The sequence below is a fragment of the Helianthus annuus genome, chromosome 6 (genome assembly GCF_002127325.2).
Source record: "Helianthus annuus cultivar XRQ/B chromosome 6, HanXRQr2.0-SUNRISE, whole genome shotgun sequence".
NCBI lineage: Eukaryota > Viridiplantae > Streptophyta > Magnoliopsida > Asterales > Asteraceae > Helianthus > Helianthus annuus.
In genome coordinates this window covers 4,919,142-5,063,320 of record NC_035438.2, presented here as the reverse complement: position 1 = coordinate 5,063,320, position 144,179 = coordinate 4,919,142, and the positions used below count along the sequence as shown (strand labels likewise).

The window sequence follows — 144,179 nt, the reverse complement described above, 5'->3', positions numbered from 1 at the left end:
CAAAAAGTAGGTATACCTCTGATATCTGACGGGTAATGGGTCAGGTATGAAACAAGATTTTACAACCCCGATATGTTTATGATACTAGCCATGCTCGACCAATACCACGCCTATTGTCATCCATGTGACCCAACTCCTAAACTGTCAACTCACCATCATATCAACATCTCATCGCGAACTTTAGGCATGTGAATTTCTGACACGACATGAACCTAACATAAAATTCCCTGGTTTAGGTTTAGTCTAAATGGGTTCGGGTCTGTTTCAGTTTGAACCTGCGAACCTGTTTAGCTAAACGGGTCAGGTTCGTGTCAACCTGATCGGGTTGGCGGGTTGACCCCCCATTTAACCCATTTATATTTTATTTAATTTTTGTACAATATGGTTTATGTCATAAATTAAATTAGGTAGGAGTTTTTATGCCATAATTATAACTTAAAAAGAGAATTCACGTTAAATCTTATAACTAAAATGTAATTATGTTATATACATTTGAGGTTTTTAGTAAATTTTTAATTTAATACATGTAAGCTTCAATGTTATATAACTGCTTTTAGGCTGGAGGGTGTGGTTGGAGTCCCTTAGGTGCTTTATCAGGCCACGTCAGCGCCACTTAGGATTCACCTCAGCCATGGAGCCCCCTTTAATTTGAATGGTGTGGATGGAGCCCCTATTAAACAAAATTAAAAAAAAATCATTGGTCTAAAACTAGTGGGCCCCACCCGAACCTTTCAACTTTGGTGTTACCATGGTGGTGAAGTAAGTATGGCGCCCCCTCTTAGGCTGGAGGGTGTGGTTGGAGCCCCCTAGGGGCTTTATCAGGCCACATCAGCGTCACCTAGGATCCACCTCAGCCATGGAGCCCCCTTTAATTTGAATGGTGTGGATGGAGCCCCTATTAAACAAAATTAAAAAAAATCATTGGTTTAAAACTAGTGGGCCCCACCTGAACCTTTCAACTTTGGCGTTACCATGGTGACGAAGTAAGTATGGCGCCCCCCTCTTAAAATGGAGGATGTGGTCGTATAGCGCCCCGGGGCGCTATAGTTGCTGAGTTGGCGGGGGTGGCGCCCCCCACCCTCCAGCCTTAAAATGGAGGGTGTGGTCGTATAGCGCCTCGGGGCACTATAGTTGCTGAGTTGGCGGAGGTGGAGCCCCCACACCCTTCAGCCTTAGAATAACCAGCTTGTTGTTTACCAAACATTAGTTGTCCACACTCCCCTTCCAAAAATAATTGGATTTTGACACGGAGACTCGTACTTTGGTTGGACCTAGACTTGATAAGGCTGAGTGATGCTCTTCTTTCACATTAGCTTGATAACGGATTAATACCGTTTCGGGGGCGTTAAAGACGCTCCTGCGAGTGCAATAGCAAATGTGAAAGGGCTCCAATTACGGACCTCATTTTAGGGCTTTGTTAACCCAATCAAATTCCTCTAAATGGAGGGGCTGTAAAGGGCTTGGCTCCGCACAGTATAACCTAATGTTCTTTGATGAATATATTTTTTAAGATGAAACTTAAATTCCTTATTAAATATTTTATTTTATAATGTGGAAAATGAAATATTGAAGGGATAGTTTGACTTTGGGTTCACATGAAATTGGACCACGTCTTTCTTCTTTCTTTTTCACGGCCCATCCCCACTTACTTTTTGATTTCATGGCCTTTATCCTCATCTTCTATTACTCCCATTTATATCCCATTTAAGTTAATGCCAGAAAAATAAATCCAACATGATAAAAAAAACAAATTTATATATATATATATATATATATATATATATATATATATATATACTACAACTAGGTTAGAACCCCGTGTATTACACGGGCTGAATAAATATAATTTTATATACTAAATAAAAAATTGTATCTTTAAAAACCGTCTATTGCACTATCTGAGCCCTCACTTTTACCCTTTTGGACTGAGGCCAAAAGGGTTAGAAAAAAAAAGACGTTAACCTAATAATAAATTAAAAAAAACAAAGTAAAATGTTATAAAATTATATAGTATATTAAAGTTCATTTTTTCAAAAAACGTATATTAACGACTGTGTGTGTTAACCAATTACATCATATGTATTTAAACTGTGTAATACATGTATATGTTCAATTATTAAATATAAAAACAAAATGGTAACCTGAGAAAAAGGAGTAATAGTGCCATTACCTTGTCAAAGTGTGGTTGATCTCATTTGCTAGTAATGGCTTGTATATTGCACTAACCTGTTTAATGAGTAAATATGAAACGTATAATTTAGAATTTAGAATTAAAGAATATATCAATTTTTAAAATAGGAAGAATGCATACATGTATGTATGTATGTCGATAAAGAAGTAGCAACATTCGAGTTGCCACCCAAACTTCCATATGGGTCTGCACACAAATTTACATAACATTACCTACAATAGAAACCATTTAAATAATTTGCAATGCCTGTTTGCATATGTTACTACTGGTGTGTAGAATTTTTAAATGAAGCTATTCCTTGCAATCATTCATATTCCACTATTTTTTCAAATAAACACAAAAAGTTTAATAATATGACCTCCAATCAACAAAGGATAGAGATAAACAAATACGTGTAACAATACCTTAAACACTTAAATGAAGAATTACCAAATAAGATGTTACATCATGTAAATAGTGCTTTAATACGTATAAGAATACCTTAAACACTTAAATGAAGAATTACCAAATAAGATGCTACATCATGTAAACAGTACCTTAAAGAATAAGTTTCAACAAAAATTGATAGTGTACAATTTATTATCTATACTTGGAAGATTTATTAACCAAGATGAACAAACTAAACCTAGAAATTGAAATTGAGCCAAAATTGATGAAGGATGATCCCTTATATGCTATTAAAAATTGATTGCAACTAAATGTCTTTGTCACAACCCCCGACCCCTATTCCGGGAGCGGGCGGCCGTGAGCCAGTTTCAGTGGTATCGGTGTTTATTAATTTGGCAGCGGAAATTTCGTCAGGACCGTAGTTAGGAAATATTTTTATCAGAGTTAAACACCAAAAATATTTGAATTTAAAGAAATGGGATAAACCCAAGTTTCTTTGATAATACATTTATAAGTGGGACAATACCCGATTTTCATTTTGGTACATCTATAGGGAATAACCCCAATTATTGAAAATAATTCTCCTTTTTAATTAGGTAACTTTTATTGCCACTTTTCTAAGCCTTCAGTGCTCTCCAGCTGGCTTTTATGGGCTTCACACTAAGTTACCTGAAACACGTGTTTAAAACATTTTATCAGCAGGAAATACTGGTGAGTGAATCCCAGTTTACTCAAAATAGGTTTTATCATTTCACAGTATTGAGAGCGATTACGATGTTTATATCTACACAATTACTCATTCAGTAGTGTCAAGTCTGACTGAGGGTCATATTACACATTGGCTAACTCTTCGTCCAATGGTAACGTTACTCACATTTTGTATACAAAACCCCAACATACCGGCAGTAATTGTAGAATTACAAAGACTCAATCACTGCTAAATTGCGTTGTAAAACATTTAAGGTTTTGTAAAAACTGTTTACAAAAAGGAGATTACTCACAAAAAGGTTTACACAAAAAGAGGATTACTCACATTGCTATTATAGGGCTTTCCTTTGTGACTTCCTGGTTATAATCTAATTAAATAAACAATGCACACGTGTTAGTATAATAACCCATTTTAACATTAGTAATACCCTCCCCGAGACGGCATTCCAACGACTACGTCGGGCAGAACCACGACAGCCGTTACGGAACCCTAGATCAATCGGGCAGCGTATCTAATACGTATCCAGGGGTTATGATACTTACAACGAGGCAGAGCTTCGCTAATTAGGGGTATAGTGCCCGGGTATAGGGCCTACACCACAGAAATTGAGAGAGATATAAGAATTCTGAACGATTTGAATGAACTGCCGATGGTTGCTATTTATAGGGCCTGATCTTCAGTTTCTCGCGGCCCGCGTAGGACGAAGAGAAAGTTTACGCGCCCCGCGAGCGATGGTAGGGCGGTTTGAGTGTGCTGAGTCATCGACACGTGGCGGGCTGTGGCTTTGCCGTTATCACTAGCTGTCGCGGCCCGCGTCAACTAATGGTGTGGCCTTACGCGGCCCGCGAGCGGCTTGCAGATTTGTTTTTATTTTATTTTTACAAAGATAAGGGTATTCGGGACCGGTTTTCGTATACGGGGTGTAATTTAAGACATATAGGGGTATTCTAAATATATTAGGGATGTCAGAAATATTTTTGGAGAGTTGATATATCTTGGTATAATTTCTGGATTATTTAATAAAATATATAGTGCATTCACTTTAAGTATAGTAACCCGATTTTATTTTATCCCTACGTCACGAGACAGAACCCCAACGAATTTAGGCAGAGCCTTGACATACGTTACGGGGCCCTACGTCAGTCGGACAGGGCATTAGTGATCAGAGGTTACAACACTTAAAACGGGGCAGGGTTTTATTTATTAGTACGAGGTAAAAATAGGATTCTAGAGAGAAAGAAAAAGTCGAGAGGGACTGTGCACACAATATGTTGATGATCAATCTATATTTATACTACTCAAGACTTGGAGTGCACGTTTCCAACGTCCACGTATTTATCTATGTCGTCATTTTACATTTAATGATTTAAGCATAGTAATCATTCTAGAATGATGTCAACTATCTACTAATTTCCATTAGTTATTTCTTTTCCAAAAGAAAACAATAAATATATATTATGATATACCACAAACTGGTATATTGAGATATAATTAGTATTATTTTGTTTCAAATTCTAAGATACAATTTCAAAAAGAATGAGTTAATTATTATTATATTATTATAATTAATTCAGTTGCTTCATTTATTTGGCGCACATAACTTCTAAACTATGACGTTTTAATATGTCATTAAAACGAGAATATTCGTATTTACATTTTGAACCAAGTTTCATTATAAACGGAGTAGGTACAAATATAATGTATTTTTATAATTTAATTATTAAATGGTTCCTATACCCGTCTAGGTAATTTATATTTCTTACCCATGACCTATTCGTGTAATAACTTTATGTTAGATTTTAAAATTTCGGGAATGTTACATTCTCCCCACCTTGTTTTAAATCTCGTCCTCGAGATTTGGGCTACGATATCTTCTTGGGGTTACGTCACGTCTTTTAGTTGGTTATCAAGGTGTATGTGATAGAATCAAAAGATAAAGATATCATAAAATAAGTGGAATTCAATGGTTCCAAAACTTAGTTTCAGGAATTGAGGTTAACTGAATGAGATGAAATAATACCATTAGCAAGGTGACTAAGTTTCATGAATCAAAAGAGATATTTGATAGACAATGACTCTTTAGAGGCAATAGTATTCAATACCAAAAGAGGACTTACTTTGATTGTCAATGGAGGAAATTTCTTAGTCAATAATCTTATAGAAGTATGAACAATGATTTGTCAATGATCAACCCAGAAATCAATAATGTTTATTTGAATGGCAAGGATACACTGGACAAAACAATAGAATTTAGTGTATCGTGGTCTTAATACGTAATTGTATCAAGAATACTTGAATGATGAGTCAAACGAATGACGTATGAATAGGGTTTATTATTAGCACAGGCTACAAATTTATACAGACACCGCAAGGTGTTGTAGTAACTGAAAAATTCAATAATTACGGTGACCAAATGAATTCACCGTTTTCGAAACGAACTGAAAGAAAGTGAATCTGGATATTTCAAAAGATAGGATGTTTTAATTGAAGAAAGAATTGAATATTGTGGAATTAATTCAAAGATGAAAGTAATGTTGGAGGTACATTGAAATAAGAAATTAGGTACCTTTATCTTAACACAAAATTGTATTAAGACTGGTTTAGGATAATAAATCAATAAATAGATAAATTCGTACATCGGTGTGAAAATGGAATGAGTCCAAGTTTTAAAGAAATCGCCACCGCAAGGTGTCGTGTTTTAACAAATGATATATTGAAAATTGAAGATTTTAAACAAGTTCAAATAACGTAATTACCTTGAATATGATGATCTTGATTCATCATACGGGATTTTGAAATTGAATATATATATGAGCAAGTTCAAACAATTGAGCTTGGTTTGGACATATTCCAACAATGGATATATGTATTGTCAAGAAATGGTTTCAATGAAAATCTGGTAACTCTGAAAAGAAGAGGAGTTTTCCAAGAAATCGGTGGACTCGATTATCAAAAGTCAATATTAGGCAGTCATATAGATTACCAGAGTGAGTATAACGAAATATGCATTAAAACTTGCGAATAACTGAGCATTTGAAATGATTTCACATGTATGACAGGCAATGTATAACATGGGAATTTGTCAAAAGATGAGACGAATAAGAGTTGACTCTATAAAAGAAAAACAAAGACCTTTTATTGATGAAGTTTTATTCGGAATCAAAAGTCAACTAATAATTAAGTGCAGACAAAATATAAGGGTGCTTTATTTTAAAATTTGTTGTTGACTCGGGTGTTATAAATTTTTATGCGTTCTTCTTAGCTTCATCGGGGTTTCGATCCTCGTTATTGGGTGCCTTAGATAGTTTTGGACAATAGTGACGGAAATGGCCTGGATCTCCACATTTGTAACATACGTTATTTTCCCTTTTTCTTCTACATTCCTCTGGTACATGTCCAGCTTTCTTGCAGTAGTTACAACGAAGAGTCTTCTTAAAATAACGTTCTTTTGCGTGCTTTTTGCTATTGCTAGTAGGTTGTGCAATTTCTGGTTTCATTCTTTTGTCCTTGGAAGATTTGTTCGAGTAGAATTCCCTATAGGAGTAGCCATAGGTTGTGGTTCTCTTTCGTTTGGAAGATGGAGCTTTGATACGAATATCATGACTTCCGTTGATACTAGGGCTAGGTATGAAGTGATGGGTATGCTTACAATGTATAGTAGAACTCTCGTTTATAGGCATAGCTGTCACACCCTGTCTTTTGCGGAAGCGTATGATGTGTGACTAGCTTGTTATCATTGCATTCGATCATAATAAACAACTACATGATTTAAAACGATGTTCATCCATTCGGAAAATTTTGAGGATCACAAACACTTGTCATTTAAGTTTTAAAACACAACCTTCATCTAGGTTACAATTCAACAAAAGTGGATGACATCTAAACTTGTAGTCTACTTCTAGTTACAACACTTGCGCCCAAGATCCATCCTTTCACCTGAAATACATGTAATTTTGGAAAACATCAACATAAAGTTGAGCGAGTTCATGCGTTTTGCATACCGAGTATGAAAACATGGTATGTATCTTGTATAAATAAAGTATTCTTGCAAAAATCAAGTTTTCTTGTGTACATCACGTACTAATTGAATGTTTGTACAAAGACATTTCGGCATGTGAGGACATATGGAGCATTAGTGTTGGCTCCTTTAAGGCATGTGAGGACTTATGGAGCATTAGTGTTGGCTCCTTTAACTATGTCGATTACCCTCGACTGTGTCGATTAACCTCGACTGTGTCAATTTCCCTTGACTGTGTCGATTACCCTCGACTGTGTCGATTTACCTTGACTGTGTCGATTTACCTCGACTGTGTCGATTTACCTCGACTGGGACACCGAAGCACTCAAGAGGTCACATAAGGACCATGAGTGGGGCTCGGCCGTACCCGTTAGATCTAACCCTCGTCCCTAATTACTGAATGTTTTTAATGGCTTGGTACTAGTTTTCACCAAGACTTTATGGCATTTTTAGTATTAAGTCTATGCTCACATGATCTAGTAATTTCTAGGCATTTCTTAAAGCACATCATACTTGGTTCTCGTTCTCACCAAGTGTGCTTCTCGTATTTTTGTATTCTCGATTCGTATTGCACTCGGTACTCGTTCTCACCAAGAGTGCTTCTTGTATTTTTACTACTTGTAAAAATATTATAATATTTGTAACATGTATTTCACCCCTGAGAGTTATAAAACCAAAAACAGTTAAAGAAAAGGGGGAGCATGAACTCACAACTTTGCGTTCCTGCGTCGTAAACTTCACCGGAGTTGCTTATCTAGCGTCGTGACCTAAACGCGTTTTATTAACGTTAGTCACTAGACTTGTATCGCACAAGTGCAAGTCACTATCTTTTGTATTTGTGTTCTTGTGTTAAAAATATTTATATTTTTAACTATTTGTCTTATATCATTTTCTCAAAAATAAATATACGTATCTTGTATTTTGCACCCGAATTATGTATTTTGTCCAAGTAATATATTTTCATAAATATATCCTATTGTATGTGTCTAAGCATGTTGTATGTGTATTTTCATGTTTATACTCCTCATGAGTATTTAGTGTATCTTTACGTCTCAATACGCTAGCACGTATAACACATACTATATACACTTAGCACAAAAGTTGGTGATAAAATAATATATATTTTTCTCTCAAAAATATACATATTTATATCCACTTTTATTTTTGAAGAAATCCTCATTTCTTATCACCAAAAATTAGGGAAACCTTGGTAATACCTTTAAATACATTTTTAGGGAATAAGTTCTTCAAAAACTTATATTTTTCTAAGTGTCAAAATTTATAAAAATTTTGACAGAGTTTCCCCTAAAAATGGAGGTTTCCCATGTTTTCAAAACATGTGTTTATTTTCTTTTAAATCGTCAACAATCATCAACAACAATTATCAACAATAATCATCAACAACAATTATCAACAATAATCATCAACAACAATTATCAACAATAATCATCAACAACAATCACTAATTTTCCCCATTTCATGAACTTGCATATTTACAAAAATGTGTAGTAATTTACTAGCACATTTAGTAAGTCTTGTTATCTTTAAAAATAAGTTTAATTTCTTAAAAAAAAAAACTTTATTTTTAAAGAATATGAAGTTCCACAACTTCTAGTCGGTTTTTACGAAAATTATTTCTTTGTTAAAACTTTTGTTACACTAGTGTTCGCACACTTGTTTGATCACAAAAAATCACTTTTGTTTGTGTAAGATCCGGATTAGAACATGTGATTTCTTTTGACGCTTGGTCTTTTGAAAATACCACTTGTGGACACATAGATCGGCTAGTTTTAGACACTATTTCATAAGTAAAAATACTTTTACACAAGTTCATGTTTCTTGTGTGGTAGAGTTTCACCTTTTAACCCTTGCACCATTTCAAACAAGCTTATGTCAAGATCCATGATCTTAACCAAACAGGGTTAAATGATGATCCGAGCTACCACAACGTAGATCGGGCCTAAATAATCACAAATTTCAATTACTACAACATTTACACAACTAGTGAGCTTTTAACCATCATTTTTCATGTTTTTAGTAGACTTTAATGCACCATTTTGTAAGATTTCGAGTTTTAATCATTACACATCATATTAACCACTTCAAAATAGCTCAAGAATGTGTTTTAAGCAACATACCACTAGCTCGAGGCTAGGGAAGTATCTAGACGCGAATGTGGTGGATAAAAGCTAGAGAAAGAGGTCCTTCGAGCTCCGAGTGCACCAAGCCTTCTTATGCGTGACACTTGACACTTGTATGATGTTGGAATGTGAAGAACAAAATCGAAAAATATGATGGATGATCAAGGGGTGTTCGGCCGAAAGTTTTTGAGGGAGAGGAGAGAGTAGTTTTGTGGTGTTGGGTGGTGAATTGTCTAGTGTGCCATCTCAAGGTATTTATAGACATTCCATATGGCATATTCCTAGCATATTCCTGGCATATTCCTGGAATATTCCTAGCATATTCCTGGTATATTCCTGGAATATTCCTAGCATATTCCTGGCATATTTCTGGCATATTCCTGGAATATTCCTAGCATATTCCTAGCATATTCTTTGGAATATTCTTAGCATATTCCTAGCATATTCTTGGAATATTCCTAGCATATTCCTAGCATATTCCTGGAATATTCTTAGCATATTCCTAGCATATTCCTGGAATATTCCTAGGTTTTCTGCGTTGTCTGCGTTTTGCAGTGTAAGCACTGTGTCGCGTAGGAACACACGGTACGTGCTTAAACTTGAAAAATAACGTTTTTAAGCGTTTTAATTTATTTTTCAACACGAACCTGATTAAAATAAAATTTTAATCATAACAGAATATTTGTGGGATTAAATATTATCCGGGCGGCCATCAACGTTCGTTTCGCAGTTTTGTCGCAATTAGTTCTGCTCTTAAAGTGTGTTTCGGGTGCTTTTTAGTGCTTATTTTTGCTTTCATATAGCATATATATTAAACCCTTGTATGTACTCTTGGGTTTTAATGTATTCTTGTTATTGGACCTACACCTAGGCTCCAATTTTATTGTCTGACTGCTTTCTGCAGTTCCGTTGACACAGTGTGTCTTACCGGTGAGTTTACTAATATTTTTGACGCAACGCTCTCGTTTTTGCATAAAGCAATATTTTGTAGTATAAAACGTACATGAATTCACTTGTATGGAATTCAGAAACTTATTTCTCTTGTAAACTAGATCATGTATGTTCATTAAGGCACAGATCACTGTTCATTTAGTGTACGGAATGTACGGAAAAGTGACGGTTGTCACAGTCTCCCCCCGTTAAAAGAATTTCGTCCCGAAATTCAAGCGATGCCATCGGTCGCAGGGGAGTTGTGAAACCAATATGGTCACTTATATTTGAAACACATCTTTGTGTTCTCATGTCATGTATTTTATCATGCTCAAGTAAATCAATCATGTCTTTTCTGCATTTTGTGGACTCTTGGTCCGAAACCTCAACAGGTTGTATAGTATATCATTGACGTGAATCTTATTTGTGGGAACTATGACTGTTCCTTGCGTCAGACTCCTCTAAAGACTAGACACATGAATGTGTCGCGATCACTACTGATCTTTTTCTGGAAGCTTCATCTTGTGAACAATGGTTCTGATCCCTACACTGGGGATTCAATCTTTTCGTTTTCCAATTCACACTACGCCCTTTCTAGGCGCGGCTCTCAATTTAGTCGTGCTTCTTGTCTCAAATTCTTACGATTTCTGCCTCTCATCGGCGTAATCTTTCTGTGTTCTGCGGGCTGTCTTGATATAATCGCATATATGAACGACCTTGCCTCTAGATTTTTCCTGGACCATCTCGGCCAGTTGATCCATTATTCCCGGTCTCCGTTCAACACAACGGGAATTGACTCATTACGTTCCATCTAAAGCTTTACACAAAGCGGTTTAGACGGCGGCGTGATAAATACTGTTGTAGGAAGACTCTACTAAGGGTAAGTGAGTGTTCCAACTTTTTATCAAAGTTTATCACACAAGCACGCATCTTGTTCATACAGTCTGCATCGTTCAACAGCTCAGTTCATATTCGAGTTCTTACGATCATCGGTGTGCTGCAATCCCTTGCGATCAGTAAAGATCGTGCAACGTTTTCTTTCAGGTAATAACGCCCAGTTTGCTGCGCGCAATGACTGTACCTATCTCAAGGGTTCTTCTCATGATTCCTTAATCAATGTGCCACGTATGTAATGTCGTGGTCTTGTTGCATCGGCGTACAATCGAGACTTTGTCGAGAGGCGTCACATAATTGCAACTCTAGCTCCTTAGCTCTTGGTTGCAGGGTTGGCATAAATCTCGTTCTTATCCATCATGGATCTGAAAGTTCTCACTTCGCGAATTCGAAATCCGCTTTTCGTCATCATAGCGCTTAACTGTTCTTTCTCTAAGAGTTGCAAGGTAAATTGCAGTTGTTGCTCACGACCTTCCTTGGCTTACACGTTCGATTTCATGAGGTCCATGAATATTGTCGATGCATGTGTTAGGCCAAATGGTACGACAAGGAACTCGTAACTTCCAAAGCGAGTCCTAAAGGTCGTTTCAGGGACACTTCCTTCTGGTATACACAGTCATGGACATCCTGTCCTCAAGTTGATCCTTGGGTGGCAACTAGGATCTTATGATTTTGTCTGTTTATGTTGCCAGTCGTTGGCAAAGGATTCTGATTCTCAATTCTCAGGAATTTACGCAAAATGGAACTGCCAACTTTCTCCTCATATCCCTAACTAAAGGCGTCATGTCCTTAACTTCCTCTGTCTGGTAGCTCTTGCAGTTACGTCCGGAGCTCATGCTTTACGGACGAAGTTAGTCGGTAAGACATTATTCGACACTGGTGCTGCTCTTGGCACGTGGTTTATCCTAAACTTCTCTTGACGCTGCGAAGGGGCATTTCTGGCAAGTCTTTTGAAAAGGCTACTAGAACTTCTTCCATCACGGGGATGTTCCCAGGTTCTGCAGTCTACTCAGAGGCATTTCTATGCCTCTTCGACCAATGAAGGATGTCGTAGATCTGCCGCCTTATGGGGTCTAGCATCCTTGCGCCTATTACAGTAAAGTTGGGTTTCATCATTCGCACGAGGGATGCGTCTGATTTTCTCGTATTGACGACTTCAGCTGCATACTTGGATTTCCGATCCATGCTGATTATTATGACCTCACGAGTCAATGGTAACAGAAGGTTACGGCCCTCTGAGTGCCTAATCACGATCCTTAATCGCTTCGACTGTTTAAGCTATCCTTCTATATGCCCATTTCTAAAGAATACGGGACGTCTATCTTACTTGAGACTAGGCCAAGAAGTTTCTTAAGTTCTAAGCATGCAAGGTTAAGGTTGATGCCAGTATTAGAAATAGATGCATAAGGGTGGTTAATAGGGAACGTACCCGTAACCGCATCTGGATCCTAGCGTGGTTCACGAGTTTCGATCGTGAAAACCCTTCCTTGCTTGTTTCTTCTTTGGGCAATCTTTCCTAAAGTGCCCTGCTTCACCACATTTGTAGCAACCGGGTATTCTCTTATTTCTTCCATCTGGGTCCTTCGCCCAACAGGCGTCCCTGTTGTGCCCTTCTTTTCCACACTTTCCACACCTAGGCTTCAGACATCGGCCTTTATGGTGAAAAGTGCATTCTCTGCACCTCGGCTTAGTCCCCGAGTAAACATTACCACCTGCCCTATTAATGGCTCCATCAGTGCTCCTGCCATGTGGCGAATTCACTTTCTTTCTTTTGTTTGCTTTAGAGCTTCCATAGTTGAGTTGGGTGCTCATCTTTAGGTTTGAGGACTTCCTCTTCTTGTTGCTTGACGACTCCACATGAGTCTCTTTCTTGTTATCCTCAGATTCCGAAAATTTTCCCGCACGTAGAGCCTCTTCAGTAAGGGTGACACTCATATCGATAGCCTCTGCGATGGTTGAGGGTTTTGAGGTAGTAACCATGCCCCTAATCTGGGGTGCAAGTCCCCAAATGAATCGTTCTATCCCCTTGAATTCCGGTTTGACTAGGTAGGGGACGACCCTAGACAAGTCGTGAAATCGCTGGACGTATTCAGGAATCTTCGGTCCGTCCATTTTCAAATTCCAGAACTCCACCTCAAGCTTCTGGATTTCAGTCCTAGAACAGTATTTCTTTTCCATCATTTCCTTGAGCTCGTCCCAGCTCAGTGCATAAGCAGCATCTGCACCAAGGGTCTGAACCTGAAGGTTCCACCATGAGAGTGCGCCATCCAGAAATAACCCTGAGATATAGGTAACGCTTTGTTGGGGTGAACAGTTACTCATTCTTAGAACTGAGTCCGTCTTTTCTGTCCAACGAACAAATGCAACGGCACCTCCTGTGCCATCAAAATTCAAAGGCTTGCAGTCCAGGAACTGTTTATAGGTGCAGCCAGTTGGAGGGTTATTCTCAGTCGTGCCATTGATGTGCTTAGAGCGGAGGGCTTCATGTCGTGCAATTGCCTGCGAGATGCATTCTTGCAGCTCGGCTTCTGTTCTTGGTAGCGTACTGGTGTTTGTGTCTCGCCTGGGCGGCATTCCCTTCTGCCAAAACGGTATGAAGTAGGTTAGGCAACATTCCAGGTGTCTATGAGGTACATAGCACCATAAGCCATTATGTAATCACCCAATTTCACATGTATACATAAATACTCAATGTATGAGCGGGAAACAGTTACTGAGCCTTCACTTAGGCTTGCCAACTTGGCTTAAAACGAACTTGAGGTTACATTGCATCGGTCATTTAGGTTTCAGTTATTTCCCGCTACATTGGTTTTCTTAGGTTTTTGGCTTTACTGGGGCGTACATTTTCCCTTAGAGGGGGTTGCTTGTGTATGGGTGATAGAGAGTGCAAAGTCGCGGAATCTCTTGAATGTTTCTCATCTTCACTTGCTTAAATGTCGTTTTCCTCAAACGTCTCGTACGCAGGAAGAAGTGTCAGTCACGAAGTAGGCTGAGACAGGCTTCCTACTTTCTTACGTGCTAAAGCACTGATCTATGTGATGTTCTACCAGATGAAGGTGAGGACACCTATACATTGAATTTGGTGTGGTTTTCATTAGCTCGACCCGTAGAGTCCACCAGGATTTCTGTGCACTACAAGTCGTTATTACGTGGGCCCCCGTAATAATAAATTGTCTTGCACAGTTACCCCAATTTTCTCTCGTCCAAGCAGATGATTGATCTAGGAGGGGACACTACTGTCCTTACACTCCTTGCCATGGAAAGGACCATTGCGGAGGTCCATGCGCTAACATTCGTTACTGTTATGCGCGTATAGGCACGATGATTAGATGGAATAGGAATGGAGAGAATTCCTAGTAGTTGGAGGGGCACCTTCGTGATGAATACTTCATCTTCCTTTTCTAGTCAAGTATGTTGTCAATTTTGCTTCACATAATCCGGAGGGATCTCGTCCCGTTGATTAAGAGTTCGTTCAAGGTCGCCGCCTCTGCCTCGTCATCACCACCGTAGTTTGGCATCTTCACGTTCGAGAGGGAAGAGCAGCCATCTCCTACGGAAGTAAGCTCAGAGTCTTGTCTGGTAATCACTCCCAGCCACGAGCTTTGCAAAGGACGCGAGGTCGATAGCTTCATCGTGCGAGTCACGTACCGTAATAGGAGTCGGAGTCGAAAGAATTTTATTCACGTCAATAATCATTCCGTACACTTATTCGTATGCATGAATACCAATAACAAATATGCTACTTAGCATAATCAAGTAACTTAATGCATTATACCACGTATAACTCTCGTTTTGGGGGGGGGTCATTTTGTCAAGTCTAACTTTTGTAGACTATGCCTTGGTTGGCACCTTACTCTATGGGTATTCCTCACTAATGTCCTTGCCTTGTCTTTTCTTTGAAAAGTGTCTGACTCGTGGATCTTGGCGCTTTCGTGAATGCAATGAAAACCATTTTGTAAAATGTTTTTGTGAAAGCACTTTAGTGATTGTAGTCTAGACTCGAGAAGGAATCCTAGTTCACTACAATCGAAGCTCTGATACCAAACTGTCACACCCTGTCTTTTGCGGAAGCGTATGATGTGTGACTAGCTTGTTATCATTGCATTCGATCATAATAAACAACTACATGATTTAAAACGATGTTCATCCATTCGGAAAATTTTGAGGATCACAAACACTTGTCATTTAAGTTTTAAAACACAACCTTCATCTAGGTTACAATTCAACAAAAGTGGATGACATCTAAACTTGTAGTCTACTTCTAGTTACAACACTTGCGCCCAAGATCCATCCTGTCACCTGAAATACATGTAATTTTGGAAAACATCAACATAAAGTTGAGCGAGTTCATGCGTTTTGCATACCGAGTATGAAAACATGGTATGTATCTTGTATAAATAAAGTATTCTTGCAAAAATCAAGTTTTCTTGTGTACATCACGTACTAATTGAATGTTTGTACAAAGACATTTCGGCATGTGAGGACATATGGAGCATTAGTGTTGGCTCCTTTAAGGCATGTGAGGACTTATGGAGCATTAGTGTTGGCTCCTTTAACTATGTCGATTACCCTCGACTGTGTCGATTAACCTCGACTGTGTCAATTTCCCTTGACTGTGTCGATTACCCTCGACTGTGTCGATTTACCTCGACTGTGTCGATTTACCTCGACTGTGTCGATTTACCTCGACTGGGACACCGAAGCACTCAAGAGGTCACATAAGGACCATGAGTGGGGCTCGGCCGTACCCGTTAGATCTAACCCTCGTCCCTAATTACTGAATGTTTTTAATGGCTTGGTACTAGTTTTCACCAAGACTTTATGGCATTTTTAGTATTAAGTCTATGCTCACATGATCTAGTAATTTCTAGGCATTTCTTAAAGCACATCATACTTGGTTCTCGTTCTCACCAAGTGTGCTTCTCGTATTTTTGTATTCTCGATTCGTATTGCACTCGGTACTCGTTCTCACCAAGAGTGCTTCTTGTATTTTTACTACTTGTAAAAATATTATAATATTTGTAACATGTATTTCACCCCCGAGAGTTATAAAACCAAAAACAGTTAAAGAAAAGGGGGAGCATGAACTCACAACTTTGCGTTCCTGCGTCGTAAACTTCACCGGAGTTGCTTATCTAGCGTCGTGACCTAAACGCGTTTTATTAACGTTAGTCACTAGACTTGTATCGCACAAGTGCAAGTCACTATCTTTTGTATTTGTGTTCTTGTGTTAAAAATATTTATATTTTTAACTATTTGTCTTATATCATTTTCTCAAAAATAAATATACGTATCTTGTATTTTGCACCCGAATTATGTATTTTGTCCAAGTAATATATTTTCATAAATATATCCTATTGTATGTGTCTAAGCATGTTGTATGTGTATTTTCATGTTTATACTCCTCATGAGTATTTAGTGTATCTTTACGTCTCAATACGCTAGCACGTATAACACATACTATATACACTTAGCACAAAAGTTGGTGATAAAATAATATATATTTTTCTCTCAAAAATATACATATTTATATCCACTTTTATTTTTGAAGAAATCCTCATTTCTTATCACCAAAAATTAGGGAAACCTTGGTAATACCTTTAAATACATTTTTAGGGAATAAGTTCTTCAAAAACTTATATTTTTCTAAGTGTCAAAATTTATAAAAATTTTGACAGAGTTTCCCCTAAAAATGGAGGTTTCCCATGTTTTCAAAACATGTGTTTATTTTCTTTTAAATCGTCAACAATCATCAACAACAATTATCAACAATAATCATCAACAACAATTATCAACAATAATCATCAACAACAATTATCAACAATAATCATCAACAACAATCACTAATTTTTCCCATTTCATGAACTTGCATATTTACAAAAATGTGTAGTAATTTACTAGCACATTTAGTAAGTCTTGTTATCTTTAAAAATAAGTTTAATTTCTTAAAAAAAAAAACTTTATTTTTAAAGAATATGAAGTTCCACAACTTCTAGTCGGTTTTTACGAAAATTATTTCTTTGTTAAAACTTTTGTTACACTAGTGTTCGCACACTTGTTTGATCACAAAAAATCACTTTTGTTTGTGTAAGATCCGGATTAGAACATGTGATTTCTTTTGACGCTTGGTCTTTTGAAAATACCACTTGTGGACACATAGATCGGCTAGTTTTAGACACTATTTCATAAGTAAAAATACTTTTACACAAGTTCATGTTTCTTGTGTGGTAGAGTTTCACCTTTTAACCCTTGCACCATTTCAAACAAGCTTATGTCAAGATCCATGATCTTAACCAAACAGGGTTAAATGATGATCCGAGCTACCACAACGTAGATCGGGCCTAAATAATCACAAATTTCAATTACTACAACATTTACACAACTAGTGAGCTTTTAACCATCATTTTTCATGTTTTTAGTAGACTTTAATGCACCATTTTGTAAGATTTCGAGTTTTAATCATTACACATCATATTAACCACTTCAAAATAGCTCAAGAATGTGTTTTAAGCAACATACCACTAGCTCGAGGCTAGGGAAGTATCTAGACGCGAATGTGGTGGATAAAAGCTAGAGAAAGAGGTCCTTCGAGCTCCGAGTGCACCAAGCCTTCTTATGCGTGACACTTGACACTTGTATGATGTTGGAATGTGAAGAACAAAATCGAAAAATATGATGGATGATCAAGGGGTGTTCGGCCGAAAGTTTTTGAGGGAGAGGAGAGAGTAGTTTTGTGGTGTTGGGTGGTGAATTGTCTAGTGTGCCATCTCAAGGTATTTATAGACATTCCATATGGCATATTCCTAGCATATTCCTGGCATATTCCTGGAATATTCCTAGCATATTCCTGGTATATTCCTGGAATATTCCTAGCATATTCCTGGCATATTTCTGGCATATTCCTGGAATATTCCTAGCATATTCCTAGCATATTCTTTGGAATATTCTTAGCATATTCCTAGCATATTCTTGGAATATTCCTAGCATATTCCTAGCATATTCCTGGAATATTCTTAGCATATTCCTAGCATATTCCTGGAATATTCCTAGGTTTTCTGCGTTGTCTGCGTTTTGCAGTGTAAGCACTGTGTCGCGTAGGAACACACGGTACGTGCTTAAACTTGAAAAATAACGTTTTTAAGCGTTTTAATTTATTTTTCAACACGAACCTGATTAAAATAAAATTTTAATCATAACAGAATATTTGTGGGATTAAATATTATCCGGGCGGCCATCAACGTTCGTTTCGCAGTTTTGTCGCAATTAGTTCTGCTCTTAAAGTGTGTTTCGGGTGCTTTTTAGTGCTTATTTTTGCTTTCATATAGCATATATATTAAACCCTTGTATGTACTCTTGGGTTTTAATGTATTCTTGTTATTGGACCTACACCTAGGCTCCAATTTTATTGTCTGACTGCTTTCTGCAGTTCCGTTGACACAGTGTGTCTTACCGGTGAGTTTACTAATATTTTTGACGCAACGCTCTCGTTTTTGCATAAAGCAATATTTTGTAGTATAAAACGTACATGAATTCACTTGTATGGAATTCAGAAACTTATTTCTCTTGTAAACTAGATCATGTATGTTCATTAAGGCACAGATCACTGTTCATTTAGTGTACGGAATGTACGGAAAAGTGACGGTTGTCACAATAGCAATTTTAATAGCTTCAATGATCGAAGGTATGGCATTCGATATTCCTTGAGCTATTATATTTTCTATAGTATTTTTATCCAAAGAATTTTCATTACTATTCTCAATTTCTTGATCACATGCTGTTTTCTTTGACATCTGAATTACAAACATGTTCAGATATAATTATCACAGAACTAAACAATTATATAGGCATATTTTGTTTAGCATTATTATGGCCATAGCTATCAGTATTATGTGATGATAATTATATATTAAAATAACATATATACATGTTATATCTTAACATTTTCTTTTACTATAAGTCTTATCAAATATAAGGAAAATGGAATCTTATATGTTTTCTTCCTTTTATATTGCCTTAATTTAATTATATTTCCAGGGCTTATGGCTGGATAGGTATTCAAAATAAAGGTAAAAGTTTTATATGAAATTCTGAGATTTTCTGTCATTGACCCATTTATTGTTTTTCAAGAGGTGGTGCTAATATCTTTAAGGTATCTTTTTAATTAAAACTGGGTAACCAAATAGATCTTAAGTAAAAATCTTGCCATATTGCAGAAGGCATTTGATTTTTATGTTATATATATATTATCAAGAAAATTTGTGTCTTGTATATACATACGTATAAGTATACAGTTGTAAGATTTCCTTTATAAGATAACTTTAGAAAAACTCAGTTACATAATTAATTGTATTAGCTATCCTGTTTATTTTCATAACTTTGTTTATTCCTTGATATTAACCGAAGAATTTTCTATCAAATTTAGTGAAGATAATTTTTTTTAGAATAAAAAGGAATTCATCAGAAGGAATAAATTAAATAGAGATATAATTTTCTGGATTCTTTTTAGAGCAATTTTAATCTGGACAGGTTAACTTAAAAAAAACATATTTATAAGTTAATTCAAATACTACTTTTTTTTTTTTTTAATATTCGTAATAACCAATACAAAGTCTGGTGTTTCTAAATTCGATTCTTAACATATGAAGAAATATTAAGAATGAAGCATTATTATAATATATATACATATGACTTTAATAGAAATTATCAAATGGGAAAAAGTGTTCCCTTTGTATATATATTTTAAACCATATTGTTGTACTGTACTAAATATTTTTGTACATATTTTACTTCATGGATAAAATATTATTTATAATATAGATAAAAATCATAGATATACATACATTTGACTTACAAGTAAGTTTTAAGTTATTTCCTGTTGACACATAGGTATTATGTATTAAAATTACAATATCAAGTTGTTGTACGTATTCTGGTTTCATAAATATTGTTTTACAAATTATTTTGCATTTTCTGTGGTATACGTATATGTGTTTAAATTCTAAAATCGTCGAACTGTGTTCATTATTAAATTTAAGGATTTCGTTTTATAAAATCTTTTCTAATATAACTTTATTCAAGAGCCACATGTTTTATTTTTCCAAAAATATTATTACCATTATTAGTTTAATTTAAAACAGAATTTAATAATAAAAATAATGATGATAATAACAACATATCTTAAATATTTTTCTTTAGAGAGCACGTGTATATAAGATCTTTAATAAATGTTGACTTTATACATAATTTATGAATTTTACGAAATTTATCAAATTTTGATAAATAATATTTAATATTTAATAATACAATAAAGGATTATTAAAGGGATTTACAAAGTATTTTAAATTATTGTTTTTAAATAATGCTGAAACATTATCTTTTAACATAATCAATATAATTGTATGTTTTATCAAAACTTTGAAAAATACATATCGAGAAAAAATTATATCATGAATTATAAAATATGCTACTTTCATGAATGATATTTTAGAGATATTATACCTAAGGGTATTATTATATATTTAAGATATTAATAATGCCAATATCATAATATTATTATAATTTATTTTTAATTGTATTCACATAAATGTGTGGATACAGAAATAAATATTATATGATGAATATATTTTTCTAACATATTGTAAGATACCATAGAGGTTTACATATTCGGAGAATTTATAAGATCATTTAGGTATAATATATATTATCTAAATATTTATATCATGGTATTTACAAAGTATCATATCTGAATTGCATTTATCTTCTATTAATATTATAATATTAATATTGATATTCTGTTATTATTATAAAATTTATGTGGCATTATATTCCTATATATACATATGGATATGAGAGATATAAGGTATTACAAAATTTACTAAGACATATTACTATAGTCATATAACACAATTGTAAGATGCATATATGGGTAACACATATTGGGAATTCAAAATTCGTTATATGGCATCATAATAAACACATTAAGATTTTTATGTTCACAAGGTAACACATAAGATATTAATTTCCTAACACGAATGGTTAAGGGTTTAGGTATTGGAAGAACACCTAAAGGGCTTAAACCAGTGGCATAGCTCTGATACCACCTTCTGTCACAACCCCCGACCCCTATTCCGGGAGCGGGCGGCCGTGAGCCAGTTTCAGTGGTATCGGTGTTTATTAATTTGGCAGCGGAAATTTCGTCAGGACCGTAGTTAGGAAATATTTTTATCAGAGTTAAACACCAAAAATATTTGAATTTAAAGAAATGGGATAAACCCAAGTTTCTTTGATAATACATTTATAAGTGGGACAATACCCGATTTTCATTTTGGTACATCTATAGGGAATAACCCCAATTATTGGAAAATAATTCTCCTTTTTAATTAGGTAACTTTTATTGCCACTTTTCTAAGCCTTCAGTGCTCTCCAGCTGGCTTTTATGGGCTTCACACTAAGTTACCTGAAACACGTGTTTAAAACATTTTATCAGCAGGAAATACTGGTGAGTGAATCCCAGTTTACTCAAAATAGGTTTTATCATTTCACAGTATTGAGAGCGATTACGATGTTTATATCTACACAATTACTCATTCAGTAGTGTCAAGTCTGACTGAGGGTCATATTACACATTGGCTAACTCTTCGTCCAATGGTAACGTTACTCACATTTTGTATACAAAACCCCAACATACCGGCAGTAATTGTAGAATTACAAAGACTCAATCACTGCTAAATTGCGTTGTAAAACATTTAAGGTTTTGTAAAAACTGTTTACAAAAAGGAGATTACTCACAAAAAGGTTTACACAAAAAGAGGATTACTCACATTGCTATTATAGGGCTTTCCTTTGTGACTTCCTGGTTATAATCTAATTAAATAAACAATGCACACGTGTTAGTATAATAACCCATTTTAACATTAGTAATACCCTCCCCGAGACGGCATTCCAACGACTACGTCGGGCAGAACCACGACAGCCGTTACGGAACCCTAGATCAATCGGGCAGCGTATCTAATACGTATCCAGGGGTTATGATACTTACAACGAGGCAGAGCTTCGCTAATTAGGGGTATAGTGCCCGGGTATAGGGCCTACACCACAGAAATTGAGAGAGATATAAGAATTCTGAACGATTTGAATGAACTGCCGATGGTTGCTATTTATAGGGCCTGATCTTCAGTTTCTCGCGGCCCGCGTAGGACGAAGAGAAAGTTTACGCGCCCCGCGAGCGATGGTAGGGCGGTTTGAGTGTGCTGAGTCATCGACACGTGGCGGGCTGTGGCTTTGCCGTTATCACTAGCTGTCGCGGCCCGCGTCAACTAATGGTGTGGCCTTACGCGGCCCGCGAGCGGCTTGCAGATTTGTTTTTATTTTATTTTTACAAAGATAAGGGTATTCGGGACCGGTTTTCGTATACGGGGTGTAATTTAAGACATATAGGGGTATTCTAAATATATTAGGGATGTCAGAAATATTTTTGGAGAGTTGATATATCTTGGTATAATTTCTGGATTATTTAATAAAATATATAGTGCATTCACTTTAAGTATAGTAACCCGATTTTATTTTATCCCTACGTCACGAGACAGAACCCCAACGAATTTAGGCAGAGCCTTGACATACGTTACGGGGCCCTACGTCAGTCGGACAGGGCATTAGTGATCAGAGGTTACAACACTTAAAACGGGGCAGGGTTTTATTTATTAGTACGAGGTAAAAATAGGATTCTAGAGAGAAAGAAAAAGTCGAGAGGGACTGTGCACACAATATGTTGATGATCAATCTATATTTATACTACTCAAGACTTGGAGTGCACGTTTCCAACGTCCACGTATTTATCTATGTCGTCATTTTACATTTAATGATTTAAGCATAGTAATCATTCTAGAATGATGTCAACTATCTACTAATTTCCATTAGTTATTTCTTTTCCAAAAGAAAACAATAAATATATATTATGATATACCACAAACTGGTATATTGAGATATAATTAGTATTATTTTGTTTCAAATTCTAAGATACAATTTCAAAAAGAATGAGTTAATTATTATTATATTATTATAATTAATTCAGTTGCTTCATTTATTTGGCGCACATAACTTATAAACTATGACGTTTTAATATGTCATTAAAACGAGAATATTCGTATTTACATTTTGAACCAAGTTTCATTATAAACGGAGTAGGTACAAATATAATGTATTTTTATAATTTAATTATTAAATGGTTCCTATACCCGTCTAGGTAATTTATATTTCTTACCCATGACCTATTCGTGTAATAACTTTATGTTAGATTTTAAAATTTCGGGAATGTTACAGTCTTTTTTTTTAATCGAGTCCCCCTAACCCTTTCCAATTCATCTTCAAAATATAGAGTATACTTTCCCCTGGTTTCAAGATTTTTTCAAATCAACTTTTATCACTTTTATAGCATTATATATCCAATCTGATTTGTAAATTAAAAAAAAAAACATGAATGAAGCATACCCTTAGATGATATAAAATAACAAATCTTTATTATCATAACATGCCACATTCAAGAATAATCACAACCGACAAGTATGAGTTATAGAATCGAAAACCCCATCAACAAAAAGATCAAATTAAGTACTATAAACAGATTAATAAATTAGTTTGTTTATTAACTTGGAAAGAGAGATAATCCATGATGGAGTAAGTGAGCGTGACATGGTAATAACCGACGACTATTCTAACGATTCCGTGCTCCGAGCAGATGAAAGGGGTTGGAGGCGACGGCTGATGAGGGAAACAGTGGGTTACGATTCCAAGCTCCAAGCAGATGACGGTGATCTAGAGGATGAGGGAGACTGCGGTGGGATTAGGGGTTATGAATTAATTTGAAATTTAATTTATCCATCAAATCTTCTACATTTCCTATATTTTTTCTATAATTTCAAATCAAAGCTAAATAAAAAAATTCATAGATTACGATTGAAACATTTAAAATGGATTTGAAAATTAAAAAATTTATCCATTAAATCCTCTATTTATCCATTAAATCCCCGATATTTGATATTTGATATTTAATATTTAATATTTAATTAATGTGAGAAAATCAAATTATTGATGCTCTCTATGAATGACAAGTGTCCAAATAATGGTTTCTTTTATTATATAGATAGATTTTCACGGCAGAAAATAGTGCTTGACCCTTCCCTATTGATTCAAATAAAATAAGATTTTACCCCTTCTTTAAAATTCCAAATATACCCCATGTTAATGATTACGATTTTGCACCTAGTTTAAAATTACAATATTATCATCGTTTTAGATTTTGACAAATTACGATTTTACCTCCACTTAAAAATTACACTTTTACTCTCAGTTCAAAATTATAGTCTTGTCACCGTTTTAGTTTTTTTTTCTACAAAACTATGGGAGTGTTTCGTTTTTAATTGGTTAACTTGATGTAATTTTTATTCGTGTCAGGCAGCTGCCTAACACTCGCTCTTTGTTCTGACAAATTCAATTTTGCCCGCAGCTCAAGATTACAATCTTGCTATCATTTTAGCTTTTTTTTCCCTAGCAAAACTATGATAGTGTTTTTTTAATTGGTTAAGAAATATTCGGCCTAACGCACCGCAACGCGGACGGACATAAAACTAGTATAAATACAAAAAGTTAAGGAGGTCGGTATGGTTTTGGAAGCGGGTGTAATATCCCACTACCCTGGCGGTAACACTGCCCCTTTCTGTCGGTGCCGCTAAAAACTCTTCTGGTTGATGGTTGTTCACCGACTCTCATGGTGTCCAAAGTTTCAATTTTCGAACGTTAAAATAGCCCTCATACCCACCCAGTAAAAAACCTATATAGACACCTTTTAAACTTTATTTATTCTTTTATCCTTTGTTGTGATCGCCAACGAAATCCTTTAAATCCTTTACCGTGGACTACGATCGAAGAAAGTGGCATTTGTGCGTGCATCGACGACACGGAGAAATCAATTTTGATAACATGTTTTTTAACCAAATATTTCTAAAAGAAATATAAGGTTATGTGATTCATTGTGTCTTTGTACACTTATTATTTTTAGAAGCTTTTGTAGAATAACTTAACCCAAAAATATAAAATGAAAATAAAATATTAAAATTTATTTAAAACATGTGCGCATAAAACCGCATGTGTACAACTTTATATACACAAACATTTAAATTATCTAATATCTCATTGAAAACAAGCTTTAATATTCTAGAAAAGTTTGAGAAGTACTACGGGCGTAAAAGGGTCTTTAAAAATTAGTGGTATGATTTTCAAACTTGTTAATTTATTTTGTCTCCACATTTATGTGAAAGTTGAAGTATGATTCGTTACAAGTTCATGTGTTGCTTTAAGGTTTGGTTTACCTTTTGAATTTAGCTCCAATACCATGTGTTATGTCTAGATCGTTACATTGTATTTAGAAAAAAAATATTTATCATTTTTCTAGTTATTCTAGTCACTATGCATGTCATTATGCTATGCGCAATTTGTATAACCAAATTTAAGTAGAGAAAAACGAGAATCATATAAGCACTTGCAGGTAGTGTTGATCATATATAATGGGAGAGAGAAACAACAACAGTTATTTAGTTACGTAATCGTTTTACTTTTCACAGTTAAAACGACATTCTTTTAGAGTTCTTTTAACTAAAAAGGAATTCTATATCAAACAACTATCTTTATCATGGAATGAAAACCTTGTAGGAATGATACAATGTTAAGACAACCAAAGTATAAGTATATATGCAACCAAAATTTCAACAACAAGACCAAAAAACTACCAAGTAGATCTAGGGGTGTGTATGGGTCGTTTTGGTTCGGTTTTTACCATTAACTATAATCATAACTGCTAACTTCGGTTATGGATTTTCTTAACCATAACCATAACCAAACTTCGATTATAGTTAATTTCGGTTATTAACCAAAAAATTTAATGAAAAACAACTTCTGGTATAAAGTTTAATAAATTATACGCTAATGGGCCTACAAAATAAGAATGAAACTCACTATGTTGGACTTAGCTTGGGCCTTTTTTATAAGACAATCAAGACTACACTTTTGGTTAACTTACCCGGCATCCCTTTTACTAAAGTAATAATGTACCCAGTGTTATATAGAAGATTCGTACGATCATAACACCTCAGTTTTTCATCAAAATAAGGGCATCAACATCAATATCATTTTGTTATTAGCATACTTTTGTTCTAGTAAAAAACCTCTACACAGTTATTGTAAAACATAAATTCATTATATCGAATTATAGACTTAACATTACAAATGCGATTCGGTTTCGGTTATGTCGGTTAACCAAAGCTTCTCAACCATAAATGATTGGTCGGTTAATCAAAGTTTCATAACCATAAACATCGGTTATATCGGTTATCACTTCATAGCGGTTAGGTTATGCCGGTTATGGTTCAGTTATCAATTATGACGGTTAATGTGCTCACCCCAAGATGTAACGTATCTGAATAATCAAAAGTCGAAATCTATAAACGCGTGTAGGTACGCTAGGATGCAACTTTAAAACAAGCATCAAGCCTTTACACTAGTAAATTGATTCAAAACAAATTTTTCGACTCTTTACATTTAATATTGCCAGCTTTAGAAAAAAGAAGATCGATGAAAAAAGGTGTGGAAGCATATTTCTCCTGGAGATGACCCATACCACCATATGATAAAAGCATTATGGAGACCACAACTACACGTGGCACTATTCTGGATGAATTTTTAAATGTCAGTTAACTCTAAGGCTGGAGGGAGGGGCTTTATCACGTCACGTCAGATTCATTTAGGCGCCACGTTATATGGGAGGCTTTAAAACCCCTCCCTTTACTTTACATGCAATAGTTTAAAACCCCTATTAAACAAAATTAAAAAAAAAAGATTTTATTGGTTGAAAAGTGGCTGGCCCCACGTGCACACACCTTTAACGCTCGTTAGCACATGGCAGAGGACCCATAGCGCGCCCCTATTAACTTGGAGGGGGTGGTGTATAGCGCCCCGGGACGCTATAGATGTTGAGGTGGCGAGGTGGCGCTAAGCCACACCCTGCGACCCTTGGTTTAAAAAAGCGCGAAGCGCTCCGAAGCGTTTTGATTCCAAAAGCTTTAAGCGAAGCTTCAAGCGCGAAGCGAGAGCTTCACGTATACGAAGCGCTCCATATTATATATAATTATATATAATGTTAATTTTATATATATGTATAAAAGATAGCTATCCATATTAAATATATGTATTTTATAATGTTAATTTTGTACTTTTATGTATAAATTAAAAAGTTTAAGGACCAAATGTAAACTACTGAAGATAGAGGGGGTTAAATGTTTAAATAGACAAACTATCTTTACACTTTTTAAGTAAAAAGTTAGAAGTTTCAGGGACTGAATGTAAACTAATGAAAGATAGAGGGGTTAAATGTTTAAAAACCTTAACTTATAAAAACCCTAAAAGCCTAAAAGATACGCAGCCGCATCTCTCTTCTTCTTCTTCTTCTTCCCCCTTCTTCCTTGTTTCCGGCTGAAAGCAACTCCGTCGCCGGATTTCACATAGGAAGTCGCTATATCGTCGATATAAGGTCGATATGTACCTTGTAAAGACTGTTGGGCTTAAAAAATGGCCCAGATGGTGATCTGATTGGCTGGAGCTTCGCATCACAACTTCATCGCTTCGCCGCTTAAAGCTCGCTTCACTTCGTTTCACGTAATGTAACGCTTCAGAGCCAAAAAAGCGTTTTTTCCAGCGCTTCATCGCTTCAAGCTCGCTTCAAGCTCGCTTCAAGCGCGCTTTTTTAAACACAACTGCGACCTAAGAAGAAAGTCTTTTACCATCTTCCTACTAACAACAAGCAATAGGTTCACTTTTTTGCACAACTAAATATGAGGCTCAAATGTGAACCCATAGATTTCTCCATTTGACCTTGAGATGATTTTTAACAAAGATTTGTACCCGTGACTTTAAAAAGGTTTATCTCTTTATTGAATTAGAGGTTTCATACAAATGGTAAAAATGTAGTTACTTGGAAACTATCCACTTCATTCGTTTTAAAGGTAAATTATATAAAAAGTTATGTTTAAAACTAATAAGCTGTTAAAGTTACCACTTACCAACATATCAGTTGTCATGGTAAACAGTTGAAAAAAAGAAGTTGATTACTTCAAATAAAACTTATAAAGGAAGTAATAAGATCAAATTACTTAAAGATAGATATCATGTAATGTAATGTCCTTTTAAAAATCCATTTAGAACGGGTTAATAGACATGTTTGATTGGGGCTGTTTGGTAGCTTCTGAATGGTCATTAAGAGGCTACCTGTTAATGGAACTATTAAGAATTTTACCAATGAGAAGGTAGAAGAATGTGACATGTGATGATTTACCATTCAGAGGTTACCTCTTAACCATTCAGACTTGAGGTTACCTCTTATTCATTCAGAGGTTTTAAACCATTAAGAGGTAGCATCTGAATGGTCATTAAGAGGCTACCAAACAATATTGAACTGGAATATGAATTCCGAGAATAGCATGTTTGATTGAGAAATTGAATATCTCACTCCCTTGTCATTTCCGAACCCCCCCCCCCCCCCTTGTTGTTGTTAAGACCACCACCCCACCATCTTCGCCAGCTTGCCGCCATCACCACCCCCGCCGACACTCTATCCCTACATATCATGTTGATGCTACCACCACGACAATGGCGGTACCTGTGATGACGAATGTAGTTTTTAATAGTAACACTTGCTCCTACTCTATAACTCTATTAATCATAAATTAATCACTTGAATTTCAATTCATTTGAAAAATTCTAGTTACACCTAACAAAAATTTTACCAAACAAATACACCCCATGTCTTAGGTTCTCATTGGCGATTTGGCATACACCATGTTCCAAGGGCAAGAAAGTCATTTCAAAGTAGCCATAAAAAAATCTCAAGTTTTACACCTTATACTTGTATAAATACACCAATAAGAAACCTAATGATCACAGAGATTTTAAACTTAAAAAATCTTTCTTCCATTCCAATTCACATCAATTCTACAATCATTCAAGTCGAGTGCTCTGTTTTCCCCTGTTTCTAACCATTCAACACTAACACCTACAACAAATCAACCATCATGCACCCAAACCATCCACACAATGACACTGGATCATCTCTATCCAACCTAATTATAACCACCCAGAATGGCTGCAACACCTTAGATTCAATCTTCACACAAAGTTCATCACCGATATCCGAATCCATTCGTCAACAAGTCGGCTCTTCGGTTTACCTAAAACAGAGAGATTTACTCCAGAAATTCTCAGAGCAAAACATGGGGAAGTTTGGAAATTCAATTTCCCCGAATTCGACCGCAATCGGGTTCTCTTCGGTTTCGGATTATTATTCAAGTCCTTGCAAGAAGCTGTACAGGGGAGTGAGGCAGAGACATTGGGGGAAATGGGTGGCAGAGATCCGATTACCTCAAAATAGAGTGAGGGTTTGGTTGGGGACTTATGAGACGGCTGAAGCGGCTGCTTACGCGTATGATCGGGCTGCGTATAAGCTGCGAGGGGAGTACGCGAAGCTGAATTTCGCTAATTTACAGGACCCGTGTCGGTTAGGTTTGATTGGAGATGCAGAGAGGTTGAATGCTCTGAAGACTGCTGTGGATGCTAAGATACAAGCAATTTGCCAGAAGGTTAGGAGAGAGAAGGTTAATAGAAAGAAGAATAAAAAGAAGAGAGAGAGTGAAAGTGAAAGTGTTGGTTTGAAAAGTGAATCTTGTTGTTCTGTTGCTTGTGTTGGAAGTGAGTTGGTTTCGTCGGAAAACGGGGTTTGGAACGAGGAGAGTTCGCGGTGTTTAGCGTCGGGTGAGTTGAAGGGGGTCGTGATGAGTGAGTCGAAGTTTGAAGGGTGCTCGCTTGCGCGTTTGCCTTCGTATGATGCCGAGTTAATTTGGGAAGTTTTAGCTAATTAAGGTTTTTAGTATGTGTAGCAAATTAGGGCCTAATCAACCAAGTTGTGATTTAGAACATGCACTAATTGTGGATAACTTTTAAGTTAAAGTCTCTTGAGTTTATGTTTAGATCTCACAATTATATAAGCCAAGTGAAATACATATATGATATATTGTCACTTGTGATTTCAATGTGTTTATGTTATTCATATGAAAGTTACATTAGTTTACCTTCCAACAGTCTTCAACCGGTAGGCGGCATTGGTGGATCCAAAAACTTTTTTCAGTGGGTTCGTTTTAGTGGGTTTTCATTAATTTTTTCCCCAAATTATACAAGGTTCTCAGTAACTTTTTTCATTTTTTCCAATCCGAGTGCGTTCATGTGAACCCACAAAAGAGGGCTGGATCCACCAGTGGTAGGCGGACCATAAGTGTGTTACCAATTCGCCCTAGCCCGAACCCTTTTAGTGGCGGGTCGGGCTGGGTCCCTTATGTCTATCATACTATAATATGTAAGTATAAGTGTATGACATACATTAGAAGATTGGTGTGGTGTAGGGAAATCCTAAGCCACATGTCTTGATTATTAATTTATCCTTTATACAATTGAATATGAAAAAATAACATATGATACGTCTTTGTGGTCCACTGGTCCTAATGTCTTATAGCAGCCGTTTGGATTTGTAAGTTGCTATCATATGTAAAGCCAGATTCCGGTTGTTTTTGTTGGAAAATATGATTATCCCAAGAAATGAATCAAAAGTAAATTCTTTTTGGTTTTGTTTTGATTGATTGAAGAAAGTAGCTTATAAATGTCCCATTAATGTGTCCTCCGCTATCCACTAGCGAGATTGTACAAAAATAACAAACGCAAAGAGTTTGATAGAGCACTATATTGCCGATAAAGTGCAAGTCACTCTCAAGATGTTTTGTGAAGCAGTAACTTAACCGCAAGCACTCGCTGAGAAGCAAAAAACGATGTTTTTACAATCATCGGTAGTCAAGGACTCCAGGAGAAGCAGTGGCGGAGCTTGGCCAAAAGTTCCCGTGGGGGGGGGGGGGAGGGGTCATGGGACCCAATTTATATATTGTATAAATATTTAGGCAAGATGGGGGCGATCCTTTAGAATTTTAAAATTTTCAGACGAAAAATCGAAAATTTTACACTTTTAACCGAAACATTCAGAGGGCGGATCACGGATGCACCCCCAGTTTCCACTAAGCTCCTCCCCTGAGGAGAAGCAAGCACAGTGGGGAGAGAAGGCCAAAAACTGAGCATGGGACAGCAATGTGGTATATGGGCCTTATGCGGACCGAACAATGTCTATATGGGCCTGATTCGGTCCAGGCAAGTAATTTTTGACTTATGATCTGCAAGTTGAGTGTTGGTAATTGGTACAACCCATAAATGTAGTTATGATTCATGGTTGGTTGTTTTCTATATATATGCATATTGAACGACTACATTTGATAATCAACCCTCTCATGATTTGATTGATTTGAAGATTATAGATTATACACTCATATATAGGATAAATAAGGGAAAATCACGAAAATGGATTTTTAACCGGTCAACGTACGAAAATGAACATGCTTCGTCAGACTCAAACACGGAAATAGATGCAAGTTTTGCGTCTGTGATCCAAAGTTTGTGTCAGAGAATGTGTCAAGGGTTTCCGCGCCTACCTTTTTACTTTTCCACCAATATTTTTAAACGAGCATAAATTTTATGATAATTTTTTTATAAAAAAATACACCAAATTAAATATAATAAAATTTCCTTTAATTTGGTGTAAACTTTCTTAAAAAAATGAACGTATGAAAAAATTATGCTCATTTAAAAATTGTGGTGGAAAAGTAAAAAAAACTTATTATTCGCTAGGATATATAAGTCTACAGCAGGTACAATCTCTAAGAAACTATGCGTATAAAATACGGAAAGAATAACGTATTCTGTATCATGTTTATTTTTATAATTTAACCTGTTTATTTTTATGGAAGGAATAACCTTCAGAGGCGAAACATGTTTATTTTTATAATTTAACCTGTCAGATGCTTAATTTCGTGATTTTCCCGATAAAGAAACTATGCGTATAAAATACGGAAAGAATAACGTATTCTGTATCATGACCCTTTAACGTATTTAAGCCATATCTTCTCATCGACGCAAAACGATGACGTCGAAAAAGGAATTCAACATAGAATTTAGTAATTTTTCGAATTATGAGAAAATCTAGTAGAAGAAAAAGACAAAATGATCCAAGGATCAAGAATTAGAAAATCGACAAAATAAAAAAGGTTTGGAAGCTCATTATGCGGTTAGTGAATAAAATAAAAGAAAAATAATAATAAAATAAAGAAAAGTAAAAGGAAAAAGGTTGAAGTGGAGGGAGGGACCGAGGGAGGGGGGACTTGCCACAAAAATCCAAGCCTGCTTTTAACTTCTCGTTTTAGCCAATCAAATGACTTTCTGCCTATGCTATTTTTATGTATAAACAGTTTCACCCCTTCATCCATCATTTTTGTCTTCTTTCCCCCTTTGTTCTTTTTGTAGGCCATAAATTGTTCATCTCACCCTTGTATTTATCTAAAATTATTCATTAAGCACAAGTTTATAAGAGATGATAATCACAAATGAATAAAGAGGATGCACTCATGTCCATGGTTGTAAAAGTCGTTAGGCGCTCCCTAGTCAGTCGAGTGGGGAGTTGAGAGTACTCGGCCTGGGCGAAGAATACACGGGGAGTACTCAGATATGATAAATTACAAAGAAATTCGTTTTCAGAAATTAAAAAATACGTCAAATAACATAATTTTACTAATAATTATACAAAATACGTGAAAATAATATTTATTCTTTAATACGATAGACATAGATATTATGTTTTATTTTTTTTAAGTCAAATTCGGCCTGAGTTGACCTACTAGATCCGATTCTGGCCGAGGTTGACTAAGTATGATCGATGCCGAGTAATTAGGCGGAGTTGAAGAAAGTTGTCTCGGCAGCCTACTTTGGAGCGATTACTCAGAGAGTACTCAGACTTGGAAACCTTGTTCCAAAACCATGCTCATGTTAGTGTTATTCTTAAGTTTTAAGCTTATATCTACTTGACTGTACGCTCTGGTTTGCTCTCTAAACTTATTTATATTATCGGTTTTGAGTACGTTAAGTGAGAAGTGGAAACAGGAAACTTCTATTTTAAAAATAAAGTCCGAAATAAGAAACCACTTGGAACTAGTTTTTAGAAATGAGACATTAAAAATTTATAGTAAACCTTAATTGAATATCTTTTAATTAACAGTAATAACTATTTTGAGACTTTTGGAATGAAATTGCTTAAAAAAAAATAAAAAAAATTAAAAATAAAAATAAAAACAAAAGTCCCGACTTCCTTATTCTAAATAAAAATAGTGATAACTATTTTGAGACTTTTTAAATACTAATAAAAACAAAAGTCCTCACTTCCTTATTCTAAATAAAAATAATGATAACTATTTTGAGAATTTTTAAATACTAATAAAAACAAAAGTATATAGGTTGCGATTCCCGCTATAGCTGGGTGGTAGAGACTCTTGCCTTTTGAAGAAAATACAAAGGTTCAAATCCTGTGACATGAGGTGTAATTTAGTATTTATTGATGTACTTTCAGTTGATATTTACTAAACAAACCTTGTAATTCATTTTACTACGTGAATATCGTATACATGTATTTTTTCGTAAATCAAATATTCAATTGTATTAACCGTCGTATATATACACAAACAAACTCATGTACATGTACAACACAATAATAAGATGCTACATTAGTCAAAACTACTAAATGACTAAGGATCTAAATCAACCCATGAAAAAACCTTAATTATATGAACTATCAACTTGTAAAAATGAACATTTGGTAATGAATTTGAAGATAAACAAGCATGTAGAGTTGAACCCATAAATAACTAATATTATGAATGGGGTCATTTTGAAGAGTTTAAAGACTTTTTTTGAAAGACAAATTGAAATCACTGACAGACAACTGGGGTATCGTCATGCCACCAGCGAAACTACCCTATCATATCATCTCCACTCGACTATAATGCCATGATCTGAAGACTACCTTGAAGGATTATCGTACATTATCATATGTTATAGTGAAAGATTTCATGGGATGGACTAACATATGATATCTCTCATGGAATTCGAAAAGGGGTTCTTACATTTCTAACCATGACAATTTGTAGTCAATTTAAAGTCGGGGTCTAGTTAGGAGTAGCTTCACTATCCCTAGAAGTAAGTATAAGGTTTGTCTCCATCTCATCTTCCTCAAACCCTACCAATAGCATTATGCTACAAGTTGACTTATATTAGGCTTGTTTGTTTTCGAAACAAGTGAACAAAATCAATCAATTTGCGACTCCAAACATCATAAAGAGCATATCTCATTAACAAAGTAAAACCATACAATTATGATTTCCTTTTTTCTCCCATTATATGTATTAGCATAAGTGCCATAAGCCCATAAGCATCTTTGTGTGATGCCAGAGATAAGGACTAAAAATACATTTCCGAATAGTCTAGGGATCAAACAGAAACTTTGACTATTTTAACATCACATGAAACCGGTGAAGAAACAAGATGTGGATGAGAAGAACCAAAAAGCAGTTAACGCTCAAGAAACCCCCAATTGGTCACCTGATTATTCCTTCTCGAAACTCTCAACCGACTTTGTGCCTTTATTAACCGCACCGATCAAATTCCGGTCACAGTTCGCCGTTGCAGTTACTCATAATAATCACCGATGGCGCTCACCGGAGACGACGACGCAACAGATTCGTCGGAGAACAGTTACATTAGAAAACACCATAAGCATGAGGTTAGAGACAATCAGTGCAGTTCATCTCTTGTTAAACACATTAAAGCGCCTGTACACCTTGTAAGATCTCAAATCTATATAAATCTTCACTTATATCGTTTAATTTCATCAGTTTCTATATAAATCTTCGCTTGAATAGTTTAATTTCGTCAGTTATTGCTTCGCGGATCTGAGATAGAGTTTTTGTAGCTTATTGGTAATATCAATGCGTGCATAAGGTTAAATGAAGCATTTCGTTAGATTACTTACATAAATCTTCGTTTGAATTGTTCAGTTTCGTCTGTTATTGCTTCGCGGATCTGAGATTAGTTTTTTATAGTTTTTAGTTACATGAATGCACGTTTTAGGTTTATTGAAGTATTCCTATCAATTACAATATAGTTAATTGGTAGGTAACTTGTTAGTTGTGTGTGAATTCAATAAGTGAAAATCTTCGTTTGAATCATTCAATTTCATCAGTTATTACTTGCAGATCTGTGCTAGAGTTTTCTGTTGTTTTTAGTAATATGAATGCATGCTTTGGGAGTTAAGGTTGAACGAAGTATTTCGATCGAGTACTTTTGGTTCGTAAATATCTAGTTGATTAGTGATAACATAGAACAATTAATTGGAAGGTAACTTGTTAGTTGTGCGTGGATTCGATTAGCGTTTATGCTGTTAAGATGCATGATGCATCGATCGCTTTATTCTTTGTATAATAATCTGCAGAAACCCTAACAATAGGCAAAGTTATGTTTAGTATGAACATAATATAATGCTATTAAATGTGATAATCAATTAATCATGTGCTTCTATTTCTGTACATCTATTTGATTTGATGAATATTTTACTATTTTTGCTTCTATGATTATATATATATTGGTTTTAGCAATGTTAAACATGTTATTTTGAAGCAGATCTAATTAGGTTACAGAAATTCATTGGACAAAAGTAGGTGTGACATAACCAAATTGTATTGGTCACTTCATGTATTGTCCAATTATTAATGCATTTTTTAACTTCTGGCTCTTAATTCATGGTAGTAGAAATGGCCAGAATATGCCAAAATCATTTAGGAACCCTAGGTAGTACAAACAGGACAAAAATTATGATGTGCATATGAGACAGACTTAATATGTAATCTTGTATGGATAGATGAATAGATGATATAAATGAACATGATAGGCTGATACAAACAGGGGCGGATCTAAGTCATTTTTGTGGGTTCCTAGGAATCCATTCGGTTTAGATAAAAATGAGAAAAATTAGTGAGAACCTCGTATGATATGGAAAAAAATAGTGAGAATTAGTGAGAATCTACTAAAAGGAATCCAGTGAAAAAAATTCTTAAATCTGCCACTGGATACAAAGCAAGTTTTAAAAGAAAACTTCCAATATGGTGATTATTGATCCATAAATTAATATTATTATGAATGCTTTACTTGTTTCTTAAGGTATGGTCTTTAGTAAGGAGGTTTGATCAACCACAAAAGTACAAACCCTTTGTCAGTGGGTGTAATGTGCAAGGTGACCTTGAAATCGGGAGCGTGAGAGAAGTGTGTGTTCGATCTGGGCTTCCCGCTACCACAAGTATGGAGCGGTTAGAGCTTCTTGACGAAGAAGAACATATATTGGGCATAAAAATCGTAGGTGGTGACCACAGGCTGCGGGTATGTCTCTTGCCCTAAAACACACTCACACGCGCACGCACACTTTTATATCTAGTGAGCATATGTTGGTATAAAACATAAAAGTATTAAACTGCTGGCATCTCTTTGATCTTGATATGAACAGAACTACTCGTCGATTATCACGCTTCATCCGGAGATTTTAGACGGGAGGCCAGGTACTTTGGTGATTGAATCGTTTGTTGTAGATGTGCCGGATGGTAACACGAAAGATGAGACATGCTACTTTGTGGAGGCCCTCATTAAGTGCAACCTTAAGTCATTGGCTGATGTGTCTGAGCGTTTATCGGTGCAAGACCGAACAGAGTCCATAGTTGGAGCGTGATTTAGTTGGTAGTAGACTGGATAATATTCCATCTTTGTGCATATTAGAGACTTTTATTCCTGAATGGACAAGTACTATGATTGTGTTTCTTACACTATTCTTGGTAGCATTTAACATTTTCTATTAGAAATAGCTATATCTTAAGACTGGAATACATAAAATGTATATTTATCTTTCTAAGGGTGACACAAAAGGAGTTATTGATCTATTAAAATCACTCAGTTAATAAAAGTATTTGAAACCTAAATACATAATCGTGCATTTATATTTGGTTATATACCCTATAGAAACAAAGTAGGTTGAATATCTCATATAAAGTAGCAAACTCTGTAAAAGAAAATTAAATCTATTTAACATATATATCTTGCGAGCAAAATCATCACGATCCTCTTCTTGTCTCTTTCTTCACCTATATGAAAATTTTCATGTTTGGAGTGAAAAATTGTTAGTTTTTTTTTTTATTTAAAGTATATTTAAACAACTAAATAAAGCATTGTTTGGTTAATAAAGTTTTGTTCAAAATCGAACATGTCAAATATATTTGATTTTTTCTTTTTTACTGTGACGAACCAAACCGCTAATGTTTGAACATCGGTCTCGGTAACAGGATTCGATTTTATGGTTTTGATCGACGTAAAACACGTGCGAGTTGAGCTTCCAAGTGTCGGTACGGTAACAAATCAAATCGATATCGACTAAAAACAGTGTACCAATACCATACCATAATAACTGGACCGATACTGATCAAATGATCGTTGCGAGGTATGTATAAACAGCCTATTTAAGCCTCCTACTCTCCTAGATCTTAACCAACAATAAGCTTCCTACTCTCCTAGATCTTAACCAACAATTATTGGGCCTTAAAAATGGGCGCCAAATTGCTATCCTCCAAGTTCCTAGTGGCCCATACTATGGTCCACATGATTTGAAATTTGTTAAGAGTACTATTTTGGACACACGACTTTTTGGCATTTGAAGGATAGTATTCCGTTGAATGAGATTTTTCTAAAACGTGATTATTTTTCACACAACACAAGGGTGAACAATAAGTCATTATCGTGCTGTACTCCTGTTTGGTTAAAAAAAACTCCTTGAAATAATAATATTTAAGATATAACATGTTTTAGGTTTTTTTTGGATAACTAAGTGAACTGAAATTGAATACTTTTTTGAGTTAAAAAAATCAACAGATCCTATAAAAAATCTTCACCCTTCACCATCAATGAAACTATCAATGTCATCATCTCTCTATCAAAACCACCACGCATGTAATATAACATGTTGTGTTGTAAATGTTTTATTATGTCGTTAACCACCGGTCACGGTCACTAAACAGAACTAACACTTTTCAAGGGTAGTATAAGAACAAATTTGGACCCATTAGAACTTCACTGTGATGATGAAACAATTCTGCAGTAAATAATTCTTCAAAGACTTTGTGTATAGTAACAATTCTGTAGTAAATAATCTCCAACCACAACATTAAATAATCTCCAACCATAATTAGCAGTGGCGGATCCAGGAATATTTTCCACCAGGTTCCTTTTGGTAGATTTTCACTAATTTTTTTCCAAATCATATAAGGTTTCCACTATTTTTTTCCATTTTTTCAAACCAAGGGGTTCCTGGGAACCCCCAAAACACACCTGGATCCGCCCCTGATAATTAGGTGTGTGTAATAATATTTTCAAAGATGTATCTACTTAAAACTAGAGGTAGCTATATAACCGGGTATAAAAAAACCCGGTTCCGGGTATTTATAAAAACCGGGTTTCGGGTATAAACCGGGTATAAAAAACCCGGTTTCGGGTTCTGGTTTTAGATCAAATATGAATACCCGGTCCCTACCCTATGGGTAGGGTCGGGTTCGGGTTCGGGTATAGAAAACCCGGTTTTTATAATACTCGGTTCCTGTTTTTTTTTTCCGGGTCTGGGTTCGGGTTTTTTGTGCACCACTACCTACTCCCACTATCACCACCGATCTGCCACACCTGGTCTTCTACTCCGGTGAAGCACCACCGTCAAGCCAGCCGCCACCACCACCGCCCAACCATCACCACTACAAGCACCACCACCGCACAACCATCACCACTACAAGCACCCCTTCACTTTCGGATCTGCAACAAATCAGAGAAAGTTGTTTCAGATCGGAGAAAGTTGTTGAAGATCTGTTGCAAACTATCGACCGTCGTTTGTTTGGGGTTAGTAGCTTAAATCATAACAAGAACGACAACTCAGTCTGCCTTTGTGGAATTGGAATGTAGTCATCAACAACAGCCATTAAATCATAAATCTTATCCACCCATTTGTTCTTCCCCTTTGCAATCTTTGGATTCTCAGTCAAAGCTTCCAAAGCTAACAAAGCAGAACCCGAAATAATCAGAATATCGTCACCTAAAAACTCATAAGACGATAACAATTCTCTTACTTCTAACTCAACCAATTATGACAACTCCTCATCATCAACCTGATCTTGTTTGTTTAAAAACACAACCATGGTGGCAGGTGGGTGGTGGTGGTTGTAGGTGGGGTGTGGTGTGGTGGCAGGTGGATGGTGGTGTTAGTGGTTGCATGTGGGGTGTGGTTGCAGGTGGGTGTCGGAGATGATTATTTATTTAATATTTAAGGTAAAATGACTAAAGTACCCCTATGTGGGGTCTATTTTGTCATATTTAACCATAAAAACTAACTGAGTTAGGACTAAATGACATAATGTGCAAGGGTTTGCAATCATCGAGTACGTTTTTTTGTATTTAGTAAAGATAAATGACACAATTTGCAATAAGTAGCATATATAAAGACGATTTTTATAATTTACTCATTTCATAACGCAACATAAGACTATAATAAAACTCAAAACCTTTATAAATCACAACTTTTGACATTGATGTTCATGACCTGAAACAATACATATCACTTTTATTAATCACAATTATATACGATTAAAACTCAAAACCTTTGAATTCTCATAATGACTCACATATCAAAGTTTAACCCTCACCACCAACAAATTCACTTGTGCACTCATAACAATCTATGCATATAATATTGGTATACATCAATTTTAATTTCTTATTAAAAAAGTATGTTTTCAAATAATATTAAGGCTGGAGGGTGTGGAGGGTGCCATTCCTCCACCTCATCCATGTGTAGCGCCTACAAGGCTCCATCACCACACACTCATTTTAAGAGGGGGGGGGGGGGGCATCCTTACTTCGCCACTATGGTAACGTCAAAGTTGAAAGGTTCGGGTGGGGCCTACTAGTTTGAATCCAATGAAATCTTTTTTTTTTAATTTTGTTTAATAAGGGGCTTCATCTACACCATGAAAATTAAAAGGGGACGTGGATCTTACGTGGCATGATAAAGCCCCTAGGGCGCTCCAACCACAACCTCCACCCTAAGAGCTTATTGCTAGATACGTTAGAGTAAACTGCCATTTTGGTCCCTGAGGTTTGGTTACTTTTGCCACTTTAGTCTAAAACTCAAACTTTTTGCATCTGAGTCCATGTGGTTTCAGTTTTATTGCACTTTGGTCCAAAAATGAAATCAGGTCATAATTGTCTTATAAAATCTTGAAATTTTGTCATTTTCCTCAGGGGCAAATCAGGTCATATTTGTCTTATAAAATATGGTATTTATTTATAAAAAAGAAATGATCATTTTACCGCTGCGGAAAATGACAAAATAACATGATTTTATAAGACAAATATGACCTGATTTCATTTTTTGACCAAAATGGCAATAAAACTGAAACCACAGGGACCCAGATACAAAAAGTTTAAGTTTTGGACTAAAGTGACAAAATTGACCAAAACAAAGGGACCAAAATGGCAGTTTAGTCGATACGTTATTTTTCTTTCCAAAAAAAAAATTTATATATTCTCACGTGTGGTGAAGACTAGAGGGCGGCAGGAAACTGTCGGTGTTTTTAACAGGTACTTTATTTGTCAGTAAGTACACGTGCCGGTATCTTAATATGACCCCCTAAACGATCGCTTCTTATAGAGAGACACGTGTAGCATATTGACGTCAAAAAAGTACATTTTCTTTCTTACTTTAAAATTTAAAATTACTGTACCAACATACAAACACCAATAGCGTCAGGCTAGATATACCTGACTGAGACCTCACTTTCCACTTTCCTCATTTATAAAATTTACACTTCAATTTCAAATCATGGTTTTTATAAAAAAAAATTATATTTATTAGCATAAATAGATATGTCAAAGGAGGCTTAATTATTAGAGAGGGAGGGGCGTTTTTAGGTAGGGTACCCAAATCGAATACAATGCCGTGAGTCGACACTTATTTGGGTACCCCAAATCGGGTAGTAACAGTTAGGGGTGAGCGAATTAACCGACATAATCAATAATCGAACCATAACCCACATAATCGAACCGATTTTAACCGATAACCAACATAACCAATGGTTATGATTATGAAGCTTTAGTTAACCGGCCAATCGGTTATGGTTAAGATTATGAAGCTTTTGTTAACCGATATAACCGAAAATGTACCGAACTTGTAATGTTAAGATCATAATTCGATATAATGGGTTTATGTTTTACAATAACCATGTAGAGGTTTTTTACTAAGATGAAAGTATGTTGGTAATAAAATGATATTGATGTAGATGGCCTTCTCTTGATGTAGATGGCCTTCTCTTGATGAAGAACTAAGGTGTCATGATCGTATGAATCTTTTATATAACAATGAGTACAAAATTACTTTAATAAAAGGGATCCCATATTGGTAGTTTAACCAAAAAGTATAGTCTAATAAAAAAGGCCCAAGCTAAATCCAATATGGTGGGTTTCATTCTTATTTTGTAGGTCAATCAACGTATAATTTTTTAACTTTATTCCAAAAGCTAGTTTAGGTAAAGTTTCTGGTTAATAACCGAAATCGAACCATAACCAACATCATAACCGAAGTTCGGTTATGGTTAAGAAAATCCATAATCAAAGTTAGCATTTATGGTTAAGAAAATCCATGATCGAAGTTAGCGGTTATGGTTAAGAAAATCCATGATCGAAGTTAGCAGTTATGATTATGGTTAACGGTAAAAATCGAACCAAACTGACACATGCACACCCCTGATAGTAACTCGTTTAGTGAGGTGTGTAAGTAGAAGAGAGATAGAGAGAGACATGGAGAGTATGTGAGAGAATAGAGTAAAAGTGCATTGTTTAGGGTGGTGCTCCCACCTATTACAAGGTTTTATGTTAGTTTAGAGTAAAAGTGAGATAACAATGCGGGGTACTCTCACCGAGCACCTCTTCCTTTGTTTTATAGTAAACCACTATGTGCGTGGAAAACGAGTTAACGAGTCGTTTTTACTAAAATTAGGAAATGACAAAGAGAACGTTTGTGAATTGTGATTGATTCTGCAATCGGTTTGTAACTTTGTACAACAATATTCATGCTAACTAGAAATTTAACTACCATAAAACTTGAAGAGGTATGGTCCCAATTCCCTGCCTACATGGCAGGGACCACACCACTTTCTGAGCACACTTGGCAACCACATCAGCAAAGCAATCCAGAAGCTTCTAGAAACTTCTGGAAGACCTGCAGGTGGCACCAAAGATGCTCCACCAGACATAAAGGACAAAGCGTATCACCAACCGCAGGACGCCACGTAGGCCTGCGACAAATGAGGGAGCAGAACTGACGTCGTCAGTACAAGGTTTCGAGCGTGGGCAAATGCAAGAGCGCCACGTGTACCACTACGCCTGCCACAACAGAGCAGACCAAGAGGATATTCCCCTTGGTCGGACAGCTGGCGCGCACCCACAGCTGGCATAGTTGCCCCTCCCTCCTTTACCCTCCGGCTATAAATAGGACCCTTCATCATTCAGATTCAGGATCTTTTACTCCCCATATTCACTCTATACACACACTGTTTATTTTCTCTCAGAACAGTACTTATTCTCACGCCGAAGCCTGGTTAAGAGTGAAATCCCCTTTCTCGCCCTCTTAACGAGATTGACAGTGTTTACTGTTTTGCAGATCCGGAGCCATTGATACGAGTAAGGAAAGAGGTTGAACCCCATAGACGAAATAACCCCATCGACTCGCCTCGTGTTAATCGGTGTTTCATCAAAACTATAACCATTTACATTATGGACTAGTCATGGTGTCTAATAACTAGTATGCGGCTCGGCTTTCCATTTTTGATAGTCCGTGTGTGTTCAACATTTTTAACTCGTCTTGGTTTAGACGGCTCTTTCAATTTTAACTATTTACCAACACCCTTATTGATAATGAAATAATACTCGTAAGGTAAAATAATACAACCTTATAGAAACTCAGAAACCCAAAACAAAACCTACCATTGACTAATTATAAATCTAAGGGGAATTGGCCTGTAATAATCCCACCTAGACCTTATTGGCCATTAATAATCCCACCTCAGAATATTCCCCCCACTAGTCCCACCTTTCAGCTATTTTTCCTACAATGGTCCCCCGTTAAAAAAACTTAACGGAGTTAAGCTTTTTTCCAACTTGCAAACAAATTTTTTTGGGCTTTTGATCAGAACGATGATACGAGTCAATTGATGTAAAACTTACTTCGAAATGGTGCTCCAAGTGACTTGATTTTGGTTAATTAGAAATTTAAACACCCGAATTGAAGCGTCATTTTCATCGTTTGGAGCATCGTTTCGAGGCAAGTTTTACATCAATGGACTCGTATCGTCGTTCTAATCAAAAGCCCTAAAAAAACTGTTTGTAATTTGGAAAAAAGCTTAACTCCGTTAAGTTTTTTTTTAACGGGGGACCATTGTAGGAAAAATAGGTGAAAGGTGGGACTGACGGGGGAAATATTCTGAGGTGGGATTATTAATGGCCAATAAGGTCTAGGTGAGATTATTATAAACCAATTTCCCTAAATCTAAAAGAATCAATATGTTTTTTTTTGGGAAATTGGCCTATAATAATCCAAACTAGACCTTATTGGCCACTAATAATCCCACCTCAGAATATTCCCCCCACCAGTCCCACATTTCACATATTTTTCCTACAATGGTCCCCCGTTAAAAAAACTTAACGGAGTTAAGCTTTTTTCCAAATTACAAACAGATTTTTTAGGGCTTTTGATTAGAAAAACGATACGAGTCCATTGATGTAAAAGTTGCCTCGAAACGGTGCTCCAAACGATGAAAACGGCGCTTCAATTCGGGTGTTTAAATTTCCAATTAACCAAAATCAAGTCACTTGGAGCACCATTTCGAAGTAAGTTTTACATCAATGGACTCGTATCATCGTTCTGATCAAAAGCCTGAAAAAATCTGTTTGTAATTTGGAAAAAAACTTAACTCCGTTAAGTTTTTTTAACGGGGGACCATTGTAGGAAAAATAGATGAAAGGTGGGACTGGTGTGGGGAATATTCTGAGGTGGGATTATTAATGGCCAATAAGGTCTAGGTGGGATTATTACAGGCCAATTCCCCTTTTTTTTTCTAATAATTTACTTGTTTTTTGAGTGAGTGATATATTAGTGTTGGGTGTAAGTATAGTTAAATAGAAAAAAGACTAAAGGGTAACAATCAATAGTTGTATTTTTTTTTAACGGTTTATTTTTTTCTTTAAATACTTACATCTTTTAAGGATTGAACCTTGGTCTCCCCACAAAAGATAATTTCTCTTGACCACTAAGCTATAACCTAAGTGGCTAAATATAGATCAAAACTAATATTAAAAAACACTTAAATATAGGATCTAAACATATATTAATTAAAGTGAGGTTATGGTAATTTTTTATGTGTGCACGTCGCCATATAACATGGCAATAAATTTTTGGCTATAGATTCAAGGGAATCTGTTGACTTTTTTAACGTGTGTACGTGTGGTGACCAATATTCTATCGTTTTTTATTTAGCACCCTCAATATTAGAGAAGCTTCCATGCATGATTTAAGGAAACAAGTCCTTATAATTTGTAGCTTAATTATACTTAAATTAAATCAAATCAAGGTCAACTTTGCAACTAAGTTACTTACGTTGACAAATTCCCATTTGATCATTTAAATTAACAAAGGTTACATCCTTTAAAATGATCGATTAGTCACCCCAATAACTCTTTCTTAATAGTTTGTTTGCAGGGGCGGACCTAGGTGAAGCCCAGGGTGAGCGGGCGCACCCCTTGAAAAAAAAAATTAGTGTATTTTTTAGGCAAAAAACCCGATCACACCCTCTGAAAATATGTTTTAACCATTCATCCGCACCCACAAAAGATAATTGCTTGGTCCGCCACTGTTTGTTTGTTCATAGTTTCATGATTTCATTTGTCCCCCTCACCAACACCATCCGCACCATTGCCATCATATTAACTTCTTAAATAAATAACAAATCTAGTATGCTTATTTTATCAATTAAATGTATCATAAACTTCGATTTATCTGATGTATTTAAGTTTTAATCACATTTCTGTTGTTGTGATTTTAAATCAATACAAAATCTAATTCATTCAAATTTTGATTTTTTATGTCAATTTTCATATTTTTACAAGACCTTGTCCAATGCATTGCATTGCATTGCATTTGAGGATGCACTTAGGTGACATGCACTAATCATCCTTTGTCTCGATTGCTGAGTGTTATGTGCCTTATGTCCAAGGTTTGATACAAAACTACTATCGAGCCGGGGGTCTCACTGGAAGCAGTCTCTCTATTCCTTTGGGGTGAGGGTAACTAGTAAGGTTGTCTACATCTTACCATTCTCAGACCCTTCCTTAGCTTTACTATTGGTGGGATTTACTGAGTATGATGATGACGACGGCGACTCACATAAATACGAAGATTGAATGTGAATGCTCTAAGGGGTTAGGTGTTAACTTTACTAAATACACTCCACTACACATAAAAGACTAGACACCCGAGATAAGATTCAAATTGGGTAAAACTTTAAAAACCAACTCAAAATGTTACATCAAATAAAGAATGTCAAGTCACTAAATATATACACGATAAACATTTGTAATAAAATTATTTTATGTTTTTAAAGAAATTTTTAGACCCATCAAAATATACAAGATATATATTTGTAATACAACTATTTTATGTTTTTAAAGAAATTTTTACTTTTTAGACCCATGAAGGTGTTGACAGAGTCAAAGTGAGTTAGAAGTGTACTATAAAAGGGAATGACCATGGCATGGATGTTAACACTCAAAGCTGCCTACTCAATTCAAGAATGGGTGACAACAGACAAAAACATCTGCATTTTGTCTTCATGAACTATGATCCTGAATATGAGCGTCTTCAATCTGATAGGTCAGTTTTGTAATTTCACCATCACCATCATCATATGTATACATATACGGTGTTATATATATTAATATATATCATGTTTGTTTGTTTGTTGTAGAACAAAGAGGGGGGCAAGGGAGGTGGAAATGTACTTGACCAAGAAGCATAATGACTTGTTAGCTAAGAAACTTGAGCCTGGATCCTACCACAAGACCTTATCTTTGTTCATTGTTGATGCTTTTGCTGTTCAAATCACTGATGCTCAGGTCAACCCCCCTCTCTCTCTCTCTCTCCTTTGACTGGTTATTTAGGTTTGACTTTGTTGTGTTTCAGGCCAATATGCTTAGATCTGCAAAGGAAGTTAGGGTGGTGGAGAAGAACCAAGAGCTTGATGCTTGAAATAATGTTATTAGGTTAATTGGTTGAAGCATTGTTTTCCTTAAGTTAAGATCTAGTTCTACCTAGAGGCTGGCTTGTAGCATATTTATACACACATGTGTATACATACATATATGTATGTGTGTGTAAGTTTGGCTACACTTGTATAGCATAAGTTATTATTATATGATGTTTCTGTTTAGTGCTTGAAAAAAGGATGTATCCTTATCTCCAAATATATGTCAAGAATTTATGGTTCACTTCTTGTTATATTGAATGTAGTCAAGACTTTTGGACTTACATAGTTTTTTTTTTTTTTCTTAATGGCTAACGTTGCACACCATGGGGATTGAACCCCTGACCTCTCGTATCCTAAACTCTATCTAAACTCACCGGCTATTCCCAAGTGGATAACTTACATAGTTAGTTAAATAAGTTGTTCACTGTCAAGAATATGAATCTTTTCTTTTGGATATTAGACTCAAATGATATGTTCCAAACTTTATATTATTTAAATTCAAGAACTCATTTATATATGACTGATAACACAACAATATATACATTTATATTTATAATCTATAATGTATCTAATCTGATACAGTTTTTTTGAACGGTGGACGTAAATGAAATACTTCGACTAGCAAGGAGATAGCTCAAAAATTAAAGCCATATGAAGTTATTAAAAAGAAACACATTACACAAAGAGGAGCATTTGATTGCATGACTCTTAGCCCTATGTTTTAACCATATAAACGAGTTAATCTTGATGTCTACAATATTTTTTTGCACCGTTGTTGCCTTATTGTTTAATAGTTTTTCATTGCGGATTCTTCAAATAAACCCACACGGTGCCATAGAGATCATTTGCATTCCTTTTTTGTGAGAAGGGGCTTCTCTGTCGTTTGTCGGGGAAACTTGAGTACTTCTTCGACCGAACTGCATAGATAATTTGGGACCTTGCAACAATCTTGTATCTTAGACCATACTTGTGTTGTGAACGAACACCCCACTAGAATGCGTTTAATAGATAAGTTTAAGTTGGAAATTATAAGAAACATATAAACACTTTTATCTTTTGATTAACAATGAAAACATAAGTTGGTTATGTAGTGGCTTATCCCAACCTTTTTCTAAATGGTTATGTATTAAAAAGATTATACATTTATTTATTTACAAGTTATATCAAATAATTGTTGATAACTTGAATGGTCCAAATTATGGAAATAACTGAGACAACCTTTTGCTTTTCAGAAAAAAAAGTGAGAGGACTTTTTTGGTGTGAAAAATCCCAAACACCCATTGGTTTCTTAAATAAAAACAAATAAAGTTCATTTTCCTAATATCTGGCACAAAATATATTTTGATAAGAGGCCACAAATTATATAATAGGTTATTGAAAAAAAAGAAAAGACAAAGAAAGTATAGATTTGTATGTAATTAAAATTACTTCGATACTTCGTTGTGTAGAACATATGTCTAGTGGTATACCAAGTTACTTTAGTAGTATACAAATCATCATTAAAAGTAATAAATTTAATTAAAACCGATGTTTACTTTTTCAAATAAGCTTTCATGCACATCTTTTCAAATAAACTTTTATGATTTTTAACGTTCACTATTACAACAATGTAACTTTTCTCTCAGAATGTACCGCATTGTTTTGATTTTAAAAATCAAGTCGTCACAACTTCATATGCTTCTTTTTACCGACTTAACTACGTCACTATCACCATCAGAACACGCAACTTTACAATGTTTCAAACTTAAACTTTTTCTGCGCTTTAGCTCCCAGCAATCCACACAAACATGTATAACAGACAATTCACACAGAAATTAACAGTCAAGTAACTTTGACTTGACAGAAGGTTCAAGATTGATGCAATTGACCAGACGCAGAGGGTAAAATAGCAAAATTTTAAAAATAGAGGGTAAGAATGTCCGCACCCCAAACCACATGGGGTAAACTTACAGTTTACTCTCTTTTTACCTTTTTACCACAAAGTTGATTGGGCCTTACTTATAACTCTTAAAAGGCCAAAAGCCCAATTTAAAACCCTATTCATCGCCGGTCAACGTCGTTTGGCGCGAAAATCAGGCAGACCAGAAATTAGGGTTTTGAATTCTCCCCCAAAAAAGCAGGAAAAATGGTGTAATTCAATCAACTTAGATCCTACATTTGATCAGAGCAATGGATTCGAAGTCTCCGACAACGACGGAAAACGAATTAGAACAACATGATCCGATGATCAAAACAGCTGAAACCTCGTCAGTGAAGTGTAGCGATCGCTTTTCGCCGGTGGTCGTCTTTGCTCATGGATCTGGTGGTCCTTCAACTTCCGAGTGGATGATCAGGTTTTTTCACTTTTTTATTTTGCAATATGTGTGTATATTTTGTCAAGTTTACTTGATTTAGTATATTATGATGATTTTTGTCAAGTTTACTTGATTTAGTATATTATGATGATTATAATTTTGTAATTTAGAGACTGAATATAAAGATCACTTAGGGTTTTTTTTTTTTTTTTTTTTTTTTTTTTTTTGCACTAAAACATGTATAAATTATTAATAATATTGGACTGAGATATTTTATTAATTTAGCAAAAAATTATTATATTGATAAATTAACTCCAGGTCCAATGTATATTCACAAATTAATTGAATTTGTCAAGTTTGTTGTTTTTTAATACAAAAAGTACTAAGACCATGTGTAGTGGGGCGTGATTTATAATTTTTTTTTCAAAAAAAACGCCCTATAACGCCCCGGTAACCACTACACCCGGCGTTACCGGGTGTTATTTTTCAAAAAAAATGAATCAGGCGTGATTATTAAAACGCCATTTTGCAATTGTTGTAGCTTTGACTTATGTTGACCCACCAATGAGAAATCACTTTGTTTGTTTTTTTTTTTTTTTTTTGGTTTAAGGATTGAAATGGACATTATTTGGGCATTATTCCCACTACAATTTTGCAATAACGCCCCATGCTGACTGGATTGCCACGTGTCGGATAATGCCCCATGGTGGGGGCATTATATTTCTTAACCACTACACATGGTCTAAAAAATAAATAACAAAAACAAGTTTGAATTTGTCAACTGCGGCACGTAATTTGGAATCTTTTAGTAATTATTAATTTTTAGTTTTGTGGGGACCAATATATATATGCTAGTATTTCAAAAAAGTTATTATCTTACTATTTTTGTATTTTATTGATTGGGGTCCAATTTTGTACCCGTCCCAAGTTGGGACTGGACATTATTAATTTTATTGAGGTTATTAGTTTATCGAGTATTAATTTATAGAGGTTTTATTGTATAATGCACTAGGGCTCGAAAAAAGCTTGGCTTGAAATCAGCTCGGTTTAAATCAGCTGGCTTGTTGCCCCCCTTGTTTGGCTTGTTTAAATTAAAGCCTGTATTTTTAATATAATGGTTTCTAATTAATAATATTGTTATTTTTTTTTATCAAAAGAAATTAGATTGTTAAGGTATAGTTTTTAGTTAGTAATATTGATTTTGAAAAGGTATATATTTGTTTTATGTTTTAAAGACATTAGAACTTGGTTATTTACTATCTTTTTTGTTTACAAGCCTAAGTTACTGTTCAGTTAGCCTTAAGATTGTTTTATTTATTATTTATTGGATTTATGTATATCATTGTGTGTCAAAAATACAAAAAGTTAACAAGTTATTATTTTTTTTAAAATAAATGAGCCGGCTCGAGCTTTTGACGAGCCTGACATGTCAGCTCATTAAGACAAACAAGCCAGCTTGGCTATGCTCGTTTACAGCCCTATAATATGTGGACATGTATTTACACATATTTTATTTTTATTTTTTTTCTTACCACGAGCTTTCTATTGAACACCAGGCTTGAGTTTTATGCAGATGGAGGAACTTGTTGGCCACTGCTTTAAATGCTGTCGAAGTTGTAACGTTTGACTACCCATGTAAGTTTTGATATAAGCTGTGATGTAAGATTCATATTTCATACACAGTGTTTGTAACATCCGTCAAAATCGGGCCTCCGAAATCCGACCCGGATTGTAAAACCGGACCCTTATCAATAAAATAAAAATAAGATTTTTTTATGTAATTAATCATCACGTTTTGCGTTGGATTAAAAACCGGAATAAAATTGGAGGTTTATAAGCGAAACTCGTTGAATGGACATGTTTTAAATATTGAAACAATAATTAATCGTCATGAGCTATGGGCAATCATCATGCCCCGTACCTTTCCGTTGCGGGTCGGGGTGTGACAGTGTCAGGGTAACTGATTTAGGTTTCTTGCAGACATTCACGGTGCGAGAAAGGCTGCACCAAAGCCAGAAACACTGGTTGGGTTTCACTCCGATATTGTACGAAAGGTTGCTGCTAAGTATCCCGAACATCCCTTGATCTTGGCTGGAAAGTCAATGGGTTCAAGGTAACGGTTAGATGTTAAAACTGTTATTAATCATGAGTTGCGCTAAAACCGTCACTAAAACAATGTTATTTGATCTGTTGCAGAGTCAGTTGTATGGTAGCTGCAGAGAAAGATATTGTGGCTTCAGCTGTAGTATGCTTGGGATACCCGCTTAAGGTTTGCTACTAAACTGCTCGATGACCAAGGTTTAAAAGAACGGAAACGAGTTTCGAGGCGTTTTCCCTTCGCCTCACGAGGCGTTAGCCTCGAGGCGAAACGAGGCGTAAGGCCTAGGGGTGTAAACGAGCCGGGCCGAGCCCGAGCTTGACCAGGCTCGAGCTCGGCTCGTTAGGTTTTTATGAAGCTCGAGCTCGAGCTCGGCTCGGTTCGAGCCTTTTTCTTTGAGCTCGAGCTCGGCTCGCGAGTAAAACCCAAAGCTCGAGCTCGGCTCGACTCGGCTCGAACTATTTTGAGAACAACCTTAAACGAGCTAAAAGCTCGGCTCGAGCTCACTTCAACATCACTTAAACGAGCCAAAGCTCGGCTCGAGCTTGGCTCATCAATGTTGTCATCATTATTAATATATTATATATAAAAAAATTAAAATTTTGTATGAGCTCGTTTAGGCTCGCGAGCCTAAACAAGCTTTGTATTTCAGGCTCGAGCTCGGGCTCGATAACAAAACGAGCTCTATTTCAGGCTCGAGCTCGGGCTCGGGCTCGTTAAGGCTCGGCTCGTTCGAGCTTTTAACCGAGCCGATCACGAGTAGCTCTCGAGCCTCTGGGCTTGTTTACACCCCTAGTAAGGCCGAGGCGGTATTAATAAATAAATATAAAATTATATGTATTATAAAAATAATAATACTAACTAATTTCATCATCAGATTCATCAAAAACACACTTAAAAAGACATGAAATGCTTGAAATTGACACAAAAAGTCAAAAACATCAAAAACAACTATCAAAATCCCCTGAGGCGCAGCTTTCTTAGCGCCTCAGCCCCTTTGAGGCGCATATACATTAAAAACACCATGAGGCGCGCCTCAAACTCGTTTTTTGCCCGTTTCGCCTCAAGGCGCGCCTTGAGGCACACGCCTCAAACGTTTTTTAAAACCATGTCGATGACATAGGTAAAATGCTATTTGACACATTAGATATTATTGCAGGGCAGAACAGGAGTTATTCACAAAGCACCCCTCTTACAACTTACAGTTCCTATTATGTTTGTACAGGTAAAACAATGAACCTTTATGTTTATTGTCCTCTAAAGTTATTGATGCATTACCGTAGTTTTAAATTAACATGCTCTTTTCTTGCATTTTTTGTTTGCTGTAGGGTAGCAATGACTTTCACTGTCCTCTGCAATTGTTAGAAGTGGTTATGAGTAAATTAAAGGCTTTAAACGCTTTACATGTTATTCAACACGGGGATCATTCGTTCCAAATTTCAGAAAAGAATCTTAAATGTGGAATGACTCGTGAAAAAACTGAAGAATGTGCTGCTGCAGCTGTTGCAGAGTTTGTTTCGCAAATTACAAGTGAAACGGTGATCAACAGGCCTAGAGTAAGTTTATTAGAAACTCATTGATATATCATTTTATTAGAGAGTAATTTACGTTTTTGGCCCCTGTGGTTATATCACTTTTACTATATTAGCCTAAAATAAGAATTTTTAACATATCTGCCCCCATGGTCTCTATAACTAACCATTTTGACCCCTAAGTCTAGAGAACACGGGGGCCAAAATGGTTATAGCTATAGAGACCATGAGGGCCAAAATGGTTAGACTTAGGGGCCAAAATGGTTAGTTATAGAGATCATGGGGGCAGATATGTTAAAAATTCTTATTTTGGGCTAATATAGTAAAAGTGATATAACCACAGGGGCCAAAAACGTAATTTACTCTTTTATTAGATCATAGCATCCAAAGTAAAAACAACAAGTTCTTAACATACCGATTTCAGTATGGCTATACAACCAGATGTTGTGATTATTGAATTTAGTATGTTTATATATATTGTTATTTATTCATAGCTAGACCAATTTTACACACCTTAAATACGTTTCACATGGGCATTATTGTCATTTGACTCATTTTCACTGTCGCTGCTGCTGTTGTCATCTTTACACTTACAGTCATTTCCCTTCTTCTTCCTTGAGTTTTTTCCTTTCTTTTTGTGGTCATCGATTCGAGGTATGCAGTTGCTCATGCCCGATGCCCGATTCTTTCTGTTTTGGGCTAACGGGTTTCGGGCCAGTGTTGGGTTGAAGCCCGTTGTTGTGTTGATCATGGTGGTGCATCTGGTCAGCCACCTTCTTGTAAGCCGAATTTGCCATTTCTTTCATTTTGTTGGTAAAAGATTGTTCGTTTCCTTTTCGGTGGCAGCAGGAACACGTGTTGTTACAGTTGTTTTGGGCATGTTGACCGGTTTTGGTGTGGTCAACTGTGGCATGGCTATGTGGGGTGGTTTTTTTGGTGTGGTCAACTGGTCGTTGGCATTGGGTTGAAGCCATTTGTAGTTTAGTTTATTCTTTTTGGCTTGATTGATTGATTGATCATTCACGTAGTAGAACACACATATATAGAGATATTTTTGAAATACGAATTGGATTCTCATTTCGTCATAGTGTCATACTGGAATTGGATTCTCGTTTTTTCTCAGATACTTATTGTTTTTGTTTTCTTTTGAGTTAATTACTGTTTTCGTCCCTGTGGTTTGTCAAAAATCACTATTTCAGTCCATTAGTTTAAAAGTTGCGATTTCAGTCCCTGTGGTTTCACTTTGGTAACCATTTCAGTCCCTGTGGTTTCACTTTCGTAACGATTTCAATCCATTATTTTGTTAAGTACAGGGACTGAAATGGTTACGAGGTGGACTGAAATGGTTACGAAAGTGAAACCACAGGGACTGAAATCGCAATTTTTAAACTAATGGACTGAAATAGTGATTTTTGACAAACCACGGGGACGAAAATAGTAATTAACTCTTTTGTTTTTGTTAGTGCGTTACAGTAGTATATGCCTACTTTGTTCGATTCTTTTATAATTCATAGGGGTGCTAAACGGGTCGTGTTAGCGGGTTGGCGGGTTCAACCCGAACCCGAAAATTGTGTCATACATATGAACCCGAACACAACCGAATATTCGTGGGTTGACCCAAACACGACCCAGTCAACCTGAGTTTTTTAATTTGTTTCTCAAATTAATATATTAAAATCAAAATTTACTAAAAACACACAAATGCATATAATACAATTACATTTTATTTATAAAATTGTATGTCAATTTCTCTTTTTAAGTTATAATTATGGCATATAATACACACCCAATTTAATTTATTACTTTAAACATATTGTAAATTAATTAAAATACAATATAAATGGATTAAACGGGTCAACCCGCCTACCCAACCGGGTTGACACGAGCCCGGCCCGTTTAGCTAACTGGGTTGACACAAACTCGGCCCGTTTAGCCAAACGGGTTCGCGGGTTTGACCTCAAACTGACCCGACCCCGTTTGAACTAAACCTAAACCCGTGAATTTCGTGTTAGGTCCGGGTCATGTTTTCGGGACAAGTTAGTGTTGTTTGTTCTAAGACCTGATTCGATTTTGTTACAGGACACGACACGTTTGTTCCTACGAGCAAGTCCAAAATTCATTCTTTCTCAACATGTTTCAAGTAAGGAGACGCTTGCGGCTGGTGGTGAGCAAAACAGTCAACGGATCGAGTCTCATCAACCGAAGGTGAAAAAAATCAGTAGTGCGAAACAAAAACCGACCCAGAATGCAAGGAAGAGGAAATCTGAAAGGATATTAAAAAACAAGCTCAAAAAATGTGTTTACGTCAAAGATGGAAGAGGATCGACCGTTGACAACCCGTTAAACTTAGATTAGTTTTGATGATTGAACATTTGAACCTGCAAAGTAGCTTTATGTTCAAGCATTATTATTGTTGTATGATTTATGAAGTCCTTTTCTGCAATGAAACTTGGTAGGTAGCTATTATGATTGTTTTTTAACCTAGATTACCACAAACTCAATTAAGTGTGGTGTTAGACCACCCGTAGTGGGGCGTTTTTTTTTAAAAAAAATTCAAAAAAACGCCGGAAAACGCCCCCCACCCCATTACACCCGGCGTTTCCGGGCGTTATTTTGGAAAAAAAAATCAAATTGGCGTTTTAATTAAAACGCTTTGCACATTTGAAAAGGGCCAATCAAAATTCTCCAACATTGTGGTATCTGACAGTCACTTTTGTCCACCCAATGACATTTGAGCCACCCCACGTGTCGGATAATGCCCCATGGTGGAGGCATTATTTTTGTTCACCACTACGGGTGGTCTTAGCTAGACTGGCTAAATTAGAGCATTTACATTGGAATCCTCATCCTCGTAAGCGTCCACCGAGTTTTGACGATGATGTACAAGTCATTTAACCTATTTTTCTTCTCTGTGTATCTTGTCAAATTGCGACCTAATTTTGATCATCCTCGATTTCTTTAGCTCCCACATTGTTTCAATTAGGTTTTTGCAGGTGAACATTGTGAAACTGATTAGCTCTTTTTTTTCTTGCTCTTTTGTTTTCAATCTCCTCTCGTGGTTCATGGCTGCGCGTACATTCGCTGAAAAACTTTTTGTATTAAAATCCTGGGATCCGCAGGGTCGATAGCAATGGGTCATGACTATTAATGGTGGAAATTTTGACCCATTTCCCCTATGTATTTTCTCTTTAAATCCATTCACTGTTTAATCAATCAACTAGCATCATAAATCCAACCTGAGATCTCCTTTCATTCAGATTCACCGAACAACTTCGTAAGTCTTTTAAATCCTGATTTCTCTCTACTTTTTGGGTTTGTCTGTGCTGAATTTCAGCTGGTTTTACACCCGATTAGTTCATATCTGCATGTTTTAGTTCATATCTGGCGTTTCTTCTCTCAATTCATTTCATCTTACACCTTTTCCACTGAGATCTGAACCTAATTTTATGTTTTTCTTCTTCGCACACGCAAGGTGTTCGACGATATGCCTAGCTGATTTTTTCGGGGATTTTTAGGGCAGCGGATCAATTACCTTTTGACCCATCGGCTGCGTTTCCTTTTGGGTTGGGTTTTCTTTATTGGTGGTGGCGTACGCGACATTATCTAAGTGTCGACTCCGCTTACCTAGTTTTGTTATGGGTGGTTCTAATGGTAGTGGTTTCTGGCCTTGTCCTTTCCGACGGTTTCATTGTTGCCCCGATGGCTTGGTGGGGGCTAAGGGATTCCCAAGGTTAATGGTTAATGGCACATATCAAGAGTCACCATTTGGGCTCAAACGAGAGGAAAGATTCTTTGAGATGTGCAATTGCTGACGATTTTAATCTTTTTACCTCTGTTTGTTTGTGAAGCTTTGAAGGTGTCCGAGCAATGGTTATGTGGTGAGTGTATGTGCCCTCATGCGTTCAGTCGGGCGTGCTACCATGAGGATAAGGTTATTCGGTTTGTGCCAGGTGAGAGAGATGAACAGGGTTTTATTGTTGGCATCACTAGACCCGGTGTTGAAAACGTTGATACCTCATCGGAAGAGTTGGGTGTAGATATTGCTTTGCTTGACCGTGTTTTCTCTCTCCCCATCAAGACTGTTAAGAGTATCCCCCTTAGTTGTCGTATGGCTTTTGCCCAAGTCTTAACTGCAGCTTTGGACAAGGTGGTTGCTATGCCTGATTCTGTTGAGGCATGGGTTCGACTTTTGATATTACCACGTTGCACCTTGCGGGTGTTCAAGCATGCTGGTCGTTAGGACAAGAGGTCGGGCAATAGGAAGACGGGCCAATGCCTTAGCATCCAGCGGTCTTTGGCTCAGTGGGGTGATCGTGAGGGTTTTGCCACTCTTGTCCAGTCGTTGTTTGATCAACCCGCGAGGGGGGTTACGGATGGAATAAAAAAGGGTACTGAGATTGATAATGAGTGTGGTGGGAGCAATGTGAAACAATGTTTACGTAAGGTTGCTGATGGTCATTTCACTGCAGCGGTTAAGGTTTTATGCTCCTCGGGGGTCGCCCCTCTCAATAAGAATACTCTGGAGGCTTTAGTGGCTAAGCACCCATGTATGCCCCCTCCTTCCATGCCTGCCTCCTTGCCTTCTGAGTCTCCTCTTGTGGTGGAGCCCGATTGTGTGCTCGGGTGTATTAAATCTTTCCCTAAAGGTACGTCGTGCGGGAGATACAGCTTAAGGGCCCAACATCTTTTAGATGCTTTTTGTGGGGAGGGGTCTGTGATTGCTGATAGCCTGCTTAGGGCTACTTCAGCTATGGTTAATTTGTGCTTGGGGGGAGGTGCCCGAGGAGCCTGGCGGACTTTGTTGCTTCTGCTCCTCTTACACCTCTTCTCAAACCGGATAATGGGATTAGGCCTATCGCTATTGGGTCGATTTGGAGGAGGGTGATCTCCAAGGTGGCCATGAAAGGTGTTGGGAAGGAGATGGCCAAATACCTTGGCGATTTCCAGTTTGGGGTAGGGATTCCGTGTGGGGGAGAGGCCGTTCTTCATAGTGCGAACAGGTTCCTTAATGAGTACCACCAAGATGGTCTCTTGCTATGCTTACTGTTGATTTTTCGAACGCTTTTAATTTGGTTGATAGGACAGCCCTACTATACGAGGTAAGGAAAAGGTGTCCTTCTATTTCTACGTGGGTCGATTTTTTATATGGTCAACCAGCTAGATTATATGTGGGGGATGAGTTTATTTGGTCTACTACTGTCGTTCAGCAGGGGGACCCCTTGGGGCCCCTTCTTTTTGCCCTTGTTCTACACCCCCTTGTTCACCGAATAAGGGATCGCTGCAAACTTCTATTTCACGCCTGGTACCTAGATGACGGAACGCTTATTGGAGATGCCACCCAAGTGGCTAATGCTTTAGATATCATCAGAGCAGAGGGTCCTTCCTTAGGGCTTCAACTTAATATAAAGAAAACTGAAGTTTTCTGGCCAACCTGCAATGGTGTAAAGGTTCAGGAGGGCTTATTCCCTCGGGGGATTGGGAGACCGGTGCTGGGTATGAAACTCCTGGGGGGTGCCGTTAGTCGTGATGCAGAGTTTATTAGTAGTATGACTCTTAAAAGAGCGAACTGTGCAGTCGAGCTGATGAGGTGCCTTAAACGCCTACGAGACCCTCAGAGCGAGCTCCTCTTGCTTCGTTCTTGTATGGGTGTTGCTAAATTACTGTTTGGTCTTCGAACGTGTCAACCTTCTTTGGTCGGGGGAGCTGTCTCTGTTTTTGATGAAGGCCTCCGGGGAGCATTAGAGGATATTGTTGTTTGTGGGGGTGCCTTTTTTGGAGATCTCCAGTGGAGGTTGGCTTCTCTCCCCACCCGGTTCGGAGGCTTAGGAATTTGTACGGCCGAGGATGCCTCTTTACATGCTTTCGTGGCTTCAAGGGCCCAATCTTGGGGTTTACAAGACCACATACTCCGCGAATGTGGTGGGGATGTTTTAGAGTCCGATTACAGGAGTGCGTTGGACCTTTTGCATAGTTATCTTCCCGACCTGGATATTGGCGGTTTCTACATTAAAGACACCGCCCCTCCTAAATCCCAGAAAATTCTGGCGAATGCCTTATATGGCGAAATTGTCAAGAGGTTTGAAGAGAAGTTTGTTTTATCCCCTCGGCAAAGAGCTGTGTTTGAATGTCTACGTGCCTCACATGCTCAAGATTTTCTGTCTGTCGCACCTATTGAAGGCTTGGGGCAACACATGTCGGCTGTGGAATACCGTGCTATCCTTAGATACCGACTGATGATTCCTTTTTTCGCAGTTGACGAGCCATGTCCGGTATGCCGCAAAGCCTGTTTGGATTCTTTCGGCGAGCACGCGATCCACTGTAAAGAGCTACCAGGGTTTAAATATCGGCATGATTGGGTGAGAGATGTGTTATGTGATGTTCTTAAGCGGGCCGGGATCTCTGCCAAAAAGGAGGCTCCAGTAAATTTCCTGACTGACTCCTTAGAGGGGAGGTCCACTTTACGCCCGGCGGACATCCTTGTGTTTGGATGGGAAGGGGGAAACACGCTTGTGTAGACCTAACTGGAGTCTTCCCCCTTGTCGGGCTCAAGGACAAGGGCTTTGTCGTAGGGCAAGCGGTGCTCAAGGCAGAGGCGAGCAAAGTGACAAAACATGAGAAAGCCTGCCTGGAGAATCAACATGTGTTTGTCCCGTTTGCGTTTGATACCTTTGGTGGTCTCGCTCCTGACGCTGTGCGACTTTTGAATCGGGTTCAAAAAGTCGTTAATAGTAATTCTTCGTCGCTAAAGGTCTCAAACTTTGTATTTAGTAGAATTCGTTTTTCTATTCAAAAGGGGGTGGCGGCGCAACTTGTTGCCCGACTACCTGCCATTGCTTTGTAATTGTCCTTTTTCGTGTGGAATGATATTAAAAAAAAATAAAATAAAAAAAAATTCTAGAATTTGTTCACATTTTATAAATCTAGACTACCGCAAACGCTTATAGTCAGCTATCATATCGTAAAGAAGAATGAAAATATGATGTGATAGCAGACAAAACACGTTTACGAGTGTTTGTAAGATTTTGAGTTGGAAATGGTTTAAACAATCATTAGGCCGCATTTAAAGATAATCATTTTTATTCAAAATGCTAATATAATGTATTGAAAGTTTATTACTGATAGCAAACTTGACTCGACTTTTACACGCATGTATTTAACTTTTTTTAAATATTTCACACTGGAATCCTTCTATAATCTTTATCCCTGAAATGTAAAGAAAAGTTATAAGATTTTATTATTTTCTGTACTTTATCCGATTCTTTAGAAAGCTAGAGATATAGAGAGCATGGTTGTAAAACAAGGTTTCCAAGTTCGAGTACTCTCCAAGTAATCGCTACAAGGTAGGCTACTGAGTCGACTTTCTTCAACTCCGCCTAATTACTCGGAACCGATCAAACGCGGTCAACCTCGGCCAGAATCGGATCGAGTAGGTCAACTCAGGCCGAGTTTGACTTAAAAAAACAAACATAATTTCTATGCTTATCATATTAAAGAATGAATATAATTTTCAAGTATTTTGTTATAATTACTAGTAAATTTATGTTATTTGACATATATTAATTTTCGAAAACTAATTTCTTTCTAGTTTAGCATGTCCGAGTACTCCTCGAGTATCCTCCGCCTAGGCCGGGTATTCTCAACTCCCCGCTCGACCGACTAGAGAGCGCCTAGCGACTTTTGCAACCATGATAGAGAGTGAATAGTATGGAATCACTTCCTCAATTTATTCTCTAAAAAACAAGTGAAAGGAAGAGTAAGAAACACTAAAAAAAAGAATAAATAAGTATTATTCAATTGAATAGAGATACTTATGATGAATCAGATGTGATGTGATGATTTATAAAATGTGAACAAATGTTAAAGCATTCATATCCCTCCACTACTTTTTACTTTGTAATTTAACTAAAATCACATTTTTTTAAATTTGTTTCTCATTTAAAACAACTTCCTACATCCCATCCACCGTACCTATCTCTATATTCTTTATAACACACTACAAAATCAAGAGAAAACACAAAAATCGGACTAGGAAACATCTATAAAAATCAGACTAGGAAACATCTATCTCAACGGTCTGACTAGAAATGATCATCAAATTCTCATTAAGTTTGATACGGGATATTTAGTGAAATGGATGAGAGAATGAAATGAACGACATTCAAAGGTCTGAATGAAATGAATCTTTATTTTGTGTCGTTTGATAGACATAAAAGACGAAGGAATGGAATACCAGTGGTGGCGGTGGCGGCCAAACCCCCATTTTTCCATTCCCTCACAATGGTCCATTCTATTCCATTTGTCATTTCCGCATAGTCATGAACAAGGCTATGATCAGGACCTTAGTCAAATCACACAACCATCTAACATGGACACACCTTTAGTGTTGAATCTATTAGCCAAAAGGTCCAACATTATGATGCATCTTTTATTATTTTGGCACATATACAATATAAAACACATGTAATGTAAGTTTAGGGTTAAGAGTTACAGTTATCAGTTTAGTTACTTGTCCTCAAAAAGAAAAATTAGTCAAAGCTGTATTATATACTTCACAACTACACAATCTATGGTCTTCGCTACCGAGCTAGCCAGCCTCAATGAGAGCACATTGCATAAAGCACACCAATCTTAAATAACATACGGAATAAGGTAACGGAATACATAAACAAACCAAATCAAACCGAATAGAAAATACAAGCATAAATAAGTTCCAGTGGTTGCAGCAGCAGAATCAGCAACCTGTACAACATTCACAGAGGTTGCAACATTTCAGTAAGCAAACTGATATCCTTTAGTCACAAAATCAGCATATTGACACGATTCTTCTATGTCGTGTAACAGTTGCATGAGATCAGTAAATGATACAAAATCACTAGCCACATAAAAGAAAGAATATGAATAATAGACACATGAGAAAAGTAGATTACACCTCAAAATCCCTCATGGAAAGTAATCAAATATATAATGGATTATGATCCAAACATTATTTCTATTTTTATTTCTTCTTCTTCTTCTTAGCATATATATAAATAGGCCCAGCAAAGTGAGCAGGTTGGGTGGGTTTGGTAAAGGATTAACATGAGTTTGGGTTAGGATGGGTATGTTAAAAAAAGGGCCAGGATGGTATGTTAGAATGGGATTAAAAAAATAAGTTAATTAATAATAAAAAAAATTAAAAAATTAAATTTAAATAGAAAAAAATTAAAAAAACAAAACCAAAAAACTTAAAAACTTTAAAAATAAAAATAAAAATAAAAAAATATATAATAAAAAAATAAAACATATAAAACCAAAAAAATATACGCAACTTGATAATGAGCCAAGAAGTCAAACGACTCAAACACATAATAAGTTGCATTCAAACGGATTGACCGAATTAAATGATTTTTTAACGAAAAGCTTGATTTTTCTTAAGACGACATTTATTTAAAACTTGTAACCGCGAATGAAATGCTATACGGTTACAAGTTTGGTGCTATGTTACTAATTTGTGTAATTTGTTTTGATAGGATTTCCGGCGAGAGTTCAAGTCAAGCTGCGGGGAAGAAAAGAAAGCGAATACGGGATCCGGTCAGTTCGGGTTATTGGCTTGGAGTTGCGATTGAGGGATCTGTGACGTTTTGGAAGGCTTGGAACTAGACGGATGCAGATCAAAAGGAAAATCAGGGGAGTCTGTTCCATTTTGCTTCTCTTTTATTTCTTTTGTTTGTATTTTTGTTTCGGTTTGAGTCGATAGTTGTGTCTTAAATAGTTTCTCGCTCCATTGAGAACAATGAAGGAAATAAGTGTGGGGAGTGGAGACTAGCATCTATTTAGTTGTGTCTTAGTATTAGTCGTGTGTCATGTCGTTTTTGAAATTGTTTTTTTTTTGTAAAAAGTCAATTTTTTTGAAAAAACAGAAAATGTTTCGAGAAAATTTTTGCAATAAATGGAAAATTATAGGTATATCGAATCGTTGGCTTTTGATTAATATATATATATATATATATATATATATATATATATAGGGGAAGGTTCATTTGAGAAGAAAATTAATGTGAGAAGAAAAAGAAGAAAGGGCATAATAGTAAAACATTAAATAGTTTATAACTCCTTTCATTAATTATGTTATCTCTCATTAATAAAGCAAAAAACATTTTATCCTACACATTTCAAAATTTATCCTACATATATCTTACACTTACTGAAATTTACCCTACGCATATCTAAATTCATCATACACATTTAAGAATTTATCCTACACATACTAAAATTTATCCTACACATGTCGAAAATTGTCCTTCATCCTAAATTATTTTATCTTGAAAGAGTATATTAAAAGTGAGTTACAATTTTAATTAGTTAGCTAATTAATTACAATTAGAAATTTACATATATGCCCTTATTAATAACATTAAATACACATATTAAATGAAATAAAATGAAACATTTCTATTGGTTTAAAACTTATTCTTTTTATTCTTACAAAATTTTTCTTCTCATTTGAACCCTCCACTATATATATATATATATATATATATATATATATGAGATAATAAACGGTCGGTCATACGTCTAATTCAGGATATGTGGGTAGGCCCAGCCGATTGATGAGTTCCTTAGGATTGATATAATATACCTTAAAAATTAGGAGTCTTGTGGGTTCTCACCTAAGGAGCTATAGCAAAACCGAAACTGTGGAAAGTATAAGAGGTACGTCATAAGTAGAAAACTTATAAGTTTTTCCGATTAAATTGGCACACATGTTTCTTTTTATGAAAATAAATCCGAAACAGTGTGGCGCCGAAAAAAAACATTCCATCCATTCATTTGAGCTACATGTAAATAAAAAAGAAAAAAACGAAGCCTATGGTATTAACCACTGGGATGGTGACTCGGGTGGGGTATACCCGCTAGGTGGAGTTAGAAAAATATGTGAAGTTTATGGCATTAACCACTGGGATGGTGACTCGGGTGGGGTATGTCCGCTAAACTGATCATAACCAAAACATGTAAAGCTCGCAACATCATCCATTATCCATCATAAGTTTAATCGGAAATATATAAGAGTTTTTTTTATATAAGGCGGTAATCTCATAAGCTTAAGGTGGGATTAGGTGGCGTTGTAGTCTTTTGAGTGTGAGATCCATAGATAACTATAATTACTTGAACTTAATGAATCGTGAATAAGGGCTCGGAAACTGGCGGTTGGGTTTAAGTGGATTGTATACCGGCAATCTTGGTTAACGTGTGATTTGATTTGTTAATAAATTAATTGAATATATTAAATGCCAATGTTTCTGATTAATGGTTCTACGTTTAGTTACCACTAGTGGGAAACCCGCGCGTTGCTGCGGAGTCGACAATTTACCAAAATCTGTTATTGGGTTGGGCTAAATAGACTCGGCCAAACCTTTGGGCTGAATAAAATAACCATTATTTGATTGATATTTGGTTTATTCTATTCAAACAAATGCCGAAAACCAAACCGAATATGTAATTTGATTCGGTTTTAAAGGGGAATTGCTCTGTAATAATCTCACCTACACCTTATTGGCCATTAATAATCCCATCTTAGAATATTCCCCTCACTAGTCCCACCTTTCACCTATTTTTCCTACAATGGTCCCCTGTTAAAAAAAGTTAACGGAGTTAAGCTTTTTTCCAAATTACAAACAGATTTTATAGGGCTTTTCCTCAAAACGACGATACGAGTCCATTGATGTATAACTTGCCTCGAAACGGTGCTCCAAGTGACTTGATTTTTGTTAATTGGAAATTTAAACACCCGAATTGAAGCCCTATTTTCATCGTTTGGAGCACCGGTTCGAGGCAAGTTTTACATCAATGGACTCGTATCGTCATTCTGATCAGAAGCCCTAAAAATTTGTTTGTAATTTGGAAAAAAACTTAACTCCGTTAAAGTTTTTTTAACGGGGGACCATTGTAGGAAAAATAGGTGAAAGGTGGGACTGCTGGGGGGATATTCTGAGGTGGGATTATTAATGGCCAATAACGTCTAGGTGGGATTATTAAAGGCCAATTTCCCGGTTTTAAATAGCTACACTTTACTTCACCTTTCAATTTAAAACCATACAATAAACGCACCTAAATCAAACTGTTACAAAACAAACCAAGTTTTTGTAATGCATACCGTTACTTTGTTGCTCAATTTTTACGAAAATAGGAAGAATTTGCTCTGATTCTTCTACTGTTTGATCAGGATCAAGGTCTAAGAGCTTTGTGTTCATGGTTAGGGTTTCTGGTTGTTGAATTTCATCTGAAAATTTCAACATAAATTATCAAGTATTAAGTACTCTATCAATATAACTGATACAAACCCCAAAATAATCAAGAAAAACAAATATTACCTTGTAGTTAGAGAGTTTAACGTACCAGTATAGGGTGCAGGTGTCGAGAGATCGCCAACAATCAGGTGTTGAGACATTTCAGTCGTATTTACACAATCTGTTATTGGATTCACAGAAAAAAAACAAAGTAAATTTAAGAAAAACAAACTAATTTCAAAACACCAGAATCATATAAAGAAATCTAAACCCTAACAACCAAACGGACATTGTTAGGCAATGGGCAGATCTTAACCAAACAAACATGATTACCGATGTCACTCTGATTGCATCGAATATAGATTTGATTAGAACCCTAGAAAAAAAAAAACCTTACAGTTCACACAATTAACGGTATAATCACATCCATGATCCTTCGATAGGAACCCTAGAACCTCTTCATCGCCGTCGTCTGTCCCGACCGTCTGCGTCGCGATGCGTGCTTCAACCACCGAACACCATTGTCATCCACGTTAATCTTGTACGACCGATATGCTTGATCTATAAAATCGATTGGATTGAATGGGGCGACGGTTGATGTCTCATCTGACTGAAGCATTCATCATCCATAAAGGAAGAGTGAAATCCCCCAATTACCCCGCTAGTGTCTTAAAAGTTTGGAGAATACCTCTCTCAAATGGCTTTAAGCACCTTATACATGCTGCTTTAGAATTTATACGTCATGTAAAATTACGTTTGTGTACGTCACTTCTCCTTTTTATAGTATTATAGATATGTATAAGAGAATTCGAAGTACACAGTTTATAATATTTAGATGACGGGTCTAAGAGAATTCAAACCGTCCACTTTGAAAAAAAAATTGGATTTTTCTTTCTAAACCATCAAAAACTTGTTTCTTTACCACCACTAAAACTTGTAAAAACATTACTAATGAAATATCTCTCTAATATTGCCAAAACTAAATTTAAGACAAAAATTTAAGAGTTAACTTCCAGTGTATTAAGAGTTATACTTAAATCAGCAAGAGAGATATTAAGAGTTATCCATCCAAAACTATTATTATATATTTTAAAAAGTAAGAATTGTAATTGGAGGATCTTTATTTTTGTCGTGTAGTTTCTCTTCAAATACGCCTCTAACTCAACATTTCCAATTCAAGTGATTTTCAGAAAGAGAAACGCCGGAATCCATGGCACTTTTTCTCTTCCGCAAGTATGCAGCGACAAAATGTAAGCTTTTAGCTGCCATTGAGCTCATTTTGTTTGCTATTACGTTTACGTAGGCTTCTAGCTGCGATTGAGCTCATATTATTTGCTATTACGTTTACGTAGGTATTATGTAGCTAGGATTGTAGTTGCGATTACGTAGGTATTAGGTAGCTAGGTTTGTAGTTGCGATTCAATTCATATTGATCGTAAGTATTATGTATGATTGTGTGTGTATAATGTGATGTAGGCTTGCGTCTGGTCTGGTTGATATTAGCTAGGTTATAAGATTTTCTGATTACTTTTTTTGTCATGATATTCTAATATATATAAGTTTTAGAGTTAAGAGTGGAACATAGTTGTTAATGGCGTTACACTAGAATTTTTTTTTAATTTTTTATATGTATATTATATAAAAATACATTATTATATATACTATTTTACATGTAGAGTTAAGAGGTGCCGCTATTCTAGCTATCCATCGCTACAACCCTAGTAGCGACATTATAGCGCGCTACAGTGATCGCTATTGACAACTATGGAGTGGAAGTAAAAAAACGCTGCATGATCAATGAGCGGATTGAAGCGACACAATACCTATATGTTTGGCCCTTTTTAATGAAACAATGCTGATGTTCTAAAAAATCAATAGAAACTAATCTTGTTATTCTCCATGATGTATAGTAAGGGAAGCATATGTAAAAGCATACTCGACTGCCTGCTCCCGCGTACCCGAAACTTCTAGCTGGATGTCTCAAGGAGTAATCACCCCTATTAGGAACCAGATGAACACGAGTACGTTGTACTAAACTATTGTTAGTTATATAATATGAGATGGAACTGAAGTCTATATTAGTTGTTTAAACATAGATAGGTGTTGTTCTGTTGCTTTTATCACAACTAGGTTGAATAGTTTTGTAACTCTTGGTGTCCAGTGGTGTTGTAATTTGTTTGGTTTTGTGGAGCATACGCCCCTCATTGCTCAATACGCCTCAAAATCACCCTCCTCCATACGCCCCTCATAGCTCCATACGTTTGAAAAAAAAATGGTCCCTACCATCTAATTAATGCCAATCATTGGGTGTTAGCCAATGATTACCCAATGATTGAGATGTACATATGGCACTTTATTTTAGTTGATGGGATTTTTGTATCGGGAAGTTGTGAAATATCTATATAAGAAAATTATTTTTTATAAAATGTTGTTATAAAAATGTGTTAATATTATAAAACTTCATATTTTTATGAAATGATGTATATTTTTAATAAAAAATGTGAATATGTTTTTTGATTGAGTATAACTATTAAAAACTTCATATTTATATTTTTATGAAATGAATTGTGTATATTATAAAACGTCAATTTTTTATAAGTATTATTAAATGTCAATTTATATATAATAAAATCTAAACTGAATGAACAGTACTTTATATTTTATTATATATAGATTTTATTTTATTATATATAAATTTTAAATGAAAATTAGAATTAGAATAGATTAGAATGGTAACATCATTAAGAGATGAGCAAATGGTATCGGGTATAGGTACCGGTCTCAAATCTATCAAACCGGTGTATTTTCGATACCGGTTCTGCACAGGTATTCACCGGTTTTTACCTTCAAATACTGGTGCCGTACCAGTACCGACCGGTACCGAACCGTACCATACTAGGTATATTCGGTACCGGTACCCACGTTTAGAGATTTCGGTAAAGGTATTTTTGGTACGGTTGGTATTGAGCTCATCAAATCCTATAACAACGTAGCAATGCAAGTAATTGCACCGTTTATATTACTTTTCATACACACAGTAAGTAAATTGTATTTTGTTTGAATTGGGTTTTATATACACAACAACTTATTTTGCTTTCGTTTTTGTCTTTTTCTGTAATGAATGAATTGTAACATGTAAAATTAACTTGGATATTTAGATTATTGACGAGCAAATCGTATCAAATCCTGTAATCAAACTGGTATCGTATTGGTACCAAATTTACAATACCAAATCATTCTCGATACCAATTTGGTACCCACCTTTTGGCGTTTTCAGAATCGTTACTTTCGGTTCGACACCGGTCTAGCACCATACCTGTATTTATTGATTTTTAGCTTCAAATACCATACCGTATTGTACCGAGCATTTTCGGTGCCGGTAACTAATTTCGATGATTTTTCGGATCGGCACTTTCGGTGCCGTTACTGGTACCGAGCTCATCCATATTTCAACGTGATAGCACCGTAATAACTGAATTGAAAACAATCGAATTTCCAACATGTAGGACGTGTGGGTCCTATACTTACCACGTCATTTTATTTATGTTTTGATATTCGGTATCTGCTTGCTGTTGCTGACACGCGTTTTGCAGTCATTGGATCCCCGCCGCAACGCGCGGGTGAAAAATAACTAGTTTTTTTTTGTATATATTATAATAAAGGTTTTATTTATGAATTATTATTATGTCTTTAATTGTCAAATTTTTTAAATGTCAAATTTTTATTAAATAAGTATTATTTAATATTAATAATGAGTATTAATATGTCTTTAATTGTTAAACTTTTAAATGTCAAATTTTATTAAATGGTTATATTATAACGTTGTATATAGTACTCAGTAACACAATAATATAGGTGATTGTGGATTTTGGCTGATTGTAGATTAAACGTACATACCTGGTAACTTCATGTCCGTAACAACTTGTAACAACTTCTGATCTTCTTTGACGTATGGTACTGTATCAGCTTTTGTCCTTCATGTCTCCTTATGAGTTTTGAGTTATAGAAATTCTAAATTAGGTTAAGATGATCTATAATATATACGCAATAGGGATTTGTGTTAAATTATATTAAAGCTCATGACCGCTTTTAATAAAGAAATAAATAAATACGACATAATTTAATCAGAGAACAAAAATCGCCTAGGCGCCAAAATAACACTAAAAAATATTTTTTCATGGGGTGCGCCCGCCCACCCTTGGCTTAGGGTGGGTACGCCCCTGGCCTCATTACGAACAAATCCGTTTATACATTCGAAGTTTAAAGTTAAAACTAACTTTCTATTCTCTATTCTTGTGCAAACGTACTTAGAAGACCGTTATCACCTTATTCAAAGTACCAAATCTTCTTGTTCCTCTCAATAAAATGTGTGATTTTATACTATCCATTAAACTTTCCACACAAACTACCACACTTTCATTAAATACAAACCATTCTATGCAAAATTCTTCTTCTTAAACACGACACATTTTAATACACCTCCAATTTGGTTATTCAAAACTTGTTCAAACGCGCTTTACCTAAACACGCACCTACACGTTTTATTTATGCTTATGCCTCAAAATCATTTTAGACAAACAAACTCCTTTATAAACATATCTTTCCATTCTTCAAAATTCATACTTTTCAAAACAACAAAATCTAAATTTTAAATAATCACATCTTGCCAAATCAAGTCTTCCATTTGAATAAATTTCGGGATGAAATTTCCTAAAGTAGGGGAGACTGTAACATCCGTCAAAATCGGGTCTCCGAAATTCGACCCAGATTGCAAAACCGGATCATTTTCAATTACTTTTTTTTTATTATTATTTAAGTAACCGTCACGTATCACGCTGGATTAAAACCGAATGAAAAACGTTAACTTTGTAAAGAAACTTAGTTAGTTTGGTTAGTTTTATATAAAGGAAGACATTAGTTAAATTCGCTAGTTATAAAAAGTTACAAGTTGAGGGGTTGTTTTGTAATTACTGGAAACTATAAAATAAAACAAGTTAATTAACTAGGTTAGTTTATTTGTTAACTTTATAAAAGAGATATACTAACTAGGTTAATCAAGTTAACAGCTTATGTAGCATTAAGGGGTTAAATTGTCATTTAATAAAAGTTACGAAATTCAGGGTCCATTGTGCAATTATTTGAAAGTTGAAATTAATGTTTAAAAAGAAAAAACGTGGACCCATGGAATTATAGCCTAGTGGTATCTTGGTGGTGAGATAAGGCTTATGACCATTAGGTCATGGGTTCGATTCTCACAAAGGGGGTTTTTCCCAGATTTATTGGGTTTCCTTCTGAATTGGTGTATAGGCATTATATTGCTTAGTTGAGATGGATATGATCGGGTGGTTCTGCTGGTGGCACGATGATACTCCAGTAGTCCGTCAGTGATCCAAATTTACCGTTCAAAAAAAAGAAAAAAAAAAGAAAAACGTGGTGTGTAGGATTCGAACCCGGAACACACCGTTCAACAAAGACATTGCCAACCAGTTAGGCTGCAAAGCCACTAGATCTCCTTTCTTTATAAACAATCAGCTAGAAGATTCTTCGGAAAAAAATAATAACAAAACAAATGCTGGGGATGGGAATCGAAACCAGAACCACTCACAATAACAAACACAGCGTGCACAAGCTGCTCGAAAGCACCTTTTGATGATAGTTTGTTGCGACATTCATTAAAACCACAAACCGAACGAAGACCTGGCAGCTTTCTTCTTCACCCATTGAACCTGAAAACGTGAACTAAGCTGGCTGATCTCGTAGTATACGTAACGTTTGGGCTTCGAATTTAATTCATTAAAATCGTCTTAATGGAGATTAATTTTTACCACCCTTTAGTCGTTCAGAAACAACTTGAAACCGATCAATTGAAATAAGAATTTAATCACCATTAACATATGTTTAAAACACTTCAAGAACATCAATTGGGTTTTGTATCAAATCGTTAAATTGGATCCCGAAACATTTACCATTCATTCTCCTAGTCAAACCATGTAAAACCCCATTGCAATTTCTCCATTTCATCACCTCTACATCGCGAATTTAGTCGAAGAACATTCTAGGGCTTGTAAATTGTGCGGACGATATCTCCTTCAATTCTCAACCTTTTCAGGTGATTCCAAAGCCCAACTTGCTTGATTTTTCGTGCTCTACAAAAGCCCTATATCAATTTCAGTGATAGAATGCTAATTTATCTAAATTTAATTTTAATTTTAATTGAAATTAGGGTTCTTCATGCATAGAATTTGGGGCTTTTAGATTTAGACTTGTGTTTTCATGAAACTGAAAGTATAATATTGTTATATATCATACTAGTATATTGTGTGTAAATTTTGGGAATTTTTAGATATCAATTGGAATTTTGGTGAATTATTTATGTTTTAATTATTAGATAAATCAAATAAAAATACAAGATAATCTCAAATAAATTAAATAAATATTTTCATTGATTTTTCAGATTATATAAACACCAGGGAATTTTTATAGAATTGTTTCTAATTTTTTTTTAGAATTCATGAATATAATCTATACTATATAATAAAAGAAACCTGATTTTGGACACGTGTTATTCATTGAAGATGTCTACATTTGTAATTTCCTACCTTTTCATACTTAATATTATTATTTACCAAATTGATACTTTTTTATTTAGTTTACCCTTATCTCTTATTTTATAAAAAAAAACTTTAAAAAAATTTGATAAAATATAATATACAAAATGTTTCAAAACGTGGTACCGATTATTTCTATATATGATAACTTTTGAAAAAGAAAATATGACAATAATTAATTGCTACCGTTATTATTTATATGTTTTTTGTTGCAACTTTCCAAAAAAATTAGTTTTATTTTCATATTGTATTTTTTTTAAACTTAGTTTGTACTTATCTTTTCCGTTCAAATGGGACAGAAGTAAAATTATTAGGTTTCACATTTATAATTAGTTATTTTTTTATTAAGATGCTATCGTTCTATTTGCTCATGTTCAAAATGATCAGAAAAAAAAAACTCAGTTAATTTTGTTTCTAGGAAATCATAATCCTTTTATTTGATTCAATCATTCTAGAAGTTTTAAAACTAAAATATAATATATCATAATCAAATTCACATTTCAAAACCCTCAAAATTCGACCATTCAATAATCACAATTACTCACACGTATAAGCCCATATATAATCTAACATACTTTTAATAAAGGATTCCAATTAATTCTACGTGAAATTTATAAAGACTTTTTGTTATACACTTAATTTCATATATAATCTAATCTAACTTTTAATAATGTATATATGTGTGGACGCTCGAAGGGCAAAAGTGAAATTGCACTAATTTTAACGTTATTTCACTAAATTTGTGAAAATAACGTTAAAAGCGGCGGACGGTTAATCATGCATCATCATCATGTGGTGGCGTTGATAGCAGAAAGACAAAAGGGAACATGCACTAATCGGTCTTTGTCCCGATTACTAAGTGTTATGTGCCTTATGTCCAAAGTTTGATGCAAAACTACTAGATGATGATGTTCAACCCGTGTAATAAACGAGATTTTTAAAGAATAATTGTTTTAATTTAGTATATAAAATTACATTTATTCAACCCGTGTAATACACGGGGTTCTAACCTAGTATATATATATACACACATATATACATGATTTAATTATTTAAAAATACAATATTGTGGCAAATAAAATTGGATTTATGTTTCTACTGATTTTTAGTGGTTGTATAATTGTTATAGAACTTTCATGGAATTTTATCAAATATTTGAAAACCATTAAAATGGTAATTTTATGATTTTGCGATTTTATTAAAGTCTAGAATCGTATAATTATTAATTTGGTTATTTTGGGTGAATAAGTATAATTTGATATAATTCTAAGTCCCCAAATAGGAGAACCCAATTTCCTAAAATTAATAGGTTGTTCTTTCTCTTAGAATTTCATCTATTTGCATTGCGATTATTATTTAGATATAAACCGTTCCTTTTCGTGCGGTGTATTCTCGTGGATTAACTCTTCGCAATTATGTGAGTATACTTGAACCCCTTTTTTGTTTACCACTTTTTGGGGTGTAACATGTTGTTTATAAACTTACACTTTAATCATAATACACAAACGTTCCTATTTCACGCATGCTTATTTGATTACTTGATACTTTAAACTTGGGTTGAGGACATCTTGTGTTAGACTTATCATTAACTTCGTATGAGCCTATCCGTGACATATATAGCGCTATCGGATTAACGCACCGCCCGTAGAGTTGTGGTAATGTCATGAGCATATTGCGTTTCATCGTTGGTTTGATATGTTAGACACACGCCGATTTTATTGTTTATCTTGTATCAAGAGCTTGCCACATGGAATTGTTTGAAACTTATATTTTTATGCTATGTACGTATCAAACTTGTATACTCGCCTTTGATTTTGCATTGAACTTTATTTTAAACATGTTACAGGTTGAGGATGACGATGCTTTTAAATTGAAGTAGTGTTGATGCTTAGATACACACTTAGACGTCTTAGGTCAAATACGTTGTATAAATTCCATATTTGTTGTTGTATTGTTTTCTTGTATTTTTCATGTATGGTAACATTTATTTATGAATGAAATCAATTTATCTTTAATTCTATTGTCACAATTAGCGTTATGTGTGATGAGCAATCTTTCTTCGCCTCGCTCCGATGTTTCCGCCATCGGTTGGGGTGTGACACATGCGTCCCTGGGAGGGACATCTAGTAAATATTCATAGAGGGCTTTTATTACCTTCACAGTAAGTTACCTGAAAACGCGTTTGAAAACATTTTATTAGCGAAAAATACTGGCGAGTTCATTCAATTTTATAAAAGACACGTTGTTGTATTTTAAAGTATCAAGGGTGATTACATTGTTTATATCTATCAAAATATATATACAAAAAATCAATCAAAATGCTATATGAATCAAAATGCTCATATCATATAAATCGATTAGGTTTTAGTTATATATGAATCATTGATTAGCTAGGGTTTCATCTACAAGCGACAATCATTAGGGTTTCTAGTACACACGAAGTTAGTTACGTCAACAAAGAATCGATTGATAGATACCTTTTGACAGAAGACAACGACGATGAATCGAAGGGAATTCTTGTAATTTCGACATGAAACCCCGGGAGATTGATAGAAGAAGAGCCATTGGGAATCGATTTAATAAAAATACAATGTTTTCATGACCGGACCGGACATTGAAGCGCCGGGCATTTATTAACAGAATGGAAGATGGAAGCACCGACCCTCTCCTGAAGAACCGCCGGTTTCCGGCCAGACCCCCGGCCTGATGCAGAAACGGGCTAACATAGTGAACCAGACCGACAAGGCTTCCGAACCCCGGCCCAACCGGTCCGGCCGGCCGGTCCGGTCCGGGTTTGAGAACATTGTAAAAATACTTGTTTTTACATGTCAATATTAACGTAGTAACTAGGTTATAAACAATATAACCTAACCTAGTTGTATATAAAAAACAGTATAATTAATATGTAATGGGCCGACCAACCCGTGCCGACGCAAGAGGCACAAATTTAAAAAGGGCCCGGAAGATTTTATGTGCAACGTTATGTGATGTGTTAACCATATGAAAACGCACGTTTTGACATATCCGATTGAACTCAATATATCATATAGTTGCATTGCGAATGGATCAAAATGTAACGTAAATCGAATTTATATCGTATAATCATAAGGTATTATACGCGACCCGACTAACTCGAATTTATATCGTCTTCAAGCCAAAAACTCTCAAGGGGGTCAAAGTGGCATTTACAAAGCTCTTAAAAAGTTAAGTGGTTAAAAATTGCATTTCCTAAACTTAAGGGCTAAGAAAGGGTAAAAATAAAATTTGATAAAGTTTTGGGGTAAGAAGGAAACTATAACAAAGTTGGGGCTGAAATGGAAACTATGACAAAGTTAGGGTGTCAAAAGCAAACTATTTGTACAATGGAGTAATAGTTTAGGGACTAAATTTGCCATTTTATGAAACTTTGAAGGTACCAAAGTTAAGGGGCTAAAATTACAACATCGTAAATGTAAGGGGAAGGGGATGCAAAGCCGGTGGGGTTCTCTGTGGCAGTTGGTGGTTCGTAAACCATAGTGTAATCATCTACAACATCTCGATTGTATGCGATCTACGTAGGTGGTTTATAGATGGCGCGACTGTTCTGCATTCTTGTAGTGTAAATGTTTGTGTTGTCACCTTCATGATACGTAGGGTCATAGTTTTCCGTGCGTGTGTCCAGTCATCAAAGATCATTTGAAGGGTGTGCACGCACGGACCGATGTGTTTGCACGCGCGTTGCGTGTGGCACTTATACTTTGATGAGCATCTCTGCTCCTGTGTTCTTACCGACTCCCACTCACATGACCGGCTGACACGCGTGACGGTGCACGGGTACGAGGTGAAGAGTCGTAGCTCAAGCTACGCGCAGTTAAATGTGCCATGTTCGTTCATTTATGTTCGTGAATGTTCAGTAACATGTTTGATAGTTCATTTGTGTTTTTAGTTTTTATATTTTATTTAAATACTTCAAAATTATGACAAATAAAAAATTTAATAAGCATCAGTGTATATAAATTAAGTTCATAAACTCTTGTTTGTGTTTGTATATTTTCAGTTGTGTTCATGAGCGTTCTTAACGTAAAATTAACAAACGAACACGCTCATTTCTGATGCAGTTTCGTGTGCGATGAAATGTCTCAAACACAATGATTCATTCAAAGACCTGGAACCGAATGGTTCAAAGAAACCTCAAGGTTTTCTTTACAATAATCAAACTCAAAAAACTAATAAACAATAACCCTAAAGATCCTATTTATATGATAGGAATTATAATTCAAAAGGAAACTAAATAACAAAATACTAGGAAACTAAATTCAAATAAATACAAAATAATATCCATAGATATCTCTGCATCATACTCCCCGTCTTCAGAGAAAACTCGTCCTCGAGTTTTGTCTTCGAACCAAAGCCACCCGGATCAAAAGGAACATCAACTTGATTCCTTATTATCACGACCCACCTAAACAATTCAACTTCATAGATCATATCGCCCGACTCTATAATTGTGCCACCTGGGTCGAATGGAGCACTGGACCATCTCATGTTCACTTGCACTTCATGTTCATGCACGTTCATTTGACTAGACCCAAATTGGAAGTTTATTATTCAATAAGCTGCGTCCAAAATTATTTTTCTTGTGTTGTATAAATGCCCATGTGATCGATAACTTATTTTCACCGCCATGTTAGAAAAATTAATGAATCATTGTGTTTGAGCCATTTGATCGCACGCGAAACTGTCGTGTTCAATTCACAAGATCACAAGATCCAGGAAACTGACCCAAAGGATGTCATCTGGGATGAGATTGTTCGGAAAGAGGAACATCCTAAAGACTGCGATGGTTACAAGTTTCAGGAAACCGACTCAGACGCTTTCTTCCGGGATGAGAACTGTGAGAAGAAGGAGTATCCTGGAAATTGTAACGTTATCTATTCGTCACCTCCTTGTTATGATGAATACGAGGACGGGGAATGGTATTCTTGGATGACCGGGTGTGCAATCGAAACCTTGGAAGTCCGTCAGATAAGCAATGTCAAATTCAGGAAAGTTGATGAGTTTATCTATCCGTCACCTCCCGTGTATGATGTATACAGGGATGAGGAATGGTATTCCTGGGTTGCCGGTAGTGGGCAAATTTTACTGGGTGGAAAGCTTGTTGATGTAGGAGAAGACGTAGTGGATGATGATTTGAAGATTGCTATTAATTTTAATGAGTTTTTATCTGGTGAAAATCTAGGGGATGCGGTGGTTATTGGTGGCGTTGGGCTGGGTGATGTGATAGCTTCTGCCTCTGGTGGTTCTATGGTGGTGATAGGTCGTTCGATGGCTAGCGGTGGGTCTCAATCACAATTAAAGGTAAACACTTCTTTCGTGTAGGAAATAAAGGGTTTCCAAAAGGAAGGTAATTTGGTCAAATCTCTTGATTTAGCGGAAGTTCAAAAGGTAAGCGATATTCCGATTAAAAAGAAAATATTGATTTCAAAAGGTCAAATAAGGAGGTCCAATAAGAAAACTAGGAATATTATAATAATTTTGATGGTGGATATACCTAAAGACATGGATTACATGGAATCCATGAATGGAATTCAAGATGATTTGGAGCCACAAAAATGTTTTCCCTTTGGTTTGCAAATAGTCACCAGATTAACTATGGTTAGTGGTGTAACACCCCAAAACGGGAATTATATGAAAATGAGTAAAAAAAAGAGAGAGAGAGAGAGTTAAAAGAATTAACTTAGTTGGTGTAATGTGTAAAAATGCTAGACAAATGATAATAGGTGACTAAGTTAAATAAATGAACAATCAAGAAGGGCCAAATGTGAAAATAGTGAAACTCCAAATATTAAAAAGAAAAATAAAAGAAAAGATACACAGTGTGTGTATCTATCTGGAGATCGATCAGGACAGGGAGGAACAAAGGGTTTAACCCTAATTGCTAATTCAGCCAAATTAGGAGGAAATCTCAAAGCTAATTCATTGCATGAACTCAAGTTTCGATCATCTAAGCTAATATAGCTGAATGGTAAGTTTAATTTCTTGATTTGGTGAATTGAAAGAATTGGGTTTTAACCCAATCATGAGTTCATGTTATGATGAGTGTAATTAGAAGTAAAATTTCGCTATACAATCAGGTTTATGTTTGGTTTTGACCATTAAAGGACTTGTTATATGTATTTATTTGATATGAAATTTCATGAATATAGGATGATCAAAATATAGGTGATCATGTATAACTCGAAATCTTGAGGAATGATAATGTGTATGATACATGAACATTAGGTGAATTTATATGGGTTAAAAAGAATCATGTGAACTTGCTTGATTATTGAAAAAATTCTAAAAAAGAACTAGTTAGATTATGTACAAGAATAATTGTGTTTTGTGTCCTACTAAAGCGAAACCCGCCAAGTGTTTGATGAAATGCTTAAGAAAATAGATATGTGAAATTCGAAAGGTTTAGTAATATTGTTTGATGGTAGAACATAAAAGTAACGAAATAGTGTTCGAATGGACTAAATGATAGAGTGAATATGCTAATGTAGGCGTGAAGGAAGAGGGTTCAAGTACTAAGAAATCGGAAGGCTCACAGGATCGAGGTATGTTTCGTTGCATACAAAACTTTACTTAAATTTTGTTAGTAATTGTGTCGAAAAATTCGTGTTATAATGATTATCCCTTGTTATAATGAATACGGTGTTTAGAAAATAAATAGCAAATCCCTTGCGGATTTGGTTAAGCTAATGAAGGTTATGCTAAGATAAGCAAATCGACCGGTTCGAGTAACTAGGTCGAGTAATGATATAATACCATCCGTCTTGAACGGGTGGCCGTGAAAGCAAAAGCGAATGTATGAAGTTCAATCCGTTATACTGATAGAACGAAAGGTTATGTTGAAAGCAATTAACCCGATGATACCAGGTCGAAAGCGGTATGCTTGAATCTCATTATGAGAATATATGCCATTACCCATTTAATCGGGTAATCGAATGCGTAAAAGAAATGAAAATATGTAAGCAAATGGAACTAAAATGTTAGTATTTGTAGACGATATTATGACTAACTTTTAAAAGTTTTGTTGTGAATGTAGGTAAATACTCAATTTAGGCGACTTGGAGAATTGGAGCGAGCACATGTTCATGATATGTCATACCAAACGCTTCCGCTAGTTGCACTTATGTTTTGGGTCAAATTTCCATTTTGTACAACTTGTTAGTAGTCGTATATTTTAAAACTTGTTGCCTTTGTTTTCGGTAGTATTATGTCAAACGGATCATAAGATGTTAATTAGTTTGATTATGTTCAAAACAGGGGCATGCTCGTTTTTGGACGGGTCATGCCCAAATTTTGTAAAAATTATGCATCAAGTTGGTACTTTTGATGTCTTTAAGTTACTCTTGTAAGACATTCTATAATTACGCAAAAAGGGACGTTACAAGTTGGTATCAGAGCCAAGGTTTGAGGGATTCGGGCAAGAGTCTTAGTGCTCGAACTCAAACCGATGGCTCGTGCAAATGTGCTCGCTCCGAGATCGCCAATGAGGTAAAAGTTTTAAACATTCTCTTAATATGAGTATGTGTAGTGCGTTACGGTTTAAGATTTAATATTAATTATGTTAAAAAGTGTTAAGGTGGGTAAAATGAGAAATCCCTGGACCCGGGTAGCTGAAAACGGACCCGGAAAACAGTCGGCACAACCAAAATAAAGTTCAGCAGCGATTTAGCATAGGAGAGGCCGTCGCCGACGGGCCTCTGGCCGTCGCCGACGCCCTAATTGCCTGTCGACGGACTAAAGTGGCCGACGCCACTTTCTGGAGCCCGTCGACGACGGGCTAGGAAGCCGTCGCCGACGGCTTGTGTAATCCAGCTCACGAAAATTTTAAGATTTTCCAAATTTTAATTAACGATACTTCCCGGGAGCCTGATTCACGGTTTTGTAGAGTCATTATGAGGCAAATTAAGTATGTAAGAAATAAATAAATAGTGGCAATGGTATAAAACCATTAAACGTTGAATGGAATGTGAAAAAGGGTATAAAACAAACGACGAACGTATGAAGTAAAGCTTGAGATGTAAGAATGAGAATAAGTAATACGGACTAATGAATAATGATATGTTGAAAGCTTATGATCCGTATTAAATGTAAAAGTTGAAAGTAACGTGTCGAATGATACTAAGTGAATGATGAAAATTTAAAAAGGGGAGTAAAAGTTTAAAATTTAAGAATGAGAACGAAGTAATTATGGGCTAATGAACTATGATGTATAGAAGCTTGTGAATTATGATTTAAGTTCTCATACTTCTCAGAAATACCCGTTTTATGTTCTTGTCAAGTTATGAAGATCGTCGGCAATAAAGCAAAAATTTATAAAAGTCGAATGTAACATATGGAATGGCATGAAATGAATGACGAATGTATAAAGTGGAGTTGGAATTCGTATGAAAATTTGGATGAAAGTATGCTTTGATAGAATTACGCATTAGAGATTTGTACCTTGCACATGAATGGTGTGATGCTTATGTGTATTTAATGATTTGTTTTGTTATGGTTAAGAGGCGAGTATGTGCTAAATGTGAATCATATGAGCTTATTAGTAAAGGATATGTTGGATTATGATATATAGTTACCTCGAATGATATTTGCTAATTGTAGAATAATGAAACATTAGCATGTAAAAGTATGTGTATTTGAATGTATATGTGTATTGCTTAGAGGATCACTTAAATTGATATCATACAATACAATACGAGTATGAAATGCATGGGATATTAATATTATGGACTACCATATTTAGATGGATACATGTTCAAAAGTTTAAAGTGTGTAAGCAAGACAGTTGACTTTCTAAAAGTCAACAGTATAGGAATATTATAGAACGGCCATTAGACTCAAATGATTAAGTAAAGAGTTAATGTGTTATGTGTTCAATGATTTATGTGTTATGCTTGATAGTTTAGATGTATGAATTGGGAATGAGATAACTATTAATAAATGTCTCATTTATACCAAATTTGACTAACGGAAGTCAATTAACGTGTGAATAGTTGTGAGTATGCTCACATAAGCTAATGATGTTACGAACGTAATAATATGTAAGGATGAAATCTTGTCAATTGACTCAAGCATGGATGGCAAACATGGTAAGAGGAAGCGATGAAGCAAGCATGAACATGGACGCTAAAGGTAAGTGATTTCGCCATCACTTCGAATTTATCCACATGAAGATGTATGCGTATTTGAACAGTCAAAAATTAAAGTGAAACATATAAATAAATGAGAAATGTTAAGATACGTTTTGGTTGAAATGGTTGGCTTATGTTAAACCGGTAAGACCTCATTATAGGGGTAAACCAGTCATAGATTCTAGTTGAGAAGTTTTAAGGCGGAAATGAGAACTTGGTAATGTTAATGAAAGGTATGGAGAGAATGTTAGATGAGGTATTAGCTAAAGACATTTTGTAAATATGTTGAATTCAAAGAAAGTACAACGCGTGATATAGTACTTATATACAATAGGTACTAAGTGGTGAATAACTTTAAAAGGCCAAATCATAGAATGTCAGGAAATAATAATTATTTACAATTTTGGAAATATTACGTAAAAAATGCAACGTGTAATGTAGGATACTCATTAGTAAGAGACACGCTAGAGAACGTAGGTGAATTAACACCAAATAAGGTAAACGAACAAATGGAAATGATATATTAAGAGATGGTCATGAATTGACCGAAACTCGAGAAAAACACGAGAATCATCTCACTTATGTCCGTTCAAGCTAGCAAAAAGGGGTCTAATGATTCTTAAAGGATTGGATCAATATAAGAAAGAAAGATAAGAATGAAAAGTTTAAGCTTACGATTGAATGTGAGTGTCGCGTAGAGACGCGCAACATGAATTAGGACATAGAATTAGTGCTGGACCCAACACTTGAAGTTGAATTTAGAAGATTAATACGAAAACATATCATACGAAATGACATGGTAAATGATACGACAAAACAACGAAAGGTACGGATGAAAATATTAGAATCTGAGAAATGGATTCAAATCAGTAAGAATGAAAGGTAATAAATTAAAAGTTCGCATCCGTAAGTGAAGATGGATTAAACAAGTAAGAATAAAAACTAAGTACCAAACTCAAATATGTTATACGGGTCAAATGGCGATCGCCATTTGAACCCGGTATTTAATGTTCGGTTTGTCAAGTTATTACTTATAGGTGAGCATAATGTATGGGCATGCATTGTCACAGTTTGGAAAGCATTAACCGTCGCAAAGTATGAATAACGAGTCAAAAGATTTGACCCGCGCCAGGTACGTATAAAAAGATTATATTTTCAATAAGAGCTTAGGGCTCGATTAGAGACTGACGTGTCAGAACAAGATAACTGATACCCATATGTAAGAATGTATTTACAATTAGACTTCCGAAAAGTCAAACGAAGTAAATGAAGTCCTTGCAATAATGCAAGTATAAGGTACGAACGTGTACCCCGATGCGACCACAATAAGTAAGGGGGATGTTAGTCCGACCTTAAAAAGGTCAAACTGCAAAAGTCGACGAAATAACCAATAAAATGAAATGATAGTATGTAAGGAATGGAATGTATGATATGTTTTAACATGTACATAAGAAAATTGTGAAAGAGACAATCGGCGACCAAACACCCTGTGGGACGCAAATATGAAAGGTTATGTGCTAACTATTATTTATAGATAAATATGATGAAATTCTTAGCGAGATGATAGTAATGAAGCTAGTGGAAGGATGCTCACGAGTGGGAGCATATTTCATGAATGAATGAGACCAATCTGGTATGGAAGGTACATATAAAGAAGCGGATCGATCCGGCACACGGATAACTGACTTATGCATTGAAGGCGAGGTTAGTAAAATGTTTAATCCTTAATTAATGATTGAGAATCCGTAGATTTATTTGTAAGTGTGAACAAAATGAATGGTAGATTAATTATGGTATGGTATACAATGATCGACCTGTAATGGTCAGCGTGAGAAGGTATGAATGTTAATAAGAGGGAGATTTAAAGGCCTTAAATGAAAGTTTGAGCCGAATTGGTTAAACGCTAGTGTGATGCTCGTACATAACATACCCAGTTGTTATCATAAGTAATTCATGCAAGGAGCTAATGATAAAGTGTGCGAAGGATTAAATTTAAGGCTAACCTCAAACTTGTGATTAGTTCAAGTGACGGTAGTAACCGTAGAATGATACCTTATACTCGTATTAGGTATGAAAAAGCAATTAGGAAGTGGGTAGCTTTGTATTAGTACCACTAAGACATTAAATGTCTATAGTATACGTATAATGTTATGCTAAGCCCTCATATGAACCAGAAAGTAATTGGAAGAACGTTAGTAATGGGATAATGGGTTTGCTCATGATTACAATAATGAATTATATCGTGCATGATTCGTGTGCGGAATAAAATAGATCGAATTAATTATATTAGTAAATGTATGAATATGTTACGCATATTTGGAAAGATAGAAACAAGCCGTAAGCATAAGCTTATACGACCAATAGTATACATTTGGAATAAATTTCAATGAGCGAACCGCTAGCGATGATGCATGCTAGGAACTAGCATTATAAGTGAAAACGACACTAATAAGAGCTCTGGATCGGATTCTGACTTATATGTGATTATGAAAGTAAATTACTTGATTTAAGAACGGAGGGACAATGCGTAGAAATACGTTTATGCATGAATGAACTCTTGCCAAGATCTCGAATGCATCTATGTTGTATTAAGCATCGTGAATGAATAGATGAAGAAGTCAGAGTAGAAGTGGTCAAGTTGGAATGAGAAAGGTTTCGGGAACGAAACCTCCTTTAAGGGGTTTTCTCTTCGGTATGTAATTCTTGAATTTGATATGTGTTCAGGTTTCGGGGCTAGATAAATGATAAAAAGAATTAACTTAGTTGGTGTAATGTGTAAAAATGCTAGATAAATGATAATAGGTGACTAAGTTAAATAAATGAACAATCAAGAAGGGCCAAATGTGAAAATAGTGAAACTCCAAATATTAAAAAGAAAAATAAAAGAAAAGATACACAGTGTGTGTATCTGGAGATCGATCAGGGCAGGGAGGAACAAAGGGTTTAACCCTAATTGCTAATTCAGCCAAATTAGGAGGAAATCTCAAAGCTAATTCATTGCATGAACTCAAGTTTCGATCATCTAAGCTAATATAGCTGAATGGTAAGTTTAATTTCTTGATTTGGTGAATTGAAAGAATTGGGTTTTAACCCAATCATGAGTTCATGTTATGATGAGTGTAATTAGAAGTAAAATTTCGCTATACAATCAGGTTTATGTTTGGTTTTGACCATTAAAGGACTTGTTATATGTATTTATTTGATATGAAATTTCATGAATATAGGATGATCAAAATATAGGTGATCATGTATAACTCGAAATCTTGAGGAATGATAATGTGTATGATACATGAACATTAGATGAATTTATATGGGTTAAAAAGAATCATGTGAACTTGCTTGATTATTGAAGAAATTCTAAAAAAGAACTAGTCAGATTATGTACAAGAATAATTGTGTTTTGTGTCCTACTAAAGCGAAACCCGCCAAGTGTTTGATAAAATGCTTAAGAAAATAGATATGTGAAATTCGAAAGGTTTAGTAATATTGTTCGATGGTAGAACATAAAAGTAACGAAATAGTGTTCGAATGGACTAAATGATAGAGTGAATATGCTAATGTAGGCGTGAAGGAAGAGGGTTCAAGTACTAAGAAATCGGAAGGCTCACAGGATCGAGGTATGTTTCGTTGCATACAAAACTTTACTTAAATTTTGTTAGTAATTGTGTCAAACAATTCGTGTTATAATGATTATCCCTTGTTATAATGAATACGGTGTTTAGAAAATAAATAACAAATCCCTTGCGGATTTGGTTAAGCTAATGAAGGTTATGCTAAGATAAGCAAATCGACCGGTTCGAGTAACTAGGGCGAGTAATGATATAATACCATCCGTCTTGAACGGGTGGCCGTGAAAGCAAAAGCGAATGTATGAAGTTCAATCCGCTATACGGATAGAACGAAAGGTTATGTTGAAAGCAATTAACCCGGTGATACCGGGTCGAAAGCGGTATGCTTGAATCTCATTATGAGAATATATGCCATTACCCATTTAATCGGGTAATCGAATGCGTAAAAGAAATGAAAATATGTAAGCAAATGGAACTAAAATGTTAGTATTTGTAGACGGATTAGATATTATGACTAACTTTTAAAAGCTTTGTTGTGAATGTAGGTAAATACTCAATTTAGGCGACTTGGAGAATTGGAGCGAGCACATGTTCATGATATGTCATACCAAACGCTTCCGCTAGTTGCACTTATGTTTTGGGTCAAATTTCCATTTTGTACAACTTGTTAGTAGTCGTATATTTTAAAACTTGTTGCCTTTGTTTTCGGTAGTATTATGTCAAACGGATCATAAGATGTTAATTAGTTTGATTATGTTCAAAACAGGGGCATGCTCGTTTTTGGACGGGTCATGCCCAAATTTTGTAAAAATTATGCATCAAGTTGGTACTTTTGATGTCTTTAAGTTACTCTTGTAAGACATTCTATAATTACGCAAAAAGGGACATTACAAGTGGACCTCTTCTGAATCCATCTAATTTTTCTAACATGGCGGTGAAAATAAGTTATCGATCACATGGGCATTTATACAACACAAGAAAAATAATTTTGGACGTAGCTTATCGAATAATAAACTTGGATCCACAAATCCAATTTGGGTCTAGTCAAATAAACGTTCATGAACATGAAGTGCAAGTGAACATGAGATGGTCCAGTGCTCCATTCGACCCAGGTGGAACAATTATAGCCCAACTCTAGCATTCGATGATGCAGTTGATTTCTTAGGTATGTTTGTTACAATGCAGTATTATACTCATGGTTGCAAAAGTCGCTAAATTGTTTATTGTTAAAATGATTTCTTAAATTTGTTACTTGGTTTTTTTCTTTTCTTAACGGCATAACTGTTTGAGTAATTTTTAATGACTTTGGTATGTTTTATAGATTTGTTATATTAACTAGGTCAACAATTCCCATCATTGATAAGAGCAAGGAAGAAGCAAATGACACGTAATTTTTTCTTTCTTTTTTTTTTTCAATTGCTTGGGTCTGTTCTTCCCAAATTGAGAAATTTTCTTATTATATTCTTAGATTTGTTATATTAACTAGGCCAACAATTCCCATCATTGATGAGAGCTAGGAAGAAGCAAATGACACGTAATTTTTTTTTTCAATTGCTAGGGCCTGTTCCTCCCAAATTGAGAAATTTTCTAATTATATTCTAAGAGATTTGATATAATAAGTGACATTTCAATTTCAGGACATGGATTCATGTTTATCATCTTATTTTTGAGACAAGTCATCGATTTAATGCAGATAGTGTCTTCTTCTCGAAGTGGCATTTCGTCGAACAACTTCAGGTATATGTTAGAATGACACTCAAATTGGTCAAAAACAACTATTGAACCTTCGAGACTGATAGATTTCTAAGTGATGGCTTTCCAAGATGTTAGAGCACATTTTTTTGCAGATATGGAATCTGAGATCTCAAGTGAAGTTTACCATTCTCTGCGCTTGCGCAAGAGCTCTAAGCCACCTATTAGTTGAAAAGGCAAATTTGTTGTGTAGATCTTGTTGGTTCTGTGCGTGTTCACAAGTCAGGTGTGTAGTTAATTAGTTATAATCTGCAATAAGATTTTGGGATTTGTTGGCCTTAGATGTTTTATATTTTTTGTTTAGGTGTAAAGATGGAAGCCACAACGATATAATGCGTAGAGAGCATGCGGGTGTTCATGAAACATTCCACACATATTCGCTTTTGTACATTGTTTCTTGGTGTCTTATTTGAGCCGACTATCTGTGTTTTTTATGTTTTAGTAATCAACAATTCACTTAGAGACTTCATGCAATCTAAGTTGTTGAAATTGTATCCAACCTTTCTTTTTTATTTTAGGCATATTTTACATGTTGTAAACACATTTGATGAGTTCATATTTTTTATATGCTTTTGAAAACGAGATTTTTATATAATTTTGGGATTTTATTAGACTTTTTTTATATTATTTGCATGGTTGCAAAAGTCGCTAGGCGCTCCCTAGTCGTTCGACCGAGGAGTTGAGAGTACTCGGGGAGTACTCGGACATGTTAAATTATAAAGAAATTAGCTTTCGAAAATTAAATATATGTTAAATAACATAGATTTACTAATATTTATAACAAAATGCGTGAAAATGATATTCATTCTTTAATATGACATGCGTATAAATTATGTTTTATTTTTTTTAAGTCAAACTCGGCCCGAGTTGAACTAATAGATCCGTTTCTGTCCGATTTTGACCGCGTTTTATCGACTCGGAGTAATTAGGCGAGTTGAAGAAATTCGCCTCGACAGCCTGCCTTGTAGCGACTACTCGGGAAGTACTTGGCCTTGGAGACCTTCTTTTACAACCATGATTATTTGTAGTTTTATTGATATGTAATTTTGATGAAAATAGCAAGGAGAAAAAAAAATCTAAATTAAAAACCAATATTCCAGTAATCAGTAAATGGTAGCAAATAAATGGTAGCAAATGGTTGTAAATAACTATACCAAGGTGGTCACAACTCGGTGGCAAATTGTGTAAAAAATTGGTGGCAATATCGGTGGCTAAATGGTATCAAAACTCGCAAATTGTGTAAAAAAGGTGGCTAAATGGTGGTAATATCGGTGGCTAAATGGTGGCAATATCAGCGACTAAATGGTATGAAAACGTGTCACAACTCGGTGGCAAACAAGGTGGAGCGTGGCAAACATGAAGCGGGACTAATTTTGTGGTGGTAAAAATAAGGTAGCAAAATATAAAAATGGTGGCTATTTGGTGGCATTAGGGCAATTGACACATGTGTTTTTGTCACCGTATTTTCGGTGGCAAACTGGTGACAACAAGGATATTGCTACCATTTTGTAACCAAAAATTACATGACAAAAACTAGGTTTTCTAGTAGTGAAGTGGCCTATACAAGACAAGGGTTCCGAATTTGTAAACTCATTCCGGATTTAAACACTTGTGTTGGATAATCATTAGAAGACGGTTTAATATAATTCTGTTTCTATTATTTTCTATAACAATCTGATCTAGAGGATTTCGCACTCTAGGTTAGATAGACAATTCTACGAAAGATCCATAGGATTAAAGGACCTACAAGATTCATTTGTTGTATACATGTATACTTTCAATGTTTACATTCGCGTTTTCTATACGTTTTATCACATATTCTTTAGGTTTTTACCGTTCAAATGTTACAATTCGCATTTTCATAAGTTAACCAAAACAATTACATTTTCACACAAACTCCATTGAATATAACCTTGTTTCGATGTTCTCTTCCTCGTTTCTTTTTCAGAGCTATGGCGTTTGTACGCAAGTATATTATTGGACTTCCTTTTGCAAGACCATGTACATAAAGCATTGAAATTAAAACGCCAATAAAACAAACAAATTAATATAAAAGAAATAAGATAATATCCGGTAGGAATTTGAAAGATACGTAAAGCAAAAATGTATAAAAAAGTAAACAACAAGTTTTTAACCGTAAGTAAAATGTAATCAGGCACGTGGGCCGGTATGGAGATCAGGCCGACAGATCCTACAGAGACACGGAGAGTATGATACTGCTCTATGTATCCGCTGATTAAATGGGGCCTGAATTCCATACATAGTTGGGTAATAGGCGTATGCTGCAATGCTGCAACATCCATCATCTAAGATCACATACTGGGGTATAATGGTTTTCCCCTTGTCGCCCCACTCTGTTCCAAATGAGTTTTGAATTTCAAAGTAGCTTTCTCCATCTGGGGTTCTGCCAAACCCAGTGATGAGGACAACATGGTTTAGAAACTTCTCTCTGAATTGCCCTCTAAAGATGCCCTGTCACAAAACAATCCGAAATGTTAGTTCAATAACAAAGTAACCACTATGTGAATTAAACTAGATGTCAGTTTAATCGTGTGAACATAAAGCAACACAAAAACATCAAGCAAATTTTCTTTGAATAACTGAAGTGTCAACCTTAATAACTTGCTCATTTGCTAATTTGAAAATTTCATTCTTTTTTATATTTACATTCAATTATATATCATTTAACCTACTGTTAGTTTCACAAGGTAGTAACATGTAGGAATAGCAATGGGTCGGGTTCGGGCCCGACATTGGTAATCTTTTATTCATACCCGGTTGTAAAATCGTGTCTCGTACCAAAGCTAAGAAACTTGTTTCCGATAAACCTTGTCGTCTTAAGTTATCAAATTCGAAAACCTCTATGAAGTAAAAGAAACAGAAAAAAAGGCTGCTGATAAAGAACTGCTATGAAGTAAAAGAAAAAAAAAAGGTTACTGATAAGAACCTAATAGAACTTTTCATTGAATTTATAAACTTAATCACTTAATTTTACTGCTGAATCACAAGATTTACCTTCACTAATTTTAGTTTTTAGTTTTTCTTCTATATGTTACAATGATTCCAACATATATGTTACATTGATAAATTAAATATATATATATATATATATATATATATATATATATATATATATATATATATATATATACCTGACCATGACGGTGAAACTCAGGTGTGGCTTCAATGCACGCGGTAACAGGTCCATGGATAATAGCCCACTTCAAGGCATGTAATTCGTATTTGGGAACTCGTCTGTAGCCCGTAATGCTGACGGCTTTTGGCTTTTTTGTCATGAAAAAGAAAAATTAAAAAATTAAAAAAAAGAATCCTAACAGATAAAGAGAATCAAAATTAATTTCATTTATTTTAGTTCTTGTGATTTCCTCGTAATATTTATTTTAGTAAAAAAGATTTTTTTTTACTTTTTAATCCAATAGTTTTGTTTTCATATTTATTTAAGTATAGTCCCTACGGCTATAAACGAACCAAACGTTCAGCGAACAGTTCGTGAACCGTTAGGCGGGAAGTTCGTTCGATTAGCTTAACGAACGAACACGAACAAAAAAATTCGTTCGGTTAGCTTAGCCAACGAACACGAACACAGGTCTCTTTCGTCCGACTACGTTCGGTAATATGTTCGGTTTCGTTCGTTCGTTTACATTTGTTCGTGTTCGTTTGATTATATTAAAAGAATAATAAATAATATACCTTCTATCTAAACATATTGAAAACTTGAAACCCTATTTTTTTCTAAGTTAGCTAAAATTTGGACATTCTAAGACGTTTTTGGGGATAATTATGTCTAAGTTAGTTAAACCTGATTCATTATTTGGTGGTGTAGTAGACTTCTGGTGTTTTGATTTATATTTGATGTTTGTATTTAACTGCTTATACCCAATGTTTAGGGATAACAGTGTTTTTATTTTTTATTTTCAAGTTAAATGTTAGTTTGCGTTTGTTTTTATTTGCTTGCGTTCCATTGGGTTCGAGACTAGTAACTATTCGTGAACAGCTGAATTTCCTTAACGAACGAACGCGAACATAAACTTATGTTTGGTATGCGTTTGTTAACAGTTCGCGAACATGTTAATTTTGTTAACGAACGTATGCGAACATGGCCTTGTTCGTGTTCGTTCGATTATAACAAATTAAAAAAATCTGCCCATTTTGCCCTTCATTAAAAGGGAGGAAAAAGACAAAAAAAAAAAAGTTGGATGTTAACTGAAAAATCTGACTAGATTTTGCTTTTGGATGAAAATGGCAACAAAATTGAAACCACAGGTACCAAGATTCAAAATGTTTGAGTTTTGGACTAAAGTGGCAAAAGTGACCAACCTCAGGGATCAATTTTGGCATTTTACTCTAGTATTTAACCCATTTCATTAATTATGCTACAAACCTTATACTTGCAGACTCCGTATTTTCTTGTAAAAGGGTAGTCCTTTTCAGTGGCAAGCCCTCCATACTGCATCATGTGCTGCTGGAATGATATCGGTGCACTGCCACCTCCGCACATGTGTACTCGTTTGGTATCCATCAGTTGTTGGACGGATAATGGCAGCAACTTTCCGGTTGCCATAGTGTAAAATGCTTCAACACATGATACCGAAGCACATGCCCAGCCAAGATCTGTATTCAAAAAGAAAAGAAATATAAATCATAATCGAATAGTGGGATGATATCCCCAAATTGACCGTTAACAACCTAACAAACTCAATTAGCAAATTGAATAAACGGTTAGATACTTTAACAACAATAAAAGATCTGATCCTTAATCCTTATTTGCACACATTCTTAACAAAGATCTAGATTGCCCGTGTGTCCAAATTAAGTTTTTTTCACAATCAGTGAATTGCAATCTCCTAAACCCGTGATCTAATCCTCAACTTTGACCCAAGACCCGTTCACTTGTAGACCTGCTGACCCATGACCCGATACGTGACACCCCCGACCCGTAAACGAACCGATTAACCCAACACAGACTTCACATTGAACCAATAAACTACAGCCATTTAGAATTAACTAGAAGACCAGCCCGGCGCCGTTTGTCGCTTACATAAAGCATACAGTCATATTTACATAAACATAAAGACTTCAAGTCAGTATCTACCATCTACAAGTGTGTTTGTGTTGGGACAACGGATTGAATTTGATAAACCCTCTTTGACTTATACATGTTTGTGTCAAAGGCTTCTTTTGGGTCTAATCGTTTTATAGGATGTAGATAAAAGAAATATGTTAGTGCGGATGGGGTCATCCCTAACACTTGTCATTTCCACATCAGATTTCTCATTCCATTCCCAAAACATTGAAAAAGTCATCTTTCACATCTCTCGCCTTTTAAGTTGTACACTGAGTTGGACAGTCACAAAACTATGATCTACTGCTGCTGCGTAGCGGGCTACGCTCGCTATTGACATCTATGCTCGCTATTGCCACTGGTCTAACAATACAAAACTAATGGTCTACCACTGCTGCAATTTATATACACAGAATGGAACATTCATTTTCATTTGAATGCGGCCTCGTAGAAATTATGCAATCAAGATACTAATCTGTACTTCAACTTAAATTTGAACAATTGTACTGATGTTGTGCCAACTCGCAAACATTGACCTCTAGACTTGCAGCAGTATTGTGTTAACATCACATTCGGTAAGAAATTGCAAAAACTTTAATCATTCTTAAGACATTTAACAAACCACTAACACAAAACACCTAGTCAAACCATCACCTAAACGGCTAAACGTCTTGCAGGGGAATTCTAACCTTGGTATTAGTCTTATCTACCTCCATTTATTGTTCGTATATAACTTAAAAGATGCTTACCATGCAATCAAATGCATGTCTATTTATTTATGTAAATCATACAAAACAAATATCCTAAGATCTACCATATAAGTACTTGCAATGAATGCTGGTATATGAATTCTGAGTCACAACTACACAACTCCATTGCCGGTTTTAGATAAAGAAATATATTAATTAAAAGCATAATCTTGTATCAAAAAGAGTTCATAAAGATAAATATATATACATATATGTGAACCGAACCGTAAACCGTCAACCCGTGAACCGGACGATACACTCTTCAAACTGGCCAAACCGACCGACTAATCAATTTGGACGATTCAATCCACCCCTAATTGAATCCACATTCACCAAATCCCAAGTATATCATCCAACATAACTGTATAAGCATTAATCAGCTAATTCTTATATCTCAAACTCTACTTCCAATCTGAATGACCTACATATGTTGTTTCAACCTGCCTTAACACAAACTAAACAAATTTGAAGTTCAACTACATCAAACGAAAACACAATCGTCACTAAATCAAACAACAAAGTTACAGCATAAATACAAAAGTTTTGTGTGGCATAGCATTCTTATCTAAAAGAAGAACTACGCGTTTCTACATAGGACGGTTCATTCATATCCCCTTGTTCGGTCGAACTTGGGGGAAATTTGGTAAAAAAAAATAGTGGTTCAACGTTCAGTTCCATCTCATATTATATAACTAACAAAAGACGTACTCGTGCTCATCTGGTTCTTGATCGGGGTGATTACTCCTGCTAAAACTTTCTGGCATGCGGGAGGAGGCAGTCGAGTATGCTTTCCTCACTGTACATCATGAAGAGTAACAAGATTAGTTTCTATTGATTTTTTTAGAACAGTAGCATTGTTTCATACCAATGTTTATCGCTATTTAATCATTAGAATACCATGAAAAAAAAAGTAATCAGATAATCTTATAACCTAGCTAATATCACGCAAGCCTACATCACATTATACACACACAATCATACATAATACTTACGAACAATATGAAACTACAAACCTAGCTACGTAATCGCAACTACTTAAACTTAATAGCAAACAAGAGCTCAATCGCAGATGTAATAGCAAACAAAAATTAGCTCAAAGGCACCTAAAAGCTTACATTTTGTCCCTGCATACATAATACTTACGATCGATATGAAACTACAAACATAGCTACGTAATGGCAACTACGTAGACTAAATAGCAAACAAGAGCTCAATCGCAGATGTAATAACAAACAAAATTAGCTCAATGGCACTAAAAGCTTACATTTTGTCCCTGCATTCTTGCTGAAGAGAAACCTAGCCATCGATTCCGGCGATTTTTTCTCCGAAAAATCCCTTGATTTTGGAAACGTTAAGTTTGACACATATTTGAAGTGAACTAAACGACAAAATCACAATTCTTGCTTTTTTTAATATATTATTATATTATATTATAATAATAGTTTGGATGGATAATTCTTAATTAACCATCTAGCGTGTCCCGGTTGATCACCGGGTGGGGCAGGGGTTCATTTCCGCGTGGTGATGGAGGCATGTCATTGATATGCGAGCGAACTGCATCCATGTTGGTACAAAGGATTCGTATGGAAAACGAAACCAGAAAATGTGCGCATGAAGTTTATGGCGAATATTAAAAAAGAGCTATAGAACCTATTTCATATGTCGAATAAAAGTGGGCCTTCACTGTACTGTGTTAGCCATGGTTTTCAGTCTAAACAACAAAGGTTTGGTATCTCCTATTTATGATAAAAGGTTAGAGGATCTTGAGTAAACCATATATGAGAGCATCTAAAATCGTGTATCCATCTTTAAGTGAGTATAGATCTAATCGTTTCAAATCCAGAAATTGTATATGGAACTAAAATTACACAGATCGTATGTTTTGGATATGAGAGAAAATGGTAGATTTGATTTTTTGAATTCGATAGAACAAATCTAAAAAGTGTTCGTCAATAATTTTCTTTTTGAGCTCTAGAAGAACAAATTTGAAGGTTTGAACCAAAAAAAAATGAAGAACGCAAATCTGGAAGATGGAATGGAGAAAAATCAGTTGTGATTCTTGGATCTAAATTTTGATACGGTGGGAGCCAATGAAGAAACATGGAATCACCGTCTGGGTGATTGGAACCGCTTTCTCTGAGAGGAAGGAGAATCACACCCTGCTCTTCCTCTTGAAGACAGATCTGCAATGGAGAAGAGAGAAAAGTGGATATGTAGAGATGGTAGGGAAAGAATTCCCTTTTTTTCAACTACAAAAAGTGTGTTTGCCTCATGTTCTCTTGCCCTAGTAGAGAGGTGAAGACCTCCTTATATAGGAGACATATGCAACCCTAACCTCAATGGGCCAAGCCCAGTTAGGGGTTGTCTCTACAAGCCCACATCCTAATGTAGTATAAACTACATTGTGCTGCGCTTCGCAGGATAATACACAATAATAAATAACATAATAAATTGCGATAACGGAAATGATTGATCGTTTGAGTCGGGTACAATACCATACCTCTACAAATAAATATATATTTATAGCGACAAACATGAAGAAGACCATACTTGCATGATAAGCGATGAGGTAGGCGACGATAGTAAGGGTGAAGCCCAAGGAAATAGTGCCAAAGTAGGGCTGAGTTTTTTTTCCCAAATACCCGTACCCATACCGTACTCGTACCCGTATCGATTTTAGTTATTCGGTACATGTATCGGTACCCAGTTTTATTGATTTGGTATTTGGTACTTTCGGTATCGGTACGAGTATGGGTAAAAATGGATACCGGTACCGAATTTTATATTGAACTTTAAAAGTTCTTTTTAGATTATGTTTTATTTCGTATTATTGTATTTATGGTACTCATATCGATTTTACCTATTTGATATTTATATCGTATAGGTACTAAGGATGGGATTGGTATTGTACTCGTACTCGTACTCGTACCGGTACCGAAAATACAAGTACCAAATTTGAACAAAATTGGGTACCAAACGTACCGTACGAGTACAGGTATGAGTATTGGTAAGGGTATTTCGGCACGATATCCACTTTGGTACTATTTTGTTTTTATTTTATTTTTTATCACTCGTACAGGTACTCGTTTGTAAAATCGATACGACTACCATACAATACAATACGAGTACAAAATAGGTAAAACCGGTACAAGTAAAAATACATTTTCTCAGTTTTTTATATTGAAATAAACCTTTATACTTAATAAATAAGTAAAGGTGTGTCACAATACTATAACCACAAGTCACAACATTGTTTTTTCTTGATTTTTTTATTAAGAGTTAAATGTCATTTTAGTTCCTGCGGTTTGGGCCATTTTACCAGTTTAGTCCAAAGGTTTCCGTTTTTTGCCTGTGGGTCCAAAAAGGTTTCACCGTTGTCTTTTTAGTCCACTGGGTTAACTTCATCCATTTTTTCTGTTAACGAGAAGGGCAATTCAGCATTTTTATGTAATTCTAATAACTTGAAGGGCAATTCGACCATATAAAATGACCGAATTGCCCTTCTCCTTAACAGAAAAAATGGATGAAGTTAACCAAATGGACTCAAATGGCAACATGAAACCTTTTAAGACCCACAGGCATGAAACCTTTAGACTAAACTGGCAAAATGACCCAAACTATAGGGACTAAAATAACATTTAAATTTTTTAGGTAGTGTTTGGTATGCAGGAATGAGAGGCGGAATGGAATGGGTCATTACGAGGGAATGAAGAAAAGAGTGTTTGGTTGGTTAGTGGAATGGAATCACCCATTTCATAAGGCATTCCATTCCCTTAAAATCATTCCATCCTCCTCCCACGTTTTTTTTTCATTCCATCCCTTCTTGCACCATTCATTAGCATTTAACAAAATCACAACCCACCACCACCCACCCACTGACGCCTATTGCCGCCGCCACCCACCTGCCGCCGTCGCCAACAGCAACCGCAGCCGCCGCTCGCCGCCACCAATCGCTACCACCGTCGCTGCCACCACCAATCGCTGCCGCCACCTCCACCGCCACCAACCACCACCGATGGCCGCCGTCGCCACCCCCGTCACTGCCACCCATCGTCGTCACCATCACCACTCACCGCTAATTTTATTCCTTCGTTTTTCTTGTCTATCAAATAATACACGATAATAATTCATTTTATTCCCACATAGTAACCAAACGAGACTGGAATGGTAATGTTCCATTGCGTTCCCTCGTTCATTTCATTACCTCGTTTGTTCCATCACCCCATACCAAACATGCCCTTGTTAATCTTTCATGATCCACGACCTACTTCTTTTGAAGTTGCCCAATCATTTCTTTTGAAGTTGCCCAACCATTTCCATATTATTCTCTCTAATCAAATTATTGTTTTCTTATTTTCATCAACAATCAAAAAATCAACCAAGAATCATAAAAAATTTGATTACCCTTATTAATTCGTGTAATAGACGTATTTTAACATAGTAATATATAACTCAGAGCTTTTGGTATATTCCATCTTTTAAAATGATATGATGGGTCAATATTTGCTACATAGTTTGAAGTTTTGAAATTTCACTTATCACATTTATCTGGATATAAATAACTAGTTCTATACCCGTCCGGTGGACGAGTATATTAATACTATAATGACAAAAAAAATCTTTGCATTCTAAATATGATAAGTTTGATGACATGTTTATCAAAATATTTTATACTGACCAACGGTAGCCGTGATCCGCTTACTTTGAGCTCAACAAAAGGTTGTTTCACGTATGTTTTTTTTGAACGACTAATTTCTTTAATCCCCTGTCGTCTATGGGACTTGAACCCAAGAGCTTCCCCTTCCCAACCTAGGTGTTTTTTAAAGGCTTTGCCTTTGCCTTTGTCAATGGACCACCACCCCATTGGTGGTTGTTTCACGTATGTATTTGAACTCTTTTGATTGTAACTGGAAATGTGGCTGAAAACAACATAATTTGTCACTGCTTGGGTCAAAATCCAATTACCTCTTACACTGAAATTGGAGTACTTATTGTGGCTTCCCACTTTCCCAGAACTAAACATTGGTGTGGTAAAGGAAGTGAAGGGGATCTTAATTCGGACATCCATTTTCTGCGGTAGCGACACCTCCACTTCTTCAATCACCAGCGGCTTTCCGGCTTCCCAAGCGATGACTTTTAGTCTTCTTCTTACCTCTGATTAGCACATAATTTGAACAAATTGAAAAACCTAAAATCCCTAAACACAACCGCCAATATCATAACAAATATACAGAAAGATGACGTACAAGAGCTGTTATGGCTAGGGGTGTTCAAAATTATCCGTATCCGAAAATCCGATCCGAAATATCCGATATCCGAATCTGAAATATCTGAAAAATCGGATATCCGAATTTCGGATATCCGAATTTTTCGGATTCGGATAGTGATTTTCAAAATTTTCGGATATTTCGGATATCCGAAATATCCGAAAATTTATTTTTCATTTTTTTTCGGATATCCGAATATCCGAAGTATCCGAAAATATCCGAAATATCCGAAAAATATCCGAAAATATCCGGAAACTTATATTCGGATATCCGAAACTATCCAAAATATCCGTTTCCGAATATAAAAAAAATAATAAAAAATAATAATTAAATTAAAAGTTGGATTTTCGGATATCCGATTCACTATCCGAATCCGTATCCGAAATTTCGGATACGGATTCGGATAGTGAAATCTGGTATCCGAAAATTTCGGATATCCGAAATTCGGATATCCGGTTTTGAACACCCCTAGTTATGGCAGATGTCATAAAACCCACGGATTTATGGTTGATTCAATCGTATCGTGGTGGTCAGCATGTCAACCGGTCTCCTGGTTGTCATGATTCACAAAGGACAAACGACGGGCTTGGACCGAATTTGCGTTGATGGTGATGGCTACAACAACTACTGAGAAGAAATATTGTTGGTGATAATATGCTTTGGAGTTTTTAATCGAACTCATGAGATATGGTACACAGTTGCGAGGAAGTAGGAGAAAGAGGGGAACGGGGATGGGTTCGTAACTCTGTTAACTGCTTGTTAACTGCCGCTTCTAGAAGGTTTCAGTGAATTTAAAGGGTTAAGATTTAATGTATGTCAATTGTGTTAATACAATTACATTTTATTTATAAAATTGTATGTCGATTTCTCTTTTTAAGTTATAATTATGGCATATAATACACACCCAATTTAATTTATTACATTAAACATATTGTAAAAAAAATAAAATATAATATAAATGGGTTAAATGGGACAACCCGCCTACCCAATCGGGTTGACATGAACCCGGCCCGTTTAGCTAACCGGGTTGACACAAACTCGCCCCGTTCAGCTAAACGGGTTCGCGGGTTTGACCTCAAACTGACCCGACCCTGTTTGAACTAAACCTAAATCCGTGAATTTCGTGTTAGGTCCGGGTCATGTTTTCGGGTCGTGTCAGAATTTCACACCTCTAATAATTCATATGTTAACACTGCCCTTTTCTATAAATAGGAAATTTACTCTGCAATGGACAATCACAATACAACTTAGGCCATAATTTCGAACCGAACGTTTAAGAATTATTGTATTGATCAAAGTCATAATCTAAGAAAAATACAACTTGGTGAACGAAAGTATGATTGCTCAAACATATCCTACAAATTTTCTTTCAGGTTTGCAAAATGACTGATTAATTAACTGAAAATTGTTATTGAGCACTTATTTGAAGATGTTAATGCTAATGCTGAGTTGATGATGATGATGATGATGATGATGATGATGATGATGATGATGATGATGATGATGAAGAAGATGAAAATCATCATATGGCAAACAAGTTAGTGTTGTTTGTTCTAAGACCTGATTCGATTTTGTTACAGGACACGACACGTTTGTTCCTACGAGCAAGTCCGAAATTCATTCTACCTCGACATGTTTCAAGGAAGGAGACGCTTACTGCTGGTGGTGAGCAAAACAGTCAACGGATCGAGTCTCATCAACCGAAGGTGAAAAAAATCAGTAGTGCGAAACAAAAACCGACCCAAAATGCGAGGAAGAGGAAATCGGAAAGGATACTAAAAAACAAGCTCAAAAAATGTGTTTATGTCAAAGATGGAAGAGGATCAACCGTTGACAACCCGTTGAACTTAGATTAGGTATGATTGAACATTTGAATCCGCGCGGTAGCTTTATGTTCACGTATTAGTATTGTTGTAAGTATGATTTATGAAGTCTTTATCTGCAATGAAACTTGGTAGCTAGCTATTTTGATTGTATTTAACCTAGGCTACCACAAACTCGATTAGTTTTGGTGTTAACTAGACTGGCTAATGAGCATTTACATTAGAATCCTCGTCTTCATCCCTGTAATTTAGCTAAAAACGCTTATATCTCTAGAATTTGTTCACATTTTATAAACCTAGACTACCACAAACGCTTTTAATCAACTATCATATCGGTAAAGATGAATGAAAATATGATGTGATAGCAGACAAAACACGTTTACGAGTGTTTGTAAGATTTTGAGTTGGAAATGGTTTAAGCAATCATGAGGCCGCATTTAACGATAATCATTTTATTCAAAATGCTAATATAATTTATTGAAAGAGTTACAGTCATTAGTTCAGTCACTTGTCCTCAAAAAGAAAAATTAGTCAAAGCTGCATTATATACTTCACAAATACACAATCTATGGACTTTTCGCTATCGAGCTAGCCAGCATCAATGAGAGCACATTACATAAAGCACCAAGATACAAAGGATAATAAAGTATAGTACATAAATAAAGTTACTACACCAATCTTAAATAACATACGAAATAAGGTAACGGAAAACATAAACAAACCAAGTCCAACCGAACAGAAAATACAAACATAAATAAGTTCCAGCGGCTGCAGCAGCAGAATCAACAACCTATACAACAGAGGTTGCAGCATTTCAGTAAGCAAACCGGTATCCTTTAGTCACAAAATCAACATATTAAAACGATTTTTCAGTGTCGTGTAACAGTTGCATGAGATCAGTAAATGATACAAAATCACTAGCCACATAAAGAAAGAATACGAATAATAGACACATGAGAAAAGTAGATTACACCTCAAAATCCCTCATGGAAAATAATCAAATATATAATGGATTATGATCCAAGCATTATTTCTTCTTCTTCTTCTTCTTCCAGTAAGCATATATATAAAATAGGCCCGACAAAGTAGGCAGGTTGGGTGGGTTTGAGTAAAAGATCAAGATTGGTTTAGATCAGGATGAGTATGTTAAAAAAAGGGGTCATGATGGTATGTTAGAATGGGATTAAAAAATTAGTTAATTAATAATAAATTATAAAAAAATAAATTTAAATATAAAAAAGTTAAAAACTTTAAAATAAAAATAAAAAAATATATAATAAGAAAATAAAACATATAAAAAAATATATAAATAAACCTTCTGTTTGATGTCTTTTCTTACTAGCTTAAGTAAAAAAAGACAAGGATAAGGGTATACGCAACTTGATAATGAGCCAAGAAGTCAAACGACTCAAACACATAATAAGTTGCATAATAAACTCACTTGGTGTTAAAAACCAACAAAAATTCTTTCTATACAAAACAAAACCTGTACTCGTGTCCGTACCGTACCTGTGGTATTTTGTACATGCATCGCAGCGTCGGTACCTAGATTTATTGATTTTGGTATTCAGTACTTTCGGTATTGGTACGAGTACGGGTAAAAACGGGTACTGGTACCGAATTTTATGTAGAGCTTTAAAAGTTTTTTTGTCACACCCACAAAATACCACCCATGGGAAACCCTAGTAGGCGTGTGACAAACCAATAACGAGCCACCAATCATATTGAACCAATCACAAGTTGTTAAATAAATCATCAATTATTAATAAAAAGTGCCATCAATAAGTTTAAATGGAAACCAACATGTTCAGCGGAAGCAATTAATAAACCAAGTTAAACCGTTTCGAAACCAATGAATAGCATTAATAATTCAAACACATGAATCCTTCCAGTCGACCCATGACCACTCCAGCTACTCCAGACAGCAAGTTCCCACATCCAAGATACCTAACAACCTGCGAGCATGCAATAAATGTATCAGACAACGCTGGTGAGTTCATAGTTTTATGAAAACGTTGATTACCAAGTGTTTAGTTAATCCATTGAATTTAATTCCGAAAGTAATGTTGATAATACCCCGAATACAAGACGGCTCCTGATTATTTTGCCCTTTCCCCAATGCTCCTATCAAAGCATTGGTCATGACCAGGTCATTAGTTCAACACCCGTCCTCCCAGGAACGGGGTGAGGTTGCCAAACCTAAGTAGTGCTACTAACTAATACCATGTTACCTTCCAGGTAACCAAACAACACGGAGGGACTTTAATGGTGATAGGATGAGTATATTATCCAACATTCCCGTTTTTACCCAAAAGACTTGTCCCTCCCCGGGATACCCACTGACTGTCCCAACCACCGGGACGCATGCTCAAGAGATGAACTCACCTTTGGTTTGCTCGGTAGAATTAATTACACATTTAACACAATGATCAATCAAACCCTATCATATTACACGTAACAATCAGTTCCACATTTACGTAAGTCACATGTTTCAGGAATAGTGCACAAATGTTAGACAAGTTGTACAAGTTGTATCGAGTAGTCAATGTTGTTCATATCTCACACAATATTTGACCTATTGCACGTAACAAACAATAATTATCATTTAACACATTGTAATCATGCATGTCCACAACTCATGGTTCGATTAACAGTTTCCCATAGCCAAATGGCCCAATGACATGTACATCGTCCCAACCAGGAAGTGTGTGGCCTAAAAATGTGAGAGCCCAATAAGCGGTGTAGTCGCAACAAGCGTGGATGACCCGTAAATGGGTGCGGCTCAACACCGCTTGATCTATTTAGAATGTGGCCCATCCCATTGCTCCGGGTGAGTGCACATTTGAGCCCAGCCCATCAGGACTACACGGCTACCCCCAAGTCGCTACAGTGCAGGCCCAGATGCTGTTGGGGTGGGCCTGCTGTTTGTTTGGTCCGATTGACGGTGTGAAGCCCAAGGGTGTTGACATATTACAATTCCACTTCAATTTATACCAAATTAGGTTTACAAAACTATTTCTGGTTATAATTCCATCTCCATCCACACATCAATAATTCCTAACTATCAATTTTATAATACCTCCATGACTAATATCACACATTAACATCACCGAATCACTGTTATAATTTACCAATCAAGCCCTAGTGTTTAAGCATATGATCAAGATTCTAACGATTTAGATACTCACAACCCTAAGTTATCAAGATTATGACATAGAGTATAATTTATGGATTCATCATTTAATCACTATCATCGCTTCATCATGTTAATCGACCCTGACATGAAATTTGTATCATCAGATGAACATCATCACAGCCCCTAATTTCGTGTTTAACCCCTCCCCCTAGCCAATTCTCCCCACTCGATCATTCGATTTAAAACCAATTTATGAAATACTCTAAAACGACTCTAATCATGCATGCTACTAATATTTGTCACAATTATAATCACATATACAACAACGAACATGCAGGAAAACTCAATTTAACTATAAACATGCAAAGTTTATTCCAACTTATAGCTAAGTCAGCACTTCAAACGATCATGGTTACCTTAAAGATCGAACCCGGACAGATTAGAGAGTGAGACGAGAGCGGTGAAACCCGAATACACGACGCTGGCTGAATCGCGGTCGTAGAACACGATTTGGAACTGATGCGACAGGGAATACGGTGGTCACGATGGAGTTGTGGCTGTGAAGATGGGTGAATCAATCAACAAGATATATAACAAAGTTCAAAAGAGGAAACAAACGTTGACCAAATCGTACCTGATCGTGTGATCCGAGAACTAAAGCGACCGAACCGGTGGCGCGAACAGAGGTGTGGTGATAATCAAACAACAACTAGCGGAGAGAATCAAACGATATGCGGAGTTGAATGATGGATCAAAAGCTTAAAACTATATGAAGTAGGCGATAACAAACCCCAGTGTTCGGCTTAATCGTTTGAATGAATTTGAATTCAAAGATAGAGTTTAATATAGATGGATGGATGTGTAGATATAAACCAATGTTGCTGAAGTATAATATAATATATTACTTTCATGGTTTTTTTTTTTTTTTTTTTTTTTGAAACGTAGCACAATATACATACTCAAAAGTTAATTGAATTTAACTAAAAATTAGATATTAGTATTTTTTATAGAAATACAAATATTATTATTGTCCGTGCATCTAAATTATCGAAAATTTAAACTGAGATAGTTAACCGAATTAACCTAAGAATGTGAGGTGTCACATTTTTTGTATTATGTTTTATTTCGTATTATGGTATTTATAGTACTCGTATTGATTTTTACCTATATGGTACCCGTATCGTCTTGGTACTCGTACCAATTTTACCTATTTGGTACTCGTACTATATTGGTACTCATATCAATTTTACCTATTTAGTACTCATACAAGTGCTTAAAAACAAAATAAAAACAAAATGATACGGTATTTGATACCCAATTTTATTCAAATTCAATACCAGTATTTTTGGTAACTATACCAATTCTTTTTCCCAACTCTTTTTCCCTCTTTTCTCTGCATGAGCCCTAGCCGAACATCGGTACTGATACGGGGGCTGTACCAATCCTTTTTCCCAACTCTTTTTCCCTCTTTTCTCTGCATGAGCCCTAGCCGAACATAATCTTCCACACATCCTCCACCATTAAGTTCCTCCTTATTAACACCATCAACCCAACTAACCTACAACCCACCACCTATTGTCTATCCTACACCCACCTCATTTAACCTCCACCACCATAGCCGACGGCCGGCGACCACACACCTCCGATCGAACATAAAATTTCCAAAGTTTCTTCTAATTTCCAGTCTCAAGTCGTGAGCCAGGTATGGAAGCCTTAATTTTTTGTTTGTTTTATGATGTTCGTCATGCTTTGTTCTTGAAAATTTGAAGATTATTAGGTGGGTTAATATGGGGGATTATAGTTAATTATTGAAAAGATGCGTTGAGTAGGGTTAGTATATAAATATTAAGAAAAAAAGAACAATTCTGAAAAATTATAAGAAGTTTGTTGATTTATTTCGAATGCCGGTTTTGGATTATAGATTGAAAATCGAGTAATAAAATATGAGTTTTTTCAAATGTCGGTCGATTCGTTCGTACTCAATCTCCATTCGAACGGATTAACCTAATTAAATGATTTTTAACAAAAAGCTCGATTTTTCTTATGACGGCATTTATTTAAAATTTGTAACCGCGAATGAAATGATATACGGTTACAAGTTTGGTGCTATGTTACTAATTTCTGTAATTTGTTTTGATAGGATGTCCGGCGAGAGTTCAAGTCAAGCTGCGGGGAAGAAAAGAAAGCGAATACGGGATCCGGCCAGTTCGGGTTATTGGCTTGGAGTTGCGATTGAGGGATCTGTGACGTTTTGGAAGGCTTGGAACTAGACGGATGTAGATCAAAAGGAAAATCAGGGGAGTCTGTTCCATTTTGCTTCTCTTTTATTTCTTTTGTTTGTATTTTTGTTTCGGTTTGAGTCGATAGTTGTGTCTTAAATAGTTTCTCGCTCCATTGAGAACAATGAAGGAAATAAGTGTGGGGAGTGGAGACTAACATCTATTTAGTTGTGTCTTAGTATTAGTCGTGTGTCGTGTCGTTTTTGAAATTGTTTTTTTTTTTGTAAAAAGTCAATTTTTTTTTGAAAAAACAGAAAATGTTTCGAGAAAATTTTTGCAATAAATGGAAAATTATAGGTATATCGGATCGTTGGCTTTTGATTACTATATATATATATATATATATATATATATATATATATATATATATATATATATATATATATATATATATATATATATATATATATATATATATATATATATATATATATGAGATAATAAACGGTGGGTCATACGTCTAATTCAGGAGGATATGTGGGTAGGCCCAGCCGGTTGATGAGTTCCTTAGGATTGATATAATATACCTTAAAAATTAGGAGTCTTGTGGGTTCTCACCTAAGGAGCTATAGGAAAACCGAAACTGTGGAAAGTATAAGAGGCACGTCATAAGTAGAAAACTTATAAGTTTTTCCGATTAAATTGGCACACATGTTTCTTTTTATGAAAATAAATCCGAAACAATGTGGCGCCGAAAAAAAGCATTCCATCCATTCATTTGAGCTACATGTAAATAAAAAAGAAAAAAACGAAGCCTATGGTATTAACTACTGGGATGGTGACTCGGGTGGGGTATACCCGCTAGGTGGAGTTAGAAAAATATGTGAAGTTTATGGCATTAACCACTGGGATGGTGACTCGGGTGGGGTATGTCCGCTAAACTGATCATAACCAAAACATGTAAAGCTCGCAACATCATCCATTATCCATCATAAGTTTAATCGGAAATATATAAGAGTTTTTTTATATAAGACGGTAATCTCATAAGCTTAAAGTGGGATTAGGTGGCGTTGTAGTCTTTTGAGTGTGAGATCCATAGATAACTATAATTACTTGAACTTAATGAATCGTGAATAAGGGCTCGAAAACTGGCGGTTGGGTTTAAGTGGATTGTATACCTGCAATCTTGGTTAACGTGTGATTTGATTTGTTAATAAATTAATTGAATATATTAAATGCCAATGTTTCTGATTAATGGTTCTACGTTTAGTTACCATATGTATAAGAGAATTCGAAATACACAGTTTATAATGTTTAGATGGCGGGTCTAAGAGAATTCAAACCGTCCACTTTGAAAAAAAAAGTTGGATTTTTCTTTCTAAACCATCAAAAACTTGTTTCTTTACCACCACTAAAACTTGTAAAAACATTACTAATGAAATATCTCTCTAATATTGCCAAAACTAAATTTAAGACAAAAATCTAAGAGTTAACTTCCAGTGTATTAAGAGTTATACTTAAATCAGCAAGAGAGATGTTAAGAATTGTAATTGGAGGATCTTTATTTCTGTCGTGTAGTTTCTCTTCAAATACGCCTCTAACTCAACATTTCCAATTCAAGGTATTTTCAGAGAGAGAAACGCCGGAATCCATGGCACTTTTTCTCTTCCGCAAGTATGCAGCGACAAAATGTAAGCTTTTAGCTGCCATTGAGCTCATTTTGTTTGCTATTACGTTTACGTAGGCTTCTAGCTGCGATTGAGCTCATATTATTTGCTATTACGTTTACGTAGGTATTATGTAGCTAGGATTGTAGTTGCGATTACGTAGGTATTAGGTAGCTAGGTTTGTAGTTGCGATTCAATTCATATTGATCGTAAGTATTATGTATGATTGTGTGTGTGTATAATGTGATGTAGGCTTGCGTCTGGTCTGGTTGATATTAGCTAGGTTATAAGATTTTCTGATTACTTTTTTTTGTCATGATATTCTAATATATATAAGTTTTAGAGTTAAGAGTGGAACATAGTTGTTAATGGCGTTACACTAGAATTTTTTTTATTTTTTATATGTATATTATATAAAAATACATAATTATATATGCTATTTTACATGTAGAGTTAAGAGGTGCCGCTATTCTAGCTATCCATCGCTACAACCCTGGTAGCGACATTATAGCGCGCTACAGTGATCGCTATTGACAACTATGGAGTGGAAGTAAAAAAACGCTGCATGATCAATGAGCGGATGGAAGCGACACTATACCTATATGTTTGGCCCTTTTTAATGAAACAATGCTGATGTTCTAAAAAATCAGTAGAAACTAATCTTGTTATTCTCCATGATGTATAGTAAGGGAAGCATATGTAAAAGCATACTCGACTGCCTGCTCCCGCATACCCGAAACTTCTAGTTGGATGTCTCAAGGAGTAATCACCCCCATTAGGAACCAGATGAACACGAGTACGTCGTACTAAACTATTGTTAGTTATATAATATGAGATGGAACTGAAGTCTATATTAGTTGGTTAAACATAGATAGGTGTTGTTCTGTTGCTTTTATCACAACTAGATTGAATAGTTTTGTAACTCTTGGGTTTCCAATGGTGTTGTAATTTGTTTGGTTTTGTGGGGCATACGCCCCTCATTGCTCAATACGCCTCAAAATGACCCCCCTCAATACGCCCCTCATAGCTCTATACGTTTGAAAATGGTCCCTACCATCTAATTAATGCCAATCATTGGGTGTTAGCCAATGATTACCCAATGATTGGGATGTACATATGGCACTTTATTTTAGTTGATGAGATTTTTGTATGAGGAAGTTGTGAAATATCTATATAAGAAAATTATTTTTTATAAAATGTTGTTATAAAAATGTGTTAATATTATAAAACTTCATATTTTTATGAAATGATGTATATTTTTAATAAAAAATGTGCATATGTTTTTTGATTAAGTATTATTATTAAAAACTTCATATTTATATTTTTTATGAAATGAATTGTGTATATTATAAAACGTCAATTTTTTATAAGTATTATTAAATGTCAATTTTTTTATAAAGCGAATTGTATATATTATAATAAAGTTTTTGATTTATGAATTAGAGTTAAATGCCATTTTAGTCCCTATGGTTTGGATGATTTTGCCAGTTTAGTCCAAAGGTTTCATTTTTAACCTGTGGGTCCAAAAAGGTTTCACAGTTGCCATTTTGGTCCACTGGGTTAACTTCATCTATTTTTTTTGTTAACAAGAAGGCCAATTCGGTAATTTTGTATGTCATTTTGTTAACTAAAAGGGCAATTCAGCCATATAAAATGACCGAATTGGTCTTCTCGTTAACATAAAAAATGGGTTGAGTTAACCCAGTGGACTAAAATGGCAACGAAGAAATCTTTTTGGACTCACAAGTTAAAAATGAAACCTTTGGACTAAACTGGCAAAATGACCAAACCACAGGGACTAAAATGACATTTAACTCTATGAATTATTATTATGTCTTTAATTGTCAAATTTTTATTAAATGAGTATTATTTAATATTAATAATGAGTATTAATATGTCTTTAATTTTCAAACTTGTAAATGTCAAATTTTATTAAATGGTTATATTATAACGTTGTAGATAGTACTCAGTAACACAATAATATAGGTGATTGTGGATTTTGGCTGATTGTAGATTAAACGTACATACCTGGTAACTTCAAGTCCGTAACAACTTGTAACAACTTCTGATCTTCTTTGACGTATGGTACTGTATCAACTTTTGTCCTTCATGTCTCCTTATGAGTTCTGAGTTATAGAAATTCTAAATTAGGTTAAGATGATCTATAATATATACGCAATAGGGATTTGTGTTAAATTATATTAAAGCTCATGACCGCTGTTAATAAAGAAATAAATAAATACGACATAATTTAATCAGAGACCAAAAATCGCCTAGGCGCCAAAATCTACCGCTTTTGATAACTATGATTTTTATAAATACAGGTTGAGAACGATTACGCTTCATTTGGGGATGATATTGGGATCGTCACCTGCAATGCACTTTATGATGGAGTTCTTAGTGGTAAATACAGTAGAGATATCCCCCCGGTTCTCGGCTCGATCGTCGCGGCATCGGTTTAAAGGTGACGTTTGAATATTACACAAAAATTTTGGTATCTTTATTCATTCGTGTACTGAATTAATTGGTATGTTCAATTCAGAACTTTGGCTCTCCTACCGAAATTCGGAAGCTGGTTGATCATCTGAGAACAGCCGGAAGGGGTATGAAAGTAGCGGGTGCTGCGGAAGTTGCTGTTGGTTATTGCTTGGCTAACCGGAGGGTTTCTTCGGTGATCATAGGAGCATCCACTCTGATGCAAGCTGAAAGAAGCCTTCATGCAATCGAAACATACCGTAACATCAATTTGCCGGAAACTAAAACAATTGCCTCGGAGATTTCCATTTGGTAGTAGTATGGGTTTCATATTATACAACTGGGCTTAAAATGTTTAGGTTTGAAAAAAATTGGTTTGCAATATATGAATTTGGGGCATGAAGTTTCTTTAACCAATTGTTCACTAAGTGTTTCAGATTGACTTTGAGATGTCAATGTTGACACATATGTGGTCAGGTCACACGAAAGTTGCTTTAGTAAAATAAGCCAAAGTTAACCAACATTAGATCAAGTTTATAATCTAGTTAAGAAAGACCGACGCACCTGAAATTCTAACGTTTTTGTTGAAAATCTCCGGCGAATTTTGCTCTGAACGGAAATATCCATCGGACTTCTGGTCTGGAATGTGGTTCTGAATGAAAATCTCTGGCGGTTTTTTGGGTATGGATGAAGATTGTGAGAGAGAGAGAGAGAGAGTTTGTATTTTTCTTTTTGAATTTTTGTTAAGTCTGATATCAATGTAGGTAGGTTATAGGGGGGTTTAGTGTAATGATGAAGCAGATTGAGGGATTCTTATAACACGCAGACATTTGTTTGTTTGAAAGAAATAAGTGTAAGAGTGTTCCCATTTTACCCTTTACGTACATGATTTATATTTAAATAGTGAGAGAAAGGGAGAAAAAGCCACAGATATCCAAAATTTAATCTTAGCCATCCATGCATTATAATCAATGGCTATTATTGGGTTTTTAGGGTTTCTTTAACTCAAGGGGGTTTTCAACTTATCCTTGCCCTATATATATATATATATATATATATATATATATATATATATATATATATATATATATATATATATATATATATATATATAGGGGAAAGTTCATTTGAGAAGAAAATTTAATTGAGAAGAAAAAGAACAAAGGGTAATTTTGTAAAACATTAAATAGTTTTTTCACTTATCTCATTTATTATCATTTTTAACTAATTAATTAGTCATAAAGACTATTATCCTCCACACTAAATTTTTTTGCCTACACACATCAAAAGTTATCCTACATATTTCGAAATTTATCCTACACGTTGTAATTTATCCCACACAACTCGTAATTTATCCTATACTTTAAATTATTTTATTTTATTTTTTTTGAAAAATATATATGTTGAAGATAAGTTACAAAAAAATTAATTTAGTTACCTATTAAAGAGGAAGACTACAAATTAATGACCTATGTAGATTTACCAATGTACCGTTAGAGTAACATTAAATACTTGTATTAAATAAAGTAAAATAAAGCATTCTTATTGGTTAATTTTCTTCTTTTTTTTTCTTACAAAAAGTTTCTTCTCATTTAAACTCTCCACTATATATATATATATATATATAGGATTAGGTTCGAACGTGAACAAAATCCCAAGAGTGAACTGCGTTAACTTATCTGGGCCCTTGATTTTTATAATCTTGAGATTAAATTGAGTGGCATGATGGTAATTATTTGGTTAATTTTTTCCATTTAATTAAATACAAAAAGGGTATATGTGTAATTTCCTTTTTGCATTGATTGCATAAATCTCGTTTCTCTCTCTCAAATCATCATAGTCAAACTTTAATCCCCAACTTTCTCTCTCACCTTCATCTGAGATATCAAACAAACTTTCTTCAACATTTTTTTTCTCTCACATTTACAGCCGGCATCAAAGAAAAGGAAGGAAACGGAAAAAAAAAGGGGATGAAGATCAGCGGACAATCTTCATCGAGGAAGGGACGAAAATCGCCGTCGCCGTTATGCCGCTGTCGCCGTTCGTCGGTGGTCCGATGGTTAACAACAGATCCATTCATCATCAATACAACCAGTTCGTCAACAACAGATCCATTCATCAACAACAGATCCATTCATCAATACAACCATGGTGGTGCACAATGGCACCCACGACGATCGGCCATGGTGGTGCACGACAGCAGCCACGGTGGTATTCGGAAGAAGATGATTATTGATCATAATTTTGTGTTCTATTGCATTAATCGATCTTCACTCGAGGTATAAACCATTTTAGATGTTTCTAACCTAAGTTTGTTTATTAAATGTGTTTAGTTTGAGTAATTTTAAAAGTTAAATGTCTTGTTTGCATCTGTGTTCTTTTATTTATGAATATATGGATGAAGTTATAGATAAGGGTTTTTGGTCAATTTTTTTCATCGTTGCATTTTTTTGTTCAAAATGGGTCTTTTTTGTTCAACTGGGGTTTAACATCCTTACAAATATAGGTTTTTTTTTTATCACTTAATGAGACACTTTCAAAGATCATAATTTTCTGCTTCATGGGGCTATTCAGATTCTACAAAACAAATGCTTTAGAGTTTAATTTGTTTTTAATTTAGTGATATGCATTTTGTATAATCATTTGTTACTTTTATGGTGGTTTTTTATTATACCTTTATGCTTTACGAGGTTCTTGAATTGGGCTATGAAGACAGCAACAACAATGGATTTAAGCTTCAGTTTTGTTTGGCCGAGGGTCTTCATAAGCTTCGATTTTGTTCAATTTTTTGAATTTGCTATGTTTTTAATGCGATGTATACATGTGTATTCTGATTTTGCTTTGTTTTTAATGCGATGTACACATGTGTATTCTGAGTTTGCTTTGTTTTTAATGCGATGTACACATGTGTATTCTGATTGACTTGATCAGATGTTATTCGTATGCTTATGTACACATGTGTATTCTGATTTTACTCTGTTTTTAATGCGATGTACACATGTGTATAGCGTCTATTTTTGTGATATCTCAGAAGTTTTTGTGTATTGAATGTGTAAAGTTGTTAATGTACACATGTGTATAGTTGTTCTATTATAGGAGATGTCGTTAACGAGAAAAGTGGAGATGGAAGGTCGATAAGGATGATTCACGTATGAGGTCGATAAGGATGATTCACATATGTTTGTTTGCTTGGTCGATAAGGATGATTCAGCGTACAACATGGCGAATAGTTGTAAAAGATTATGTTTTTTGTTTTTTCGATTATGTTGGGTTTATTGTTTTTACGAAACTGGAACTTGTAATTATATGTTTTTTGTTTGGTTTGGAAAATATTATGGAACTTGTAATTTGTTAAATATAAAATAGTTTTACAGGTATTGTTTCTATGTATGTATTATGTAGCTGTAGCTAATTACACATATGTATGATGCTGAGTACATATGTGTACTGTTCTATTTATAGCCAAGTACACATGTGTATACCGTTGAAATACGAAGGTTATGTGGATCTTAAAAATCAAAATTTGAATTCTGGTGATGAAATTTGAAATAAAAATTAAAATTGAAATCTGGTGATTTGTTGTTTGTTTTGATAGTTATCTTATTAATAAATAAAACATAATGTGGATAATGAATTTAAAATAGGAAAGCTGTAACTTAATTCAATTATTAAAATAATGATTTAAATCTAATTTTTTATATAATTACAATCCTACCCTTAACAAATAAAAAGGAAATCAAGGGTCCAGATCTGTTCACGCAGTTCTTGGAAGGTTGTTCATGCTGGAACCCTACTCTATATATATATATATATATATATATATATATATGTGTGTGTGTGTGTGTGTGTGTGTGTGTGTGTGTGTACATAGAGAGAGTGGGGATCCTATGGAAAGTGTGTTTTTCCTAGAAAGTCTAGGAAGCGATCTGGGCCATCCAATGGGTGTGTTTAATGGTTGAGATCATCTTGGTGGCATTTTGGTAATATGTGTTTCTTAAAAATAGGATTACTTAATTAATCAGGGGTAGGTATGTCATTTAGCATGTTTTAAATATGAAAATAATTGTCATTCCATAACCACCCCACATCTCATGCGATTTTCTCTCTCTCTCTCTCTCTCTCTCTCTCTTCTTTCTATCCTTGATGAAGAAACACATCAAGAAAACAAATCGTATTAATCTGCTTGCTGTTAAAACACAGCGTCAAGAAATCCTCCAGCATTACCAGCATGGATGATAAAACACAGCGTATGAATCTGCTTGCTGTTAAAACACAACTGTATGAATCTGAATGCTAAAACACAACTGTATGAATCTGCTTGCTGTTAAAACACAACTGTATGAATCTGAATGCTAAAACACAACTGTATGAATCTGCTTGCTGTTAAAACACAACTGTATGAATCTGCTTGCTGTTAAAACACAACTGTATGAATCTGCTTGCTGTTAAAACACAACTGTATGAATCTGAATGCTAAAACACAACTATATGAATATGCTTGCTGTTAAAAGACAACTGTATGAATCAAAATGCTAAAACACAACTGTATGAATCTGCTTGCTGTTAAAACACAACTGTATGAATCTGCTTGCTGTTAAAACACAACTGTATGAGTCTGTTTGCTGTTAAAACACAACTGTATGAATCTGTTTGCTGTTAAAACACAAATGTATGAATTAGAATGCTACAACACAACTGTATGAATCTGCTTGCTGTTAAAACACAACTGTATGAATCTGAATGCTAAAACACAACTGTATGAATCTGCTTGCTCCTAAAACACAACTGTATTATTTTGCTTGCTGTTAAAACACATCGTCAAGAAAACGAAGATGATACGAACAATATTTGAATGGTGAAGATGAACTCGAAGATGGTGGAGATGGAGAAGTTGTAACGCCCTGCGTTTTCAAACATCCTACATTTAGAAACCTTACGTGAAATTCTATCTTTGGAAATCTTGTGTTCTTATAACCATTCTTTCATCGTAATCGTTGTAAAATACGGAACTTGCTTCGTAAATAAAACTTGTACATTACACTTTTTACCTAGTTAAATCATGTTTTATTTCATATTTTACCTTGTTACAAGTTAGGGGAAACATTGTTGCATATTATTACACAACTTAATTAACAAAATTACTCATTATAATGTTTTTTAAAAAAAAAAAAAATATGGCAGCCCAATTCAGCAAAATTCAGCCCTATATAGTTGGGTTTTGTGGGCTAGTTTCAAGGTGTAACCCCTTCTAAACACTCAAATCATCCATTTTCACTCAAATCATATACACGAGATTCTTAATCATGTCTTTACCGTTTTACTACACGAATTTCCAAAACTTACGAAATGCTACCTATCAATTTAATCGGTCTAATGAATCTCTTGCCCATGAACTTCACATCTGATTTATTAACTGAAACACGTTCACATTATATCATCATACTAGAGACTTCCACTCTTAATCGAAATCAAACTAACCTTTCTCAATCACTTATAAGACCTCATAGATGTTATATGACCGTTTACCAAATACTCTTTCCAACATCAATAAATCCTTTGTTAAAATTATTTTTAAACAATCACTAAGTTCTTTTACTAAATTTCTTTTCTAAGGGTCGACGTTTTCACAAGAACTTTCAAAGTCCAAATTTTCATGTTTTGATGCAAATGAAACAAACCCGTTATTTAAAAAAAAAAAAAAAAACCTTCTCTACAACGCTTAACTCGTCATCCAAATTTCAAAACAAGTGGGCTAGAAGACTTCATGGGGACCGACAATTTTTAACATACGTGAACTCCTTTTTTTAAACAAAAGTAGCATTTCAATCATTACAAAATACGTTAAGCATGACCAATGAGTACTTTATGTTCCTTTACATATACAAACTATATTCTACCTTTCAAACCAAGCTCAATCTAATTTTGATTCGACAAACTCAACGTTTTGTTTAAACAACTATACATGCACATCATCATACACATTTTAGTCGATATCTCGCGATAACATCATTTATATCGTTCGTATCTACATACTTAACCTTTTTTTTTCTCTACAATGTCTCAACGTACACCATATACGCAATATTTATTTTTCATACCTACACCTATGTTCATACGTTTTATGCTTGTACTCATACGCATACTACTTATACGTTTTACGCTTCTGCTTGTACACATACTACTTACACGTTTTATGTTTATGCTCATACATACATGCGTATTCATACTTAAACTTATGCTCATACTTTCATCCTTACTCATGATTCGTACATTCGTACCTATACGCGAGCGTAATCCGAGGGATTCGCTTACGTGGGTCCCATACATGCTTAAACATAAACATGCTTACATACGACATTCTTCTACGTACACATTCTTATTTTCAAATTCATGTATACCTTGATTCATACATAACTAGTACAAGCTATGTGGATCATGCGACAATCAGTATAATCGCGGGTGCACACGGGATTATAGTGATAGGCGTATGAGAACCATAGAGTGTACTACTGTGTATGGTAAGACACGGAACGTAACATGACCCCAAGTAACGAAACGGACGTAATGTGGTTAAAACATGGTGGATACGCCGCTGGTACTTCCTATATATAAGTGTTTTCACCATGTTACCAAACTTTCGTAAAACGTGCCATGAGAAATTCAGTGTGTTGCAGACCTTTTGGACCTAATACAACTTCACGCAACTCACAAACGCATTATATCCGATTATTCATGACGAGACTTCATCCTTAACACACTACGTTCATCTATCCAACACTTATGCTATTCACATACTTGTACTCTTTAAGAGTCATTCGTTCATTCTATACTCGTATTATTTTATACAAAACTCGTGCGCAATCCAGCTTGTTTAAACATTTGAGTCCTAACTTACCTCGTTACCTATAAAATAGCCTCCCTATTCTTGATTCTTGTGAAACTATACTTAGTATACCTCTATTGCTTTATTTAAAGTAACAAACCTTTTCGTTCCTCTCAATAAACAGGTTTTACGAAAGTATGATTTTTTTATACTATCCTTAAAAACTTCCCTTTGCAAATCTACCTTGACGTTCTCCAAAATTTGGTACTTTTCAAAACTTTCAAACTTCCCAAGTTTCAATTCTTAATGATCACCTTTATGCCAAAAACTCTTTCAAGCCTTCCTCTTGAATAAATTTCGGGACGAAATTTCCTAAAGGAGGGGAGACTGTAACGCCCTGCGTTTTCAAACATCCTACATTTAGAAACCTTACGTGAAATTCTATCTTTGGAAATCTTGTGTTCTTATAACCATTCTTTCATCGTAATCGTTGTAAAATACGGAACTTGCTTCGTAAATAAAACTTGTACATTACACTTTTTACCTAGTTAAATCATGTTTTATTTCATATTTTACCTTGTTACAAGTTAGGGGAAACATTGTTGCATATTATTACACAACTTAAGTAACAAAATTACTCATTATAATGTTTTAAAAAAAAAAAATATATGGCAGCCCAATTCAGCAAAATTCAGCCCCATATAGTTGGGTTTTGTGGGCTAGTTTCAAGGTGTAACCCCTTCTAAACACTTCCAAAGCCCAACCCATTGAAACCCTAATCCTTCCCCCTATAAATACCACTTATAACCAGCCTCCCTACCACTTTTGCAACCCTAAAAACTCACAAAACATCCACCAAACCGTAGCTGAAAGCAAGGGTTCGAGTAGATTGACACCCCTTCACGAAAATGAGCATAACTCACTCAATTCTTATCCGATTCACTCGATTCTTTTTCCTACTTGCTTGTATAATCATGGGGTTCGATTCCTAGACTTCTCCTTGGAGAAATCAGACCTGGAAATGCCCCGAAATAGTCCATAAACTTTCTGTTTGTTTTTATGTTCATCAAAAACTTGTTTAAACCTATGCAACTTGTGTCTAACACATCTCATACCTATGTCCTAATGCTTACAACTTATCCCATGGTTGGTTAAGCTTAAAAACAAGGTTGAGACATTTAAAATCAGAGGATTAAACCTCATAAACTTGGTGTTTTGTTTAGGGTTTTTAACCCACAAGTCATGTCAAACTTTGTCTTTGATACATGAGTGATTATGGAACAACTTGGGTTGTCCAAACATACAATCCTCACATGATTTGATGATTTCTCTTAGTTAGTGTGTATATTTCTTATTCTTTATTGTATGTTCATGACCCTCCTTGGTTGTTTTTTTTACATCAAGTGTAGTGGTGAACACATAGAGGTGCCTAAATGGAAGACTTGATCTTCCTACCTCCTACATGACTTCTATGACATTTAGAGGTACCAAAATGAAGATTTTAATCTTCTACCTCATGCTTGAACTATTGGACATATATTATATAACCTAAATATATTATTCGAATAATCGAATCTTTGATGATGAACTAGTGTTCATATGTCGGGGTACTAGATTACATCATCCTAGACTATGATAACTTGTCACGATTCTAATGGAACCTTGTTCCATGAAAACATCTAAACTCCTTCGAGTTTCCTAGTGTCAAGAACAAGCATCATATGTACTAAATGATTATTTTCCATGTTATTCTCATATCTTATTTTTATGTTGTTTTGAACACCGAATCTCGACTCTAAACATACTTGAACCTTAACCCTTATACATTCGGACTCTAAATCTCTACTCGTCAACAATTGGATAATCGGAAAACATATTCAAACTTTGTGAGTATACTCGTACTTTTCCCCTTTTTACTTTTACTACTTTTGGGGTGTAACATGTTTACCTATTGAAACTTACACATGAACTTTTGTCTAAACACATGAACATTCCTATAACATGCTTGTATATGTGATGACTTGATACTTTAAATTTGGGTGATTCTTATGTGTTGAACTTATCATTAACTTCGTACGAGCCAAACCTTGACATATGTAGCGCTATAGGATTAACGACCCGCCTCTACTGAAACTTTGGTTATGTCATGAGCAAGTTGCGTTTTCTTGGTTTGATATGTTAGACACATGCCATGTTTAAATGTTTATCTTGAATCACATGCTTGCTATGAGGAATTGTTCAAACTTATCTTTTGCTATGTACGTATCAAACTTGTATACTCGCCTTTGCTTTTGCATTGAACTTTATTTTAAACATGTTACAGGTTGAGGACGATGATGCTATGAAATGAAGTAGCGTTGATGCCTAGATACACATATAGACGTTAGGGTTTAAAATGTTGTATCAAAATTTTGATATGTTATCATGTTGTTTTGTTAAACTTGTCGTATTTGAATTTCTTGTAACGTTGACTATTTGAAGTTATGAAATGAAATGAAATTTGGATTTTCTAAATATTGTCACAAATAGCGTTATGATGTCTCTAGCAATCTTCACACTTCGTCTCATCCCGATGTTTCCGCCATTGGTTGGGGTGTGACAGATTGGTATCAGAGCCATAACTATAGGGAATTAGGAAAAGTAGGAATGCTTTAGCCTAGTCTATAGTTTTAGAACCTTATTCGTATGCTTTGCTTGGACTACTACATGATACTTTATTTGTTACTTATTTATGCTCTTTTAAACATGTATGTTACTCATGTGTAATATTCGACATGTTATTCTTACGCATTAATGCTTGTTTTATTATGTGTTAACACTTGTTTCGTTGTTCGATTCTTTATGTGTTATTCTTGACATATTTCTCTATGTGTTAATACTTGTTTTATTTCATTATTTAAGTATCATCCTTGATATGCTTTCTTATGTGTTTATACTTGTTTGTGTATCTCCTTCGACATACACTTCCCTCATGCATTTTACTCGATTATTCTAAATCCGACAACACTCATATTGTACAAATGAGACGAATTCACCAAAATAGGCGTGAAACCCACAATTTGGTGAACGACTCTCAATCTACCTATTCTTTTTTTTTACACGAGATATCGCGATTAAGCTAGGAGTGAAATCCACATCTTAATGGTAAATCTCAAATTTCAAGTTCTAGTGGACCCTCGTCAACACGTCGAAATTAAATTTTGACCCGACGGGTACCAACCACACTTAGGATACGAAATCGTCAAGTTAGGGGTGAAACCCGCACCTTGTCGACTAGTTCCACTCCTTGGCATTTTTTCATAAATCCCGCCAAGTCTCGAAATTTCGATTGATTTGGGACATGTAGTAACCGGAAGGGTAAATACCGTTAACCGACTTGTCGGCGAGAGTATTTTACCTATTAGGCCAAAACATGCTCCTCAAATTCAAAAGACTTTTCGACCACTTTGGTTAGTCAAAGTTCCGTTTTGGAACACTCCAAACTTTGGTCAAACATGTGTTTCTATTGTTCATTTTATACGATGCAATCTTTCAACCTCGAGTTTACCTTTGATTTCTCTTTTCACACGCACAACATATCGAACCTTTTCGATACACTTATATACGCATGATTTTCATATAATTTAAATTCATATTCCTTGTAACAACTAGTGGAGATGTATCATCGAGATTGGAGTGACTTCCTTACCTTGACGATTGACTCCACCCCTCTTCCCTTAAAACGACTTCACCAACGAGTTAGGGGTGATTCCCTTACTTAGGTGACCGTTACCCAAAACTTATCTTTCAAAATATTTTATTATGCAAACCCGATCATGTTTTATACCTAAATCATTTATCATTATTCAAAATACCTACTTATACCGATTTCAAAATACATTGTTTATCAAACGTACTTCTTATTCTACCATCCATTTTCACTCAAATCATATACACGAGATTCTTAATCATGTCTTTACCGTTTTACTACACGAATTTCCAAACCTTACGAAATGCTACCTATCAATTTAATCGGTCTAATGAATCTCTTGCCCATGAACTTCACATCTGATTTGTTAACTGAAACACGTTCACATTATATCATCATACTAGAGACTTCCACTCTTAATCGAAATCAAACTAACCTTTCTCAATCACTTATAAGACCTCATAGATGTTATATGACCGTTTACCAAATACTCTTTCCAACATCAATAAATCCTTTGTTAAAATTATTTTTAAACAATCACTAAGTTCTTTTACTAAATTTCTTTTCTAAGGGTCGACGTTTTCACAAGAACTTTCAAAGTCCAAATTTTCATGTTTTGATGCAAATGAAACAAACCCGTTATTTAAAAAAAAAAAAAAAAAAAAAAAAAAAAAACCTTCTCTACAACGCTTAACTCGTCATCCAAATTTCAAAACACGTGGGCTAGAAGACTTCATGGGGACCGACAATTTTTAACATACGTGAACTCCTTTTTTTAAACAAAAGTAGCATTTCAATCATTACAAAATACGTTAAGCATGACCAATGAGTACTTTATGTTCCTTTACATATACAAACTATATTCTACCTTTCAAACCAAGCTCAATCTAATTTTGATTCGACAAACTCAACGTTTTGTTTAAACAACTATACATGCACATCATCATACACATTTTAGTCGATATCTCGCGATAACATCATTTATATCGTTCGTATCTACATACTTAACCTTTTTTTTTCTCTACAATGTCTCAACGTACACCATATACGCAATATTTATTTTTCATACCTACACCTATGTTCATACGTTTTATGCTTGTACTCATACGCATACTACTTATACGTTTTACGCTTCTGCTTGTACACATACTACTTACACGTTTTATGTTTATGCTCATACATATTCATACTTAAACTTATGCTCATACTTTCATCCTTACTCATGATTCGTACATTCGTACCTATACGCGAGCGTAATCCGAGGGATTCGCTTACGTGGGTCCCATACATGCTTAAACATAAACATGCTTACATACGACATTCTTCTACGTACACATTCTTATTTTTAAATTCATGTATACCTTGATTCATACATAACTAGTACAAGCTATGTGGATCATGCGACAATCAGTATAATCGCGGGTGCACACGGGATTATAGTGATAGGCGTATGAGAACCATAGAGTGTACTACTGTGTATGGTAAGACACGGAACGTAACATGACCCCAAGTAACGAAACGGACGTAATGTGGTTAAAACATGGTGGATACGCCGCTGGTACTTCCTATATATAAGTGTTTTCACCATGTTACCAAACTTTCGTAAAACGTGCCATGAGAAATTCAGTGTGTTGCAGACCTTTTGGACCTAATACAACTTCACGCAACTCATAAACGCATTATATCCGATTATTCATGACGAGACTTCATCCTTAACACACTACGTTCATCTATCCAACACTTATGCTATTCACATACTTGTACTCTTTAAGAGTCATTCGTTCATTCTATACTCGTATTATTTTATACAAAACTCGTTCGCAATCCAGCTTGTTTAAACATTTGAGTCCTAACTTACCTCGTTACCTATAAAATAGCCTCCCTATTCTTGATTCTTGTGAAACTATACTTAGTATACCTCTATTGCTTTATTTAAAGTAACAAACCTTTTCGTTCCTCTCAATAAACAGGTTTTACGAAAGTATGATTTTTTTATACTATCCTTAAAAACTTCCCCTTGCAAATCTACCTTGACGTTCTCCAAAATTTGGTACTTTTCAAAACTTTCAAACTTCCCAAGTTTCAATTCTTAATGATCACCTTTATGCCAAAAACTCTTTCAAGCCTTCCTCTTGAATAAATTTCGGGACGAAATTTCCTAAAGGAGGGGAGACTGTAACGCCCTGCGTTTTCAAACATCCTACATTTAGAAACCTTACGTGAAATTCTATCTTTGGAAATCTTGTGTTCTTATAACCATTCTTTCATCATAATCGTTGTAAAATACGGAACTTGCTTCGTAAATAAAACTTGTACATTACACTTTTTACCTAGTTAAATCATGTTTTATTTCATATTTTACCTTGTTACAAGTTAGGGGAAACATTGTTGCATATTATTACACAACTTAATTAACAAAATAAACTCATTATAATGTTTTAAAAAAAAAAATATGGCAGCCCAATTCAGCAAAATTCAGCCCCATATAGTTGGGTTTTGTGGGCTAGTTTCAAGGTGTAACCCCTTCTAAACACTTCCAAAGCCCAACCCATTGAAACCCTAATCCTTCCCCCTATAAATACCACTTATAACCAGCCTCCCTACCACTTTTGCAACCCTAAAAACTCACAAAACATCCACCAAACCGTAGCTGAAAGCAAGGGTTCGAGTAGATTGACACCCCTTCACGAAAATGAGCATAACTCACTCAATTCTTATCCGATTCACTCGATTCTTTTTCCTACTTGCTTGTATAATCATGGGGTTCGATTCCTAGACTTCTCCTTGGAGAAATCAGACCTGGAAATGCCCCGAAATAGTCCATAAACTTTCTGTTTGTTTTTATGTTCATCAAAAACTTGTTTAAACCTATGCAACTTGTGTCTAACACATCTCATACCTATGTCCTAATGCTTACAACTTATCCCATGGTTGGTTAAGCTTAAAAACAAGGTTGAGACATTTAAAATCAGAGGATTAAACCTCATAAACTTGGTGTTTTGTTTAGGGTTTTTAACCCACAAGTCATGTCAAACTTTGTCTTTGATACATGAGTGATTATGGAACAACTTGGGTTGTCCAAACATACAATCCTCACATGATTTGATGATTTCTCTTAGTTAGTGTGTATATTTCTTATTCTTTATTGTATGTTCATGACCCTCCTTGGTTGTTTTTTTTACATCAAGTGTAGTGGTGAACACATAGAGGTGCCTAAATGGAAGACTTGATCTTCCTACCTCCTACATGACTTCTATGACATTTAGAGGTACCAAAATGAAGATTTTAATCTTCTACCTCATGCTTGAACTATTGGACATATATTATATAACCTAAATATATTATTCGAATAATCGAATCTTTGATGATGAACTAGTGTTCATATGTCGGGGTACTAGATTACATCATCCTAGACTATGATAACTTGTCACGATTCTAATGGAACCTTGTTCCATGAAAACATCTAAACTCCTTCGAGTTTCCTAGTGTCAAGAACAAGCATCATATGTACTAAATGATTATTTTCCATGTTATTCTCATATCTTATTTTTATGTTGTTTTGAACACCGAATCTCGACTCTAAACATACTTGAACCTTAACCCTTATACATTCGGACTCTAAATCTCTACTCGTCAACAATTGGATAATCGGAAAACATATTCAAACTTTGTGAGTATACTCGTACTTTTCCCCTTTTTACTTTTACTACTTTTGGGGTGTAACATGTTTACCTATTGAAACTTACACATGAACTTTTGTCTAAACACATGAACATTCCTATAACATGCTTGTATATGTGATGACTTGATACTTTAAATTTGGGTGATTCTTATGTGTTGAACTTATCATTAACTTCGTACGAGCCAAACCTTGACATATGTAGCGCTATAGGATTAACGACCCGCCTCTACTGAAACTTTGGTTATGTCATGAGCAAGTTGCGTTTTCTTGGTTTGATATGTTAGACACATGCCATGTTTAAATGTTTATCTTGAATCACATGCTTGCTATGAGGAATTGTTCAAACTTATCTTTTGCTATGTACGTATCAAACTTGTATACTCGCCTTTGCTTTTGCATTGAACTTTATTTTAAACATGTTACAGGTTGAGGACGATGATGCTATGAAATGAAGTAGCGTTGATGCCTAGATACACATATAGACGTTAGGGTTTAAAATGTTGTATCAAAATTTTGATATGTTATCATGTTGTTTTGTTAAACTTGTCGTATTTGAATTTCTTGTAACGTTGACTATTTGAAGTTATGAAATGAAATGAAATTTGGATTTTCTAAATATTGTCACAAATAGCGTTATGATGTCTCTAGCAATCTTCACACTTCGTCTCATCCCGATGTTTCCGCCATTGGTTGGGGTGTGACAGAAGTGTTTGATGATGACGAAGACGAAGAAGTAGAAGGTTGCGAAATACAAAAAATCTTGGAGAAACAGTTTCCATAATTATAGGCATTGTTAGTTATTGAGAGATAAAATTCCAAAAATAAAATAAAATGTCAAATTACACAAGTGCCCTTTTAGTTAAAATCCCTCCATGCCATGTGTCACATTCTTATTGCTTCCTAGACTTTCTAGGAAAACCCCACTTTCTACCCAATTCCTCCTTTATATATATATATATATATATATATATATATATATATATATATATATATATATATATATATATGTATGTATGTATGTATGTATATAAGCACAGTCATTCAAACAAAAACAATTAGCAAGGTTGCAATTTAGTGAACGCCCTTAGTCTGGAATGATTGGAATTAGTATCCATTAGAATGTTAATGGGTCTTATTCAAGTCATAAGACTTGGACCGGTTAACTATAAAATAAATGGTACGGTTCGATAGATTAAGCGGTGACCGGATAGAATGTGGTTTGAACCCTCACAAGTACTGTGACTTTATAATATGGGTTAACCATAATACGTTCTGGAATTTAAAATAATTTAAAGGATTTAGCGCAATTCGGTTAAGTTATATAAACTAAGTTACATAAGTCAACCGTACGCGCATAGGCGGTATCGGGTGATCGGATGAGTCAATGTCAAGTTCATTATACCAAAACATGATTATTAAGTTACCACATCAGTAGCTATTACAAATTATATGGACATTATAGTTTAAAACCCATTTATGCACAAAAGGGCAAAATCGGCATTTTTATGGCATAATATAAGAACTTGCATAAAACCCAACAACTGATTATGATCAAATGATATAACCTCAGAGGGTTATTCCATACACTAATATGATCATAATGCAACTTCAAATCAATAGGTAACTTAACTAAAACGGGTCAGAATCGAAAGCCAAAGCAGAAGTCAAACTGCTAGACTTTCGGTTGTGAACCGGACTATAAACTAGAAATGACGGGTTGAACATGCTTTAACATGTTCTAATATGTTATACTAACTGATATAATGTCAAAAACATATTTAGATATTTATAAGTTCATTTTATACATTGTCCGTAAAACTGCGTTTTGACTTTCTTTTTAACATAACTTTGACCCATCATTTGACCAACTTAAGGTGATCTTCAGGAGGTTCCCTCATAGGGGATTATCACCTACCTAATTACGATCACGTAGCCATATTCAATTCGAGCATTGGCTTGACCATAATGTTCATAACCGAAAGTCAAAGAAAAAGTCAATTTGCTTGATTTTCGGCTAATAACTTAGCCTAGAAAAGAAATGAGCTATGAAGGAACACTTACAAATGTTCTAGGATGAAACTTGAACTCAAAGGAGACCTATAGGAAGAAGCAAACTCCAGGAATGAGTGTTTAGAGAGAAAGAAGTGAAATGAGCAAGGAACGAGGTGAACTAAGGATGCTATTTATAGTTGCGAATAGATCTTATGATAATGCCAAGTGTTGGTCATCATTCGCTGATGTTAAGAAGTGCCTAGTGATGTGTCAAGACCAGGGATAAGTGGCAAAATCGCGAGCAAGGTGTCAAGAGTGCAGGCTGCCTTGGGCAACAAACAAAATTGCCAGCACAGTCCCTTACGGACCGTAAGGGTCACGGCTTACGGTCCGTAAGGACCTAAGCGCGCCCATTGTTTTGAAAAGCTTACGGTCCGTAAGACCTAGTCTTGCGGTCCGTATGAGGTTGCCAGATATAATTATAACATTAGCCTTACAGTCCGTAAGGCATTAGGCCTTGCGGTCCGTAAGGGCCACTCAGAGGCCAATCTTTTGGCATGTTGACATATTTAGTCCCTCCACATTCAGTCTTCCACTATTTTACACAATTAGTCCCTCTCGTCCAACATTGTGGCAAATTTGAGAGTTAATTGGACACGTGTTGCCATATGATTCGATATAAAATTTCGAGGTGTTACAAAAACCGTCTGGTACTAGATGAACACACCAAAATCGCCTCCCCGAGCTCTCTCTATACTTTTTTTGACATGGAGATCTAGACCCTAGTTTGTGAAACAAACTAGGTTTTATACTCTAGCAAGCCCATGCCCCACATGGGCTCCCCATGGGCCTGCCTGGCCCACATGGCCTTAGGCATGGCCCGAGTGACCTATACAAGACAAGGGTTTCGAATTTGTAAACTTATTCCGGATTTAAACACTTGTGTTGGATAATCAATAGAAGACGGTTTAATATAATGTTGTTTCTGTTGTCTTCTATAACAATCTAGGTTAGATAGACAATTATGTGAAAGATCCATAGGATTAAGGGACCTACAAGGTTCATTCGTTGTATACGTGTGTACTCTCAATGTTTAAATTCGCGTTTTCTATACAGTTTATCACATATTCTTTAGTTTTTTACCGATCAAATGTTACAATTCGCATTTTCATAAGTTAACCAAAACAATTACATTTTGACACAAACTCCATTGAATATAACCTTGTTTCGATGTTCTCTTCCTCATTTCTTTTTCTCGGAGATATGGAGATATGGCGTTTATACTCAAGTATATTATTGGACTTCCTTTTGCAAGACCATGTACATAAAGCATTGAAATTAAAACGCCAATAAAACAAACAATTAATATAAAAGAAATAAGATAATATCTTGTAGTAATTTGAAAGTTACGAAACAACGCAAAAATGTATAAACATTAAGTTTTTAACCGTAAGAAAATGTAATCAAGCACGTGCGCCTATATGGAGATCAGGCCGACAGATCCTACAACAACACGGAGAGTATGATACTGCACTCTGTATCTCATAATCAAATGGGGCCTAAATTCCATACATAGTTGGGTAATGGGCGTATGCTGCAAGGTTGCAATATCCCTCATCAATTATAAGGGTTTTCCCCTTGTTGCCCCACTCTGTTCCCCATGAGTTTTGAATTTCAAAAAAGCGTTCTCCATATAGGGTTCTGCCAAACCCAGTGATAAGGACAACGTGATTTAGAAAAATGAATTTCCCTCTAAAGATGCCCTCCTGTCACAAAACAATCCGCAATGTTAGTTCAATAACGAAGTAACCACTATGTGAATTAAACTGGATGTCAGTTTAATTGTGTGGACATAAAGCAACACAAAAACATCAAGCAAATATATAATAGACACGTTACTATGATTCCAATATATATAATAGACATACCTGACAATGTTGGCAAAACTCAGGTGTGGCTTCAATACACGCGGTAACAGGTCCATGGATTATAGCCCACTTCAAGGCATGTAAATCGTATGGGGGAACTCGTCCGTAGCCCGTAATGCGTAATGCTGACGGCTTTTGGCTTTTTTGTCATGAAAAAGAAAAATACAAAAATTAAAAAAGAATCCTAACAGATAAAGAGAATCAAAATTAATTTCATTTATTTTAGTTCTTGTGATTCCCTCGTAATATTTATTTTAGTACAAAAGATTTTTTTTTTTTTTTTACTTTTTTAGCCAATAGTTTTGTTTTCATAACCGAACGTTCAGCGAACAGTTCGTGAACCGTTAGGCGGGAAGTTCGTTCGATTAGCTTAACGAACGAACACGGACAACAAATTTTGTTCGGTTAGCTTAGCCAACGAACACGAACACAAGTCTCTTTCGTCCGACTACGTTCGGTAATATGTTCGGTTACGTTCGTTCATGTTCGTTCGTTTACGTTTGTTCGTGTTCGTTTGATTATATTAAAAAGTTAATAAATAATAAACCTTTTATCTAAACATATTGAAAACTTGAAACCCTATTTTTTCTAAGTTGGCTAAAATTTGGACTAACTAAGACATTTTTGGGGATAATTATGTCTAAGTTAGTTAAACCTGATTTATTATTTGGTGGTGTAGTAGACTTCTCGTGTTTTGATTTATATTGATGTTTGTATTTAACTGTTTATACCCAATGTTTAGGGATAACAATGTTTTTATTTTTTTATTTTCAAGTTAAATGTTAGTTTGCGTTTGTTTTTATTTGCTTGCGTTCCATTGTGTTCGAGACTAGTAACTATTCGTGAACAGCTGAATTTCCTTAACAAACGAACGCGAACATAAACTTATGTTTGGTATGCGTTTGTTAACAGTTCGCGAACATGTTAATTTTGTTAACGAACGTATACGAACATGGCCTTGTTCGTGTTCGTTCGATTATAACAAATTAAAAAAATCAGCCCATTTTGCCCTTCATTAAAAGGAAGGAAAAAGACAAAAAAAAAAAAGTTGGATGTTACCTGAAAAAATCTTACCAGATTTTGTTTTTGGATGAAAATTGCAACAAAATTGAAACCATAGGTACCCAGATTGAAAATGTTGAGTTTTGGACTAAAGTGGCCAAACCTCAGGGACCATTTTGGGATTTTACTCTGGTATTTAACTCATTTCATTAATTAATTATACTACAAACCTTATACTTGGAGACTCCGTATTTTCTTGTAAAAGGGTAGTCCTTTTCAGTGGCAAGCCCTCCATACTGCATCATGTGCTGGAATGCTATTGGTGCGCTGCCACTTCCGCACATTTGTGCTCGATGGGTATCCATCGGTTGTTGGACGGATAATGGTAGCAACTCTCCGGTTTTCATAGTGAGAAATGCTTCAACACATGATACTGAAGCACATGCCCAACAAAGACCTGTATTAAAAAAGATAGAAATATAAATCATAATCGAATATATCCCCAAATTGACCGTTAACAACCTAACAAACTCAATTAGGAAATTGAATAAACGGTTAGATACTTCAACAACAATAAAAGATCCGATCCTTAATCCTTTGGCTCTTCCAGTTGTAGTTTATTCGTTTTGTTCCATTAACCCCTCAACCTGTAAGAACTATTTAAAAGACACTTTAATGAAGTTGACTTAGGTTGGCAAGGTTATTTACTTATTTGCACACATTCTTAACAAAGATCTAGATTGCCCGTGTGTCCAAATTAAGTTATTTTCACAATAAGTTAAGTTTACTCTCAAATTGCAGACTGTTGGTTCAGGCCCCACTAGCACACACACACTACAAAACTCAGGAAACAAAAGGAAGTGTTTTCTGCTTAAACTATTTTTCATTGATTCCAGAATTTACGTTATATAACAAACATACAAACTTGATCCTAAAGAAAAGGAACTAAAACTAGTGCTCACGTGAATTTCCTAAAAGCTAGGAGAACAAATTAAGCCACTAAGTTTGACTCATTAAATTACAATAAAGCATGTGAAATAAAACAACTAAATAAGTGAATTGCAATCTCTTAAACCCGTGATCTAATCCTCAACTTTGACCCATGACCCGATACGTGATGACCCCCGACCCGTAAACAAACCGATTAACCCAACACAGACTTCACATTGAACCAATAAACTACAGCCATTTAGAATTAACTAGAAGAACAGCCCGACGCCGTTTGTCGCTTACATAAAGCATACAGTCATATTTACATAAACATGAAGACTTCAAGTCAGTATCTACCATCTACAAGTGTGTTTGTGTTGGGACAACGGATTTCCACATCAGATTTCTCATTCCATTCCCAAAACGTTGAAAAAGTCACAAAACTATGATCTACTGCTGCTGCGTAGCGCGCTACGCTCGCTATTGACATCTATGCTCGCTATTGCCACTGGTCTAACAATACAAAACTAATGGTCTACTACTGCTGCAATTTATATACACAGAATGGAACATTCAATTTCATTTGAATGCGGCCTCGTAGAAATTATGCAATCAAGATACTAATCTGTACTTCAACTTAAATTTGAACAATTGTACTGATGTTGTGCCAACTCGCAAACATTGACCTCTAGACTTGCAGCAGTATTGTGTTAACATCACATTCGGTAAGAAATTGCAAAAACTTTAATCATTCTTAAGACATTTAACAAACCACTAACACAAAACACCTAGTCAAACCATCACCTAAACGTCTTGCAGGGGAATTCTAACCTCGGTATTAGTCTTATCTACCTTCATTTTACTGTTCTTATATAACTTAAAAGATGCTTACCATGCAATCAAATACATGTCTATTTATTTACGTAAACAAATATCCTAAGATCTACCATATAAGTACTTGCAATGAATGCTGGTATATGAATTCTGAGCACAACTACACAACTCCATTGCCGGTTTTAGACAAAGAAATATATTAATTAAAAGCATAATCTTGTATTAAAAAGAGTTCATAAAGATAAATATATATACATATATGTGAACCGAACCGTAAACCGTCAACCCGTGAACCGGACGATACACTCTTCAAACTGGCCAAACCGACCGACTAATCAATTTGGACGATTCAATCCACCCCTAATTGAATCCACATTCACCAAATCCCAAGTATATCATCCAACATAACTGTATAAGCATTAATCAGCTAATTCTTATACCTCAAACTCTACTTCCAATCTGAATGACCTACATATGTTGTTTCAACCTGCCTTAACACAAACTAAACAAATTTGAAGTTCAACTACATCAAACGAAAACACAATCGTCACTAAATCAAACAACAAAGTTACAGCATAAATACAAAAGTTTTGTGTGGCATAGCATTCTTATCTAAAAGAAGAACTACGCGTTTCTACATAGGACGGTTCATTCATATCCCCTTGTTCGGTCGAACTTGGGGGAAATTTGGTAAAAAAAAATAGTGGTTCAACGTTCAGTTCCATCTCATATTATATAACTAACAAAAGACGTACTCGTGCTCATCTGGTTCTTGATCAGGGTGATTACTCCTTGATTACTCCAGCTAAAACTTCTGGCATGCGGGAGGAGGCAGTCGAGTATGCTTTCCTCACTGTACATCATGAAGAGTAACAAGATTAGTTTCTATTGATTTTTTTAGAACAGTAGCATTGTTTCATACCAATGTTTATCGCTATTTAATCATTAGAATACCATGACAAAAAAGTAATCAGATAATCTTATAACCTAGCTAATATCACGCAAGCCTACATCACATTATACACACACAATCATACATAATACTTACGAACAATATGAAACTACAAACCTAGCTACGTAATCGCAACTACTTAAACTTAATAGCAAACAAGAGCTCAATCGCAGATGTAATAGCAAACAAAATTAGCTCAAAGGCACCTAAAAGCTTACATTTTGTCCCTGCATACATAATACTTACGATCGATATGAAACTACAAACATAGCTACGTAATGGCAACTACGTAGACTAAATAGCAAACAAGAGCTCAATCGCAGATGTAATAGCAAACAAAATTAGCTCAATGGCACTAAAAGCTTACATTTTGTCCCTGCATTCTTGCTGAAGAGAAACCTACCCATCGATTCCGGCAATTTTTTCTCCGAAAAATCCCTTGATTTTGGAAACGTTAAGTTTGACACATATTTGAAGTGAACTAAACGACAAAATCACAATTCTTGCTTTTTTTTTAATATATTATTATATTATATTATAATAATAGTTTGGATGGATAATTCTTAATTAACCATCTAGCGTGTCCCGGTTGATCACCTGGTGGGGCAGGGGTTCATTTCCGCGTGGTGATGGAGGCATGTCATTGATATGCGAGCGAACTGCATCCATGTTGGTACAAAGGATTCATATGGAAAACGAAACCAGAAAATGTGCGCATGAAGTTTATGGCGAATATTAAAAAAGAGCTATAGAACCTATTTCATATGTCGAATAAAAGTGGGCCTTCACTGTACTGTGTTAGCCATGGTTTTCAGTCTAAACAACAAAGGTTTGGTATCTCCTATTTATGATAAAAGGTTAGAGGACCTTGAGTAAACCATATATGAGAGCATCTAAAATCGTGTATCCATCTTTAAGTGAGTATAGATCTAATCGTTTCAAATCCAGAAATTGTATATGGAACTTAAATTACACAGATCGTATGTTTTGAATATGAGAGAAAATGGTAGATTTGATTTTTTGAATTCGATAGAACAAATCTAAAAAGTGTTCGTCAATAATTTTCTTTTTGAGCTCTAGAAGAACAAATTTGAAGGTTTGAACCAAAAAAAAATGAAGAACGCAAATCTGGAAGATGGAATGGAGAAAAATCAGTTGTGATTTTTGGATCTAAATTTTGATACGGTGGGAGCCAATGAAGAAACATGGAATCACCGTCTGGGTGATTGGAACCGCTTTCTCTGAGAGGAAGAAGAATCACACCCTGCTCTTCCTCTTGAAGACAGATCTGCAATGGAGAAGAGAGAAAAGTGGATATGTAGAGATGGTAGGGAAAGAATTCCCTTTTTTTCAACTACAAAAAGTGTGTTTGCCTCATGTTCTCTTGCCCTAGTAGAGAGGTGAAGACCTCCTTATATAGGAGACATGTGCAACCCTAACCTCAATGGGCCAAGCCCAGTTAGGGGTTGTCTCTACAAGCCCACATCCTAATGTAGTATAAACTACACTGTGCTGCGCTTCGCAGGATAATACACAATAATAAATAACATTATAAATTGCGATAACGGAAATGATTGATCGTTTGAGTCGGGTACAATACCATACCTCTACAAATAAATATATATTTATAGCGACAAACATGAAGAAGACCATACTTGCATGATAAGCGATGAGGTAGGCGACGATAGTAAGGGTGAAGCCCAACGAAATAGTGCCAAAGTAGGGCTGAGTTTTTTTTCCCAAATACCCGTACCCATACCGTACTCGTACCCGTATCGATTTTAGTTATTCGGTACATGTATCGGTACCCAGTTTTATTGATTTGGTATTTGGTACTTTCGGTATCGGTACGAGTATGGGTAAAAATGGATACCGGTACCGAATTTTATATTGAACTTTAAAAGTTCTTTTTAGATTATGTTTTATTTCGTATTATTGTATTTATGGTACTCATATCGATTTTACCTATTTGATATTTATATCGTATTGGTACTAAGGATGGGATTGGTATTGTACTCGTACTCGTACTCGTACCGGTACCGAAAATACAAGTACCAAATTTGAACAAAATTGGGTACCAAACGTACCGTACGAGTACAGGTATGAGTATTGGTAAGGGTATTTCGGCACGATATCCACTTTGGTACTATTTTGTTTTTATTTCATTTTTTATCACTCGTACAGGTACTCGTTTGTAAAATCGATACGACTACCATACAATACGAGTACAAAATAGGTAAAACCGGTACAAGTAAAAATACATTTTCTCAGTTTTTTATATTGAAATAAACCTTTATACTTAATAAATAAGTAAATGTGTGTCACAATACTATAACCACAAGTCACAACATTGTTTTTCTTGATTTTTTTATTAAGAGTTAAATGTCATTTTAGTTCCTGCGGTTTGGGCCATTTTACCAGTTTAGTCCAAAGGTTTCCGTTTTTTGCCTGTGGGTCCAAAAAGGTTTCACCGTTGCCTTTTTAGTCCGCTGGGTTAACTTCATCCATTTTTTCTGTTAACGAGAAGGGCAATTCAGCATTTTTATGTAATTCTAATAACTTGAAGGGCAATTCGACCATATAAAATGACCGAATTGCCCTTCTCCTTAACAGAAAAAATGGATGAAGTTAACCAAGTGGACTCAAATGGCAACGTGAAACCTTTTAAGACCCACAGGCATGAAACCTTTAGACTAAAATATAGGGACTAAAATAACATTTAAATTTTTTAGGTAGTGTTTGGTATGCAGGAATGAGAGGCGGAATGGAATGGGTCATTACGAGGGAATGAAGAAAAGAGTGTTTGGTTGGTTAGTGGAATGAAATCACCAATTTCATAAGGCATTCCATTCCCTTAAAATCATTCCATCCTCCTCCCACGTTTTTTTTTCATTCCATCCCTTCTTGCACCATTCATTAGCATTTAACAACATCACAACCCACCACCACCCACCCACTGACGCCTATTGCCGCCGCCACCCACCTGCCGCCGTCGCCAACAGCAACCGCAGCCGCCGCTCGCCGCCACCAATCGCTACCACCGTCGCTGCCACCACCAATCGCTGCCGCCACCTCCACCGCCACCAACCACCACCGATGGCCGCCGTCGCCACCCCCGTCACTGCCACCCATCGTCGTCACCATCACCACTCACCGCTAATTTTATTCCTTCGTTTTTCTTGTCTACCAAATAATACACGATAATAATTCATTTTATTCCCACATAGTAACCAAACGAGACCTGGAATGGTAATGTTCCATTGCGTTCCCTCGTTCATTTCATTACCTCGTTTGTTCCATCACCCCATACCAAACATGCCCTTGTTAATCTTTCATGATCCACGACCTACTTCTTTTGAAGTTGCCCAATCATTTCTTTTGAAGTTGCCCAATCATTTCCATATTATTCTCTCCAATCAAATTATTGTTTTCTTATTTTCATCAACAATCAAAAAATCAACCAAGAATCATAAAAAATTTGATTACCCTTATTAATTCGTGTAATAGACGTATTTTAACATAGCAATATATAACTCAGAACTTTTGGTATATTCCATCTTTTAAAATGATATGATGGGTCAATATTTGCTACATAGTTTGAAGTTTTGAAATTTCACTTATCACATTTATCTGGATATAAATAACTAGTTCTATACCCGTCCGGTGGACGAGTATATTAATACTATAATGACAAAAAAAATCTTTGCATTCTAAATATGATAAGTTTGATGACATGTTTATCAAAATATTTTATACTGACCAACGGTAGCCGTGATCCGCTTACTTTGAGCTCAACAAAAGGTTGTTTCACGTATGTTTTTTTTTGAACGACTAATTTCTTTCATCCCCTGTCGTCTATGGGACTTGAACCCAAGAGCTTCCCCTTCCCAACCTAGGTGTTTTTTAAAGGCTTTGCCTTTGCCTTTGTCAATGGACCACCACCCCATTGGTGGTTGTTTCACGTATGTATTTGAACTCTTTTGATTGTAACTGGAAATGTGGCTGAAAACAACATAATTTGTCACTGCTTGGGTCAAAATCCAATTACCTCTTACACTGAAATTGGAGTACTTATTGTGGCTTCCCACTTTCCCAGAACTAAACATTGGTGTGGTAAAGGAAGTGAAGGGGATCTTAATTCGGACATCCATTTTCTGCGGTAGCGACACCTCCACTTCTTCAATCACCAGCGGCTTTCTAGCTTCCCAAGCCATGACTTTTAGTCTTCTTCTTACCTCTGATTAGCAAATAATTTGAACAAATTGAAAAACCTAAAATCCCTAAACACAACCGCCAATATCATAACAAATATACAGAAAGATGACGTACAAGAGCTGTTATGGCTAGGGGTGTTCAAAATTATCCGTATCCGAAAATCCGATCCGAAATATCCGATATCCGAATCTGAAATATCTGAAAAATCGGATATCCGAAATTCGGATATCCGAATTTTTCGGATTCGGATTCGGATAGTGATTTTCAAAATTTTCGGATATTTCGGATATCCGAAATATCCGAAAATTTATTTTTCATTTTTTTCGGATATCCGAATATCCGAAGTATCCGAAAATATCCGAAATATCCGAAAAATATCCGAAAATATCCGGAAACTTATATTCGGGTATCCGAAACTATCCAAAATATCAGTTTCCGAATATAAAAAAATAATAAAAAATAAAAATTAAATTAAAAGTTGGATTTTCGGATATCCGATTCACTATCGGATATCCGAAATTTCGGATACGGATTCGGATAGTGAAATCTGGTATCCGAAAATTTCGGATATCCGAAATTCGGATATCCGGTTTTGAACACCCCTAGTTATGGCAGATGTCATAAAACCCACGGATTTATGGTTGATTCAATCGTATCGTGGTGGTCAGCATGTCAACCGGTCTCCTGGTTGTCATGATTCACAAAGGACAAACGACGGGCTTGGACCGAATTTGCGTTGATGGTGATGGCTACAACAACTACTGAGAAGAAATATTGTTGGTGATAATATGCTTTGGAGTTTTTAATCAAACTCATGAGATATGGTACACAGTTGCGAGGAAGTAGGAGAAAGAGGGGAACGGGGATGGGTTCGTAACTCTGTTAACTGCTTGTTAACTGCCGCTTCTAGAAGGTTTCAGTGAATTTAAAGGGTTAAGATTTAATGTATGTCAATTGTGTTAATACAATTACATTTTATTTATAAAATTGTATGTCAATTTCTCTTTTTAAGTTATAATTATGGCATATAATACACACCCAATTTAATTTATTACATTAAACATATTGTAAAAAAAATAAAATATAATATAAATGGGTTAAATGGGACAACCCGCCTACCCAATCGGGTTGACATGAACCCGGCCCGTTTAGCTAACCGGGTTGACACAAACTCGCCCCGTTCAGCTAAACGGTTCGCGGGTTTGACCTCAAACTGACCCGACCCTGTTTGAACTAAACCTAAATCCGTGAATTTCGTGTTAGGTCCGGGTCATGTTTTCGGGTCGTGTCAGAATTTCACACCTCTAGTAATTCATATGTTAACACTGCCCTTTTCTATAAATAGGAAATTTACTCTGCAATGGACAATAACAATACAACTTAGGCCATAATTTCGAACCGAATGTTTAAGAATTATAGTATTGATCAAAGTCATAATCTAAGAAAAATACAACTTGGTGAACGAAAGTATGATTGCTCAAACATATCCTACAAATTTTTCCAGTTTAGTTTCTTTCAGGTTTGCAAAATGACTGATTAATTAACTGAAAATTGTTATTGAGCACTTATTTGAAGATGTTAATGCTAATGCTGAGTTGATGATGATGATGATGATGATGATGATGATGATGATGATGATGATGATGATGATGATGAAGATGATAATCATCATATGGCAAACAAGTTAGTGTTGTTTGTTCTAAGACCTGATTCGATTTTGTTACAGGACACGACACGTTTGTTCCTACGAGCAAGTCCGAAATTCATTCTACCTCGACATGTTTCAAGGAAGGAGACGCTTACTGCTGGTGGTGAGCAAAACAGTCAACGGATCGAGTCTCATCAACCGAAGGTGAAAAAAATCAGTAGCGTGAAACAAAACCGACCCAGAATGCAAGGAAGAGGAAATCTGAAAGGATATTAAAAAACAAGCTCAAAAAATGTGTTTATGTCAAAGATGGAAGAGGATCAACCGTTGACAACCCGTTGAACTTAGATTAGGTATGATTGAACATTTGAATCCGCGCGGTAGCTTTATGTTCACGTATTAGTATTGTTGTAAGTATGATTTATGAAGTCTTTATCTGCAATGAAACTTGGTAGCTAGCTATTTTGATTGTATTTAACCTAGGCTACCACAAACTCGATTAGTTTTGGTGTTAACTAGACCGGCTAATGAGCATTTACATTAGAATCCTCGTCTTCATCCCTGTAATTTAGCTAAAAACGCTTATATCTCTAGAATTCGTTCACATTTTATAAACCTAGACTACCACAAACGCCTTTAATCAGCTATCATATCGGTAAAGATGAATGAAAATATGATGTGATAGCAGGCCAAACACGTTTACGGGTGTTTGTAAGATTTTGAGTTGGAAATGGTTTAAGCAATCATTTGGCCGCATTTAAAGATAATCATTTTTATTCCAAATACTAATATAATTTAGAGAAAAATGCCCGGATAGTCCCTGTGGTTTCGCCTTTTTTCACCTATAGTCCCCAACTTTCTAAAACTACCTGAATAGTCCCCAAGTTTTCATTTTTTGTTCCCGGATAGTCCCTAACATGGATGGGGATTAGTTTTCTCAGTTAAGTTGATGTAAAATGACTATAATACCCTTAAGTAAAACAAAATGAATTAATTATATATTTTTTCTTAAAATATAAAAACCAAACATCCCTAATTCCCTACCACATTCATTCTTCATCAGTTAATCACCTTCAGACCCTTTTCTCTGTCTCTAAACCACCATCTCCTTCATCTCCACCACCACCACTCGGAGGAGATGATGGCTGGCGAAGCAGGTGGTTCGGGTTGGATGACCGGCAACGGAGATGTGGTGAGTGGTTGAAGACGGCCGGCGGTTGAAGTGTGAAGAGGATGGTGGTGGGCAGCGGCTGATGTGTGGAAGGCCGGTTCAGGTTGGAGGCGGAGATGGAGGTGATGAGTCCGGCGGTTCCGGTGCGGATGAGGGTTGAAGACGATAACCGGCGGTAGTTTGGAGTGGTGAAGGGGGTGCGCGACCGGAGACGGGTGAGGAGTGGTGGTGGTTTAACCGGCGACGGAGAAGGGGAATTGTCGAGGGCGGTCTGGTAGATGTTTGGGGATTCAGGATGATGAAGATGATGGGTGATGTTAGGGTTAAAGGGGGGATAAAAGGGATTTTTTTATTTTGTTTTATCTGTTTCCTTATGGTTATTATTATTATTAACATTAACATCAGCTTTAAACATCTCTCCAAGGTTTTGTTCATAGAATGTTCACCTGGCGGTAGTTAATGATTTTATTTAATTTTGTGAGTTTAATTTTGGGGTATAAATCATAGCTATGAAGTTGATGATTTTATTTAATTTTGTGGTTTGGTATTGACACACAGAAACCATATTAAAAAAAAGAAGCAAACGACATTTGAGAGTGAGAGGTTTATTTCTGCATTTGATTTGGTGGAGAGTGACTGTGGCGGTGATGGTGGAGGGTGGAGGAGGGTGATGGTGGGTGGAGGTTGAAGATGAAGTGTAGTGGTGGGGTTTTATAAATAAAAATGAAGAAGATGCCCGGATAGTCCCTGTGGTTTGGCCTTTTAAGGAAAGGGTATTTTTGTCATTTCACACCCTCTTAACAGAGAAAACAAACTGAAGTTAGACGCAGGGACTATCCGGGAACAAAAAATGAAAACTTGGAGACTATTCAGGTAGTTTTAGAAAGTTGGGGCTATAGGTGAAAAAAGACGAATCCACAGGGACTATCCGGGCATTTTTCTCTATAATTTATTGAAAGTTAATTTCTGACATTTAAAGATAATCATTTTTATTCAAAATGCTAATATAATTTATTCAACGTTAATTACTAATAGCAAATTTGACTCGACTTTTACACACATGTATTTAACTTTTTTTTTAAATATTTCACATTGGAATCCTTCTATAATCTTTATCCTTGAAATGTAAAGAAAAGTTATAAGATTTTAAAATTTTCTGTACTTTTCTTTATAACATTATAGATATAAAGAGTGAATAGTTTGGAATCATCTGTTTGATAGACATAAAAGACGAAGAAATGGAATACTAGTGATGGTGGCGGCAGCCAAACCCCCATTTTTTCATTCCCTCACAATGGTCCACTAAGGCTATATGATCTGGACCTCAGTCAAATCACACAACCATCTAACATGGACACACCTTTAGTGTTGAATCTATTAGCCAAAAGGTCCAACATCGAGCTAGCCAGCCTCAATGAGAGCACATTGCATAAAGCACCAAGATACAAATGATAATAAAGTACAGTACATAAATAAAGTTACTACACCAGTCTTAAATAACATACGAAATAAGGTAACGGAATACATAAACAAACCAAGTCCAACCGAACAGAAAACACAAGCATAAATAAGTTCCAGTGGCTGCAGTAGCAGAACTATAATTCTTTACAACAGAGGTTGCAACATTTCAGTAACCAAACCGGTATCCTTTAGTCACAAAATCAACATATTAAAACGATTCTTCTGTGTCGTGTAACAGATGCATGAGATCAGTAAATGATACAAAATCACTAGCCACATAAAGAAAGAATATGAATAATATACACATGAGAAAAGTAGATTACACCTCAAAATTCCTCATGGAAAATAATCAAATATATAATGGATTATGAATTTATGATCCAAGCATTATTTCTTCTTCTTCCAGTAAGCATATATATAAAATAGGTCCGACAAAGTAGGCAGGTTGGGTGGTTTGAGTAAAGGATCAAGATTGGTTTGGATTAGGATGAATATGTTAAAAAAAAAGGGTCATGATGGTATGTTAGAATGGGATTAAAAAATTAGTTAATTAATAATAAAAAAATAAAAAATAATTAATATGGTATTTATAGTACTCATATTGATTTTACCTATATGGTACCCGTATCGTCTTGGTACTCGTACCAATTTTACATATTTGATACTCGTACTATATTGGTACTCATATCAATTTTACCTATTCAGTATTCGTACAAGTGTTCAAAAACTAAATAAAAACAAAATGATACGGTATTTGATACCCAGTTTGTTCAGATTCGGTACTAATATACGGACGTGGGTACGAGTGTTGTACCAATCCTTTTTCTCTGCATGAGCCCTAGCCGAACATAATCTTCCACACATCCTTCACTATTAAGTTCACTCCTTATTAACACCATCAACCCAACTAACCTACAACCCACCACCTATTGTCTATCCTACACCCACCTCGTTTAACCTCCACCACCATAGCCGACGGCCGGCAACCACACACCTCCGATTGAACATAAAATTTCCAAAGTTTCTTCTAATTTTCAGTCTCAAGTCGTGAGCCAGGTATGGAAGCTTTATTTTTGTGTGTTTTATGATGTTCGTCATGATTGGTTCTTGAAAATTTGAATATTATTAGATGGGTTAATATGGGGGATTATAGTTAATTATTGAAAAGATGTGTTGAGCAGGGTTAGTATATATTATGAAAAAAAGAACAATTCTGAAAAATTATAAAAAAAGTTTGTTGTTTTATTTCGAATGCCGGTTTTGCATTATAGATTGAAAATCAAGTAATAAAATATGAGTTTTTTCAAATGTCGGTTGGTTGATTCGTTTGTACTCAATCTCCATTCGAACGGATTGACCGAATTAAATGATTTTTAACAAAAAGCTCGATTTTTCTTAAGATGACATTTATATAAAACTTGTAACCGCGAATGAAATGCTATACGGTTACAAGTTTGGTGCTATGTTACTAATTTGTGTAATTTGTTTTGATAGGATGTCCGACGAGAGTTCAAGTCGAGCTGCGGGGAAGAAAAGAAAGCGAATACAAGATCCGGTCAGTTTGGGTTATTAGCTTGGAGTTGCGATTGATGGATCTGTGACGTTTTGGAAGGCTTGGAACTAGACGGATGCAGATCAAAAGGAAAATCAGGGGAGTCTGTTCCATTTTGCTTCTCTTTTATTTCTTTTGTTTGTATTTTTTTTTCGGTTTGAGTCGATAGTTGTGTCTTAAATAGTTTCTCGCTCCATTAAGGACAATGAAGGAAATAAGTGTGGGGAATGGAGACTAACATCTATTTAGTTGTGTCTTAGTATTAGTATAGTCGTGTGTCGTGTCGGTTTTGAAATTTTTTTTTGTAAAAAACCAAAAAAATGTTACGAGAAAGTTTTTGCAATAAATGGAAAATGATAGGTATATCGGATCGTTGGCTTTTAATTACTATATATATGAGATAATAAACGGTCGGTCATACGTCTAGTTCAGGATATGTGGGTAGGCCCAGCCGGTTGATGAGTTCCTTAGGATTGATATAATATACCTTAAAAATTAGGAGTCTCGTGGGTTCTCACCTTAGGAGCTATAGCAAAACCGAAACTGTGGAAAGTATAAGAGGTACGTCATAAGTAAAAAGCTTATAAGTTTTTCCGATTAAATTGGCACACCTGTTTCTTTTTATGAAAATAAATCCGAAACAGTGTGGCGCCGGAAAAAAAAAACATTCTATCCATTCATTTGAGCTACATGTAAATAAAAAAGAAAAAACAAAGCCTATGGTATTAACCACTGGGATGGTGACTCGGGTGGGGTATACCCGCTAGGTGGAGTTAGAAAAATATGTGATGTTTATGGCATTAACCACTGGGATGGTGACTCGGGTGGGGTATGTCCGCTAAACTGATCATAACCAAAACATGTAAAGCTCGCAACATCATCCGTTATCCATCATAAGTTTAATCGGAAATACATAAGAGTTTTTTTATATAAGGCGGTAATCTCATAAGCTTGAAGTGGGATTAGGTGGCGTTGTAGTCTTTTGAGTGTGAGATCCATAGATAACTATAATTACTTGAACTTAATGAATCGTGAATAAGGGCTCGGAAACTGACGGTTGGGTTTAAGTGGATCGTATACCTCACTACTAGAAAATAGACTTATCTTGACACGCGAACAATGACAAACACTCATTTTATGACATTCGAAAGCGTGTGTCAAGAAAAAAATGTCATAGTTTAGAAAATTCAATAAATTTATGACTCACTTTTTTGTATGTCATCTTTTTAACGTCATTAAATAAAACAAAAGCATTTTATGACATTCGAAAGTGTGTGTGTCAAGAAAAAAATGTGATGGTTACAAAATGAAATAAATTTATGACACTCTTTTTTGTGTGTCGTCTTTTTAGTGTCATTAAAAGACAATACCATTTTATGACATTTGAAAGTGTGTGTAAAGAAAAAAAATGTCACGGTTTACAAAATTCAATACATTTATGACACTCTTTTTGCGTGTCATCTTTAATCGATAACTAGTATTTAATTTTATGCGTATTGTGTCATCTTTAATCGATAACTAAAGTGAATCATTTTATAAACTTTGTTAGATAATATTTTGACATAAAAATAAATTATCTTTCTATAAAAAAAATGAGTCGTATATGTGCTATGAAAATGTTATCATGCAAGGGAAAAATCATTTCAAAATATTTTTTTGTTAAATTTAAGTTAAACAATAAAAAAAATAAAGGAAAATATGTTTAAAATTTGTGATAAATTAATATTATTATACCTCTCAACTTTTAGGTAGTGTTTGGTATGCTGAAAAAAAAGGTCAAAGTAATGGAATCACCCATTATGTAACGCATTCCATTCCCTTAGATTAATTCCATCTATCCCCTTGTATTTTTTTCATTCCATTCCCCTCATCCTTCATCACCAACACTGCCACCCGTCGCCGCCATCCACCACCATCCTCGCCACCAGCCACCGTCGACCACCGCCACTCGTCGTCGCCACCCTCCGCCGCCGACTACCACTGACCACCGCCACCACCGTCACTGACCAACGGAGCCACCGCCACCTTCGACCACCACCGCCGCCACCCACCACCGCCGCCATCTTACAACACCGACCATCGGACACCACCACTGATCGCATCCACCAACACCGGCCAACACCACTGATACCCGCCACCCGCCGCCGCCTTTCGCTGTCGGTGCAACCATCCACCGACTACTGCCACCACCCACTACCGCCACCTATCGCCGATTTTATTCCTTCGTCTTTTCCTACCTACCAAAATAACATAAGGTAATGATTTTTTCCGTTCCCACACGGTAACCAAACAAAACCATTGAATTGTAATGATTCATTCCATTACCCCGTCCATTCTATTTCCACATACCAAACAGACCCTTAATATGTTAATAAAACACTTTATTACATAAAAACAATTTACCCCAAAATTTAATTAATTTACGACTTATTTTTTACGTGTCATAGTTTAAATTAGGGTTATTCATGAGCCGAACCGAACAGATCGGACCTTTGCTCGTACTTGGCGAGTGGCGATGGAGAAATCGAATAATGGTGACCAATAGGGGGTTTTGATTAAGTACTTGTACTTCTAAATCAAATGACGGGTTGAGTATTTATTGATGCTTCACATTACAATATTTGATATTTTGACTCAATTATTCAAATGGACATTAAAGTATTGGATTTCAATTCTAATTACTTAAATAAACTCTATATGGATCTTGGAACAAACTTTGTAAATGTGGGCCTCTAGTTATTTCATTAAAATGATACTATGTGTATATTAAAAAATAAATCGAGCCAACCTATCCGAACTGAACGAACTGAGTTGAGTGGACCTTTTATAGTAACGACGCCAATTGCAGCCAAAATTTTAAAATTCCTGGCTTTCCCTCCCACTTATATTTTTCCCTCTTTTAACCTAAATCTATTATCCCCACTCTTTGTAACCTTAATCAATATCCCCTTGCTGCTCTGTTTGTTCCACGCAGCCAACTTCCACATTCGATCATCTTCTTCACCTTCAATAGGCATCATGTTCTTCACCTTCAATCGATGGTGTTCTTCACCTGAAGTCGGCCGTCTTCTGCACAACAATCGATAATCTTTTTCACCACAAGCGACCACTAACGCACCATTGAACTGTCTTTCACAGATTGCTACAGCTACTGTTATGGTGCGATTACGAATAAGGTATACATATTGCTCTTTTTTTTTTGTTGATGAATGCATCAATCACGCATCATGTATAGGTTTTATCTTAGTCTTAGGATCAATTATATATATACTAGCTGTTGTATGTGGTTGTATCAGGTTTCGATTTTTGTTATGATGTTCAAACGTGAAAGGTTTGAAGATACACACCAACTGCTCGATGAAATGCTTCAACCAAATTGACTTCTATCACACATGTTTTTCTTACAAGATAAGTGGGTCCTTGGTAAAAACATTCTCTAGTACTTTTGAGATTCAATCTGATATGGAATTTTGACATCGGTCATGTGTTCAATTTTGTGATTATTACTGCAATTATTATATTATCATTTTTGTATTACAAGTTGAGGATTGGTTTTTTATATAGGTATCCATATGTGACGGGTACATCCATGATCCATCTGTGGGATCAAGTACAAGGATGGAATTCTCATGGCTGCTGACATGGGAGGCTAGATAATCCTTAACAACCTCATACTGTTGTTAAATATGCTATATATATGTGGGTGTTTCTAGTAGTGAATCTGCTTTCCATAAAAAAATAGTTTTGGATTCTTTGATGTGATTTTTTAAAATCAGTGTACAGTGTACAGGATGATGAGTATCTTGCGGCATTGCCAACTCACAGAGAGAAAGAGTTACTAGAGAAGTCAGCTAAGGAAACTGCTATGGAAGAAGAACGGCGTAAGGAAGAAGC

General features: G+C 35.5%; 7 protein-coding genes and 4 long non-coding RNA genes across 16 annotated transcripts; 7 read left to right on the top strand and 4 right to left on the bottom strand.

Annotated features, from left to right (window-relative positions):
• Positions 1-6,532: 6,532 nt before the first annotated feature.
• On the bottom strand, positions 6,533-6,967 carry LOC118479486. The gene has a single exon (XM_035974029.1). It carries the CDS (start codon positions 6,965-6,967, stop codon positions 6,533-6,535), a length of 435 nt encoding a protein of 144 aa, XP_035829922.1.
• Positions 6,968-29,241: 22,274 nt separating this feature from the next.
• LOC110864466 (ethylene-responsive transcription factor ERF061) lies at positions 29,242-30,397 on the top strand. The gene has a single exon (XM_022113535.2). The coding sequence runs from the start codon at positions 29,384-29,386 to the stop codon at positions 30,224-30,226; it is 843 nt and encodes a 280-aa protein (XP_021969227.1). The 5' UTR covers positions 29,242-29,383; the 3' UTR covers positions 30,227-30,397.
• A 4,417-nt stretch (positions 30,398-34,814) lies between these two features.
• Positions 34,815-37,182, top strand: LOC110864467 (abscisic acid receptor PYL8). Its single transcript, XM_022113537.2, has 3 exons — positions 34,815-35,124; positions 36,498-36,713; positions 36,838-37,182. The coding sequence occupies exons 1-3, from the start codon at positions 34,990-34,992 to the stop codon at positions 37,054-37,056; spliced, it is 570 nt and encodes a 189-aa protein (XP_021969229.1). The 5' UTR covers positions 34,815-34,989; the 3' UTR covers positions 37,057-37,182.
• An 8,994-nt stretch (positions 37,183-46,176) lies between these two features.
• Positions 46,177-46,959, top strand: LOC110945179. Its single transcript, XM_022186774.2, has 3 exons — positions 46,177-46,335; positions 46,430-46,577; positions 46,645-46,959. Exons 1-3 carry the CDS (start codon positions 46,217-46,219, stop codon positions 46,708-46,710), a joined length of 333 nt encoding a protein of 110 aa, XP_022042466.1. The 5' UTR covers positions 46,177-46,216; the 3' UTR covers positions 46,711-46,959.
• Positions 46,960-48,751: 1,792 nt separating this feature from the next.
• LOC110864468 (KAT8 regulatory NSL complex subunit 3) lies at positions 48,752-99,052 on the top strand. Of its 2 annotated transcripts, none has more exons than XM_022113539.2 (7): positions 48,752-49,041; positions 50,576-50,637; positions 50,983-51,115; positions 51,199-51,271; positions 52,260-52,325; positions 52,429-52,656; positions 98,668-99,052. In XM_022113539.2, the coding sequence occupies exons 1-7, from the start codon at positions 48,878-48,880 to the stop codon at positions 98,941-98,943; spliced, it is 1,002 nt and encodes a 333-aa protein (XP_021969231.1). In that variant the 5' UTR covers positions 48,752-48,877; the 3' UTR covers positions 98,944-99,052. The 2 variants fall into 2 exon arrangements, with proteins under 2 accessions (XP_021969231.1, XP_021969230.1); XM_022113538.2 differs by lacking the exon at positions 98,668-99,052 and adding an exon at positions 54,712-55,110 and having other exon boundaries at positions 48,756-49,041.
• Positions 64,790-65,567, bottom strand: LOC110864471. Its single transcript, XR_002549848.2, has 2 exons — positions 65,296-65,567; positions 64,790-65,079 (listed from the first exon to the last, which is right to left on the bottom strand). It is a non-coding gene; the product is annotated as an uncharacterized LOC110864471 (long non-coding RNA).
• Positions 75,708-86,505, top strand: LOC110864470. Of its 4 annotated transcripts, none has more exons than XR_004859904.1 (8): positions 75,708-77,510; positions 78,031-78,084; positions 80,583-80,668; positions 81,738-81,799; positions 82,224-82,371; positions 84,231-84,284; positions 84,782-86,214; positions 86,293-86,505. It is a non-coding gene; the product is annotated as an uncharacterized LOC110864470 (long non-coding RNA). The 4 variants fall into 4 exon arrangements; XR_002549844.2 differs by having other exon boundaries at positions 81,738-82,371; positions 84,782-85,973; positions 86,084-86,214; XR_002549843.2 differs by having other exon boundaries at positions 81,738-82,371.
• LOC110864469 (ervatamin-C) lies at positions 88,033-94,129 on the bottom strand. Of its 2 annotated transcripts, none has more exons than XM_035974336.1 (5): positions 93,085-94,129; positions 92,529-92,616; positions 90,391-90,620; positions 89,146-89,272; positions 88,033-88,460 (listed from the first exon to the last, which is right to left on the bottom strand). In XM_035974336.1, exons 2-5 carry the CDS (start codon positions 92,536-92,538, stop codon positions 88,450-88,452), a joined length of 378 nt encoding a protein of 125 aa, XP_035830229.1. In that variant the 5' UTR covers positions 92,539-92,616; positions 93,085-94,129; the 3' UTR covers positions 88,033-88,449. The 2 variants fall into 2 exon arrangements, with proteins under 2 accessions (XP_035830229.1, XP_021969232.1); XM_022113540.2 differs by having other exon boundaries at positions 89,141-89,272; positions 93,085-94,124.
• Positions 99,053-108,262: 9,210 nt separating the features above from the next.
• LOC110945180 lies at positions 108,263-108,820 on the top strand. Its single transcript, XR_002549287.2, has 2 exons — positions 108,263-108,396; positions 108,475-108,820. It is a non-coding gene; the product is annotated as an uncharacterized LOC110945180 (long non-coding RNA).
• A 17,122-nt stretch (positions 108,821-125,942) lies between these two features.
• On the bottom strand, positions 125,943-131,632 carry LOC110928292 (senescence-specific cysteine protease SAG12). Its single transcript, XM_022171373.1, has 5 exons — positions 130,606-131,632; positions 130,042-130,139; positions 127,753-127,979; positions 126,521-126,659; positions 125,943-126,358 (listed from the first exon to the last, which is right to left on the bottom strand). Exons 3-5 carry the CDS (start codon positions 127,815-127,817, stop codon positions 126,152-126,154), a joined length of 411 nt encoding a protein of 136 aa, XP_022027065.1. The 5' UTR covers positions 127,818-127,979; positions 130,042-130,139; positions 130,606-131,632; the 3' UTR covers positions 125,943-126,151.
• Positions 131,633-139,559: 7,927 nt separating this feature from the next.
• LOC110928293 lies at positions 139,560-140,550 on the top strand. Its single transcript, XR_002586270.1, has 2 exons — positions 139,560-139,789; positions 140,228-140,550. It is a non-coding gene; the product is annotated as an uncharacterized LOC110928293 (long non-coding RNA).
• The last annotated feature ends 3,629 nt before the right edge of the window (positions 140,551-144,179 follow it).

Coding starts and splice junctions, on each gene's coding strand:
- LOC118479486 (XM_035974029.1), bottom strand. CDS start 6,967: ATGCCTATAAACGAGAGTTCTACTATACATTGTAAGCATACCCATCAC.
- LOC110864469 (XM_022113540.2), bottom strand. Junction 89,273..90,390: donor ACGGAGTCTGCAAGTATAAG/GTTTGTAGCATA, acceptor ATGACAAAAAAG/CCAAAAGCCGTCAGCATTAC. Junction 88,461..89,140: donor AGTTTCACCGTCATGGTCAG/GTATATATATAT, acceptor GTTTTGTGACAG/GGCATCTTTAGAGGGCAATT.
- LOC110928292 (XM_022171373.1), bottom strand. CDS start 127,817: ATGGAGGGCTTGCCACTGAAAAGGACTACCCTTTTACAAGAAAATACG. Junction 126,660..127,752: donor ACGGAGTCTCCAAGTATAAG/GTTTGTAGTATA, acceptor ATGACAAAAAAG/CCAAAAGCCGTCAGCATTAC. Junction 126,359..126,520: donor AGTTTTGCCAACATTGTCAG/GTATGTCTATTA, acceptor GTTTTGTGACAG/GAGGGCATCTTTAGAGGGAA.
- LOC110864468 (XM_022113539.2), top strand. CDS start 48,878: ATGGATTCGAAGTCTCCGACAACGACGGAAAACGAATTAGAACAACAT. Junction 49,042..50,575: donor ACTTCCGAGTGGATGATCAG/GTTTTTTCACTT, acceptor AGTTTTATGCAG/ATGGAGGAACTTGTTGGCCA. Junction 52,657..98,667: donor CGGTGATCAACAGGCCTAGA/GTAAGTTTATTA, acceptor ATTTTGTTACAG/GACACGACACGTTTGTTCCT.
- LOC110945179 (XM_022186774.2), top strand. CDS start 46,217: ATGGATGTTAACACTCAAAGCTGCCTACTCAATTCAAGAATGGGTGAC. Junction 46,336..46,429: donor GAGCGTCTTCAATCTGATAG/GTCAGTTTTGTA, acceptor TGTTTGTTGTAG/AACAAAGAGGGGGGCAAGGG. Junction 46,578..46,644: donor TTCAAATCACTGATGCTCAG/GTCAACCCCCCT, acceptor GTTGTGTTTCAG/GCCAATATGCTTAGATCTGC.
- LOC110864466 (XM_022113535.2), top strand. CDS start 29,384: ATGCACCCAAACCATCCACACAATGACACTGGATCATCTCTATCCAAC.
- LOC110864467 (XM_022113537.2), top strand. CDS start 34,990: ATGGCGCTCACCGGAGACGACGACGCAACAGATTCGTCGGAGAACAGT. Junction 35,125..36,497: donor TTAAAGCGCCTGTACACCTT/GTAAGATCTCAA, acceptor TTGTTTCTTAAG/GTATGGTCTTTAGTAAGGAG. Junction 36,714..36,837: donor GTGGTGACCACAGGCTGCGG/GTATGTCTCTTG, acceptor TGATATGAACAG/AACTACTCGTCGATTATCAC.